At 46.7% G+C, this 108356-nt stretch overlaps 6 protein-coding genes across 10 annotated transcripts; 2 read left to right on the top strand and 4 right to left on the bottom strand.

The window, feature by feature from the left end:
- Positions 1-15639: 15639 nt before the first annotated feature.
- LOC310837454 (uncharacterized protein) lies at positions 15640-24581 on the bottom strand. The gene is made up of 4 exons (XM_083724072.1): positions 24437-24581; positions 21859-22855; positions 20932-21040; positions 15640-19923 (listed from the first exon to the last, which is right to left on the bottom strand). Exons 2-4 carry the CDS (start codon positions 22660-22662, stop codon positions 18905-18907), a joined length of 1932 nt encoding a protein of 643 aa, XP_083580198.1. The 5' UTR covers positions 22663-22855; positions 24437-24581; the 3' UTR covers positions 15640-18904.
- Positions 24582-24998: 417 nt separating this feature from the next.
- Positions 24999-33422, top strand: LOC310837549 (uncharacterized protein). Its single transcript, XM_083724295.1, has 5 exons — positions 24999-25177; positions 26217-26688; positions 28134-28885; positions 29204-29288; positions 30775-33422. Exons 2-5 carry the CDS (start codon positions 26502-26504, stop codon positions 31464-31466), a joined length of 1716 nt encoding a protein of 571 aa, XP_083580421.1. The 5' UTR covers positions 24999-25177; positions 26217-26501; the 3' UTR covers positions 31467-33422.
- A 5002-nt stretch (positions 33423-38424) lies between these two features.
- LOC310838065 (zinc finger protein RFP-like) lies at positions 38425-40321 on the bottom strand. The gene is made up of 2 exons (XM_083725460.1): positions 39726-40321; positions 38425-38447 (listed from the first exon to the last, which is right to left on the bottom strand). The coding sequence occupies exons 1-2, from the start codon at positions 40130-40132 to the stop codon at positions 38441-38443; spliced, it is 414 nt and encodes a 137-aa protein (XP_083581586.1). The 5' UTR covers positions 40133-40321; the 3' UTR covers positions 38425-38440.
- A 1127-nt stretch (positions 40322-41448) lies between these two features.
- On the bottom strand, positions 41449-54724 carry LOC310837667 (tripartite motif-containing protein 10-like). Of its 2 annotated transcripts, XM_083724623.1 has the most exons (8): positions 53927-54724; positions 51196-51685; positions 50406-50501; positions 49782-50012; positions 48119-48141; positions 47471-47589; positions 45955-45987; positions 41449-43290 (listed from the first exon to the last, which is right to left on the bottom strand). In XM_083724623.1, the coding sequence occupies exons 2-8, from the start codon at positions 51607-51609 to the stop codon at positions 42731-42733; spliced, it is 1476 nt and encodes a 491-aa protein (XP_083580749.1). In that variant the 5' UTR covers positions 51610-51685; positions 53927-54724; the 3' UTR covers positions 41449-42730. The 2 variants fall into 2 exon arrangements, with proteins under 2 accessions (XP_083580749.1, XP_083580748.1); XM_083724622.1 differs by lacking the exon at positions 48119-48141 and having other exon boundaries at positions 49759-50012.
- A 4128-nt stretch (positions 54725-58852) lies between these two features.
- On the top strand, positions 58853-79104 carry LOC310837387 (uncharacterized protein). Of its 4 annotated transcripts, none has more exons than XM_083723925.1 (9): positions 58853-59282; positions 59734-59819; positions 59948-60077; positions 61163-61276; positions 64643-65329; positions 68086-68697; positions 72693-72911; positions 75164-75343; positions 75989-79104. In XM_083723925.1, the coding sequence occupies exons 2-9, from the start codon at positions 59745-59747 to the stop codon at positions 76000-76002; spliced, it is 2031 nt and encodes a 676-aa protein (XP_083580051.1). In that variant the 5' UTR covers positions 58853-59282; positions 59734-59744; the 3' UTR covers positions 76003-79104. The 4 variants fall into 4 exon arrangements, with proteins under 4 accessions (XP_083580051.1, XP_083580050.1, XP_083580052.1 ...); XM_083723926.1 differs by having other exon boundaries at positions 58880-59212; XM_083723924.1 differs by lacking the exon at positions 75989-79104 and having other exon boundaries at positions 58877-59282; positions 75164-75978.
- A 2376-nt stretch (positions 79105-81480) lies between these two features.
- Positions 81481-90897, bottom strand: LOC310837536 (uncharacterized protein). Its single transcript, XM_083724254.1, has 4 exons — positions 90755-90897; positions 87349-88526; positions 86389-86644; positions 81481-83824 (listed from the first exon to the last, which is right to left on the bottom strand). Exons 2-4 carry the CDS (start codon positions 88144-88146, stop codon positions 83142-83144), a joined length of 1737 nt encoding a protein of 578 aa, XP_083580380.1. The 5' UTR covers positions 88147-88526; positions 90755-90897; the 3' UTR covers positions 81481-83141.
- Positions 90898-108356: the final 17459 nt, after the last annotated feature.

Here is a 108356-nt window from a genome sequence, read left to right on the forward strand (position 1 = left end):
TTCTGTTCTGGCCTGTGAATAAACAAGAGCTGTTTGAAGAATTCTGTGTCGTCTGATATGTTCACCCACAACCTAACAGTTTTCATAGATGTATAATAAAAGGTTCCAGCATTTGACAGTTATGAACAATGTCATGAATCCCAGTTACATAAGATCCTGTTTAGAAACATGGCTGCCTTTTAATATAATATCTTGACTAAAGCAAAGCAATACTGACATTCCAGGCCTGGAAGGTTTGGTATATTATGCCAACTATATAATAATATTTATTATGAAGTTGGCATAATATGTCTGCTTTTGTCTCTCCCTGGCTATGACATTCTTGGCATCTGGCTTTGATGAGCTATGCTCCCTAAATTGGACTTCTTATTGTACATCAGCTTCTGCCCCTTTCCCTGTGTGCTCAGTGCCTTCAAATTGGGTAACTATTTCTTCAGAGGCATCAAAATAACTGCAGTTTGGAATGTTTCGGTCTATCATCTTGATTCAAAATGGCATCCGACGTCATCCAAACATAGTCCGAAACATGAACCTCGCTCTTGGGAACTGACACACCCAACGATATCTTCAGAAGCATCCAAATCAATGCACTTTGGAACATTTCGGTCGGCCATCTTGATTCAAAATGGTGTCCGATGGCATTGAAACAGAGATAAAAACTGGGTCCTCCATCTTGGGGACAGTAACACCTAACTGGGCAATCTCAGGAGAAATCAAAACACAAAGAGAACAGATGGATAATCCAATTGGCACAATATATAATAGAAGAAAAAGATGGGTTAAATCCCACCTCCAGCATAGCAGTCCCAAGCTAATTGGTCTCCCTCATCCTCCCACCTTCCCAGTGGCTTCTATTAACTTTTTTAAAAGAATTTTTTTTTTGTAGGACATTTACATCTTGCCAGAGGCCCTTTGCCCTTTATCAGGGAGATTGATGAAAGCACCCGATAACCCTCAACAAACTTGACTAATGCATCTCTTTTCTTTTTTTCAAGAGCCATCCGAGCTAGTAACGTCACCACATCTTGTCAGAGTTAATTCCACCCGTTAATTACGCATCGCATGGAAAAGAATTTCCTCTTGTCCATCCTAAACAATCTGTTGCCAAAGAATTTTCGCTGGCCGGCTGACCATGTTCTGGTCTTACTAGAGAAGGAGAGAGGTTTTTTTGTTTTTTGTTTTTTTTAATCTCTCTCTTCACTCTCTCCACACTGTTCCTAATTCAGTAAACATTGTTCATGTTCATTATCTCATTAGTCATCTCTCTCCCCCCCCCCATCCCTCTTTTTTTGCTGAGCTAAAAAAGTTGCAGCTTCCTTGCTCATCCAGAAGATGGTCAGGGTCGGGATAAAGACTGGGGCAGATTTTGCCACTCGGCAAAATGGGTGGGAGGGCACCCTCAAATGCAGTGGGGCTGGCTTACCAAAATGTGAACAGAGTGAAGTAATAAGGCACAGGACCATCGAGAGGGGAATCGGTCTAAAATTACCTAACTGCATCAATAAAGGTACTCCCATCGCCTTGATCACGTTGCTGTAGCTGCTCCAACGTAATGATATCATTTTGGACCTGGGGAGACCAGAACTGCACAGACTGTTCTCAGTGTGGCCACATGATAGGTTTACGTAACAACAGCCTGATGAGGTCTGATGTGCGATTTCTTTAAGTCCCTTTCGCTAAGAATTGCCCTTTTTCCACAGATCACAGCACGCTGAGCTGAATTTTCCACTGTGACATTCACAGACACACACCCCAAGATTGCAGCCAGTTTGGATTAACACCTGTGAAGTTGAAATGTTCTTTTTTAATTATTTTTTACGCTTTTGTCCCAACGGGAATCCCTCCTCACTTGTTTACAACTGAACCTCTTCTGCTATTTTGCTGGTGGTTTGTCCAATTTGGAGAGATCTCTGAGGGAGCTTTTCTTCACAGTCTGCTTTGGGGATTTCAGGATCCAGAATACTTACTTGCGTGTTGTTCTTAAAATCTGGCTACCTTTTTGCTCATCCTGGAGTCCAAATACTTTGTGACCAAGTTAAATAGCACCATGCCCTTTCGAAATCCCAGGCTGATGCTACAATCTACTTCTCCGTATTTAAAGTTTTTAAGGCTAAAAAGCCAATGTGTTGTAGTGGTCAGAGTCTCAGTACCAGCACTGGGTAGATGTGGGTTCAAATACCCACTTGGCTGAGACAGCCTCTCTCTCAAACTAACCTACCTCACAGGGTTGCGGTGAGGATAAAAAGAAAGTGAGAGAAGAAAACCACATATGCTGCCCTTGGTTGCTTGAAGGAAAGACAGGATATCAATGTCATTAATAATAACAAAAACAGATGCCTTACTGGAGATCTGTGATCAGAATTCCTGGCCTTTACCCCCCCAAAAAGCAGCCACAGGAATTCCATTTTTGACAAAGGCAGTGGGAGAATGAGGAACATAGTTTGTTCAACATAAGGTGTAGCAAGTTACCTTATACTGTGTCTGATCAGTGGGCCACCTATGTACTGTCAACACTGACTGACAGCAACAACTTGCCAAGGTTTCAGACAGTGTGTGATTTCAATTACAACTTTGCAGTTTCCTTTTCTAAAAATGCTAATCACAGCAGCTGAGAGCTGATAAGGCTGCAGCCAGCTTTCCCTTCCCTGATTCCCTGAAATCCTTCTTCTCCAAGTGCTGTTTGCATCGGGAATAAATTCCTCATTGCCACCTTTGCACGACACCATCCTCTGCCTTGCTCTGTATCAGCCTTTCTCAACCTTGGGTCCCCAGATATTGTTGGACTACAACTCCCATCACCCCTGGCTAGCAGGACCAGTGCTCAAGGATGATGGGAGTTTGGAGTCCAACAGCATCTGGAGGGCCACATGTTCCCTGCTCTGAATCTGCCAAGGCCGGCCCTGTACCCAGCCTAGCTCTGATACTGGAAGTCAGCCAGGCTGGGCAAAACACTTTAAAGGATCAGAGTGCAGTGAGATGAGGTGAGGGAGGAGTGACTGCAGTGTTACCCACAACATGCTTTGTGTTTAGTTTAAATGTTTACCCCATCTACAGTTCATAGCCAAACCCAGAGCCTGCACCTGACGTGGACCCCAAAATGGCACCCCCTTCCCCACCAGCAAAAGGCGGGGGTCAGTGAAGATCTACAACAGGAACAAGCTGAGAAGAAAGGTTGACAACAGAATGTGCTGCCTTGGTGGGCCCTGCTGCCTGAGGGTCACCTTGCCTCATGGGTAGGCCGGCCCTGACCAGACCACTGGCACTTGCTTAGCAAGCACACATGAACCTTCAGGTTGCTCCAAGAGGGCCTGTTTATTGAACATTCAACCCAATTTGTTTACACAAAGTTTGTGGGTCAGTTAGGTGACGTTGCATCAAACGAGTGTTATCCTAGACATTCCAGGGCACTTTCCTTATCACAAAAGAGTCTGAATTGGGTTTTGTGGGTTGGGTTGTTCTACAAGAGCGCCAAATCAACTTTAACTGAATGAAACTGAATGTTGGAAGATTCCAGAAAAATAAGAGAAAGTACTTGTTCACACAGCCCAAAGTGACAGGAGGCAGTGAAGGCCACCGACTTGGATGGCTTTAAAAGTGGTTAGGACAAATTCAGGGAGAGGTTTGTCAATGGCTACTAACCACAATGGCTATGATCTGCCTCTACAATCAGAGGCAGAGATACTGAAAACCGCAGGAGGCGAGAGGGCTCTTGTGCTCAAATCTTACTTGCAGGCTTCCCACAGCCATCTTGTGAGGCCACTGTGAGATGCTGGACTAGATGAGCCACTGCCCTAATCCAGAAGGCTCTTCTTACGTTCTTAACTAACCAACTTGGATTTGCTGGCATGTGATCAAATCCCACCTGTAAATCATAGAGTTGTAGAACTGGAGGGGCCACAAGAGTCATCTAGTCCAACTCCCTATAATGTAAGAGGAGTCTTTTGTCCAATGTGGGGCTTGAACCTATGACCCTCAGATTAATAGCCTCATGCTTTACTGACTGAGCTATCAGAGATGATAGGCCTCATTTTTCTGTGATAATTTTTTAGAAATAATAAATCTTGATTTTTGACACCCACAAAGGAAATGATGGTTGTTTTCCTCCTGTGCCCCCAGATGACCCCCCAAAGGATTGCAAGAGGAGTGGGGGGGGCTTGCAAAGACACCCTGTTTTGTGTGTGTGTTCTGGAAAACAATACAAAGGAAGACACAGGTGCTGAACCATTCAGTCTGATGTGATGAAGCTGAGGTCACTGCAAACTTTGCCCACCCCCCTTTCAGATCCTGGGAGATTTCTGCTTCTTTCCCCCAACTCCCCACTTTATTTACACTCTCCTTTCCAGCACAGAATTCTTTGTTTTCCTTTAAAAAGCCATAAATTCAAGAGAGTGCTGACTGGAACGAGGAGGCTGGAGTGCCTGGGTGGAGGACTGACGCCAATCACATTGGGGAATAAACAAGACAAACTCCCACAGTCCTCTTCGCCCTCCCGGCCTCACTCCCGTTTACACTTTGCCCATTCAAAGGATTAATCAATCCACTTAACATCACCTCATGGAGACCAGCTGCATCTTCTAAGCGAACCGGCCTGGACAGGAAGCCTTGTAAGATGCAGAATGAAATTATTTAATGAACTGACTTGCTGTTATTCATCACCAAACAATCCCCTCGCACACACTGCAAAATTTGGAGAACTGTGACTCCCCTCCCCACGTTTCTCTCTAAGAGGAATTCCGGCTTCTTGCTACCCCTCCCCAAATTTACCACTTCCACCTCCTCCCTCAGGTCCTTTCCCCTACATCTAAGATAAGTACAGTGGTACCTCGGGTTAAGAACTTAATTCGTTCTGGAGGTCCATTCTTAACCTAAAGTGTTCTTAACCTGAGGTACCACTTTAGCTAATGGGGCCTCCTGCTGCCATCGTGCAATTTCTGTTCTCATCCTGAAGCAAAGTTCTTAACCCAAGGTACTGTTTCTGGGTTAGAGGAGTCTGTAACCTGAAGCATCTGTAACCCAAGGTACCACTGTATCTAATTATCTTTATCCATCAGAGGCAAGTCATGGTCATTTTTCGTCTCCATTTTGGCCTTGGGGAGAATGCCTTATTCAAATGTTGTTATTGTGAGTTGGAATCATGCAGCTGGAATTGTAGAGTTGGAAGGGAATTTGCTCAGTGCTGGCTCAGCAATGCAGGATGCAGCTTATTGGTTTTATGTTATATTATCCACTTCTCGATTTTGTGTTATGTTATCTGCTTCAAATACCTTTACGTAGTAATAAAAGCAAGATAGGCACGGTGTTTTCGTGTGTGTGTGACGGTACTCACTGCTACGGAGTACCAACACCTCTTTTTTGCTGCCAATGGCCACCATTTTGTGCTGGCATCCACATCACTTTTGTCCTGGGTAGCTCAGCTGGTCAGAGCATGGTGCTAATAACACCAAAGTCGCAGGCTCAAGCCCCATATGGGACAGCTGCATATTCCTGCATTGCAGGGGACTGGACTAGATGACCCTCAACAATTCTATGATCATAATATGAGTACCAATTTCTTGGTATCCATCTGTCTTGGGAGACAATGGAGGAGTTCACCTTTTGGGGTGAAGCCCAACAGTTGGAAGGCTACAACTCCTGCTGTGGCAGTAGAGACCGATACGGGAGAGACGTGTTTTGTTACAGCTGGGGCAGAGGAAGGCCTCTGGTTGTGCTGCGCCATGGCATTTCTTCTCTGTGTGCTCCTCCTGGAGGTCATTTCACTTCTGGTCCCTGCTATGGATATGCAACTTGACTGTCTGTCTACAGGCACTTCAGTTGTCTGTAAGGGATTCCCACAGGACAGGGTTGGCATTGCCAGCCTTCATGTGGCATTTGCAGACCTCTTTGCAATGCTGAGTTGATCTGCCAACTGGCTGGGGGCCTGAAGCCAGCTCTCCTTGGGGATCCTGCCATCTTCCATTCTGTGGACATGGCCAAGCCAACGTAGATGTCGCTGAGACAGGAGTGCGAACATGCTGGGACCAGCAGCCTTTTTTAAAAAAAAAACAACAACAGAAAAACCAAAAGAAGACACTGGCAATATGTATATCGAAAAAATATAAAGTTGACCAAACTATCTCTGAAGTGTCTATGTCTTGTTTGTGTGTATATAGATGCCATTCCACAGAGAGGGAACTCTTAAGAGTCTTCTGGCATCTTAAAGTCCCACCTTGGGACTGGTTGGGAGAAAAGCAATGACAAACCTAGACAGCATCTTAAAAAGCAGAGACATCACCTTGCCGACAAAGGTCCATATACCGTATTTTTCGCTCTATAAGATGCACCAGACCACAAGACGCACCTAATTTTTGGAGGAGGAAAACAAGAAAAAAAATATTCTGAATCTCAGAAGCCAGAACAGCAAGAGGGATCGTTGCGCAGTGAAAGCAGCAATCCCTCTTGCTGTACTGGCTTCTGGGATAGCTGTGCAGCCTGCATTCGCTCCATAAGACGCACACACATTTCCCCTTACTTTTTAGGAGGGAAAAAGTGAGTCTTATAGAGCAAAAAATACAGTAGTTCAAGCTATGGTTTTCCCAGTAGTGATGTATGGAAGTGTGAGCTGGACCATAAAGAAGGCTGATCGCTGAAGAATTGATGCTTTTGAATTATGGTGCTGGAGGAGACTCTTGAGAGTCCCATGGACTGCAAGAAGATCAAACCTACCCATTCTTAAGGAAATCAGCCCTGAGTGCTCACTGGAAGGACAGATCCTGAAGCTGAGGCTCCAATACTTTGGCCACCTCATGAGAAGAGAAGACTCCCTGGAAAAGACCCTGGTGTTGGGAAAGATTGAGGGCACAAGGCGAAGGGGACGACAGAGGACGAGATGGTTGGACAGTGTTCTCGAAGCTACCAGCATGAGTTTGACCAAACTGCGGGAGGCAGTGGGAGACAGGAGTGCCTGGTGTGCTCTGGTCCATGGGGTCACGAAGAGTCGGACATGACTAAATGACTAAACAACAACATTGGGACTGGTAGGTCAGAAGGCAAGGAGACTGACAGTAGGTGGCGCCATAGCCAATGAGAGGCAGAACCAACTAATTCTAGTTTTGTCCCCTTCCTCAGGTATTCCATAAAACTTTAGCCAATCCTCTGCCATTATAGTTTTCCTGCAGTTTTGCTCTCAGTTTCCTCCATCCCTGATTTGCTCAGACTTCTGCCATTGTTTTAAGTCACCACTATCCCCCTCAGTGTCTCTCCTTTCTCACTCCCATGCCAGGCCACTGCTGACTTCATGCAAATCCAGGATTGTGATACAGCACTACAAATCCTCCAGTGGGGGCTACAGTGGGTAGACTCGTTGAAATGGATGTGCCTAAGTTAGTCATATCTATTAACTTCAGTGGGTCTACTCTGAGTAAGACTAGCATTGGAGACAACGTAGCATACCCAGCTCTTTCAATCATTTCTCATAAAACTTGGTTTTGATCACCCACTTTTGGACAACCTCCAGTTCCTTCATTCATACATCTTCAGGCGCATATACATATTTGCATCTTTGGATGTCATATTTGATGGCGCTCGACAAAATTTTACTCAGTGTAGACCCATTGAACCTAAAGAACACAACAAAGTTATATCAATCAAATCAAAAGTTAACAATGGAGTGGAAGTATTTCAAAGATTATATGTCAAAATATTGTTCTAAAAATGACATGTTAATAGGCTTAGAATAAAAAATGTAAGTAATAACAAAACAAACAAAGAAAGAAAAATCAGAATTTAAGAAAATTAATTTATTATAGAATGCAAAGGGGGAAAGGTAGAAAGAAATATACAGAAGTCGAATTGCTGTGGAGGGAAGTAGAGGTTGCGTGATGGGTTTTATAATTAAGTGTATAATTATGCAACTGTTGTAATTTAGATATTATATTTTATGTGAGGGAATCATTGGGAATTTTGGTTATTATGTATATATGTTAAGTTTCAATAAAGATCTTTGAAAACTAAAAAAAACAGAGTTAGTGCCATTAATTCAAATGGGTCTACTCTGAAGTAAACCTTAGTTTAACACCTACTCTTGCTTTCACCATCTTCGGTTTCAGGCAGGAGACATTCCTGGTTCTCCCTGGACCTGGGACCTCCTTCAGTTCTTCTCAAATCATTCCTCCAACATCTCCTTAAGAGGGGGGGGGGAGTTCTCTCATTTGTCTGCTTTTTTTGGACAGCATGGTCTTTCTTGCAAAGCATCACTCTAGGAGTCAAGGGGTGAGAGGGAGAGAGGGGGAGAGAGAGAAAGAGAGCGTCCCCGGCATGCAGCCGTCTGTTCGTCTGTCTCCTTCTCCGGCCATCTCCATCCCCTGTCCGTCCTGGGCCTCACATCTGGATCCCATCGTCTCCTGCACAGCTGCAGAGATTCACAGCCCACATCTGCTTCCAATCCCAACACAGAGCATGACTTCACCCGTGGCGGTGCTGGAGGTGGCTCCTCAGGCTTGCTGAGTCACTGCCGACAACCATCCCACCTGAAGCCCCGTCGCTGCGCAGCCCTCACACCACGTGTGTCTAGATGCGGGTTCGAGACTAAGAGACATCGGGGCCATCTGGGTCCACTCTGCTTCCAACTACCTAGGCTGCAGACACCTGAAGCCCATTTAAAAGCACTTAAAGCAATGCCCCACGGAGAATCCTGGGAACTGCAGTTTGTTAAGGGTGCTGGGAATATCTGGGTTTTTTATTTTTATTTTTTGCAATGTGCATAATATCTCTTGTTGTTATTCTGTTTTGTTTTCTATTTATTGTTTCTTCTTATCTTACTATGTGCACTTTTCATTTTGTACTTTTTATTTATTTATTTATTTAAAAAAAAGGTTCTGGTAATTGTAGCTCTGCAGGGAGTAAACTATAGTTTCCACGATTTCAAGTCCAGCCAAAGGCGACTATGGGGTTGCGGTGCTCATCTCGCTTTCAGGCTGAGGGAGTCAGTGTTTGTCCGCAGACAGCTTTCTGGGTCATGTGGCCAGCATGACTAAACCACTTCTGGCACAACAGAACACCGTGATGGAAACCAGAGCACATGGAAACACCGTTTACCTTCCTGCTGCAGAATGCTACCTATTTATCTACTTGCACTGGTGTGCTTTCAAACTGCTAGGTTGGCAGAAGCTGTGGGAAAATGTGAGGCAAGTCAGTGCCTTTTTAAACATGTTTAGCTTTTTTGAGAAACCATTTCCTAGCCCTGTTGATTTATTTCTGCCCTTTAGCTAAAAAGATTATCAGAGTCACTTATTGCTAACCCATGGCTAGGACCCACAAAGCTATAAAGTGAACCCTTCTCTAAGACATGTCCTATTTCTTGGAAGCCGCTCAAAATGGCAAAACCAAAATCATGCTGAAACCTTTCTGTAAGGAGAACAGAGCCTTCTCTGTGGTGAGCTGCCAAAAGACATCATGGATTCCCTCCCACAGATGGATAAAGGCCCATCTAGACCAAAATCCATACCCTCCAACATTTCTTCAATGAAAATAGGGTTGTCCTAAGGAAAAGGATGGGACGCAGGTGGCACTGTGGGTCAAACCACAGAGCCTAGGACTTGCCGATCAGAAGGTCGGCGGTTCAAATCCCCGTGACTGGGTGAGCTCCCATTGCTCGGTCCCTGCTCCTGCCAACCTAGCAGTTCGAAAGCACGTCAAAGTGCAAGGAGATAAATAGGTACCGCTCTGGCGGGAAGGTAAACGGCGTTTCCGTGCGCTGCTCTGGTTCGCCAGAGACGGCTTAGTCATGCTGGCCACATGACCCGGAAGCTGTATGCCGGTTCCATCGGCCAATAAAGCGAGATGAGCACTGCAACCCCAGAGTCAGTCACGACTGGACCTAATGGTCAGGGGGCCCTTTACCCTTTACCTAAGGAAAAGCGGGACATTCCAGGATCAATTTAGAAACCGGGATGACTTCTGTAAATCCAGGACTGTCCCTGGAAAATCCCGTTTACACCGTGATGTCTGTGAACTTAACAGCAAGGTTGACTTTTAGGGTGCAGCCCGGTCTGAGGGTGGGCTTTCCTGGATCCAGTTCTGGTGTGACTTACACCCACCAGAGGGATAAAGAAGAACCGGGAGCTTAGGAGTAGCACAAGCAAAACCCTTGGCTCTTTTGAGCAATCAAGGTGCCCAGGAATTTATAGCAGCCTCGGCCAATCCAGAGGCCTCCAGCTGCCTGCCAATCAAAGGAACTGAGTCTCAGCCAATCCGAAGTGAAGGTCTTCAGCTGCCTGCTTATCTGAGGAGCTGAGTCTCAGCCAATCCAGAGGCCTGAAAGAGCCTGTACATTCAAAGAAGTTGATGTTCACATCCAAGTTTCATCCTCTGCCAAGTTCTGAGGTCTGACCACAGATCGCTTCACCGGCCTTTGCAATTCTGACGTGCCAAGTCCCTGGTTCTAGACTAGCTTCGCATCTCCTGATGAATATATTTGGTCTGTGCTGATGGTGGCAGCTGCCTGATTTAGTCAGGAACTCTATTCTTGTAACTTGAAGCCATTGGTTAGAGTCCTACCCTATAGAGCAGAAGAAAGCAAGCTTGCTCTAACTTCCATGTAACGCTCTGTCTTGGGAGACAATGGAGGAGTGTGCCTTTGGGAGTGAGGTCAAGTTGTTGAAGCTGTTGGAAGGTTGCAGCACCTGCTGTGGCCGTAGAGACCGATGCAGGAGAGACATGTTTTGTTGCAGCTGGGGCAAGTGAAGGCGTCCAGTTGTGCTGCTGCAGATGCACCAGGGCGTTTCTTCTCTCTGCGCTCCTCCCAACAATCATTCCTCCTCCAGTCACTGCTATGGATGTACAACCTGACTGCCTGTCTCCTGGCACTGTGATTGTCTGCAAGGGATTCCTACACAGCAGGGTTGATGTTGCCAGCCTTCATGCTACGGATCATATTTCCTGTCAGTCTCTTTTCCAAGCTAACGTACCCAGCTCCCTCAACCATTCCATGTAAGGTCCCCATTCTCTGCACATGTTCCAGCTTGGGTTTTTTTTATATGGGGTACTCAAAGGTATGCAGTACCGGCTCCTTGTTTGTTTTGTTTTTGTTAAAAAGTGTAACACTTACTGTAACAACTTCATGGTGAGTTAAGAGCAGTGGACTTGTAATCTGGGGAACTGGGTTCGCTTCCCCGCTCCTCCACATGCAGTTGCTGGGTGATCTTGGGCTAGTCACACTTCTCTGAAGTCTCTCAGCCCCACTCACCTCACAGAGTGTTTGTTGTGGGGGAGGACTGGAAAGGAGATTGTTAGCCGCTTTGAGACTCCTTAGGGATAAAGCGGGATATCGGATCCAAACTCTTCTTCTATTTTTCTATAGAGGAAAAAAGCACTGTCAATATCCTTAAATTGTGGTGCCCGGAACAGAACACAGTATTGCAGGCGTGGTCTGACCAAGGCAGAACAGATTGGGACTATGACTCCCTTTGATCAGGACACAAGACTTCTGTTGATGTAACCTAGAATAGTATTAGCTTTCTTTGCTGCTGCATCACACTTCAGAACAGACATTGCCAACATGATGTCCTCTAGATGCTTTGAACTACAGTTTTCATGCCTGTTTCCCCACATCAGGAAGGCTGGAGAGTTGGTGAGAGTTGTTAAGAACATAAAAAATCCCCATTGTAGTTCTCACATCCTGTTCTCACAGTGGCCAACCAGTTGCCTCTTCTTCGAAGTCCACAAACAGGTACCCCACCTGCAATTCCCATCAACTGGTATTCAGAGTGAGGGAGAACATAGCCAGCTTAGCAAGCCCTATATATAATATCCCTTGTGTTTCTGTCTTTGTGTCTGCGGGTGTCATTTGGGCAAAACGTCTTACAGCCGAAATCTCAAAGGGCGGAGACGAGATACCCTTAGCAGACGAATCCAGAACAGCTCTCCGTTTTCCGTAAACAAGCTTGTTATCTCCCTTTCCACATAATTGATGTGGGCTGCGCAAGCTAAAATCTGACACTAATGAATACAAACTGACCTGACTGTTTTTGGAAGGCGTATTAAACTCTGGAACCAAGAAGCTGGAACAAAGCTGGAACGAATCGGCGCTTTACCTCTTCAAGGACCTCAAGGGCGGCGAGACTCTTGCATGGGCTGCGCCATCATAGTTTTATGGCTCTGAGAGTTTGGGGCTGGAAAAAATAGTGGTGCTTAATAAAATAATAATAATAATAATAATAATAATAATAATAATAATAATAATAATAATGTTAAAAGTGGGTTTCTAGTCCATATGAGTGGACACGTGAAATCTCTCCATTCAGAGCAGTGGCGTAGCGTGGGTTGTCAGCACCCGGGGCAAGGCAAGTAATTTGCGCCCCCTAACCCGTGGATTTGCGCCCCCTAACCCCCAGATGTTGCGCCTGGTGCGGCCGGTCCCCCCTGCACCCCCCACGCTACGCCACTGATTCAGAGTGGAGGTCAGTTTTGCCTTATGACTGCAGTTCTGTGCTGAGGGGAAATGCTTCAAATGCAGGATTTCTGTCTACACAAACTGGCAAGTTTTCCGGGATTCCTGGCCGAAAGGTATTTCACAGCTCTGATAATGGAGTTTCCCAGCCCCCAGCTCCTGGGAGCATGCTGTTGCACTAAAGTCCTTCGTGCTGGCTTCCAAGAGAAATCTGTCTAGCCGCTGTGGAAATTAGATATCTAAACCAGATAAGAACAGAAGACTCTCCTATGAGGAAAATTTGCAGCATTCAGGACTTTGGGGCTTAGAGGAAAAAAGCAAGTAAGAAGTAAAAAGGTAGAAGTTTATAAATAGTAATAATACAGTGGTACCTCGGGATGCGAGCCCCAGAGCCCTGTTCGCATCCTGAATTGAACACAACCCGCGTCTGCGCAGGTCACAATTTACCACTTCCGCACATGTGCGTGACGTCATTTTGAGCGTCTGCGCATGTGCAAGCAGTGAAACCTGGAAGTAATGTGTTCCGTTATTTCCTGGTCGCCATAGAGCGCAACCCGGAAATGCTCAACCCGAAGCATATTTAACATGAGGTATGGCTGTATAATAATAATTTATTATTTATACCCCGCCCATCTGGCTGAGTTTCCCCAGCCACTCTTGGCGGCTCCCAATCGAGTGTTAAAAACAATACAGCATTCTACACGGCATGAAGAAAGTGGACAGAGAAAGATATTTTTCTCCTTCTCTCATAACGCCAGAAATTGTGGACGTCCAGAGAAGCTGCATGCTGGGAGATTTAGGACAGATCAAAGGAAGTGCTTCTTTACGCAGTGCCTGACCAAACTTTTGAATTTATTCCCACGAGAGGGAGTGATGGTCACCAGACTAGACTGCTTTTTAAAAGGATTAGACAGATTCGTGGAGGAGGGGGCTATCGGTGGCTAACAACCTTGATGGCTCAGCCTCCACAGCAATGCTTCGGAAGAGCAGTTGCTGGAAGCTGCCAGATGGGGGAGTGATATTGTGCTCAGGTCCGGTTTGCAATCTTCCCATAGGCCTCTGGTTGGCCACGGTGAGAAGAGGATGCTGGGACTAGATAGGCCTTTGGTCTGACCCAGCAAGGCTGTTCTTAGGTCTTTTATGGTGATGACTGTAGTTGAGTGATATATAAATAAATAAAACTAGGGGGCCGTGCTTGCTAACCACGCCTACTTGCCAACACCTCTACCAGCCCTGCTTTTCCCACACTTGGCCAAGTCCTGCTCCTCTTATTCCTGACTGGTCCCCAATCTGTTTACACCTCACCCTGTTAGAATTCCTGCTCTGTGATTGCAGTCATGGGATTTTTGTCTTTCACATGACGGTGTATGTTTTGACTCCACAGAGTGGGAAGTGACAGAGACGGGATGTTTGCGTTACTGTGTTCCGTGAAGTGGGACTATTGTCCTTTGTTCTTTTTGCTGTCTGATGCTAGAGAGGGAGCCATGTTGCAGTGCTCCATGTGTGTTTATATGTAAATAAAGTAGATTAGCCAAAATGCTGAATTGCTGAGTTCTGTTATGCAAACTGCGAACACTCTGTGGATCCCCAAGTGTGCCGGTGTCTGTTGGCATCGGTCACTGTGATGTTCAGGCAGAAGAAAGAAGAAGAAGAGTTTGGATTTGATATCCCGCTTTATCATTACCGGGAGGAGTTTCAAAGTGGCTAACATTCTCTTTTCCCTTCCTCCCCCACAACAAAGGTGAGGTGAGTGAGGCTGAGAGACTTCAGAGAAGTGTGACTGGCCCAAGATCACCCAGCAGCTGCATGTGGAGGAGTGGGGACACAAACCCGGTTCACCAGATTACAAGTCCACTGCTCTTAACCACTACACCACACTGGCTTCTGAAAGCTTTTGAAGCTCCCAAACAATTGATCAGGACAGAGAGAACATGCCCGTCAGGCATGTGTCTCTACCAAGGTCCTTCTCAAGTGTAGGACGAGCTCCTGACACACCCACCCCCCTCACAGCTCACACAAACCTCCCCACCCTCTCCCTTCAGAGTTTGTCCTGCAGCCTCCCATCGCAGCTCGCTTCAAACCTCACCCCCCTTTTGAAGGAAGGGGGAGGCAAATCAAACCCTGAAGGGCCCCCCACTTCCACTGAACCTCACTGCAGTTGCATTTAACAGAGGAGGAAGGCGCTTCAGAGCAAGGGTCAGAGCAAACTGCAGCATGACAACAGCCTTGCTTTTGTATGCATATAGGAAGATATGAAATAAATTTCTCCCTCATCCGTACATATAGCCATCAAGAGGGACATTTTCCCCCAGTTTTCATTAGCCTGCAAGGCTGTGCCAGGCCAGTCACAGCTTCAACACGCCTGGGATTTAGTCTTCAGCTCTGGTCAGGAACTGGCTAAGAATTTCCGCCACAGTTACGATTTCATATGAATCAGAGCAGAATCATATCCTTTGAGTGGGATTTATTCAAGACCGCCACTCATTCAAGACTGTCACTCACTGTCGGTAAATCAGGCTAGGAAGCAGCTTCCTGCTGCCATCTTCTGATCAAGCTCAGTATTGCACCCAGTAAGGATTCCTCACTGAATGTAAGATCATCATAAAATAATAATAATAATAATAATTTTTTATTTATACCCTGCCCTTCCCGGTTCAGGAAACCGGGCTCAGGGCAGCTAACAACAAATTTAAAACACTGCTGGATCAGGCAAGGAACTGTCTAAAAGAGCATTCTGTTCTCACAGTGACGAACAAAGGAAACCCAACAGCTGGCATAATTTATATATATATGTAGTAACACTGATTCTAGTCTTTGGGCAATCAAAATGATGGATATGATGAAGCTAGTAACCACTGATGGCTTATGGGAAGCCCTCTAGAGGAGGAGCAAATCTCAGGGAGACTCTCAATCTGTGTTCTGCACGTGTTTTGCGACTGCCGAAGTGTGCAGTTAAGTATGTAATTCACTTAAATAGGAATCGTGACTTTTGATATTTTTCAAAGCTGGTTTCTAACCCTCATGTGCTCAAAGCACATCAGCTACACTAGCCAAAGTTGTGTAAGTCAGAGCTGGAGGGGGGGTGGATAGTTGTGGGAGGAGGACTGAGAAAGATATCAAATACTTGGCAGAAACAGTACCTAAAAAACAAGCAAATGTGCACAGGCTTGCAGAATTTGGAAAAAAATAAAAGGTTGATATGACAACAGCTCAAGTACATGATGCCTCAATTTTTATTTTATTTTCAAAACACACACAAAAAGTATACACAATCCCGGCCTTCAGCCGGGGGTGCTCTCTACGGAGTCCAGCGCTGCGGGAGAATACAAATCTCCCATCTCACCTTGGGGGGAGCAATCTTTCAAGGTCAACTTCTTAGACCATGGGTAGGCAAACTAAGGCCCGGGGCCTGGATCTGGCCCAATCGCCTTCTAAATCCGGCCCACAGATGGTCCGGAAATCAGTTTGTTTTTACATGAGTAGAATGTGTCCTTTTATTTAAAATGGTTATTTGTGGGGCATAAGAATTCGTTCATTTTCCCCCTTCAAAATATAGTCCGCCGCCCCCCCACAAGGTCTGAGAGACAGTGGACCGGCCCCCTGCTGAAAAAGTTTGCTGACCCTTGTCTTAGAGCAAATCCGCACCATGAGCTTAAAGCACACCCAACGCACATTTAAAGCACATGATGTCCCCCTGCCAAAGAATCTCAGGAACTGTAGTTTGTTAGGGGTCCTGGGAATGGCAGCTCCATGAAGGCGAAACAGCCAACTCAGTCCTTCTGCCTTCTTCACGCTCATTCCAGCTGTGGCCCCCCTCTGGCAGCTTGTGAGAAATGAAACCCACCACAAGCACCCTGTGACCGTGTGGCATTTTCACCTCTGATGGTGTCTCACTGAGTCCATGGTGCCGAATATGAGCTGGTCTGCATGTTTCCCAAGCTAGGATATTGCACCTCTCCAATGATCTTGCAACCATCGGGATGCCAAGCAGGAAAGTGGACTCAGGTGCTGCCTGTAAAGTCCTTTGTCACAAAGGTCTGTGCAGTAGGGTCAGGGATAGCTCAGTCGTTAGAGCCCGAAACTCTTAATCTCAGGGTCCTGGGTTTGAGCCCCACGTTGGGCAAAAGATTCCTGCATTGCCGGGGGTTGGACTAGATGATCCTAGTGTTCCCTTCCAACTCCACAATTCTGTGACACCCAGTGCCTCACCTCAGATCGATCTTTGGAAGCAAAACCAGCTCACAGCTGGAATGATCTTGCCAGCCTGGCAAGACGCAGGCAAATGAAGGTTCTGACGAGCCAAGATGGCTCTCTCCACCACCTCGACTGAGTGTGGCGGCCGTGAATGGGCAACTAAAGCTCCCAGGATGCTTTGGGGGGAAGTCACGTGCTTTGAATGTGCACTGAACGTGCCAAAAATGTGCAGAGCGGACCTACCCTTCGAACCAGGATTTCCACTCGCTTTCCACATGTGTGGCAATGTATACGAAGGATATATCCCTCGTAACAGCAGTAACGTTACAGTGGCAGCATGTGGAAAGTTGAGTGGGCCTCCGCAATGCCACATAGGAGGTTCCCAAGAACCTCTAACCATTCCCCCTCCTTCTCAGGTTTGAAGTACGCACACACAGACACCTCCACGGTTGGCTATTTACGAGTGCAATTTCTGGAATGTTGTGGGCGGTATCAATATAGAGCAGGGGCAGGGAGCTTCTTTTAGCTCAAGGGCCACATCGCCTTGTGGGGCACCTGCCAGGGGCCAGTGAGGCCAGAGGTGAAAGTGAGCAGAGCAACTGCTCTAATTCATACAATAGGCTACGGGCAATGGGTCAATGGACACACCACAGCGCCCCCTGCAGGCCGCTCCCTGCTGCCAGTGGAAGGGAGGGCAAATTTAGCTCGAAGCACAGCAATGTTCTCAAGGGATGGATTTTGTCCCAAAGGGACAGATGGCATGAGATACAAAGGAGGAAGGTGGGGTCAGTTCTACAGTGTGGTCTGAACATGTCCAGTTCCCCCTGCGTCCCCAGCCACGGAGAATCAACCTTAACTTTCTCAATCCCATCCTAAGGAAGACCTGTTGGATCAGAACAAAAGTCCATCAAGCCTGGAAATTTTCTCTGCAATGAAGCCAACCAGCTGCCTCTGGGTGGCCGCCATGGGTGGAATGTGAAGCAAAGGCCACCCTCCCGATGGCTCCTCCCACCCAACAGGAAACCGGTCCTACACTATGCCTGAACCCAGAAGCTTCATAAAGTTATGAAGACTAATTGCCACTAATGGACCTACCCTTTGTGAACTCGTCTGGCCGCCGCTTAATAACAAAAATGAGTGCTTTTTGTTTCTTGGTCAGGCAGGGGGAACCACGGGGAACCCTTGGACTCTCTATAAACTGCACCCCGTCTTTCCAAGCCACAACCCTCCTGGCCCTGCCTCTCTCCCCTGCCTAGAGTGTTTTCATGGTCCTCAACCTCCACTATAACGCCCGTTTCCTTGATGGAGGACACAGAAGGATGGAGCACGGTCGAATGTTCAAAGTGACCTGCATTCCGAGAATCCTTACAAACAGCCCTCTGTAGCTTAGGGTAGTTTAATCTGGGCTGTGGATTGTTTATGCTTCTTTTGCTGCCAGGAAAAAGGCATTTCCCCCCTTCTCCCATCTTTTATTGCTTATTGTTTTAACTTTTTCACATATTGTCTTGTTTGTAAGCCACCCAGAGAATTTGTTGTTGAGTAGCTGTATTTTTATTTTAAAGACGATTTGTGGGTTAAGCAACACTCTCCTCTCAAAAGATCTGAACCACTTTGCTGTCCATCTTAATCCAGGATTCCACTTCCCAAATAAGACCACCTAGATCAGCTTTTCCCAACTTAGGGCTCTCCAGCTGTTTTGGACTACAATTCCCATCAGCCCCTGCCAGCACTGGGAGGATGGGAGTTGTCAAAGCAGCTGGAGAGCATCAAACTGCAGGGGACGTGGAATGATCTAGCTACTTACCATTAAGCTAACAAACATGGTTGGAATCAAACAACTGTTGCCTTGTGCCAGGCAGATGGTTCAAAGATATACTGCCCCTGCAACTGGAGTTTCTATCTAGCTATTGCATTGCTAAACCGCAGCTAGGGGCACATTTCGCTAAAAGGAGGCCCATTTGTGTTCATGGGGAAGCAGCCTATGACAAGCTTCTTTGCTCCTCTGTTCTGCACTAGCCATCACACCGCTTCTAAAACTAACCGCCGATATAAGCCTGAAATCTCGCTTCCGTTCCCCCTTACTATCCTATTCTCAGCCTACTTCTATTTTCCAAAAAACCACCAGACTAATCCTAGACCATCCTCTATCCTCGCTTCCTGCCTGCACTGTGCAGGCCCTCCTTATTCCAAACACCTTATGGACTAGCACCCTTTCTACGAGTGCCGAGATGGACCTGTGTGACCAGGAAAGGCTAAATCATAAAGGGACAGGGCAAGAGGCACCAGTCACAGAAGTGATACCCGGCCAGAGAGGTTGCTGGGCCCCTGCTCAGCAGCCTCCCAAGAATTCCCCACGCTGTAGCTCTCAGCAGAGTGGATTCTCTGATGTGTGGTAAGGGAGGAATGAGTGCTGAAGCTCCTCCCACACTCATTGCAGATGTAAGGGGTGTATATCGAGTGCGTTCTCATGTGTCTCGTGAGCTTTGAGCTGGAAATGAACCTTTTCCCGCACTCGGTGCATCCGTACGGCCTCTCCCCTGTGTGGACTCTCTGGTGCGTGTTCCGGGTCGACAAGTGGCTGAAGCTTTTCCCACAGACGTTGCACAGGTAGGGCTTCTCGCCCGTGTGGATCCTCTGGTGTTTGCTGAGGTTCGAGCTGTAGCTGAAGCTCTTCCCGCACTCGGGGCAGCTGTAGGGCTTCTCGCCCGTGTGGACCCTCAGGTGTTTGGTGAGGTCCGAGTTCTGCTGGAAGCACTTCCCGCAGTCCGGGCAGCCATAGCCATAGGGCATCTCTTCCATGTGGATCCTCTGGTGGGTGACCAGGCCTCGGTGCTGGCTGAAACAGGCCCCGCACTCGGAGCACACGTACGGCATCTCACCGGTGTGGGTTCTCTGGTGGATGAGAAGGTTTGAGCGCTGAGCAAAGCACTTCCCGCACTCGGGGCACTGGTGCGGCTTCTCGCCCGAGTGGATTCTCTGATGTTTGAGAAGGTTCGAGCTCTGACGGAAGCACTTCCCGCACTGGGGGCAAGGGTACGGCTTCTCGCCTGTGTGGATTCTCCGGTGGATGGTGAGGCTGGAGCGCTGAGTGAAGTGCTTCCCACAATCCGGGCACTGGTGGGGACTCTCTGCCGCGTGGACTCGCTGGTGTTTAATGAGGGCCGGGTTTTGGTGGAAACCTTTCCTGCCCTCAGGACTCTGGAAGTGCCTTTCCCCCGGCCGGGCTCTGCTAGGAGTCTTCAGGCCGTTTTCTGTGCTCCGGTTTCCTCTCCTCTCCACGTAGTCACTGCTGGAGCTACCTTTGTCTAAAAGAAATGGGGGGAAAGAAGAGACCTCATGTTTCCTAATGGACTTGTGTCTCCCAATATGGGGGCAGAGATCCCGAGAAAACCGGCTAGTTGGTTTATGTACGTGACAACATCAGCTAGAACTTTGTATGCACAGAGGTGGAAAGAGGAAGGATTACCAACTAAGGGGGAAAGGCTTATGAAACTGATGGGCTATGCTGAAATGGCAAAATTAACCGCCAGATGAAGAGGGAATAATGACGAAGTGTTTAAGGAGGATTGGAAACCACTGATAGATCACCTATCAAAATATCACCAATATATGAAGTCGTGGTCAGGGTTTGAAATATAAAAGCTTTAACGACAGCAGGGTTTAGAAAATAAAAATATCTGTGTTGTAAAACAGCTAATAAAAAGGAATAAACAACAAACACCAGGAAAACGGGGGGGGGGGGAGTAAAGAAGAAACTTTGTATTTTTTTTGGAAAATGTATATGATGAGAAATGCTTTGGAATATTGTTCGAGACTTAATAAAAATGATATATACTTGTGTCTCCCAAGAGGCTGAAGAGAAAGAAACCCTTTTCACATGAGCCGATAGTTTTTCAGAGGGCAGAATGAATAGGCCCAACAATCATGTTCCAACCCCAAATCCCATCTAGACTGCTTTACTATAGTCTAGTTTTCAAAGAAGCAGACCTCTGCCTGAGCTGTATCATTTGGACTACAAAGGAAGGTTCGTCTCATATACCAGAGATGAGGAACCTAGAGCCCTCCAGTTGTTCTATTGCTCCCATAATCCTGACTGTTGACCATGCTTGCTAGGGCTGATGGGAGTTGTAGCTCAGCAATGGGATGGAGCCTTGGCCTTCCTGGGCCCAGCCCAAATCCATGGCTGTTTCTTGTCAGTCCTTTCATGGAAAGCTACTGCAAACCAATCACGCTCCCAAGACGGAAGTAGCCAGGCCAAGGCCCTAAGAAACACGTAATAAACTCTGACGCCAAAAAAGGCAGCAAATCCTTACCCTGTGCTCTGGCTTCCTCTTGCTTCACCTCTCTGCACAGCCGCTTCAGTCCGGGACCCATGGGAGATGGCTTTGCCTCGGGACGATTCACAGCTGGGGCTTCCAGTGCCTGCAACAGTAGTTAATTTAAATGTACGAACGGGGGAAGAAATGAGTTCGGCTTGCTTCTCAATGCAAACCTACATCATTTGCACTTCCTAACTTAATACACAAACCAGAACACAGATGTCGTAAGAACATGGTGATTCAAGCCAATGGCCCATTTGATCCAGCATCCTGTTCCCGCAGGTGATGGGAAGCCTAAAAGCACGACCAGAGAACCAAAGCATTCTCCCTAACTAGCAACCCCAGCAGGTGGCATTCAGAGGCACATTGCCCTTGGCAGTGGAGGGAGAACACAGCCATCGTGGCGAAGTAGCCAATGATAGCCCTCCCCTCATTGAATGTTCCTAATCCTCTTTTAAAGCCATCCAGGTTGCTGGTCACCACTGCTTCCGGTGAGAGCAAATTCCATATTTCAACTATGTGCTGATGATAATAATAATAATAATAATAATAATAATAATAATAATAATAATAATTTTATTTATATCCCGCCCTCCGCAGTCGAAGCCAGGCTCAGAGCGGCTAGCAACAATAAAAGTAACACAGTTTACATAAAATCACAATCAGTTAATTGAAATGCATTCTAAAATCAATTCATTCTAAAATCGATTCAAGAAACATGAAATCCCTGATATTTGCAGATACTCCCGTGGTTTTAAATTGCATTTGTCTGCATGCAAATGAGTGGTGCAGGTAGGAAACCACACACATATTACGCAAAGCTCAAGGAATTTGGTTTCTGAGAGCCATCTCTGCGCAGCACTTTTGTGAAATATTGAGGCAACCACGCAAGTTACCTGGAACAAGTTTAAGGGGAGTTACCTGTTTTTCCTTCCTCTCGGCCTCTCGCCGCCTCAGCAGGAATGCCTCGGCCAGCGGCACTGCTTGGGCGCAGGTCTCCGGGTCGTGCTCCCTCACCCAGCTCTGGATTTCCTGGGGCAGGAGGGTGAGGAACTGCTCGAGAACCAGGAGGTCCAAGATCTGCTCCTTGGTGTGCTTCTCCGGCTTCAGCCAACTGCGGCACAGCTCACGGAGCTGGCCACACACCTCCCGGGGACCCTTGGCCTCGTGGTAGCGGAACTGCCGGAAGCGCTGGCGCTGCGTCTCCATGCGGATGGCGTCCACCTTCAAAATGGCCGCCTTGACTTTGCCGTACTCCCCTCGGTCCTGCAGGCTGAGGTTGCTGTAGGCCTCTTTGGCCTCCCGGCTCAGGACAGGCAGCAGGCGGGCCAGCCACTCCCGCCGAGGCAAGTGGCAGGTCCCAGCTAGCCGCTCAAAGGAGGCGAAGAAGGCCTTGTTGTCCCCCCATGGCGCAGCCTCCTCTGTCACTGGTGGGTTGCCCCATCCCAAGTGAGAGGACTGCATGGCTCGGAGGAACTCTTGCCACTGGGCTTCCCAGCATTCGGGCAAACCCTCATCAGGCTCCTGTTTCACTTGCAGTGGGGCGGCCCAGTCAAGGAACTCTCTGATGGTCCCAACCTGAAGGACACGAGGAGATTTCCCCGCTTTTTCTGCTCCCTCAGCTGGTTTGGGGCCTGCTGGGTCACGTTCCTCCATTTTGACACTGGAAGGCGCTGGTGTGGCCTGGCATCTGCTAGCCGGTGCAGACCCTTTCTTGGTTGCCATTTCCTCTCAGAGTAAAGAGTGGAGCTCTGGACTTTTAGACACCCTCTCCCTCTTCCGGGTTCCTCTTTGCTGCTCTCACAGCCCTGCTCTGCGATTTGGTCAAAAGAAGAGGTCGTTTTCCATAGAAGTGGGGATTTTGTGCTTTTAAACAAGCGGTACGGCACACAACATACTTATGCAGTGAAGCTTCTCTCTGAGGGGGGAAAAAACAAGCACAGTGAGAAACATAACTTACTACCTATTAATGGCCAAATTGAATTCAATAGGATTTACTCCCTGTAAGCAGGCGCACGATTGGAACCTAAACTGATGCTGGCTGTTGCTGTTTTACTGCTGGTTTTAAATATATTTTGTTAATGTTATTAATTTATTCATTCATTTATTACCTGCCCTTTACCCTAAGGTGTCGTGGCAGGTTACGGTATCAAAACACAATATCAGTTTTTAAAACAACAACAACTTAACATCATAAAAATAACTTGTAAATGAAGTCAGCGCTTTGGGGTGACGACAGTTTGGATGCAGGGTTGAAGGAGCGTCTCCACCCCCATCATTCAGCCCTTCTGGCAGTTCCCTCATTGCCAAAAGTGAAGTTACAGGGAACCAGACAGAGGGCCTTCTCAGTAGTGGCGCCTGCCCTGTGGAACGCCCTCCCATCAGATGTCAAGGAAATAAACAACTAGCTGACTTTTAGAAGGCATCTGATGGCAGCCCTGTTTACGGAAGTTTTAATGACTGATGTTTTAATGTATTTTTAATATTTTGTTGGAAGCCACCCAGAGTGGGAAACCCAGCCAGATGGGCAGGGTATAAATAATAATAATAATAATAATAATAATAATAATAATAATAATTATTATTATTATTATTATTATTATTATTATTATTAGAGGGGAAGCAACAACGAATTGCTGCCATGTAACAGCAAACTCAGGGTATGTTAATAAATGGCCTGGGTAAATATAGACATTTTTAGCTGGCACCAAAAACCCACAAAGATTTGTCGCTGCTCAAATCTCTACACTTGAGAATGCCATTTCCCGTGTCACCACATATTTAGTTTTAGCATTGGGGGTGGCATCCCCAGGATTTCTTAGCAAGCGGGTAAGTTAGTCAGGGAGGAGGCACTTTTGAGGATGGGTGGCCTGTGGCAACTCGAGATGCCGGTGGACTACAAATCCCATCATTCTTGGCCACTGGCCATACTGACAGGAGTCTGAGTCCAACAACAGGCTCACCCTCTCCGATCTGGGTGCCACGCTGCTGCTCCGAGCTTTGCAGGTTAATATGCAAGTGCCTTGGACCTGGGCTTGTGTGCATGCCCACTTGTCTGATCTGCAGGCTACAAAGGGAGGGGGAAAGCAAACAAGCAACGTATACACACACACACAGAGAGGGCCCGTTTATTTAGCAGCGCCGGGCCTTGCCCTGCTGCACCCCTTTTGATCCGCAGCAAACCAGCAGGTGATCCGCGCCGATCTCCACGCCGGCTAAGCAGCAGCTCCTGCGGGCTTAATTCCTGCAGGTCAGCGCCGCCATTTAAAGGCAAAGCCTATAGGGAAGGCGATGTGAAGATCTGACAGTTCTGGACCTATTGGTCTCTTTCTTCTCTGGAAATCGGCGCTTTTGCAAACCACTTGCTCCCAGGCTGAACTTGATGGGTGCAAAGAAATGAGATTTCAGATTGCATCCTCCCTCCAAGTCCAGTTTTTTTTCCTGCTCTCTGAAAAGCAGCAACAAATCCACCCCTCCCCCTTTGTAATTATTTACTCACCTTTCCTCCAAATGCACAGACCTCCCCCAACAATACTACTCCTGGGAAATCCCAAAGCCAATTTTTTTCTTTTTCTTTCTCCCCAGGGTAGCTAGAACAGAACAGGAAGGTGCGTCCAGTATTTAAATCCCCCCAAAAAATACTCTCCAAGAGTCCTGGGCCTCTCTAGGCAATGGGGCCGTCTCTAGGTTTAACCCTTGGAGCGCCTCGCCCGAGAGACAAGAGACGGAGAAGGATGAGAAAAACCAAGGAGAGCAACTTCTTTTTCCGGGTTTGCAAGTAAAACAAAACAACACAACGCAACTTTATCCTTCCTGCACAAAAGCAGGCACTGAGGCTACAATCCCAGGGTTGCAACAATATAATATTATATTATATTATATTAACAATAACAAGAATAGTAACAAGAATATGCAATTTTTAAAAATCAGAACTTTCCAAGGATAAATAAAACAAGTTGAAAAGCATTTGGATTAGAGCATTTGCCCCTTAGTGGCTCCTCGCTTTGTTAGGCGTGGGATTAAAGCGGTTAAATGGACTGAGCTGAGATTCCTAGAGGGACCCCGGTTTATTTATCAGCGCTCCCTTCCTTTTCCTGCCGCTGCCTCTCTATGGCTGGATAATAATAATAATAACTAATAATAATAAGGAGAAGCAGCCTTTTGCATGGTCTAAACTTGGGTGAATCTCTGGGATCTCCTGCAAGGGAGAAGCTGCAGCAGAGACAGATGCTGGAAAGAGGTGAGTGGTTGCAGGGGGATGAAAGAAAGGGGAGAGATCAGAGAGGAGAGCAAAGATCTGGTGCTTTGCAGGGCAGAAGGCAGACGTCCCCAAACACGCGCTCTGGGTTAGGGGGTGGTGGGGTGGCTGGGTGGGTGAAATCTGTGGCCCTTCAGATGTTGGGCTCCCAGCTCCCATCAGTCCCCAGTCAGCACAGGCAACATAGCTAGGAAGGGTGGGGGCTGTAGCCCAACAACATCTAGAGCAGTGTTTTTCAACCTTTTTTGGGCAAAGGCACACTTGTTTCGTGAAAAAAAATCACGAGGCACACCACCATTAGAAAATGTTAAAAAATTTAACTCTGTGCTTATATTGACTATATATAAAGTAATTCTCTTGAATAGGAATCAAATAAACACAAAGAAAGTGTTTTATAATTACTTTATTATGAAATAGTAAGTAAACAGAAATATGAAAAATTATAAAATACTTTATTTTTAAATCTTTCGAATTTTTCAATTTTTCCCACGGCACACCAGGCAACATCTCGCGGCACACTAGTGTGCCGCGGAACAGTGGTTGAAAAACACTGATCTAGAGATCCACAGCTTCCCCCGTGCCTGCCCCTAACTCGAAGGTTGTCTGTCCAGCTGCCTCCCCCGCCCCCAGGCCTGCCCCTCTGCCTAGCCCCGGGAAGGGCTGTGGCTGGGTGGTAAGGGCATCTGCTTGGCATGCAGAAGGTCATAGGGCAACTCCAGACTGACCACTTCACTTGTACATAAAAGGGTGGTTGTTGCATTTAACTCTTATTGCAGAGAATTTAGACCATCAAAACGCAGAAAGAATTTTGTGTGTTATGAGGTTTACTTTAGGTTTCCCGTGGTTGTCAAGAGGCTTTAAAGGGAGTCCAAAAACGGTTAGAATAAAAAAACAAAACTCAGGAGGTTAAAGATTGGGAAAAGGCTTACTTTAGCTTTGAGGGGTCTTTTTTTTTCCTTTAAAAAAAGAATAAAGCGGTGTATAAATTTTATGAAATGTGTTTCTCATATATTTCCCATAGTTCATTAAATAATGCCAAGACAGCGCACGTTTCCTATTTCTGAGGTGACCCCTTTGCAATAGTGCAGGAAAATGGAAAAATTTCTGGAAGAAAGCACATGGTTTGGAGAAGACTTAGTGAGAAACTTGCAAAAAAGAAAATCAACATTTCTGCGTACAATCTGTCTTCGGGGGTCGCTATGAGGTGTACCAGACCTTGGGAATTTGTACAGAACCTGTTGCTTCTGACCAGGGAAATCATGAGCATTCATCAACTTTATCCTCTGATGAGTCTAGAGACCACAACATGGATGGAAGCACTGAGGAAAGCGAGGAGGAGGAGTACTTTTTGAGCAATCCAAAAATTATTGATGAAACTCTGGACAGAAAAAAATTCACAGTCACATTTTCTACAGAGGAATGGGCTGAGAATTCACCAGAAGATTTGACATACAGAAGCAGGAGAGAGAACTCCATTCGAACCTACAATATAGGTATGGACTCACAAGCTAAATATTCATGTGTGGTCTCATTTGGAATTGCTGTGTAAGGTAAGATATAGGGGAGGTAAGATCTCTGTGTCAGACCAGGCACAAAAATACAGTGGTACCTCGGGTTACATATGCTTCAGGTTACATACGCTTCAGGTTACAGACTCCGCCAACCCAGAAATAGTACCTCGGGTTAAGAACTTTGCTTCAGGATGAGAACAGAAATCGTGCTTCAGCGGCAGCAGGAGGCCCCATTAGCTAAAGTGGTGCTTCAGGTTAAGAACAGTTTCAGGTTAAGAACGGACCTCCGGAACGAATTAAGTACTTAACCCGAGGTACCACTGTATTTGAAAGTCACAGGAGAATGCAAGTCACAATTTATTGGATGCATTAAAGCAATGCCACCAGCAGAAGGCCCAGTAGTAATGCAATGTTCTTACAAGAGGTGCTTCAATGATAAGCATCAACTAAACCTGAAAAGAAAACTGTCTTGAGTTGCAAGATATAAAAAAATAAATAAAATTGTCCAGTAGCACCTTAGAGACCAACTAAGTTTGTTCTGGGTATAGGTTTTTGTGTGCATGCTCACTTTTTTGATATCTGAAGAAGTGTGCATGCGCATGAAAACTTATACTTAGAACAAACTTAGTTGGTCTCTGAGGTGCTACTGAACAATTTTTTTATTTTTATATATATTTCGACTGTGTCAGACCAACACGGCTACCTACCTGAATCTGGAGTTGCAAGAGAGAGAGAGCTTTTTAAAAAGGCAAATGGAAATATGTCAGCAACTGCTCTTTGTCACCAATATTCAGATGCCAGTATAACATTCGGTGACCCTGAACCTAGTCATCTGCCTGCAAATAATGTCTTGCAGGTAGCAAAGTGCAAAGCTGTGAAGGGAACTCACTTGCAGGGGGTTTTTTGCGGGGTTTTCGCTGCAAAGCTTTTGCCAAAGTTTGGTGCCAGTTTGGAGTGAATCGGACAAGGTTGGGTTTTGGGTGACCCCCAGGTTTGAGTTTCAATTGTTCTGTTTGTGGGGCGCTGCAAAATGCTGGGGGTTGCTGCAAAACATTTGCCAAGACAAACCCCATTTTGAAATATCAGTTACTCCATGGGGTGCTGCAAAATGCGGGGTTTTCACTGCAAAATGACTTTGACACCAGTTTTGAGGGGATCCCAGATTTTGGTGTTTGTAGTTAACGCAGCTGAAAAGACTGACGTTTGGAGGGGGTGTGGTGTGAATGTAACTGGAGATGTTTTTTACCTGTAACTGTTTTTAGAATGCATCCCTGTGAATGTGCTTGCAGTCCTGGCTCCTTGTACAGGAAAGGTGGGATATCAATAATAATTTGGGTTCCTTCAACGAAAGTGATGGGCAGTAGATTCAGGACAGGTCAGAAGCAAGGACTACTTCACACACTCCCTTTTTGTTCGCTTGCTTTCAGAACTTGAGAAGAAATTTTCAGAACCAAACAAAATGGAAGAACGGGGCCTAGCGGGCCCTGAGGCCAAAGAGGAATTGGAAGCAGGAGGACAAGATCTTTGTGTTGTGCAGGTTGGGACCGTCCAGGAGCTTCTGACCAGGCCAGCCCCACCACAAATTAAAAAGGAACCAGATGAGGCGCTTCAACAGCACTGGGAGACCCAGTGGCAGGAGTTCCTGAGGAGGATGCAGTCTCCTCAGTCGGAATGGGGGCGGCAAAGCCCACGTCTACCTCAGCTCTGGTCAAAGGACGATGCTGAGGACTTCCAGGCCTCTGTCAAGGCCATTGTGGATACCATCTGGTGGCCTGCAGGAGAGCGCATGGCCCAACCCTTTCCAGGCCTACTCAGAGAGTCCAATGAGGCCAGTCTGGATCCTTCTGTGAAAGTGAAGGAAGAGGTTCCGGATAAGGAAGACATCACCAGCTTGGAGTTGTGTTGCCGGCGCTTCCGGCAGTTTGGCTACAAGGAGGCTGGGGGCCCCAGAGAGGGCTTGAGCCGACTCCGTGAACTTTGCCACCGGTGGCTGGCACCAGATGCACACACCAAAGAGCAGATTCTGGATCTGGTGATCTTGGAGCAGTTCCTGGCCATCCTGCCTCCGGAAATGCAGAGCTGGGTGAGAGAACGGGGCCCCGAGACCTGCGCCCGAGCGGTGGCTCTGGCAGAGGACTTCTTGCTGAGGCTGCGTGAGGTCAAGGTGCCAGGACGAAAGGTGAGGGTACTCAGTGTGGCTAAATTGCCAGGAGTTCTGTTCCTCCATCTCAATAGCCCCCTTTATATCTTGGTCTTCTAGAGAGGTAAAGCCAGAAAGGAGAGACAGACTGGAGCTGTCCCCAGGTTGTTGGCCTTCGCTGGTAGCCAGGGAAGCTGGTGCCCCCTGCCACACCTTTCCCCCTTCAATTCAGGCTCTGTCGTCTCTCCCCTTAAGAAAAAGTGCAAGCAAAAGGGGGAGAGGAGCTTGCCCTCAAAGGAAATGGCTCCCCAGGTTTCCAAGTAGTGGCATCGCAAAACCATTCATTTCTCGTTCCAGGTACAGGGGCCTTTGGACGAGGCGGCTATGGAGTCCAATGCCGTGGAGTTGCCTTTGCCTATGGAGATCAAGCCGGAGGAGGATGGTGAGGCCAGCTTGCTGGGTAAAGGTTTATTACCGTATTGGCCTGAATATAAGCCGCACCCGAATATAAGCTGTACCTTTAAAATTCAAGGGAGGGAGAGAGAAAAAGACAACACCCGAATATAAGCCGCTCTCTTAAAATTCTGCAGGCACTCACACCCATTCCGTTTTACAGTATGTCTGTTTCAGCAGCAATATCGTAAAAGCCCATTTTTGTAAGGTTGCGAATTTAAGCCGGTCACGGCTTTCGCGGTCAGAAATTGGAAAAAAGGCGAGGCTTACATTCAGGCCAATACGGTAATTATCAATGTAATAATTTTAAGCATTTGTACCTTGGGATGCACTGGGAATGGTTTCCAGAACAGCTTACAGATCGTCACTGCCCTCATAGACTCATAGTCTAAAATACATGCTATGTTTTATTTATATATTTGTAGGAATATTTCTAAACCACCAACCAAAAAAAAATAATGACTACCACTATGACGACGTGTAATATAAATGTTAAAGCATCATAAAATTATAAAACCAGACAATTATTCATACACTGATTTGGGTGCCAAAGACTCCCGAGTCGTGAATGTTACATTAATACACAAGTAAGATACTTACTTGTGTATTACGCAGGTGGCGTAATTACGCAGGTGGGACGCAGGTGGCGCTGTGGGTTAAAGCCTCAGCGCCTAGGACTTGCCGATCGAAAGGTCGGCGGTTCGAATCCCTGCGACGGGGTGCGCTCCCGCTGCTCGGTCCCAGCGCCTGCCAACCTAGCAGTTCGAAAGCACCTCCGGGTGCAAGTAGATAAATAGGGACCGCTTACCAGCGGGAAGGTAAATGGCGTTTCCGTGTGCGGCTCTGGCTCGCCAGAGCAGCGATGTCACGCTGGCCACGTGACCCGGAAGTGTCTCCGGACAGCGCTGGCCCCTGGCCTCTTGAGTGAGATGGGCGCACAACCCCAGAGTCTGTCAAGACTGGCCCGTACGGGCAGGGGTACCTTTACCTTTACCTTTAAGATACAGTAAAATTATAATAAATCAGTCAAAACAATATAACATAACAAAAATACTTGAGATGAAAGGGAAAAGGGGCAGAAGCACAGGGCTAGGTTTTTGTTCTTACAGCTATGCTTCTTATAGCTACCAGGTTGGATAAAAACAGTTCAGGATTCCTAATGGAATGACTGCAGTTAGGTAGCAATTAAGAATGGGAAAACATTTTTTTCCTATTTCCGCTGTATTTGTCGTATGCGGCGCCCTTTCTGTTCTGCTACAGTTTGCCTCCTGCCAAAAACTACATTATTTGTCTCACTTCCCTTTGTGCTGAAATTACATATATTACATAAATTAGGTAGCCATTAATGTTATTCCACCCTGTTCGTTTCAGTGCAAAGGAAACACAATACATATGGGCAAAAACACATCATTGATTATTTAGACTTATAGAACTGTAGAGGGTATATGACTCGTGTCCTTAATTCTCCGTTCCAGAAACTGATGGGCACATTTGGATGGACGTTGGCTTGAAAAGACCCAAGAAAGTTGATGGGATGCCATTGACAGGAGCCCAAGGGGGTCTGGAGGAGCTAGAAGAGGCACCAGGGAGACAGGTGTGCCCCTCAGAACAGCCAGAGGAGACAGAAGGCCAAACTTTCCCGTATAACAAAGGTTTCAATTGGTGTCCCTTCCCAAAGGGCCTTTTGAAAGTTGTAGGAGAGAAAACAGGCAGCAGGAGCGAGAAAAGCTGCCCTCCGAGAGCGGACCTTCCCAAGAAAGCCCAGAAGATGTATGAATGCGCCTACTGCGGCAAAATCTGCAACAACAGTGCTCACCTGGTGATTCACGAGAGAATCCACACAGGCGAGAAGCCGCATAAATGCTCCGAGTGCGGGAAAAGCTTCACCCAGAAAGGAAACCTTACCACACACAAGAGAATCCACATGGGGGAGAAGCCCCACGAGTGCCGGGACTGCGGGAAAAGCTTCAGCCGGAGGCAGCAGCTCGTGAGGCACGAGAGGATCCACTCGGGAGAGAAGCCCTACAGATGCGCTGTCTGCGGGAAAAGCTTCTGCCGGAAGGACTCTCTCATCACCCACAATGGGACTCATGTGCGGGAGAAGTCCTTCGAGTGCTCTGACTTTGGGGAAGGCTTCCCTTCTAATGCTGGACTTCAAAAAACATAATATATTCATGCACACCAGGTCATAGTCATGTTCATAATGGGGGATTTGACTGGACATCCATGACTGGAGTGTCAGGCTGGGACTGGGGTGACACTCTGCCTGGCCTACCTCGTAGGGTTGGTGTGAGGCTCAAATGGGCAGTGGTGGAACACTGTGTGCTGCCCTAAGCTCCTTAGAGCAACCTCCCCAAACCTGCTGCCCTACGAATATTTTTGGGGACTACAACTCCCCAGGTCAGGAAGGGGGGTGCTTTAATGAGAGGGGGGAAACCCTGCTAGATAGGCCGAAGACATCCCTGTTCTCACAGGAGCCAAACTTGGGGAAAGCGTTCCTTTTAGGCGGCGGGGGGCTCGGAGCCCTCAAGCTGCCAGGTGCAAGAGTGCTGTCTCCCCACTTGTGATTCCCAGTAATTGCATATACAATGGCATACTGCCTCCAAAATACTTCAGTTGTTGTTAATAGCGATGAATAGGCCGCTAATGGAATTGCCTATTCTTCTTTAAACAAATTGTTTTTATTAAATATTTTTGGGTTACATAAGTACATACATCGCCTCTGAAGAAGAGAAGAAGAAGAGTTTGGATTTGATATCCCGCTTTATCACTACCCAAAGGTGTCTCAAAGCGGCTAACATTCTCCTTTCCCTTCCTCCCCCACAACAAACACTCTGTGAGGTGAGTGGGGCTGAGAGACTTCAGAGAAGTGTGACTAGCCCAAGGTCACCCAGCAGCTGCAGGTGGAGGAGCGGGGAAGCGAACTCGGTTCCCCAGATTACAAGACTACCACTCTTAACCACTACACCACACTGGCTCTCTGCGTTCAGATCATAAAGTCCTTTCTACAGATCAGTTATATTTGATGTGAGACGTTAAATGTTAAAGCCATCCTGGTTGGTGGCCATCACTGCCTTTTGTGGGATTGGGAATGTGTGTAGCAACTGCCCAGCTGTACAAAGGTAAAATTCACATCTGTTGCTCTGTCCACTTTTTCCTCTGGCCCTGACCAGAACAGAACGCTGCCCTCTGTCAGCAAAAAGTCCCCCATCCCTGCTCCAGCTCTATTATAATTATTTATTATTATAATTATTTATTATTATTATTACTTTTCAGACACACACACATTTCAGATATATACATTTAACTGATTTTACAATCATTTTGAAATTTCAAAACTTGACTTCCTTCCCCCACTTTCTGCGGCTCCTTAAATGTATTTTTAATATCTTCTGCATATCCAAATTAACTTCAATTTGTTCACTTATTCATCTTCTTTAAATGTATACTCTTATGAAGCTGCAGGTTATTACAATAATCCTGCCAATGTTTTTATCTGTAAATATTCAATAAACCATTTCCATTCTTTTGTAAAAAGATTGTTATCTTGATTTCTTATTCTTCGGGTAAGTTTCACCATTTCAGCATATTCCATATGTTTTTGTATCCATTCTTCCTTTGCTGGAACTTCTTCTTTTAATTTTTGGACAAGTAACATTTTTGCCACTGTTTTCACATACATGACAAGTTTTAGGTAGTTCTGTCCCTATAATTCCCAAGAGAAAAGCTTTGGGTTTTTTTTTTTATTTAAAAAACTCTGCTTCTGCTCTTTGTAAACATGTTTTTATGGGAGCTCCCAAAGCGGTCAATATTCACAACCCCACCCACCACCCTGTCCGGGTTGACAGGACTGTGCAGGGAATAAATAAAGACCTAGGTATTAAAAGTGGGTTGAAAAAGGCTGAGGGGTGGGAAAGAATGTGATGAGGAAAATTTTACTTAGGAACTTTGAGCCTCAGAAATAAAAGGCCTGAGCATGTACAGAGGGCATCTCCCTTTTCAACAAGGAACCTCTATGTTTCATAAGATTATTCCACAACACAGCAGTAGTCCCCTTTTTATTTACTTTTTTTGTATTTTATGATTCTTTGTGGCTGGTGATGAATAAATATGTTGGTGATATTTCTCGGCTCCAACTCCCAACCAGGCCCATGAGGCAGATTTGTTTTTCTCAGGAGATCCTAAGGTGGGTTTCATTTCTCTGAAGAAAAAAGAAAGGGAAGAGTGTCTGTCCAGAGAGGGAGGCTCCTGAGAACGTGTAGAGATGGGCTCCTGTGTCAGCCTCGAAAAAAGATACCTCCCTTCATAGTTCAGAGCCACTCGGATCTTCCTGGGCTCCCCACTCAGGGGCAGAAGAGAGTAGTCAGGGGGGTTGCAGGCCCTGTACTCTCCTTCCCATCTCCCCACAGCCCAGATCCCTCCCTCAGGACTTAAGGGAAAGTAGTTCTTCCTCCTCACAGACTTCCTAGCAACCCCCACAGCCCATCCTTCCTCACTTGCCCCAACAACCTCCCAGAAATGTCTGCCTGCTGTGAATCCCTCACGTCCCATCACAGAAGGACGTTGGCTGAATCTCTCAGGATTGCTAGGCAAGTCTTGCAGTTTCGCTCCATATCTCACACTTTGAAGATCCTCGGACAAGATGAGAATGGGATGGGCTGTGTCTGGATCCAGAGTGACGTTTGCTGTTGGGGAGAAGATGAGGAAATGAAGAGAGTCCGAATCAGCCGAGAGTCAGAGATACAGGTCTTGATCCAAGGAAACACCTCAGGGTCTTTCGGCTCATCCACACTTGTCTTTTGCCCTACACTTTCTAGGCACAACCCTACACTTTAAAGCTGTGGATCTAAACACTCATCCACCACCACTTTCCCCAGGAAAACCTGCTCTTTAAGGATGAGTCAGAACAAATGGCAATTTGGGTAGATTGCCATTTGCTCCAATTCAGCGGTGAAAAGTGAGTTTTTGCAGGGAAAGCACCTGGGCAAAAAGAAAAAAAGAAAGTGCTCAGACCTATGCCTATAAACATAGCACAAAAGGAGGTCTGGATGAGCCCATTCATGCATTGATGTCAGGAGTGGGACACTCCCCTCCTTCTCATGACATAATATCTTCTTTGTTCAGTGTTTTGAACCAGGTTTATTTTTGATGCCTCCCTGTCAATCCAGGCACCCTTCACAAAAAGCAAAACCACCCGGAAAAATGTTGGTGGAGCTTTTGTATATAGTGAAGCAGAGGGGGAATGCATGGGGGCAAGAAAGGAGATTTGCCAGGCGGCTCATACAGAAACACTGAGGAGGAGGTAGTGACAGGGGTGGAATTAAATACAGTTAAGATTTAAAGGTGAATGTTAAATCCACACTTTCCAAAACAAGATGAAAAGCAAAACACCTCACTCCTCCAAAATCCACACTTCTCTGCATTTTGCTATGCGGTTCTCCAACGAACGGATGCTTAGGAATATGCATTTATTTGGGGCATGTGGGCTTAAAAGCGAATATGGTGCTGGCTGCCTTTATTTGTCACAACCACCATTTCTTCCTAAGACTTCCTTAGACTGACCGTCCATATGGGGCATTATTTAGATAGGGGTAGCTTGACTGAGACGAGGGCTAGTAAACAGAGCTGTAGGAGCAGTGACTGGTGAGAGATTGCTAGAAGAAACAGAACAATGAGAGCTTGCATCTTTTGAATTAACACAGGTTGCTTCTTTGGAGGCCTGCTTGCATTTTCATGCTGCACATGTGTTATGTACTGAGTTGAATAGGATCCAAAATGCAGCAGTCTGATTGGTCCTAGAACAATAGAATTCAGAATGCAGCAGTCTGATTGGTCCACAGGTGGAAGTGAATGCACAATCTGATAGGCCTACAGGAGAATTCCAGAATTAGCCAATCACGTGGGGCCCATTGTGTAAATAATGTATATAAAGCAGACATTTCGGGGAAACTTCCATTCCTCACTACTCTGAGCTGAATAAAGAGCATGAAATCCACACTTGACTCTGAGTATATTTCAGCATGGTCTCAGGTGGACGGGCTGCTGCTGAAAGGAAGAGAGTCTGGAGGAGGAAGTAAGCAGCTGACTCTGTTGGGAGTGGAATTAACAGGCCTCAGGTCTACATAGCTGCCCTCAGTCTCTGGGGCCTCGCAACCAGGAGCTTGTGAACAGGGTTAGCAAACAAGGGCATTTGCGAGGGACTTGGAGGGGGAGGCTCAGAGGGTTGTGTCACAATGTACGTAGAAGCAAAAGACACGAATGGTGAGGGAGCTGCTACTGCAAAACCTGAGCCATTTTTGTTTTCCTGCCTGAGCCTGTAGGAAGCTACACCTGCAGCAAGGGGAAGTTGTTGATGATGATGATTAAAATTTCTATATTCATCCGAGGACCTCAGGGTGGTTTACAATAAAGTCATACCTCGGGTTACAGACGCTTCAGGTTGTGCGTTTTTGAGTTACGGACGCGCCAAAACCTAGAAGTACTGGAACGGGTTACTTCTGGGTTTCAGCACTCACGCATGCGCAGACACGCCAAATCGCAACTTGTGCATGTGCAGACACGGCGCTGCAGGTTGCGGACACTGCGGGTTGCGAACGTGCCTCCCGCACGGATCATGTTCGCAACCCTCAGTGTCCACACAAAACTACATAACAAGGTAACAAACAAAAGCAATAGCCTGCCCACCCAAGAGACCGCCAATACCTGGGAGAGGAGGAATGTTTTTGCCTAGTGCCTAAAGATATGTAAGGAAGGTGCCAAGCGAGCCTCTCTGGGGAGAGAATGGCTGCCTGGCTGGAGGAGAAGGTGCAACAGCTTTGTCCTCCTTTCGTTACAAGAAAAGAGATTCTGACTAAACATCAGGAAGAACTTTCTGAGGGTAAGAGCTGTTTGACAGTGGAAAGGCCTCCCTCAGGAAGTGGTAGATTCTCCTTCCATGGAGGTTTATAAGCAGATGTTGGATGGCCATCTGCCATGCATGTTTTAGTTGAGATTCGTACATTGCAGGGGCTTGAACTAGATGACTTTCGGGGTCCCTTCCAACTCTACAATTCTATGATTCCATCCACATTTCAAAGATAATTCTGCTGGTGCTACCACAGTCTGTGGCAAGAACCAATTAAAGTCAGTAAGACTTCATGGTTTTGACTTATACAATGTCCATCAGAAAACCCTTGCAGCCATACTTCATACGCTGAGGTCCAGTGCCGAGAGCCTTCTGGCGGTTCCCTCATTGCAAGAAGCAAAGCTACAGGGAAGCAGGCAGAGGGCCTTCTCGGTAGTGGCACCCGCCCTGTGGAACGCCCTCTCATCAGATGTCAAAGAGATAAACAACTACCGGACATTCAGAAGACATCTTAAGGCAGCCCTGTTCAGGGAAGTTTTTAACGTGTGATATTTTACTGTATTTTTGGTTTCTATGGAAGCCGCCCAGCGTGGCTGGGGAGGCCCAGCCAGATGGGCGGGGTATAAATAAATTATTATTATTATTATTATTATTATTATTATTATTATTATTATTACCTTTGAATTGATCCATGTTAACATCTAGAACGGGATTTACAACACAGTATTCCAAGGTCCTGCTACTTGGCTCTGGTGGGAGAGCCACTGGATTCTCAGATGTCTCCATTTTCTCACAGCTGTTTGGAAAAACCAAGGGTAACCCAGTCAAATCCAAAGTACAACAAAATAAAGGAACTGATAGGAGGAAGGAAACTTTAGAAAGCCGAGAGGGGGAGACAAGCACAGAGGGATGGAGGCACAGAGGGGAGGAGATTCCTCCTTATGATGGACTCCAAAACCAGACAACTGAAGGCCAAAACAGCAACCCCAGGTCTCCGAGCCTCTTCACTTACATCTCCTCAAATGTAGAAATAGAATCAATCATGCCAAGAGTTCCTCTGTCCCAACCCCATGCAGGGAGCAATGCAGAAGAAACTGATGGGCATCCCCCAGGACCCCCCACCCACAGAGACTCTGGCATGTCCCCCAAACAGGAGTCCTGTTCTCTCTCCCGCACAATAGCCTTTAGTGAAAGAGGTACAGCAGGTTCTCAGTGCAGGGACAGAGGCAGCAAGGTGTGTCCTGAGAGCAGAGGAAGTGGGGTGGCTACTTCTCTGCCTGCTCTTCAGTCAGGGGCTTTTCCCAATACGCCTGTGACACATGGCAGGTTAGGAGAAGGTGACCTGGAGAGACTGACAGGCCCAGCTAACTACAAGTCAGCCTTCAGGAAGATGGGAGCCAGTGCTTCCTGCCCTGACTATCCCTGCCACCTTCCATTTGGATGCCAAAATCCACCTTTGCCTTGATTATACCTATTTGTATAGGTATAGGTATAGGTTCGTATAGTTAAAGCTATGGTTTTCCCAGTAGTGATGTACGGAAGTGAGAGCTGGACCATCAAGAAGGCTGATCGCCGAAGAATTGATGCTTTTGAATTATGGTGCTGGAGGAGACTCTTGAGAGTCCCATGGACTGCAAGAAGATCAAACCTCTCCATTCTGAAGGAAATCAGCCCTGAGTGCTCCCTGGAAGGACAGATCCTGAAGCTGAGGCTCCAATACTTTGGCCACCTCATGAGAAGAGAAGACTCCCTGGAAAAGACCCTGATGTTGGGAAAGATGGAGGGCACAAGGAGAAGGGGGCGGCAGAGGACGAGATGGTTGGATAGTGTTTTCGAGGTTACCAGCATGAGTTTGACCAAACTGCGGGAGGCAGTGGAAGACAGAGGTGCCTGGCGTTCTCTGGTCCATGGGGTCACGAAGAGTCGGACACGACTAAACGACTAAACAACAACAACAGGTATATATATTTGTATCTGAATAGATGTTTGGAACTATCCCAGATTAAATGAATCCGATGTACAAAAGACAGAGAAGATCGTCTAGCCATGTGAATGGGAGGTGGGCATAGGGAGTGCTCTGGCCCCGGTCTTTGCATAGAGAATTGGGGTGCTGCAAGATGAAAAGAGGGGGCCCTATGTTCACCTGTGAAATGCTGTTGCGTGTGGACGTCTACTGTCTCTCCCTCAGGAACCCCTGGAGGGCCAGGTTACATGTCTGGGGTCCTGGACCCTTCCTGGCCTTGTGGAGCAATACTAATACAAATGAACAGGATACACTTACCTCTGCAAGATGCCTCTCACATCCTAGAGGAGGGAGAGAGAGAAAGAAGGGAATTCACTGCATACCACAGGCTCCAGCATGAAGACCGCTCAGACCCTGGAATGGATGCATTCTTGACACTTTGAAATCAATCAGCCTAGCCCACACCAGGGGTTGGGGTAGGGATGGGTGAACCAGCCAATTTTAATTTCTATCAGTTTCCTTCAGTTCCCCAAATTTCCATATCAGTTTAATTTTAACGGAGACTAAAAAAGAAGCAGCAGCATTATGTTTATGTAAAATATGCAGGGATTTATGGTATGCAAAATGAAGCATGGAAAGAGATGGGAAGTCAGCCCTGTTTAGGGAAGATTTTAATGTCTGACCTTTTATTGTGTTTTTAATATCCTGTTGGAAGCCACCCAGAGTGGCTGGGGAAAAATAAAATAAAATAAAATAATAAAATAAAAATTTTAAGGTTAAATACTCTGAAATGTAAAACAGAAAATTTAACAAAAAGTATAGGAAAAAATAAAATAAAATTAATTAGCATTAAATGTAAAATTTATTAATGATTGGAGTAAATTCATTACTTACATAGAAACAAATCTAGGAAATATTAAAATTACAGCAGGTATAACATAAAGCCTGAGAGGTTTTGACAAAGACGGTAAAAAGACACCGCAGGAAGAGAATGTAGGAATAGAGCTCAAACCGTGATGGAGGGAAGTCAATCAATGTCATGTTGTATGTCGATAATGTTTATGCGTTTTCTTTTTGTGTGTGTGTGTGTGTGTGTGTGTGTGTGTGTGTGTGTGTTTTGCTTTGTTTTGTTTCTCTTCTTTGTTAATGTATGCCTTTTATTTTTTCTTTCGTTTGTAAAAGAGCTTAATAAAATTTGAAAAAATAAAAAAATAAAATTAATTAGCATTATTGCAATTCTGCGTAACATTCACATCCAATTCTGTGTGCAAAAAACTTAACTTCAGCACACTTTTCATTGTGCAGTTCACACATAACTAGACCTGCAGGTAAGTCCTTCCAGGGCCCAAATAGCCACCCGTACACCATCCCCAAATTTCAGCCCATTACCCCTTACCATTTCAGAGAAAGTTTGCTATGGCACCGTGGAAGAGAAAGAATTAAACTCACCCACCTGCCACCCGGCTTCTCAGCTGCTATTAAACAACATGTAAGCGGTGCCCTTACAATTAGCCTAATTTGGACTGGATAATGACTCGCTGGGTGAATCTGCAGAAAACGTCCCAAGAAAAATCAACAGCTATTCATTGCCCTGTTAAGATTTCAGAGTGATTTCCTACCTTAAACTCCCTGAAGCCTCCTCCAGAGGGATCACCTTGTGGTTTTCATGCTCCCTGGACCTGTCGCACACCACACAGATGGGGGTTTGGTCCTCCTTGCAGAAGAGCTTCATGGGCTCCTGGTGCTTCTCACACACTCCCCGCTTCTCCTCTTGAAGGCTGAGCTTCTTGGTTATTTCTACAAAGTTAGCCAGTTTCCGATTGGGGGCGAGACTCCTTGCCTGAACTGCATTTCTGCACTGAGGGCAGGAAGGCTGTGAGCCCACGACCCCAGAGTACCGGCTCAAGCAGCCTCGGCAGAAATCATGCCCACACGCAGTGGTCACTGGATCCTTGAAGTAATCCAGGCAGATGGGACAAGTGGCTTCAGCACAGAGATCCTGGATGGGATCCCCAGAACCGGCCATGGCTGCTGCCTCACAGTGAAGGCACAGCTGACTTTCACCTTCTCAGTTTTCAGCTTCTGGGAGTTTCCCTGCCTGCAAATGACTAAGCATCTCAGAACTGACTCGATTGGCTGTTGCTGTTTATATCCTGGCAGGCTTGCACAGCTGCTTAGCATTGTCTCAAGCAGCCTTGATTGTTTTGCATTGCTTTTAATGCCTGTGTATTCTTGCAGTGTGCTGCCTTGAGAGGATGATGTGTAAATCATTTTATGAATGGAGGACGGAAATCATTGACATTCTTCAAGAAAGAAGTGCTTAGTGGTGACTGCCTTCTTCTCCTGGCATAGACATGTTATGTCCCCTGCTCTGCTCTGGGATCTGATCTGTCTGGGAGCTGGCTTCAGACACCAGGCCCACTGGCAGATTTTCTCTGTGTTACAAAGATACAGTGGTACCTCGGGTTAAGTACTTAATTCATTCTGAAGGTCTGTTCTTAACCTTAAACTGTTCTTAACCTGAAGCACCACTTTAGCTAATGGGGCCTCCCACTGCTGCTGCGCCGCCGGAGCACAATTTGTGTTCTCATCCTGAAGTTCTTAACCCGAGGTACTATTTCTGGGTTAGCGGAGTCTGTAACCTGAAGCGTATGTAACCCGAGATACCACTGTATCTGCAAACATGACATGAAAGCTGGCAACATTAACTCCTGGAGGGACGCCAGCCGAGTCCCCAGGAGGAGCACGCTCCAGAGAGGCTGCAGGCGCAAAGGGAGAGCGGGGAGCGCAAGTGGGATTCTCCCGTTGTGATTCCTCCCATCTCCTTTCCTGTATTGGTCTCTACAGCCACAGCAGGCGCTGTAATCTTCTGAGTTTGACTTAAGCCCCAAAAGCTCACTCATCCATTGTCTCCCTAGACAGATGGGTGCCAGCTTTGAATTTATTAAAATGGTGGGTAGAATGGGTTTTTCTTTGTCTTTTTTGACTATGATCCTCAGCCCACATTCACCCAGAGTCAGAGCTCTCAGCAATCATCCCACTCCAACACAAAGTGCAAACACTCCCAGGATATATACTGTTATGTAGTGAAGTTTCACCCTGGGCCAGCAGGGGGATACTGTATATAGTTTTCACTCAGGTCTGTAGATAGTTTTCACTCAGGTCCACGTCAGTTATTTTTGGTGGGAACTCTGGGCTGTTGTTGCTACAATGTTGACAGCCGGCTGCCTATAAAAGCAGGCCGGCTGAGCTGTTTGCAGTCAGTTCTATTCCAGCTTACGAAATAAAGAGCTACTTGGAGAAATCGCTGTGTCGTCTGCTATGTCAACCCACAACTTAACATATACATATTCCTTTTATTGTGTAATTGTGATGATATCTCTCTGGGAACTCATGCAATCCCAGTTTCAAGACCATTTCTGCCGATAAATGTTTGCAGTGGTCATAACTTCTTCATTTCTTATCAGTCCATGTCCTGTTGCTTCCTTCAGAAATCCCATAAATTTTCATGCCAGAAATGTTCTGTTGTGATTTTCTGTTTGGTCCCCTTTTGTTTCATTATAGCCCAGGAGTGCCCTTCCAAATGGCAATAACGGGGAAACATTCTGGAAATATTGCAGAATAGCTACTGAAGCACAGTGGATGTGTGGATAGTCCAGCATCAATCCATGACTAAGGCACTATTATTGCATCAATGACACATCACAGTTTATACCCACAAAAAGTTGAGGGGCTCCTCAACATCCTGCAATGGAGGTTTAGGAGCTTTTCTTTAATATTGCTTCTTTTTTTCAACTTGCATATACCTCCCAAATAACCAAAATTTGAAATCCATAAAATACCAAAAAAAGATTGAAAATAAAACAAAAGCTGTTCCCCCCAAAAAACAAAAACTAATGTAAAACCTTAACGACAGCATAAGATCATGAACAATTATCAGAGCATCAAAAACCAGCAACAGAGAAAACAATATATTTTTAAAAATTAAAGTATATTAAACTAGTTACTAAAAGCCAGGGGTGGGGGAGATCCTGCCAATTTTGAAAAAAATATCATTGGGGGTGCATCCCATAACCAAATTGGGGACCACAGCAAATTCTCCATGTGCCTTCCATAGGGCACACATAGCCAAGTTGCTGGACTACAACTCCCATCATCTCTGACTCCTGACCATGCTGGTAGGGGCTGATGGGAGTTGTAGTCCAAGAAGTGTGTTAAGTTGGTGCTATAGTTGGAAGGAAATGCAAGCAATATGTGTGAGGTAACAACTTAAAATGAGCTTTAGTAGCAAAAGTGGGAAGGGACTGTTTTCTAGGAATACATGTCTATTTTAATAGTTGGTGTAGGCAAGCAATGAAAAGAAGATTAAAGTTGGTGGAGGCTAAACCCTTTTGATGAACAGATTGTTAATTGACACAGTTAAAGTGTTATGGTTTGTTAAGGACTCAGCTGCAGAGGAAAGGGAAAGGGAAGGAAAGAGAAAATCCCAAGTTTTGTTTCGTTTCTTATTTCTGCTGATTGTGACTTCTCTCAAAGGTTCTCTGCAAACAGATCAAAACTGGCAAATGTTTTCATCTCAGTCATTCTGGTGTGGAGAGAAACTCCAAACTCTGATTTCGTCTCCTCAGGAGATACTGAGGTGGGTTTCATTTCCCCCCAGATAAAAGAAAGGGAGGAGGGTCTCTCTGGAGAACGAGGCCCCTGAGAATGTGTGGAGTTCGTCTCCTGAGTCAGCGTCAGAAAAAGACACACGTCCCCCTTCATAGTCCAGAGTCACTCGGATCCTCTTGGGCTCCTCACTCAGGGACAGAGGAGAGGAATCAGGGGAGGTGAAGGCAAAGTACTCACCTCCTGACTTCTTCACAGCCCAGATCCCTCCCTCAGAACCTAAGTCAGTTAAGGAAGCATGCATTACTAAACGTGACCAGAAAGAGGTGAGATTACCCTTTCTCCTCACAGACTTCCTGGCAACCCCCAGAGCCCACCATTCCCCACTTTCCATAGTGACCTCCCAGAAATGTCTGCCTGCTGTGAATCCCTCACATCCCAACACACAAGGCATGTCACTGAATCTCTCAGGATTGTCAGGCAGGGCTTGCAGTTTGGCTCCATATCTCACACTTTTCCGATCCTCCGACAGGATGAGCCTGGGATGGGCTGTGTCTGGATCCAGAGTGACATTTGCTGTTGGGGAGAAGATGAGGGAAAGAGAAGAGAGGCAGAATCAGCCTAGAGTCTGAGACGCACAACCTGATCCAAGAAACACCCAGAAGAACCAGATTTCTCTCAGATAAATGGGCGTCCTCACATTTCATTCAGGATTGGGACCCTCCCTTCTTTCTGCCAGACTCACCTCAGAATAAATTCCTTCCCAGCAGGTTTTTAAATACAGTGGTGCCTCGCAAGACGAAAATAATCTGTTCCGCGATTCTCTTCGTATAGCGGTTTTTTCGTCTTGCGAAGCAAGCCCATTGACAGCTTAGCGGATTAGCGCTATTTGCAGTTTAGCGGCTTTTAGCGATCAGCTGAGAAGTGGCTTATCAGCGGATCAGCTGTTAAGTGGCTTAGCGGCTTAGGAAAAGGGGGGAAAGGGGGGGGAAACCTGCAGGAACTCGCAAGACATTTTCGTCTTGCGAAGCAAGCCCATAGGGAAATTCATTTTGCGAAGCGCCTCCCTTTCGTCTAGCGGGTTTTCCGTCTTGCGAGGCGTTCGCCTTGCGGGGCACCACTGTAATGCTTTTTTGTTCCTTTTTACTCAACATATTTCATTGTGTCCCTCCTGTCAATCCAGTCACCCTTCAAGAAGCAAAACAACTCAGAAAATATTCCCTCAGCTCTTCTATGCAGTGAAGGGGAGGAGGAAGGGATGGGGGCAAGAGGAGAAAAATGGTTCCCCTTTGAATCACTCATTGTGAATTGCCGATTTGGGGCTTTCAGAGGCTTACATTGAAATCAGAGGGAAGAAAACAATGTAGGCAAGATTTGCATGCCCCAGACTTGCAGAGGTAGTTTCACCACAGAGTAGGAAGTGGGGAGCCCGAGGAGGAAAACACAGACTGTCAGTTTCAGCTCGGACTCAGAGACAGGGGTCACCGGAAATAGCTGATCCGAAAAATCATAGGCTCGAGAGAGTCTGTGAGAAGCGGGAAAGAGAAAAAGAGAAAGTGGGGGTTTTGTTGTTGGAAAAGGAAGGGGCAGAGCTCAGACTTGGCAACAGCAAATTTGGGGGAACATGCCGAGGACTGAGCTCCACAATGCTTTATGTGTTTGAGCAATAAATCTGAGTTAGTTACTACCAGAGTGTCTCGCATCTGTGGGAGAGAACCCCAAGCCATTACAGTTCAGTTATTTGCTCCGAAATTTCAAATATCTTACTGTCCTGGAAATTAATCCTTTCTTTTTGCCTTCTGCTATTTAAATGCAAGAGGTCAAATCATTTCTAATGGTCCATTTTTGTCTTCACAAGCCTTTTGCTTGGAATTCTTTTCCAGCCGATAAGCTTGGTGTCTAGCCCAGGGCTGGCGTCTAGCCAAAAATTAAGGAGTTGTGTTTATTTTTTCACTACTCCAGATTACATTCCTGCTTGAAAAGTTTCTGTTTTCTTTGCTTCATAATACTTGTTTTTCAGAGTGAGAAATCCATCTTTTAAAATAGTTTCCATGGGAGCTCTCCGTTTCTGCTGCTTAATCCATGACCAGCAGCCCCCCCCACCTGTGTTTTTTTTACTTCCTGGGCGGGGAATTATTTTGAGAAAAACAAGTGGAAGGGGGCAGGTCTCTGTGCACATGCCCTGCTGGTATTAAATCTGCATGATCTGAATCAGCAAAGATTAGAAGATAGCAACAAATGCAACAGGGAACACCTACTGGTATGAATGGGAAAGACTGAAGATGCTCTCTTCATAGATAAATTCAGGTACAGTGGTACCTAGGGTTACATACGCTTCAGGTTACATACACTTCAGGTTACAGATTCCGCTAACCCAGGAATAGTACCTCGGGTTAAGAACTTTGCTTCAGGATGAGAACAGAAATTGTGCTCCGGCGGCGCGGCAGCAGTGGGAGGCCCCATTAGTTAAAATGTTAGACCTTTTCTTTGTTCCTTTATCTTGGAGCATCAGAAATTGCTTCAAAGAGTCAATTAGACAGCAGTAAAATAATTTATTTTTGCCATGACAAAAAAAGGTACAGACAGGCTGATGTTCATTGCCTGCTGCCCCCGAATTCTGAGCGAGCCAGCTTTTTATACATTTGCAGAATACAATACCACCTGATTTCTTGTAAACCAAAAGTTATGGCAACTTCCTATGTCCTTACATGGGCTTGCCCCCCCCTTCCTTCCTGCAATGGCTTCACAAGCCTCTGCTTATCTCTTTACAACCTTGAAAAATAAACATTTTAGCCTGTTCCATCAATGCCAGTCTTGTTCTCCCCAGACATTCCAAAGAGAGGCCCATTTTAGTGTAATATTTGAGAGAGGAGAAAATGCCTAAAAGAGTTTTTGGGATCATATAGAGAACAATATTCTAATGGTGCTTCAGGTTAAGAACAATTTCAGGTTAAGAACGGACCTCTGGAACAAATTAAGTACTTAACCCGAGGTACCACTGTATTTGTGTGTGACGACTACTCATCTAAATAGAATAGAGCAAAGGTGCTAATTAACAGTCAAATCATGCTCAGATGTGGGCAAGACCAAAGGATCCAGCAAAAGCAAAAGGGGAATGAGAAGACTGAGTTCAAGTACTCCTCCCTCTTAGAATAACACCAAGGAAGGGACAGACCATTTAATCCCAATGAAATACTAGCTCCCAACTCGTGCTTGAATTAGGTCCATCACAAAAGTTACCTTTCTGAGGATGTCTTCCGAATGACAGAGCATCTGAGGAAGCAAAGAGATATAAAGACTGAGAGCTAGACTTTTATACCTCAAATAATTTTGTGACAACCTTTTCACTAAATGACATAATATCAATTGTTTCTTTATTTCAAGTAAAATGTTGATATAGAACCAACAATTACACATAAGAAAACTGTATGAAAAGATTTAAAAAAAAATGTTAAACTGAGAAATGACAGAAACACTGCAACATCAATGTATTAAAAGAATGCAAGGGAGAGCTGTCTATAACCTTAACAGTTGTCCCAGGTAAACGGATGAAAAATCAATTATTGAAGTCAAAATTGTTAGCCATACTGACAAATTAAGCTTGCAGAGGAAGAATTTGCCTGACCAAACAATTAAAATTCTTTCAGATTCTTAACAAACATTTTGGTAGAAGCAAGAATGGGGCAGAAATTCAATTTATTTTGCATTCACACTTTCTGAAGCAATGCAGGAACTGAAGCACAGCAATCCTTCAAAACACACACTTATCTCAATTTTGCTATAAAGTTCTCCAACCGACTAATATATTAGGGGAATCTCTGCATAAAGCTGAATATGTTAGTAAAAGTCACCCACAAAATAGAATTCTCCTACTGAAAACTGCTTGAATAATTGTATACATTAGCCAAATATCTGTTTCTTAGGAGAAATTTGCTGATGAAATATGCTGATGAATTTAGTGAGCATTAAACCACCAATGGGACGCGGGTGGCGCCTAGGACTTGCCGATCGCATGGTCGGCAGTTCGAATCCCCGCGGTGGGGTGAGCTCCCGTCTTTCGGTCCCAGCTCCTGCCCACCTAGCAGTTCGAAAGCACCCTTAAGTGCAAGTAGATAAATAGGTACCGCTTTACAGCGGGAAGATAAACGGCATTTCCGTGTTCTGCGCTGGTGCTGGCTTGCCAGAGCAGCTTCGTCACACTGGCCACGTGACCCGGAAGTGTCTCTGGACAGCGCTGGCCCCCGGCCTCTTAAGCGAGATGGGCGCGCAACCCCAGAGTCGGACACGACTGGCCCGTACGGGCAGGGGTACTTTTACCTTTAAACCACCACCAAGAGAGGCTGGTGAATTTTCAAGGAGATTTAAAAAACAAAACACCACAAGAACACTCAGGAGATCATGATGGTTGCAGCGCTAGGTATGTCAGCGGCTGGTGGGAGTCTGAGGAAGAAGAGAGAACTTAGGAGATAATTCCACAGCTGGGAAACAAGCTTGAGCTGGGAGTGGAGTAATGGTGTGTTTGTTAAGAGCCGTTCTAATGCCCATCGGGATGGGAAAACACAAGTGGAGTATAAAGAACCAAAATGAAAAGGAGGATCAGTACAACTGTGAACTGAACACTGGAACAAAAATAAATTCTGACTTTGCTCCTATTGCTGTTTGTGGCAGGAGTAAATAAAATACAGTAAGAGCCTGGCATGTTCAACTTTTGGACTAATATATTGTCCAGTGTAAAATCCTTGCAGCCACTCATTACCTTTGATTTCCTTCATCCCAACATACAGAATGGGATGTTTAACGTGGAAATTTGAGATCCGCCTCTTCAACTTTGATAGGAAATCCATTGGATTCTTAAATGTTTCCCTTAGCTGACACCTGATGGGGAAAAATAAACATTAACCCATTCAATTGCAGAATTTCTGAGTGCAGCAAAAGAAAGCAATTGAGAAGAGGAAAGAGAAAGCCGAGAGGGAGACACAAAGGAATGGAGTCACAGAGGGGAGATGATTCCTCCTTACTAGGGACTCCAGAGGCAGACATCTGAGGGCCAAAGGAGCAGCCCCAGATCTCTGAATCTCCTCAGTTAAATCTACTCAAATGGAGAAATAAAATCAAGTGATACCATCCTGCTCAGAGCTTTTCAATTTTGGCTGCATTACCTACAATGTGGAGGAGGGAAAGATGATTGCTGCTGTTGACAAAAGTGATCTTTCTTCTATCCTCTTATCATGAACCCGTGTGACACCTTGAAGTTACTTATTGCAGCTGAGATATTTCCAGGAACATGGCACACACCTTTCACCACATCCTAAGAGCCTGGAGGGGCAGGTTTTATTTCCTGTCTTCCTGGACCTTTCCCAGTTTCACAGAGTGATATTAATGGAGATGAGCAGGATTCACTTACCTCTGCAAGGTTCTTCTCACATCCTAGAAAGGAAAAGAGGGAAAGAAGAATGGGATTCACTGCCTACCACAGGCTGTATAATGAAGACCCATCAGCCCCCGGAAGGGATGCCCTCTGGGTGAGTCTGCCTAGCAAACTCCAAAGTTTTGGATAGGAATGGATTTATCTAGGGGTCAGCAACCTTTTTCAGCCATGAGCTGGTCCACCGTCCCTCAGACCGTGTGGTTGGCCGGACTATGTGGGGGGGCAGGTAATGAATGAATTCCTATGACCCACAAATAATCCAGAGATGCATTTTAAATAAAAGCACACATTCTACTCATGTATAAACACGCTGATTCCTGGACTATCCGTGGGCCGGATTGAGAAGGCGATTGGGCCGCATCCGGCACGCGGGCCTTAGGCTGCCTGTGAGCAGAATCAGAACTTACAGGGTAAACAGTTCTGTGTGAAGTCTCTGCAGTCTGAGGTGTGGTTTTGTTCACATACAGGAATCTTTCTTTGTGTGTGAGTTACTTTCACTTTTAGCTGTTGAGCCGAGGAGATGTCCACTCGATCTCCTGGCTGATTTATGATGTTTTTCTTGGATTAGCAAGAAGCCTGCGTACAGACTATGATTTATTGCACCCACACAAAGGCACAAACCGCTGCTGCGATACTCTGCTTGGAGCCACGAAGAGATCTTAAGTCTCAGAGGGTCACAGGGAAGTGTGCCGGATGCCATTACATCTTCAGACTGCCTACCCCTGGATTAATCTATCATTTCAATTTCTCTCAGTTTTTATCTTTCTGATCTTAAGTTTAGTTCTCCAGATTAGTTTCTGATTATTATCTTTTAAAACCTGATGAAAATTCATGGGAACTTCTCCTCTGTTTTTCCAAGGTATCCATAGTATATTGGCCACAGGAGAAATTATGAATAAGGGTTCTAGCTGAAAGAGTTTCATTTGCAAATTCTGAGATATCCTTAAATTTAACAATGCGAGCTGGGCAGCTTCATTCTATTTAGCTAAATTAGGGACTGCCAGTCCTCCTTTCTGCATAGGAGTCCGCACTGGAATAGTATCCACTCTCAGGTGTTTCCTTTGCCAAACAAAATTGCCAAATAAAGTGCTGGTTTTGACCTATAAAGCCTTAAATGGCTCAGGCCCACAATACCTCAAGGACCACTTCTTTCCATATGAACCTACCCGGACCCTGACATCATCTTCTGAGGCCCTTATTCATGTGTCCCCTCCACGAGAGGTCCAGAGAGTGGCCACATGAGAACAATATTTATATTTTTTGTGTTTTATATATTTATATTTTTTGTGTTTTTATATTTTTATATATTGTAATTTTATCCTGTGAACCACCCTGAGGCCTCCAGGTATAGGGAGGAATATAAATTTAATAAATAAACAAATAGTTGTCCAAGCATCTTTTTCCCCCCTCTGGAGCTTTCCCTGCAAAAATCTGCTCTTTAAAGCTGAATCAAAGCAAACGGCAATCCACAGAAGAACTGAATTGCCGTTTGTTGCACTCGGCATTAAAGAGTGAGTTTTTGTGGGGAAGTTCTGTGGGGGGAAGAAAAGAGCACTTTGGCACAGCCTGGAAAGAGCGAGGCAAAAGGTCAGTGTACTTAAATCTGAGAGAGGAACTTCTGTTCCTGCCACAGTCTCACCTGCAGGAGTTCACTCGCTGGCTGCTGACTCTTCTCCTCCATCTCCCGGATGCTCCTTTCAAGAGAGGAGAGTTTCTCTGAGAGTCTAGCCAGCTGCTCCTCCCTTCTTCTTGTGATCTCCTTCTCCATCTCTTCTATTTCATTCAGCAGACGCTTTTCTTCTTCTTCCAGAAACTGGTGCAGTTGTCTGAACCTCTCCAGTGTATTCTGCCTCTCAGTTTCTATTAATTTCTGCAAGAACCAGGAAGAAAGAGGAAAAGAGGAAGGCAGAGTGTTTTGAAACAATTGTATGGTAAATCACTCAGCAATGGGGCTACATCATTGTTAAGTTGTGGGCGAACATATTAGACGACACAGCGATTCTTCAAACAGCTCTTGTTTATTCAGAGGCCAGAACAGAACTGAACTGAAGAGCTCAGTCAGCCTGCTTATATAGAGCTCCAGTACAACGTAACTGTAACAATTTTCTAAAACTATCCAATCACTGAACGTCACTTTCGATCCTTCATTTGCATAACTATCTACAGTATCCCCCTGCTGGCCCAGGGTGAGAACTTCAGAACATAACAATCATGACTTGGTCCTTTAAGTACTTGTCCCCTTTGTAGTAATGGTGACACTTACAAGCAGGTTGTTGCTTTCCTTTCCCATGTTTGCTTCGTAAGCCAGAATTTTCTCTCTCTCTTTCCTCAGATGCTCCAGGTGACGACAGATGATTGTCTGAAGAGGAAACAAAATCTAAGGTTTGATTAGGGCTGCAGGCCCTAGTTAATATTATGCTTACTTCTAGTACCTGGGCCCTACTATTCAATTTTTGCTTAATAATTGCTCTGGGAGTTTCTAGGGTTTTTTGATGTACACTAAAAAAAATCTAAAGCACGAGAACTTCCATTTCTTTATTCTTACTCCAATTCATCATTATGAATACATTACACAGGAACCCTTTAGCATAAGTGCAGAAAAACAGTGCTTTTAAAACAAAACCACATTTTAAAAAGTTGCTTTGTAAGCAGAACAAAGTTTTTGTTCTGTTTTGGATAGCACAGAAATGAGGCCCAATTTCTGATTCTCATGAATGTACAGATTAGCAATTTATGACATTTGCTTTACAGCAACATTAAGAGCATATAAGTACTTAATTTGTTCCGGAGGTCCGTTCTTAACCTGAAACTATTCTTAACCTGAAACACCACTTTAGCTAATGGGGCCTCCTGCTGCTGCCGTGCCGCCAGAGCACAATTTCTATTCTCATTCTGCAGCAAAGTTCTTAACCCGAGGTACTATTTCTGGGTTAGAGGAGTCTGTAACCTGAAGCGTATGTAACCTGAAGCGTATGTAACCCGAGGTACCACTATATATACACTGAAAGAGAGATGAAAGGATTGTGTTAGCAAGTGTCAAAATGACTTCCTACCTTGTATTCCTGGGCAGCCTCTTCCTTGAGAACCACAATGTGAGATTTATGTTCTGGGGATCGCTCACAAACGAAACACACCAATTCTTCATCTTCTTTGCAGAAGAGGTGGAGATTTTCCCTGTGTCCCTTACACAGATCCTTTTCCCCTTTATTTGGTGGCAGGAGTTTAATTTTTTCCACTATATTGGCCAGCTGCCAATTGGGGCGGAAACTCCCTCTCTGCATCCGGGCTTTGCAGACGGGACACTCCAAGTCCCCCACCTGCATTGGTTCCCATGTGTCACAATACTTTACAATGCAGTCCCGGCAGAAGTTGTGACCACAGTCCACGGTCACAGGGTCTGTCAGATACCCCAGGCAGATGGGGCATGTGGCTTCTTCTCCCACATCCGTGGATGAGGATGAGGCCATGATAGAGGAAGAGTCTGTGGCTTTGTTGAGATGAGAGGCAGCAGGAGGGGAATAAACTTAGGAGGGGAACAAATGCCTGTAAGGTAAAACTATTCAGTATTAAGCGTTTCCACATACTTCCAGTGAAACTAACTCTGCATTTCCCTTTCTTATGAAACGTATCTTCCATAATTAGTCCTGTTATACAATTTTTAAGGTACGTGCAGATAATAGGCACATACTCACCACAGAAAGCCAAACCTCCGGCCTTCAAAAAATTAGGAAATATTCCCTGAAAAACTAGAAATTGTATTTGAGTGTATAAAATTTAGACAGTTCACAGAGCAAGAGCGAGGCTGCCTTTAGACTCCAGTTGAACTGTGGGACGCCTCCATGTAGGTAGAAGGAACTTCTTGGTAAAATCATTCTTCTACAGCCTGGCAAGGCTTTATACTTTCAAATCACTGTATTTGAAAAGGGGCCAGGCTGTGTCAATAAACTCTGACACCATTTCCAAAGTATGCCCTGGCAAGCCCCGGAAAAACAATTAGCATGTATTGTTCAAATCTCTGAGTGGCAGATTTGTAAACTTATTGGACCAACATATTATTCTGAGCATGGTCTGATTTACAAGTAGAACCCTTTTCTGTGTCGTTTGTACAGGCAACACCCCGTTCATGTTATCCCCCAGGTTGGCAGAGTGCATGCAAGTCCGTCCCCATTCTGGGCCAAAAACAGTGTATGCACATTCACATGCCAATCAAACACACGCAAAATGCTTGGTACAGTGGTATCTCGGGTTAAGAACTTAATTCGTTCTGGAGGTCCGTTCTTAACCTGAAACTGTTCTTAACCTGAGGTACCACTTTAGCTAATGGGGCCTCCCGCTGCCACTGCGCGATTTCTGTTCTCATCCTGAAGCAAAGTTCTTAACCCGTGGTACTATTTCTGGGTTAGCGGAGTCTGTAACCTGAAGCGTCTGTAACCCGAGGTACCACTGTACCTGTATGATGACTTTTGGTGGTCCTTGGTTAAGGGCTGTACTATTTCTAAAATCTTTAAAAGTTTTGTTCTGGGTCCCCTCACTTCCTTGCAAGGCGGGGACGGGGAGGGGGAACTCTGTTGCAGCAGACATCAAATATTTTATTTGCTTTCCTCCACTGGTTCCTCCTTCCACTCATTCTTCTTTGACTGATAATGGACTTAAGGGATCCTGGGTCCCTTGATGGAGAGATGGGCTGTAAAAGTCAATCCCTAATTTCCATATAACAGTCCCACTGCCTGAAACTCAACTGTAAAACCCAAACAAAAAATCATTTTGCACACCCTCATTCATCATTTACCTACAAGATCACCTTACCCCAAATGTGCCCACTTGACTGCTTTGATTGGAGGAATTGGCACTTTTACTGGTGCCACATAATACCTGCCCTACATCTGTCAGAACTCAATCATTTAGTGTGGTGGCACCAAAACATTGGAAGTCCCTTCCTATTGACCAGAGTCTTCTTTGCAGTGCCTTGTTTAGACAAGACAACCCAGATGATTAGAAAGTTTCTATGGCTTTTCATTTGTTTGTCTAGCCTACTGCGGTTTTAACTTTTTGTTATGTTTTAAATTATAGTTTTAATTTTTAAGGGATAATTTAATTGTTTTTATCTTTTTCATAAACTCCTTTGAGGTTCTTCTACAATGAGGCAGTATTTTGTTAAATAAATAAAAAATCTGTAGCCAAAGCCATTACAAAGTAAAAAATGATGAAACATGTTGAGCAGTTAAAATAACTATGAAAACAAGACAGTCTGTCAAATGAAAATGTGCTCCACTGAAGAATTGACTTATCATCCCCACAAACCTTCCTCCTTAAAATTGCCAAGTTAAAGCAAAACAGGTCATCTTTTCAGAAATGTTTGTCTGCTTCATGTATTCACTATCCAGCAGAAAGAATAATGGATCTCCATGAAATATGGAGAGGTCCCTCAATCATTGAGTGGGACATGATCTCACGTTCATGTGCAGGTCCACTTTCCTGGCGCTGCATCAAGAGTGGCCCAGGAATGGCACCGAGGTGACAAACAAGGACAGAAGCCATTGCAGGGCTCCAAGCCCTCCTTTGGGTACCCAGCCAACATCTCCATTGACACGCATGGGAGCTCCTCTCCCAGAGCTAACAGCATTCCCATAGGGGCTTGACTTTCATCTGAAAGGTGGGGGAAGGCAAGGAAGAGGAACAGTTAAAAGGCTCTTCTATATGCATTGGGAATTGAATGAAAATAGTCTTGCTTGGGCCAAGGGCAGCCTGGGAACATGCAGTGGGGTTTGGTTGTCAGATACTCACCCCCAGACTAGCTTCTCTTGTGGGCAGGGAGATGGTGTACTTGATCAAGAAGAAGTTATGGGGTTGCCTTTCCTTCTTCCCGGCTGTTCCTGCTCCTGTCTCCTCGCTCTTTCTTTAGGGAGGGGCAAAACGTGTGCACTTTTTACAGCTGTGACGACAACCAGCAACAGTTCTTTTCTTCTGCTGGGAGAGCTCAGCTTCCTTCTCCCCCTCCATCTTCTCTCCTCCTAACAGAACAACCATTTGCTCACCAGCTCATCTCACCCCAAACATGAAGAATAAGAAAAAACAGGCCTTTGGCATATATTTATAATTGTATAAAACAAAGCCATGTTTCCCCCCCTGAACAGGTCTTTTTATCAGCTATCATAAATGTGGCATTGCTTGGTTAATAAGTGATAGCTTTGAACTTTGTCTGAATGTTCCTCCACACCCATTTTCTTCAGGATGCAGACAAAGAATTCTTTTTTTACTTCCTGCTCTGGACCCCTGACTCTTCCCCTCCTCCTATCCATAGTACCATCAGGGAAGCACTTTAGGGCAGACCCAACCCCAGGGACCCACTTGGGGGTCACACCCACCTCTGCTTGCTGTTTGTAGATGAATTGGGAAAAAGATCTATTTGTTTTTCTGAGGATTGACATTTGTTCCTAATTCAGTGGGTTTTCCCAGGGAAAGCAGAGGGGCACACTAGAAACTGCTTTGACCCATGCCTAGAAAGCATGGGAGAAACTTATTTCCCTAGCCTGCTGTAAATCATCGGACAGTGCTGTTTCAGTCCCATGATGGGGTCTGAATCCTGATTGCAAGGCTGGATTGGAAGCAGGAAGGCTATGCCCCCTCCCCCGCCCCCCAAATACTAGGTCAAGCAGCCTTGGCAGAAATCATGCGCGCACACAGTGGTCACTGGATCCTTGAAGTAATCCAGGAAGATGGGACAAGTGGCTTCAGCACAGAGATCCTGGACGGGACCCCCAGAACCAGCCATGGCTGCTGCCTCACAGTGAAGGCAGAGCTGACTTTCACTTTCTCAGTTCTCAGTTTGTGGGTGTTTCCCTGTCTGCAAATGACTCGCCATCTCAGGGCTGATGTGCTTGGCAGTTGCTGTTTTTATCCTGGCAGGCCTGGACAGCTGCTTAGCGGTGTCTTGAGCAGCCTCAACTGATTTGCATCCTGTTACAGATAGGTAGCCGTGTTGGTCTGCCATAGTCAAAACAAAACAAAATTCCTTCCAGTAGCACCTTAAAGACCAACTAAGTCAGTTCTTGGTATGAGCTTTCGTGTGCATGCACACTTCTTCAGATACACTGAAACAGAAGGGAATTTCGTCTCTCTCTGCTCCTAGCAGTCATTCCTTCTCTGGCCGCTGCTGTGAATACATGACCTGTCTGTCTCTAGGCGCTACAATCACCTGCAAGGGATTCCAAAATGCCGGGTTGATATTGTCAGCCTTCGTGTCATGTTTGCAGACATCTTTGAAACGCAGAGTTGGTCCGCCAGTGGGCCTGGTGCCTGAAGCCAGCTCCCTGCCAGCTGAGATCCCAGAGCAGAGCAGGGGATTCATATTTCCAGGCCAGGAAGAGAGAGCGGTCTCTGCTAAGCACTTCTTTCTTGAAGCAGAGGCTGCTCCCTCACAAGGACAGTGATTTGCATCCTGTTTACTGTGGTAGCATGTTGTCCTTAGCGGGTGTAATTCTTTTATGAATGAATAAGAGAACGCAAATCACCGTCCTTGTGAGGGAGCAGCCTCTGCTTCAAGAAAGAAGTGCTTAGCAGAGACCGCTCTCTCTTCCTGGCCTGCAAATATGAATCCCCTGCTCTGCTCTGGGATCTCAGCTGGCAGGGAGCTGGCTTCAGGCACCAGGCCCACTGGCGGACCAACTCTGCGTTTCAAAGATGTCTGCAAACATGACACGAAGGCTGACAATATCAACCCGGCATTTTGGAATCCCTTGCAGGTGATTGCAGTGCCTAGAGACAGACAGGTCATGTATTCACAGCAGCGGCCAGAGAAGGAATGACTGCTAGGAGCAGAGAGAGACGAAATTCCCTGGTTCATCTGCAGCAGCACAACTAGACGCCTTCATCTGCCCCAGCTGACACAAAACATGTCTCTCCTGCATTGGTCTCTACAGACACAGCAGGCACTGCAATCTTCCAACAAGCTTGACCTCACCCATTGCCTCCCCAAAAGCACTCCTCCATTGCCTCCCAAGAAAGATGGATGCCAGCTTTGAATATATTAAAACAGTGGGTAGAAAGGCATGAAACAAGGCTGCATATTGGCTCCCACACTCTTCAACTTGTACAAAATGATATGGTGCCACACCTAGCACTGGTGCAATCCCCCCGCCCCATCAATTAGCAATAGGAAAATATCTTGTCTGCTGTCTGCTGATGATGTGGTGCTCCTATCACTCTCCCAATTAGGTCTTAACAATCTGCTTACAGATTTAGCATGTATTGCAAGCAGGAAGACCTCGTCGTGAATTATCCCAAGACCAAAATTATGGTCTTTGGGAAGCGTAGTCCCAGATTCAAATGGAAAATGGACCAGCAGAATCTGGAGCAAACACGCTCCTTCCGATATCTGGGAGTTCTCTTCACTGAGACGCTATCATGGAAGGGGCACATTGAGGCTACGAAACTCAAAGCGCAGAAAGCTTGTGGGGCATTAATGGAATTCTATTTTACGGTGGGTGGCCAGTTAGTAGAACCTGTGCTGAAAATCTTTGCCAGCAAAGTGGTTTCCCAGGTGCTCCATGGAGTAGTGATATGGGGCATGGACCTAAAGGCTAACAAAGCCTTAGAAATAGTGCAGAACAAATTCCTCAGGAAAGTGGTCTCGCTCCCCAACGAGACCCCAGGTGCTCTTCTTCATGCTGAAGCTGACGTGACAACAATACAGGCTAGAATTGATTCCCTGTGCCTAAATTATGTGAAAAGACTTCAATCTCTTTTGGAAGAGAGATTCCCTGCTATGTCTTACACAGAATGGGAACAGACCAAATGCTGGAAGGCTGGCATCCAACGCCTCTTGTCCCAATATTAATTACAAGATCTTCAGGTGACCACGAAGATGGATAAGAGGCATCGAAGAGACTGTCTCTTTAGGTCCCATGCAGAAAGGGATCTAACCATGATTGCTTTTACCAAGAGGTCACCATGGTTCCCACTTATCAAAACGGAGCATGCCCAAGCCAGATACCTGACTAGGCTCCCACTTGCCGTACTAAGAATCACTTTTACAGAACTACGATTCCAATCGATGCCCTCAGTGGTGTTGGATGGACGGTACGGCTAATACATTACGAAGAGAGACTCTGTCTGTGTGGACAACCCTGCATTGAGGACCTGTGCCATTATTTATTGCAGTGCCCATTATACTCCGGAAAAAAATTACACATCACTTGGGAAGACAGGTGAACTAATACCAGTGTAATGGAAGAAGCAAAGGTAACCAGTGTTGAAGCAATGATTCTTCAACATCAACTTTGTTGGAATGGTCATGTTCTGCAGATGCCTGATAATCGTCTTTCAAAGCAACTACTCTATTCCGAACTTAAAAATGGAAAGCATAAGGCTGGTGGTCAACAAAAGAGGTTTAAAGACTGTTTCAAGGCTAATTTTTTAAAATGTAGTATAAACACTGACAATTGGGAAGCACTTCCTGTGAGCGCTCCAATTGGAGAACAGCCTTTACCAAAGGTGTCATGGGCTTTGAAGACACTCAAACTCAGGAAGCAAGGGAGAAATGTGCTAAGAGGAAGGCACGTTTGGCAAATGCACACCGTAATCAGCTCCCGCCTGGAAACCAATGTCCCCACTGTGGAAGGACGCGTGGATCCAGAATTGGCCTCCACAGTCACTTACGGACTCATTGTTAAAACTGTGCTTATAGAAGACAATCTTACTCAGCTACGAGTGATTGCCAAAGAACAAGAAGTAGTATATGGTCTCTGAGGCCACTCCCAGTAATTGAAACACGGGGTTTGTAGTTGACACCCCAAAATCCAACAGTGTCCAGGTCACTTCAAACCAGCAATGACTAGTTTTGCAGTGAAAACCCAGCGTTTTCTTTTGCATCACCCACAAACTGACGAGTAACAATATATATTCCTTTTTTTAAAAAAAGGTGTGGGTCGGGGAGGGCAAGTAGTCACAGAGTGGTGACTATTGTGGAATGTGGGGGGAGTACAGAAACCCAGTGGGGCAGGAATGAAATGCAGTGGCCTGGTGAATGGGGATCATTTCACACTGCAACATTTTGTTGCAGGTGCCCATAATAGAAGGAGCATGAACAGAAAGCAGATTGACTGTGCGGGGTGGGCAGGAAACAGAAAACTGAGGAGAGGGTGTGTGTAATGGAGTATCTTGAGAAAAGGGTATGGCTGGCTGGGGTATCTTGGGAAAGGGTATAGCTGGCTGGCACCCATAAAAGGAGCATGCTCATAAAGTTTGGGGCCCCCTCCAAATCTGTGCCAAAGGTTTACAGTGAAAACCTCGCGTTTTGCAGCTCCCCACAAACTGAGTAATTGGGCTTTTTAAAAAAAGGTTTGGGGCACGGAGGACAAGTAGTCACAGAATGGTGACGTTTGTGGAGGGAGGACAGAAACCAGGTGGGGCGGGAATGAAATGGAGTGGCCTGGTGAACGGGGATCGTTTCACGCTGCAACATTTTGTTGCAGGTGCCCATAATAACAGGAGGATATTCAGAGAGCAGATTGGCTGTGCGGAGTGGGACGGAAAGAGGAAACAAGGGAGAATGGGGTATGCAATGGAGTATCTTGAGAAAAGGTTATGGCTGGCTGCAATCCTGAGCAGCGGCACCCTCCCGGCACTGCAACACTTTGCTGCCGCTCCGCTGCTGCCAATCTCCCGCTTGCTCTCCCAGGCGCAGGCAGCCGTGCGATGCTAGCTTTCTCCGGCGCCTTCCCGTGCGCGCGTCCCACCGCCAGGCGGCTCTGCTCCGGCGCCTCGCCGAGGCTCCGCTCTTCGCGTCTCCGCCGGGCGCCTCGGCGGCGGTGGGCAGAGCTTCCTGGAGCAGCCGCGGCGAGATCCGGTCAGCGGCGTCTATGGAGATGGAGAGCTGGGGCTCCCGGGCGCCGGGGCTGCAGCCCGCCTAGGCGGAGGGAGGCCGGCCGAGTCCCCGGGAGGAGCGCGCTCCGGAGAGGCCGCTTGCGCAAAGGGGGAGCCGGCAGCGCGGGCGGGATTCTCCCGCGGCAGTTCCTCCCTTCCCTTTTCCCTTCCTCTCCCCTCCTTGCAAAAGGCGACGGAGCCTCGCAGGTACTGGCCCCAAGCCTAGTTTAATGCGTCTGCAGCAGGAGAGCCAACCTGCAAAAGGCGACCGTCCCGGGTATGTGAGGCTGGAGAAACGGATTTGGAGGATGGGGGGAAGAGCAGGCGGCCGGAGGAAAAGTTTGCGCGCCTGTCATGTAGGGAAACACGGGCGCAATTCCTTTCTAAAATCATGTGAAGGGTTCTTTCCCCCTTGTGGCCTTCCAGAAAATGATAAGTTTGGTGCAGTGAAATAAGGTGGGTGGGGGAAAGGAAATGTAAAAGATGCTAAGTTTAGAATATTTGGAGAGGGCTGAGTATGCGGGTTGGGGCTGAAAGCAAAACCCTGTTAGTGTTCCTTTTTTAAAACAAAAAATGGTTGCAGTAGTAAAGGGGGGGGGGGTTATAGCGTTGCAATGGTCTTCTGGTCCAATCTGCTGCAAGGCATGAATCACAACTAAAGGAATCCCTGGCAGGTGGCTGTCGGAGCCAAGCCACCCCTTCTGACATCCCCCTTTTCTCCCTAACAGATTTTGGCAAAATGATGTGTGTGTTTGTCTTTGGAACATTTCCTCCTCCTGGGGGAAGAGAGATGGTTGCCACGGAGCCAGTACAGGTAGAGAATGGAATTGGGGTGTGTGTGTGTGTGTGTGTGTGTGTGTGGCGGGACACAATAGCACTTTTGTAGTTTAAAAATATAAACAAGAAAGATCCAGCACACCTATTATTTTCTGTTTCTTACAGGCACCGCCATTCTCCTTCGAAGAAGTGGCCGTGTATTTCACAGAAGAGGAATGGGCTCTCCTGGACGCAGACCAAAGGGACCTTTATTGGGATGTCATGCAAGAGAATTATGAGAATGTGGCGTCTTTGGGTAAGGAACTGCAGGGGGGGTCCAGTTGTACCAGGAAGTGGTCCTTATTGGGCTATTTTTTTGCAGGAAGGCTTCTCCCTTAGTTTTTTATTGTACTTCAGCAGACCTTGGGTTTCCCCCGAGTGTGTAATCCCCCCTCCCCCCTCTTAATTCTTCATAGCCCCATTTTGATTCTAATCCATAGCTGTCAACGTTCCCCCTTTTTTAAGGGAAATTCCCTTATTCCGAATAGGATTCCTCGTAAGAAAAGGGAAAAGTTGACAGCTATGTTCTAATCTTACATTGCTCCAGCATAGTGTAAGAGAGCTCTTCCTCTGTTCTTAGCCGAGTGTCCCATTAGCTCAGCATACACTTTGCACATGGAAGGTTCCCACTTTATTTCTGCTTGCGTCAAGGACACCACCATCTTGAGACCTTGCAATGTCACACCCTTGGCAAGAACATGGGTTACATCTAATTCAATCCTAAATCTTCAATGCTCACAGCCTTGGTTCATTGGAAAGGTTCTCTTCCCGCCCCCCAACTCCCCGTGCAATGCTGATTACGGTTTGCAATCTTGCTTTTTCAAAATACAAACGTTTTGAAATAAATTTCGTAAATGCCAGAAGAGGTGTGCTTTTGGAAAGGTGCTTCCAGTTCTTTGCAACACACCAGATGTGTTGGGTCTGTAATCCTGTCTCAGGCTGCAGCTAGCAGAGGAGTGGGGAGACTTGACCTTGATTAAATGCTCCTCCATGCAGTTAAAAACCTTCTGAGTCTCTGATTTCCCCCAGTATTTTTGTTGCTGGTCTGGTGCAACCAAACCACGTTTCCATCAGGCATTCGGGAACTTGTGTTTGTTTGTTTGTAAAAAAGAGTGCCTTGCACAGCTAGGCATTGCAACCAGCTGAGACCCTTTGCCTGGTATCCAGCCCTGCTCTTCTGCTCCATGTTCTTATTAGTGTTTTCCTGGAGTAAAAACTGAGCAAAACTCATCGAACGAAACGTTCTGAAATGTGCCAATGTTCCTAGTGGTTGCAACCTGATATCCATTTAATGGGAGCTTTTGATTCCCCCTCCCCCTCTTTTTTTTTGGGACGATGGAGCCGTTCCAATTCCTAAACCCGAGTTGATCTCCCGGCTGGAACGAGGGCAAGAGCCATGGATTTCCAACCCCCAGGCTGCGGAGGACAAGAAGGTTTCCATCGGCGCCTGCCAAGGTGAGAGGGGAGGTTTCCAGCGGCATTGCAAATGGGTGCCCTTTCCATGAGGAGGAGGGCCTTGTCTGGGTGCTTCCTGCTGAAATATGACAATGTGGGTGACAAATAGTATTTCCTTCATGGAATAACAGGAGCATAACACCTCTCTGCCTGTCTCAGTCCTGGTATTGTTACCAAAATGATGGGGTATCAGATTCAGGTAGGCAGTGATATCGGGAATAAGTTGTTGTTGTTTAGTCGTTTAGTCGTGTCCGACTCTTTGTGACCCCATGGACCAGAGCACGCCAGGTACTCCTGTCTTCCACTGCCTCCCGCAGTTTGGTCAAACTCATGTTTGTAGCTTCGGGAACACTGTCCAACCATCTCTGTCGTCCCCTTCTCCTTGTGCCCTCCATCTTTCCCAACATCAGGGTCTTTTCCAGGGAGTCTTCTCTTCTCATGAGGTGGCCAAAGTATTGGAGGTGGCCACTAAGTATGTCAAGGTAAAGAAACTGTTTAGGGATAGGGCATGAGTGGATGAAGAATCAGGTAAAAGGCTTATGTCCTTCCCATCAAGTTCCACCCTGAAAAAGCCCACACCGGAGGGAATAGATTGTTGGAAGCACGTGGGAGCATGTAGTTCTGCCCTCATTGTTTTGGAACTACTACTGCTTTATGTAGTAGCAGTAGCAATAGTAGCATATTACTACTACCAGTAGTATAAAATTTAGGCACCTGCCTTGAAGAGTACTGACCTCATGCTGGAACCACCACTACTAATATTACAGTGGTATTTTGGTTTTCGAACGTAATCCGTTCTGGAAGACCATTCGACTTCTGAAACGTTTGACAACCGAGGCTCAATGGACAGTCTACAGAATCCATTGAGAAATGCGCCTCAGAAGCCGTTCGACTTCTGAGGCACGTTTGAAAACAGAAGCAATTACTTCCGAGTTTTCGGTGTTCGAAAGCCGAAACATTCTGCTTCCAAGATGCTCGAAAACCAAGTTTCCACTTTAGCATTATTATTATTATTATTATTATTATTATTATTATTATTATTATTATCATTACTAGTAGTGATATACAAAGTAGGCTCCTACCCTAAAAGAGTAGTTCTGCTTTCATTGTGCTGGAACTTCTACTATGTGTATTAGTAGTAGTAAAAATAGTAGTATAAAATGTAGGCTCCTCCCTTGAGTAGTTTTGCTTTCATTATGTTGGAACCACCGTTACTACAAATATTAGTAGTATTAGTAATGACAATAGTAATATATTGCCAGTAGTAGTGTAAAATGTATAGTTATGGCCTCTTTATGCTGGAAGTACTAATTCCAGTAGTAGCAGTAGTAGTACTAAGCTAGTACTTGTAGGAGGATAAAACAGGTCCCTGCCTGGGGTTGGTTACAACCTTCAAAAAAGGGGTCCCTACAGGGCCAGCAAAACACATTTTGCTGCCTGAGGCAGAAATAGCAATTTTCTCCCCAGCTACCCTTGGACAAGGTGTGTGGCTGGTCAAGCCATATATTGACAGCTAAAGCAGAAAACCCCCCAAGTGCCCCTCCTTCTGCTTTACAATATTACAATATTAACTTTGTCAGGACACCCAAAATCAGCTGCCTGGGGTGACTGCCTCACTCTCCCTAATGGTTGGGCCGGTTTTGAGAGTTTGGGGAATAGAAGTTTATGTGCATGCCTTGGGTTGTTGTTTTTTTTATGGCCCTACTTCCCAAAACAGCAGGCTTGTTGGTAGTTTCTCCTTACTAAGGTAGTTTCCTAAGGGGGGGAAAAGCCACCTTCACAAAAAGGGGTGGAAAAACACAACTGGGCCTCTGAGGCTTCCAGTTGATGCCACCCAAAGCGTGCCTAGAATGGTTATTTCAGGGTGTCCAGAGCAACTTGGGGTAAACTATACAAAAGGCTTCTCTCTGAATACAAGCGTGATTTATAATGGATGCAATTGGAAAAGCGGTTCTGGCATCAATTTTCATGCAAATGACAATAGGGCAGTAGGTGAAAAGCAGAACCCATTGAAATGCATGAGCTGCCCCAGCAGACTCCTCAGTTGGGGATTATGTAAATCGGGAAGAGGTGGAGTTGCATTGATTTGCATGCCAGGCACAATTCCTCCATGTTTCCTTAAGAAGGACTGAGGGTAGGTTTTATGCATTGCCTGAGATTTAGAATTTTGCATACACATATTAATGCATAGAGAGGCAGTGTGGTGTAGGGGATAGAGCAGGATTTCTCAGACTTCTGCTAGCAATGGGACATTACACACACACACACACACACACACACACACACAAAACTGGAGGCACGTTTCATTCCGGCAACTGAAAATGCGGTATTTCTACAGCTTGAAAGAAAAAACATCAGAGCAAGGACTTATTCAGAGATACAACACCTTCCTCTGTACTGGGAGTGACAATATGTTCCCTCACACATATTCTCTCTCCATGTGCATCCTGAACGTGGAGATGCAAAAGAATTCCATTTACACTAATTAGGAGACCCTTCCAGAAATTATTGCTCATTGAGAGATGCAACAGCCAACCTCCTTTTAAGGTGCTGTGTCTGCACTGGCACAGCAAAATGCTCTCTTCATCCCTGATGCTGGGAAATCAAGTTGCACGCTTAAAAGAGGCCAATTAAAAAGGAAGCAAGTGCCAAGAAAGGATTCATTTAGAGACGCAACAAGCGACCCCTTTGAGAGTGGGTAATCGTGCGGTTTTTGTATATCAGGAGTGCTTGAAACATCTGATGAATGAATATAGCAGAACTGCTCACAGCACTGAGGGTAGTTAGGAAGTGGGCAAGTCCAGAGAGGGATAGCTCAGTTGGTAGAGCATGAGACTGTTAATCTTAGGGTTGTGGGTTCAAGCCCCACATTAATAATAATAATAATATTTTATTATTTATACCCCGCCCATCTGGCTGGGTCTCCCCAGCCACCCTGGGCAGCTTCCAACAAAGTATTAAAATACAGTGGTCTGTTAAACATTAAAAGCTTCCCTAAACAAGGCTGCCTTCAGATGTCTTCTAAAAGTCTGGTAGTTGTTTTTCTCTTTGACATCTGCTGGGAGGGCGTTCCACAGGGCGGGTGCCACTACCGTGAAGGCCCTCTGCCTGGTTCCCTGTAACTTGGCTTCTTGCAGTTAGGGAACTGCCAGAAGGCCCTCGGTGCTGGACCTCAGTGTCCGGGCAGAATGATGGGGGTGGAGATGCTCCTTCAGATACATTGGGTGAAAGATTCCTGCATTGCAGGGGCTGGGATGAGATGATTCTTGTGGTCCCTTCTATGATTCTGTAAGTCAGGCAGAGACTCACTTTTCCAGCCTTTGCCTTGCATTCTCCCTTCAGACCACTTTCCTCTCTCACTCTCAGGGAACAACGTTTATTTGAATTCTCCCGCCATCCCGGCGAGCGAGGTGATCGTGCGGGAGATCAAAGAAGAGGTTCCCGAACGAGAAATCTTGGACCGAGCGGAGCCCCAGTGGACTTTGTTGGGCTCTCCTCCGGGGCTCGACCCCCTGAACTCGGAGAGCCGCTGCGGGCTGCAGAGGCCGTGGGAGATGCCTCCGGGGACAGTGTGGCGGGAGCCGTCGCGGCACCTGCGGGCGGCGAGTTCGAAACGCAGCATGTTCCATGTGGGGCGCAAGAAGCTGATGTGCCCTGAGTGCGACCGGTGGTTCCACTGCAAGTCCGAGTTCCTGCTGCACTGGAGGACCCACACGGGCGAGAAGCCCTACGAATGCCTGGCGTGCGGCAAGCGCTTTATCCAGAGCTCCCACCTCAGCGCCCACCGGCGCATCCACACGGGGGAGAAGCCCTATGAGTGCCCCAAGTGCGGGCGCAGCTTTAACCGCCGCTCCACCCTCACTGAGCACCTGCGCATCCATACCGGAGAGAAGCCTTACAAGTGCCTGCAGTGCGGGGAGAGCTTCCGATGGAGGCCGTACCTCACCAAGCACCAGAGGGTTCACGTGAGCGGCGCAGTCTACAAAGGCCTGAGCGACGGGGAAGCCATGTTCGAGAGCCCGCCCCCTGAGGAACAGCAGGGAGGCCACCCAGGTGAGCGCCGTCTTCGTCATGCAAATATTGCAAATTAGACTGCATCGTTGTCTAGCCCATGCGTTGACGGAACAGCGGCAGATTTGTTTTCCTTCGTTTTGCTGGTAAAGTCTGGATTCTACAGCTGAGATTCCTACGTTGCAGGGGGTTTGGGCTAGATCATGGGTAGTCAAACTCTGGGGTTGTGGTGCTCATCTCGTTTTACTGGCCGAGGGAGCCGGCGTTTGTCCGCAGACAGCTTCCAGGTCATGTGGCCAGCATGACTTCTGGCGAAACCAGAGCAGCGCCCGGAAACGCCGTTTACCTTCCCGCCGGAGCGGTACCTGTTTATCTACTTGCACTTTGACATGCTTTTGAACTGCTAGGTGTGCAGGAGCTGCGACTGAACGACGGGAGCTCACCCCGTTGCGGAGATTCGAACTGCCGACCTTCCGATTGGCAAGCCCTAGGCTCTGTGGTTTAGACCACAGTGCCACCTGCATCCCACATGATTAGAATGTGTGTTTTTATTTAAAATACATCTCTGGGTTATTTGTGGGGCATAGGGATTCGTTCATTTCCCCCAAAAAAGTATAGTCTGGCCCCCCACAAGTTCTGAGGGACAGTGGACTGGCCCCCTGCTGAAAAAGTTTGCTGACCCCTTGGCTAGGTGATCCTTGGGGCCACTTCCAACACTACGGTTCTGTGATTCTGTGAGTGCGAGCGATTAAACGGCCAGCAGCAGCAGAGTGCACCCAGCAACGTGTTGTGGCATTTGCCAGTTTGGGATCTTAAAAAAATGGGAGGGTGTGTGTGTGTGTTTTGTGCAGAACGGAAATGGGTAGTGGAAGGTTGTAACTGATTGGCTACAGAGCGGCTATGACAGTATATACATTGATTGAAATTGCAATGAGAAAAAGAGGATCGGCCCGAAATACATACTTCCTTTCCTGGAAGGAGGAGTGTGTGTGTGCTTGCCTAGGTAAACCTCTGACTTTGCATGGCTGGGAGGGCGCCTGTAGTACAATTCAGAGGTAAGAGTTGCAGTCAAATGCTCCGTTGTTCAGCTTGCTGGAAGGTTGTTTATTGGTTTTGGTTTTGTTTTTGTTTGCTCTTTCCAGCATTGTGCCGGGAATGTAATTCCTGAAAAAATAGGCAGTCCCAGTGACCACTTCTGTGTGCTCCCTGCCCATTCTTAAGCAGAATTGATGTATGCAAATTAAAACATTTGTGCAAATGTCATGCATTGATGGGTTCTGATAAATGTGCTGGATTAGATTCGTCTTGGACTCGAGCTCTCTTTGGAATAAGCAGAAACGGTCCTGAGTTTATGCACTGAGATTGTGCTGCCCATCCAGATTGCTGAACCCTGCCGTGTTAAGAAAGGAACAATAGAGAAAGATGGTATAGACTCTGAACGTTTTATTGCTTAGAATATTTATAAACTTGCTCTTCTCCCCAAAGGACTTTCAGACAGATTACATTCTGAGAATCAGTTCATAACAATAGGGCATCATTCCAATGTCCTGGTTGTGGGTGCTATTCACTTTGTAACCCAAACAGCGTAAGAACACGATAAGATGACCCGCAGGCTGGAGGTTCTCCACCTCTGCTCTAGATAGATCAATATGTAAGGTTTGCAGAAATTGATTCTTCTAACCTGCCTGCATCCATGCTTTTTAAGACTATAAATAGGCAGGCTAGGGGTGGGTCTACATAGTGGGGGAGGGCCCTACTATAAATAAATCAGAAATTAAATTGTTAGTACAAAAGAAAAAAAATGCTATGGAAAATCACGAAGAAATTTCTTTTGCATTTTAGGGCCATCTGGTGTTGCATATTTATAACACATTCAAATAGCTTTTTCTTTACTAATGTAGCTTAGTCCCAGGACAATGTAGGGGTGGGGAGAATCTTTTCAGTACTTTAGTAGTAGTAGTAGTACTATTACTACCACTACTACTATTTTATTTTATTTATATGCCACCTATCTGTCTGGGTTGCCCCAGACACAATGGGCAGCTTCCAGCAAAATATAAAAGCACAATAAAACATCAAACATCAAGAACTTCCCTATACAGGGCTGCCTACCGATGACTCTGAAAGTCAGAGTTGTTTATTTCCTTGACACATCTAATGGGAGGGTGTTCCACAGGGCGGGCGCCACTACCGAGAAGGCCCACTGCCTGGTTCCCTGTAACCTCACTTCTCACAGTGAGGGAAGCAGCAGAAGACCCTCGGAGCTGGACCTCAGTGTCCAGGCTGAATGTTGGGGGTAAACCAATATGCTCCTTTAAGTATACGGGGGGGGGGGACACAGGTGGCGCTGTGGGTTAAACCAAAGAGCCTAGGACTTGCCAATCAGAAGCTCGGCGGTTCGAATCCGCGTGACGGGGTGAGCTCCCGTTGCTCAGTCCCTGCTCATGCCAACCTAGCAGTTTGAAAGCACATCAAAGTGCAAGTAGATAAATAGGTGCCGCTCCAGCGCGAAGGTAAACAGTGTTTCCGTGCACTGCTCTGGTTCGCCAGAAGCGGCTTAGTCATGATGGCCACATGACCTGGAAGCTGTACACCGGCTCCCTCGGCCAATAAAGCGAGATGAGCGCCGCAACCCCAGAGTCGGTCACGACTGGACCTAATGGTCAGGGGTCCCTTTACCTTTAAGTATACAGGGCTGAGGCCGTTTAAGGCTTTAAAGGTCAACACAAACATTTTGAAAATATGGAAACATACGTGGGATTCTATTTCTCTGACTTGCCTTTTCCTCTGCCCTCCAGAAGATGACGCCGTGGGGAGTGCGAACGTGGAAGCCTTTCCCCAGCACGCTGCCTCTGAGGAGGGGACAGAACAGCATGGCGGGGCCGGCCTTAACCTGGAAACGGAAGGCCAGCCGCCTGAGAGGCCTATAAAGACTGAAGTGGAAGGGAACGACGTCACGGACGTCAGCCAGATCAAGATCGTTCAGGTGGAGAAGAAGCACGTTTGCCACGAGTGCGGCAAGGCCTTCCAGTACAAGTTTGAGCTGGTGAAGCACCACCGGACGCACACAGGGGAGAAGCCCTTCGAATGCCTGGCGTGCGGCAAGAGGTTCTTCCAGAGCACCCACCTCAACGCCCACTTGCGCATCCACACGGGGGAGAAGCCCTACGAGTGCCCCAAGTGCGGGCGCAGCTTCAACCGCCGCTCCACCCTCACTGAGCATCTGCGCATCCACACCGGGGAGAAGCCTTACAAGTGCCTGCAGTGCGGAGAGAGCTTCCGATGGAGGCCGTACCTCACCAAGCACCAGAGGGTCCACTCGGGGGACAACGCCTACAAATATTTTGACGGTGGGGAGAGCCTCTACGACAGCTCGGCCTTCTCCGAGCACCAGGAGGAGATCCACCCAGGTGCGGAAGCCGCTGCCATGAAGAGGAGAGGCCTCTGCTGGATCAGGCCAAAGTCCTGTCCTGGCTCTGTGCTCTCTCCTCGCCAATCGAGTTCATCTTCTTTTATTTAAATGTTCGGGAGTGTGCCTCTTCATCAGATGTGTAACACAGCAGCAGGCAACATTATATGGCAATACAGTGGTACCTCGGGTTACATATGCTTCAGGTTACAGACTCTGCTAACCCAGAAATAGTACCTCGGGTTAAGAACTTTGCTTCAGGATGAGAACAGAAATTGTGCTCCGGCAGCACGGCGGCAGCGGGAGGCCCCATTAGCTAAAGTGGTGCTTCAGGTTAAGAACAGTTGCAGGTTAAGAATGGACCTCCAGAACGAATTAAGTACTTAACCCAAGGTACCACTGTAATAATGTCAACCAGAAGATTGATAGCTCAGTTGGTAGAGCATGAGACTCTTAATCTCAGGGTCGTGGGTTCAAGCCCCACATTGGACAAAAGGTTCCTGTACTGCAGGGGGATGGACTAGATCCGTGTTTCCCAACTAGGGGCCATATGTCCCCCTGGGGGCCCCCAGGATATTCCTAGGGGGCCACAGGTGAAAAATGCATAAATGGGGGGTGCACAGCAAGAGGCTAGGGGGCCACAGAGGGAAGTGAGAAGTGAAGGGGGTGTATATATATATATACAGTGGTAACTCGGGTTACAGACGTTTCAAGTTACATATGCTTCAGGTTACAGACTCCGCTAACCCAGAAATAGTACCTCGGGCTAAGAACTTTGCTTCAGGATGAGAACAGAAATCGTGCGGTGGCAGTGCAGCAGCAGCAGCGGGAGGCCCCATTAGCTAAAGTGGTACTTCAGGTTAAGAACAGTTTCAGGTTAAGAACGGAGCTCCAGAATGAATTAAGTTCTTAACCCGAGGTACCATTGTATTTATAGTATTTTATATATATATATATATATATATATATATATATTTGCTTTCGTAGATTTTCACGGGTACAGGAATGCAGGTTTTGGTGTCCTCGGGTGTCTTCCCGTGTAAAAGTTGGGGTGTCTAGGCGACGTTTCGACGAGGTCTCACTCGTCATCTTCAGGCTGGTGCTTTCGGCTTCTTGTTACTGGAACAGAGCGGGATCTCAATGTTTGAGTTCCTATAAATACTGTAGAGGGGGTGTGGTGTCTAGCCTCCAATGTTCTGGGCAGAGAGGAAGTTCCCAGGCTAGTGTGCCTTTTCTTCTTTTGTTCCTTAATTACTTGAGAGATACCTTGAGTGATTTCTTGAGTGATATCCTGAGTACCACTTAGGTGGGTCATTAGGTGTGGATTAGTTGCTAAAGTCTTTGTGTCTTGACCTCTTGAACTTTGTGAAGAGTTTTCCTGAGAAGATGGCTGTATTGCACTTAGTTGTGCTTTGGCTTGGCTTCGTGTATAGGGGCGAGCTGTGGTTTTGTGGCTTGTGTCAGCCAGATCTGTGTAGGGATTGCAGGGGGGTGCAGCATCCGGAGGTGCCACCATGGATTGGCTACTGGATGGTGTCAGTAATTCATCTGTGGAGAGGGTCTGGGTTTGGGTCTGGTGTGGTTGATTGGTGTTGGCGTTCTGTGTGCCTCTGGATCTGGTGTCAGTTTTTGTGGGGAGGGCTAATTTCCAGATGTCTGGCAAGCGGGATGTGTCGTCCTCTCTGCCCAGAACATTGGAGGCTAGACACCACACCCCCTCTACAGTATTTATAGGAACTCAAACATTGAGATCCCGCTCTGTTCCAGTAACAAGAAGCCGAAAGCACCAGCCTGAAGATGACGAGTGAGACCTCGTCGAAACGTCGCCTAGACACCCCAACTTTTACACGGGAAGACACCCGAGGACACCAAAACCTGCATATATATATATATATATATATAATATCCTGATTGGCTGGTTATCCACTGGCCAATCCCAAGCGGGTAAGGGGGTGCCCACCGGGGCCTGGTCTCCTTTTTGCCATGTGTGTTTTCTTGGAGTAGTCCTGGTTTTTTTTGTTTTTTTTGGCGGGAGAGGGCAATCGCTGAGGCTCCCGGTTTGGCCAGTGGAGCCTGTAATCCAGAACCCCCTAGTCAGGTAAGTACAGTGGTGGGGTGGCAATGGGTAGGGCTGGGCCAGCTGGAACTGCTTGTTGCTGCCGCCGGTGCTGGGCCTGGTGGCAGCCTGGGCCTGACTCTGCAATCCAAGGTGGCAGCCTGGGCCTGACGCTGCAGGGTGCAATCCAGCGCCTAGTGCAGCCTTTCTCAACCTGTGGGTCCCCAGATGTTGCTGAACTACAACTCCCATCACCCCTAGCTAGCAAGGCCAGAGCTCAGGGATGATGGGAGGTGTAGTCCAACAACATCTGGGGACCCACAAGTTGAAAACCACTGGCCTAGTGGATCAGGGCCTTTGGGTGTTGCCAAGGGGCACAGGCCCTGTCAGCAGCGTCGGCCTGTCTCTACAAAGTGCAGGATGAAAACCACCCCAACCAGGTGGAGCCGTCTGGTGCTGCTGACTTGCATCTAGTAAATAACTCTCTACTCAAAAGAAAGCCGCACTTCATTCAGAGGGCCTTACTACTAGGTAAGGGTGTGGGGGGCTATAGTGTTTTACCTAGACAGTCAGGGTTCCTCCAGAGGAAAACAAGCTTTTTGCACAAGGTCAGTTAGGACCACTTGCTTTTTAAAATTCTCCCATGTATACAGAACTCCCTGTGCGCCTTTTGTAAGTTCCCCCTCTGTGCCAAATAACTAGGGCCAAATAAGTGGTGTTTACTTTTTATAATACAGTACGTGGAAGATGGATCTCCCTCAGGAGGTGGAGGACTCTCATTCCTCGGAGGTTTTTAAGCAGAGGTTGGACGGCCATCTGTCATGGATGCTTTAGCTGAGATTCCTACATTGCAGGGAGTTGCAGTAGAAAGATAACTCTTGGCGTCTCTTCCAGCTCTATGATTATATGTTTTTCTGCTTCAACAATATTTCATTATGTTCCCATTATTTTATGTAATTGTATTTTGTATAAATTAAAAAATATATAATTAAACATGTTATATTTGCAAACCATTTAAATAGCTACCTTTTTACTAGTAGGAGAGGGGCCATGGACATAGTCAGGATTTATGTTAGGGGGAGGTAGAACCTCATATTTGTATTGATTTCTACTTATGGGGGGGACAGCTGCCCCCTCCCCACCCCGGCTATGCCCAAGGGGGGACCACAGGAAGGAACCAAGATAAGAGGGAGGCCATTTTCGGAAAAAGGTTGAGAAACACTGACCTAGATGACCCTCGTGGTCCTTTCGAGCTCTATGATTCTGTGATTCTATGCTCAACTTTTGGGTAAAAAGGGGAAATTGTCAATATTTATTTACGCATTTATTAACTGACACAAGAAAAACTTTAATCAAAACTAAGTAAAGCCTATCTTTAAATATATATATATAAAATATAAACTTCTGGTGTCTAGGGGAAGCCCACATGGTTTCAGCTGTCGATATTTGTAGTGAAAAATGCTGGCTCAAACCAGCAGCCCTTCCTGGTTCATCATCCTGTTCTCACAGTGGTGAATCGGATACTTATGGGAAGCCTGAGAGCGACTCCTAGGAACTGCCTTCAACATGGGGTATAGAACGTCCATGTAGATAGCCTCCTTCTCCATGAATTTGCCCAGTCCTCTTTTAAAGCTGGTAGCTGCCACTATCTCTTGTGGGAGCGAATTCATCCTTTTAATAATAATAATAATAATAATAATAATAATAATAATAATAATATGCCACCCATCTGACTGAGATTTAACTACACGCTGCTGTGTGGAAGAAGTACTTTAGTTTGTCTTTCCCAAATCAAACACTTCTCTCTCTGTGTGCTTCCAGAGGGTTCCTCATTCCCTGTTCCCAGTCTCATTCCAACTGAGCTACAACTGAAGCTTCAGCAGCCTAACTCCTTCCTATTCTCATCTAACTGCTCTCTCATTTCTTCTCCTTCCAACTAGAATATTTGGTTTCTGCGCCCGACTCCCGCATGGCACCTCGGGGAGAGACGTGGGTGCAAGGCCCCCAGCGCTCTGAGGGGAGGCAGATTCACAGAAGTGGCTCCGAAGGCGAAGGGGCAGCGGAGCCATTGCGAGGGCAGTCCGAGGGGGAGGGCGAAGGCATGGACTCTCCAAGGAGCCTCGCTGCCCCTCACGACAGGGCAGGAGCCAGCGACTCGTGTAGGTTTGCTCTCTGCTCCTTCAGATTTGCCTAGTTCACTTTGCCTACTGTCTTTTCCGATACCCTTTTAAGTGTATTGTGTTTTAGGGGGGATTACAGTGGTACCTCTGGATGCGAACAGGATCCGTTCTGGAGCCCCGTTCACATCCAGAAGCGAACACAACCCGCATCTGCATGTGCGCGGGTCACGACTTGCCGCTTCCGCGCATGCACGTGACGTCATTTTGAGCGCATGCGCATGTGTGAGCGGCGAAACCCAGAAGTAACGCGTTCCATTACTTCCGGGTCGCCGCAGAGCGCAACCCGAAAACGCTCAGCCTGAAGCAACTTCAACCCGAGGTATGACTGTATTAGTTTGTTTTGTTCTTATTTTTATTATGTATTTTGGGGGGGGGGGGTTTACATTGTATTTTATGTTGTGAGCTGCCCTGAGATCTACGGGTGAAGGGCAGTGTACAAATTGAATGAATGAATAAATGAATTATTATTATTATTATTATTAATTGCGGCACTTCAAATGTAGGGTGTGAATGTGGCCTAAAGTAACTACTACTACTACTACTACTACTACTACTTTAGGCCACATTCACACCCTACATTTGAAGTGCCACGATACCACTTTAAACAGTCATGACTTCCCTCAGAGAATTCTGGCAGCTGTAGTTTGTTATGGATACTGGGCCTGACAGTTCCCAGATTTCCCTGTGAAGAGAGGTGGATTATTGGGGGGGTTGGGGGTTGAAATCGTTTTTATTTGATTTTAGAAGTGTAAATTTATAACAATTCCAAATGCATATCCATATAAAGAGATTTATCTGAATCGCAAGACTTCCCACCACCCCTTCCCTGGGTCCTATAATCAACATTTTCAACTGCATATAATCTATATTTTTTATCTGTCCCTATTATCCATAGTGTTTGTTACATTACAAGTGTTATTAGAATCCTGCTAAAGTTTTCATCTGCTTACAGTGGTCTAAGAGAGTTGGGTTGTTAAACCCCTCTGGGAATTGTGAGGGGTGAATGGTGGGGTGGGTGTGTCTCCTAAGACCTCTCAGCACCTTTAGCAAGCTACACCACCCATAATTCTTTGGGGGAAGCCATGACGGTTTAACATGGTCTCGTGGCGCTTCAATGGTGTGGTGTGAAAGTCACCTCAGACTGGAGCCTGGGGTTTAACATGAGTGAGAGCTCCCTCACATGATACCTCAGGTAGAAGAGCTGTACCCAGCTGCCCTCCAATAAAACAAGGGTGGGACACCTAATCCATCCCGAGGGCCGCGTTCCCTTCTGTGCAGCCTCCTGGGGGCCGCATGCTAATAGTAGGTCGGGCCAGAGGCAAAAATGGGTGGAGCAACAAATGTAGATTTTAACTCTGTACATCAGGCTAGCGCAGTACAATTTTACCTTTGCACACCCCTCAGGCAAGCAAATAGGCATTATGAGGGTTCAGGGATACAATCCAGCCAGGCAAAAAATACTCTGGGTGTGAAAGGGGGGTGAGTGAGGGGTGTAGCCTGGAGAGAGGGGTGTGGCATGGGCCACATGGTGAGGTTTAGTGGGCCAGAGTTGGCCCCACCCCTGAGGTCCCCCCTTCCCCTGCTATAAAATTACAGCAGGAGTTAGGAACTACTTCGGCCCTACAGGCAGTGCTATTTTTCTAGGGGGGAGTGGAAAGCCGATAACTCGCCCTCCTTCTCTCAGAATGGGCAAGTTCCAGCAAATTCCGGCTGAAAAGAAGCCCTGCCCTCAGGACTTTCCATTTGACCCACCAGGCTGCTTTGGCCAAGCCACACCCAACTTGCCCTATACCTGGCATGTAAAGATGTGGCTTGGCAGAAAGGGGGGGGGTTGCAGGCAACCCTAGTCAGCCTCCCTGCTCCTCACAACAACAAGGTAGGTTGGCCTAGGTGGTTGTATCTTTCCAAAGGTCGCGCAGTGAACTCCGTGGCTGAATGGGGACCCAGGAAGTGAAGGGGGTATATATATATATACAGTGGTACCTCAGGTTACAGACACTTCAGGTTACAGAATCCGCTAACCCAGAAATAGTATCTTGGGTTAAGAACTTTGCTTCAGGATGAGAACAGAAATCGTGCAGCAGTGGCGCGGTGGCAGCGGGAGGCCCCATTAGCTAAAGTGGTGCTTCAGGTTAAGAACAGTTTCAGGTTAAGAACAGACCTCCAGAACAAATTAAGTTCTTAACATGAGATACTACTGTAATATTGATAACTGTCATTATTTTTGCAAGGTGATAGCATGACAACTGAACACCCAGAGGAGGAGACCCCGCAAAGAGGCCTTGAGCTAGAAGTCAACGATGTGTCGCCAGACAGATCCGAAGGAAACGTTTCCCTGAAGTCTCGAGCCGTCTCTGATAGTAGTGGCCATGGGTCTTTGGAACAGCTAACAGCAGAGTGGGATGAATCTGGTCAGTATGGAAAAGGCCTCCTGAGCAATTTGGCCTTGTCAAGTTTCTAGCCCTTAAGCTTACAAAAGAGAGAGAGGTTTGTAGGTCCACCGTGTTGTAGCCGCTTTGGGCGCGCTGGCTGGGGAGGGATTTGGGGTATGTTTGGCCTCGAGAAGAGAAGACCAAGAGGTGAAGTGATCGCCAACTTCAGATGTATGAAGCGGCTATCACATCGGAGATAGAAAAAGCTTTCCCCCCTTCTACTCTAGACTGGTGGAACCTAAACCAATGGATTAAAATTACAAGAAAGAAGATTGCGACTAAACATTAGGAAGAATGGCCATGTTATCAAGGATCCTTTAGGGGGCTGGACTAGATGATCCTTGGGATCCCTTCCAGCTAAATGATTCTTTGATTCTAAGCAGGAATATCTCCCAACCCTGTCTGAAGGTGCTGGAGATTGAACTACCACATTCTAGCCGGCACAGGTGGCTCCTCTTATCCCTTCTCTAGATCAACAGTCCAAAAGGAGATTGCAGGTTTCCAGATTCCACAGAACTCCCATTGAGGCAGCACTGAAAGATAGTATAAGTCCAGGGAAAGATAACCTGCCCTTTCTTATCCCGTCATAGTTCTGTTTTCTTTCTTTGTTTGTTTTCTCCACAGATAGTTTAAAATAAAATCCTTCCAACCCCCGGCCTCATCCTTGAATGATGAAACTGTCGGAATGCGGAAAGAGCCTCCGTTTGTCTACTGGTGGGATCTCCAAGTAAACTGTTCTGTCCAGCAGCAAAAAGAGACACCCAGAGTTTAGTGCGTCTTGCAAACAATTTCTTTTGGAAAGACTTGAAGACACAGAAGCATTCTTAACTCCCCCCCGCTCCCCTCCTCCAGTGTTAACCAGACACTTGCATAGCTAACATGTACGGATTGCGGGAAAGGGTGGGGTTCTTTAACTGAAATATTAACATTTGTCTTTTATTTTATTTTATTTTGTATGGGTTAATTCATGCGCATGTTTTGTGTTGTCACCCAGGAATACGCTAATGTTATGATCTGCGATCTGGGGAAGGTCATCATTATGAGGTCAGTGATTTAGATTTCACAAGTGTAAACATTTTTAAGGCTGAGATTATATGCATTTCAAAATTGCACTTGCACAAGGACACAAGCTGGTGCCAGGACACAGCGCTCCGGCATTCCTGAGAAACGGGGGCTTTTCAGGTTTCTAGCCCTTAAGCCTGTAAGGATGGAGTTTTTGAATCTGAAAATCTAGAGCACTGAATAGAGTTGCGAGCGGTTAGGAGGCAGGGTTTCAGTGTCCTGTGAAAGTAACGGTGTAAGCAGAAACAATTATGCAAAAGAGGCAAATATGTATATATAAATATGCAAATGACTTTTCATTTGCATGCCATGCCCAGGTCAAAGAATTTAGCTACTTTTGCTGCAGAACATTGATTTAATTAAGGGCAAAAAATATACATCCTGACTATGGGAAGCCAGTCAAGGTCATAAAGTCAAGGTCATCCTTTCCCCTTCCTTTTTTGCAGACAAAACCCTGATTCTCACAGGCTCACAGTCACGTTTCACGGTAAACTCATGTGTCGTGTGACTTTTCTCTTTTTGAGTGTGGAATTGTCAACATTTCTTTTGTGTGGATGTGCTCCCCCATGTGGCCGGAACTGAGAATCCCTACTCGCTGGAGGACCATTGCTTTTCACTAATTTCTTTGCAGAGTGGACATTCTCTGATGCCACCTCACGGCACATTCTAGAAGAAGTGTTTGTTTGCCAACTAGAATTGATCACTTTGTGGTGAATTTACCCTCTCATAAGTGAATTTGCAGGTGTGAGTATCGGGCCCAGGGTACTTTGCAGCAGCAGACGAAGTGTAATTATTATTATTTTTAATTGGGGGGAAAACCCTAACACTGAATAATATAACTCAGCGACAGTTATGAGGGGCTAACATTTTATTGATTTTTGTGTTTTTATTGTTAGCTGTGTGTGTGCTTTAGACCTGGTTTATAAATAAGTCAGGACTGTATTCAACTAAGTCCTGCCTGGAGAAGACCCACTGAAATTAATTCATCTAAGTTAGTCATGTCTGTTGGCTTCAGTGGGTCCTGCTCAGATTAGCATTGAGGCCACCCTTAATGTGTGACTTCCTGCATTTCTAAGCTGGCCCACAAAAAATGCTGCCTTTTCAGAGTCTGTGGTCTGGATCCTGCATTAACTTGGAATTGATAACAGACTTTTTGCAGCAGGATTGTCAGTTGGTACAGTTCTGCAGTTCTGGATCCCAGCCTTTGCACTGTAAAGAGTTACGTATATTCTTTTATTATTGTTGCTGTTAATTCCTTCTTTACGAGGCCCTCTTCGTTTTGGAAGACTGACTTCCCCCGCCTGCCCAGTTCTGACAGTTTTTGGTGTTCAAAACAGCACAGGGAGGTGACCAGTTGCTTAATTTTAATTTTAAACTGTAGGGCAATTTTCCATACAGAGTGGTGCATTTTTTTAAATTTAAAAAACAGTAATAGAATAGAAAGGTAAAATGCAGGATAGAATGATGAGAGGCATGGTGTTAGAAGCAGCTTGAGAGATACCTCTTTGATTCTCAGGGAGCTGCTCCATAGCAATTCATCTCTCTTCCCAGGGAACTGTGTCTGTGTGAGGAGTCTCCTTAACAACTCTCAGCACCCTTAACAAACTACAGTTCCCGGTATTCTTTGTGGGGTGGAAACCACGACTGCTTAAAGTGGTGTGGTGCTGTCTTAAATTTATAAATGGGGCATTATTTAATTGGCAGCCATGCAGGCCACCAGCCATGGGGCTCAATACCCTCCTTGTTTGAGTTCAGAAGCAGGCCGCAGTAGTAGTAGTAATTTTTATTATTATTTATACCCCACCCATGTGACTGGGCTGCCTTGGCCACTCTGTGCAGCTTCCAACAGAATATAAAAGCACAAGTGATGTCATTGGTCTGGTTAGCTCAGTATTGTCTATTCTGATTGGCTGCAGCTCTCCAATGTTTCTAATTGGGGGGGGTGTTCTTCAGAATTGCATTCTAATACTATTTTTAACTTTTCGACATACCAGGGAGTGAAACTGGGACCTTCTGCATGCAAAGGAAGCTCTCTACCACTGAGGGTACTAGCAGTCATGTGCAGCCTTGATGCACATGTGTGAATCCGTTTTGTTTCCAGTGGGGACCTAAATGCACTAATCTTTCTTCTTCTTCTTCTCTGGATCGTATACACAAAGCTGCTGCTTTTCACTTTTCAAGCTTAAAAAGATTCCTCATTACATTAAGATGATTTTATTTTAAAAATTGGGAAAGGGGTTGGCATGTATGGGAAAAACCGTACCGGAGCAACTCAGCGTTTGAAAAACACAGCTGGCCTGCAAAATGTAGCAATAAGGCACACAGCCTAGGAACACTGGGCTCAGTTCATACAGGCACCGTCTCGCTTTAATCCCATTGAGATCACCTTGACTTCAAGTTAGATATGAATAACCTCAGCCCCGTTGATTTCAATAGAAGTTAACTATACACATCTACTCAGAAGTATGGCCCATAGTTTTCAAAGTGTGTTTAACCACAGCACTCACCTGTGTTTTCGAGCTGACAGGAGCGGCATTCATTTGACAATGTGATAATCAGATTTTCTTTTTCTTTGCATAACTCCGTTTTACTTCTGCTTTAATAATAAAAATGTTTCCACTTCCCTTTCCCCCGTTACTTACTTTTAAGGAATAACATGCATAAAAACTGAGAACGGTATCGTTGACTTCTCCTTAAGTATGAGGAGTATGAGGTGGAAGAATGGGCCGTACTATTTTGAGCCCGGTATGCAGGTACCCTTGCAAGCAATTCCTGTGAAAATGCTCCCGCCTGCCAAGTGTTTTTAGCCTGGATGAGTGATTGAGTTTAGACAGCAGGTGGCAGGAATACCTGGGGGTCCTCAATGACTCCTGATTTCATACACACTCACCTTTCAATGCATTTTTCCCTTTTTTTATTTCCTAGGCAGAAATTAAGCAGGTCCTTTTTTCACATTGAAAGGCAATTATGAGACGGGGATGTGTTTGTGTGTTTGTGTGTGTGTGTGAGAGAGAGAGAGAGAGAGAGAGAGAGAGAGAGAGAGAGAGCAGGGGAAGGCCAGAGAGGGCTGGCAGAGAGGGGGGTGGCCTTCTGGTTCTGGCAGCACCCAGCATTAGCTTGCATGCTCCAGCTGATCACCCATGGAAAAATGCATCCCTCACACCCAGAGAAAGCATCTCTGACCCAATTAATTGACTAGCAAGGGAGTTCCTGGGGATGAAGTTCTGTTTTGAATCGATGCGATTTTGAAAGTGCCACCATCAAGGGATTTTTTTGGTGGGGAGAGAAGAGGGCTGAACAAGATAAAGCAAGACCACACAGAAAAATTACAAACTTTATTGAATAGTTTCAAAACTTGTGACGTAGAGGGGAGGTGGAATTCATCTGAGAAACCCCAGTTGGAAAGCCTGCTAAAATGACCCTGGGCATCTTTGGAGTCTGACAATGCTGCGTTAATGGTGTTTTGTTTTTCAAAGAGGGGAGGGGATGGGGGGGGGAGAAGTCAAATAGCCCAGAAGTAACTCTGTTGCTTTGGATAAATCCTAATATAGATACAGAGGCCCTTTGGAAGTTGCTTTCTCCTGAATTGGGGATGGGGGACCTGTGGCGCTCCAGACCTTATTGGACTATGATCTCTGCCCATTGGCCATGCTGGCTGGGGCTTATGGGAACTGGAGCCGGGGAACAGGAAGAGGGCCAGAGATTCCCCACCCCTGCTCTGAACGAGCAAAACAAATTGCCCGTCACTGAGAAGACAGCTAAGGAGACTTTGAGTGCCTGACAGGGAACCACTGCAGAGGATTATGGGAAATGCTCTGGGCATTAGCAATTGGCAGATTTGCACACAGCAAGTTATGGCCTATCCTGGTGGGCCTCACCAACTGCTCTTTTTGAGGGGAAAGGCTGGGTTCTTGCTGAGGAGAGAAAGCCTGTGTCTGGGCTACGCATCTTCAGCAGGATCAGGGAACCTGTGGACCTTCTCCAGATGTCATCAGCCCCAGCCAGCCCCAGCCCATCGGTGGGAATTGGGCCCGTAGCAACTTCAGGCCACAATTTCCTCTATCTCCACCATACATTTTCAGTAATAGCCGGCAATCGATACTTTTTAAATTTCTGTGTGTGTGCATATAGATAATTTTTGTAGGTTTTTTACGGAACTACAGTATACAAATATTCTTATAAATAAATCTTCCCTAGCCTGGAGATCTGGGCATCATCAGGAGGGCATCAGGTTGAAGGAGGATGGCAAACATGAAAAACTAGCATCTTTGGGGGGGGGGGGAGCACGGATTTAGACTGGAGGCCATTTCTTCTCACCAGCTACTTTTCTACGTGCAGGGACTTTTTGTGTGTGTGTGTGTGTGTGCGTGCGTGTGCATGGAGGAGCATATTGTTACACAAGCAGTCTGAAGTGGCACAGCTCTGGAAGTCTTTAAGGGGAGCAAAGACCAGCTGCAACCCCTCTGCACCAAATGATAGACAATTCCTGGGTCCAGCATGGCTGGGAATGATCTGGCTGATAACTGGTCTCTCATCCAACCTTGTCTAGCGTTACTTCCTGCTAAGCTTCAAAGGTAAACATAGAGTGTCATTAGGATGCGTAACAGTGCTGGAGTCCAGGTGCTTCTGGACTCCAACTCCCATCAGCCCCAGCCAGCGTGCCGATTGCTCAGGGATGATGGGAGTTGGAGTCCAACATTATCAGGAGGTCCAGACCTTGTTTTCACCCAACAGCACGTGGGTGTTTTGACATGGAGAGAACTCATGCCTGTGGACTGTTTTCACTGTCTGATTTCCCCCTCTGCATTTTGAAGTTGAAAATATTTGTGGCTTTTAGCGCAAATGGAAAACAGCTTTGGAGATGGGGATCCCACTGCCCTCCAGGTGTTGCTGGACTCCAGTTCCCATCAGCCCCAGGCAGCACAACCTACGCTCAAAGATGATGGGAGCTGGAGTCCAGCAACATCCAGAGGCCTTCAGGTTTCCTACTCCTGCTCTTAATCTTTTGCCAAACCCAACCCCGGCGATCCCACCCTCAAAGTTTGCCCTGACTCTCCGCCGCACCATTCCTTTATTCCTTCCCACTTAAAAAGCTCAGAATACATTTACAAATAAATACACGTTTTGCAAGCTGGACAGGTTAACAGAGTTCATTTAAAAACAGTACTTATTTTTAAAATAATCCATCAAAACTGAACGGCGTGGTCCAGGAAGGCTCCAAAATGCCAAGTCTCAAGTGCCAGTCTTGGGGGAGGGGGGGGGGAACCTCCCAGGTTCTTAAAAGGCAGATTGTCTCAAAAAAGCTGTTGCTGCTTCTCGTGAAGGAAAGGCTGGTTTTGACATCTTCTGCACATTTCGGTGAGGAAGCCAGCCTGGCCTGGGAAAAACCGAGCTGCGCTTGAATCTAGAATTGCAAAAAAAAAAAATAAAAGGAGGGGAAACTGGCTTGGGTGCTGGGAGCTGTTGTTGATTGGCATCTGTCCGTCTCGGAAGACAATGGAGGAGCCCTAGTCTAGTAACATCTGGGGGGAGGAGGTCCAAAGGTTCCCCCAGCCCTGAGCTAATGGCTGCAGCTCAAGCAGGAGGGTCAGTTAAAAGTGAGGTGGAGAGGTCAGTGTGGTGCAAAAGCACCAGCAGAAGCACCCAATGGGCTCCACTGGTACATTTGCAGCACATCAACTTCTTTGCCTTCTTTCTCTCCACCTTCTCCCAGTAAAGCAGCAGCAACCCACCTTGCAGGGAAGCTGGTGTAGCGGCTCCACCCAGCGTGTCGCTTTTTACGACGACAAAGTATTAGAGCTTGGAACAAACAATAAATACCTCACTACTGATGCTCAGCCTCAGTTTTTTCCCATCTGTAAAATGGGTATAATGCTGACTTTCCTCATGGGATAGCACCGATGACAAGCCCAGTAGAGATTGTACAATGTTCTTCTCTGCTGCACTGCTCTCTTTTTAAAATCTTTTGTTGGCTTCTGGTTTAAAATACTCTCTTTTTGAATTACGGGTACATGATTTCATAATAAATACTGTTGTAACTTTGTGGATTGATTAGCCACTACGGACAGCTAGTATAGGGGCATTAAAAACATTTTATAATAAATATCATATAATAAATAAAGCACTGTTAAGAAATTGCCGTATCGACTGGGCCACTTTGAAGGCTTTGGCACAAGACACTGCTTCACTGGAACAGTTCTTGCCCTTGGCCCTCCTTTAAATTGTTATTTTAATATTTAATAACATTTCTCCACCTCTTAATTTTTTTAAAAAAATCTCTAAACAATAGAGATTGACTTGCTAAGTACAACCAAGTCAACGTTGCATGTGTTTATGGGGCTCTTGCACTTGTAAAGCACCCCTCCGCAACTTTTGCGAGGTAGGCTAGTTATTCCCATTTTACAGAAAGGCAGATTCGACTTGCCTCAACGGGTCCACTGGTCCACTCACCCAGGTCTCCTGGATCAAAACTCACCTCTTTTATCTGCTGGAACAGCACAGGCTCTGAACCCTACAGCTCTCACTGGCTACCAGTATGCAACCTGACCATGCAGCTTTTTGCCCTTTTTTTTTTTTTTTTGCATAGATAGACGGGCTGTCCTGTTAAAACCAGGGTAAGTGGGAGGTGGAGGGGAAAAGAGCAGGGTTTTGGCAGCCCTGCCCATTGAGAAAACTCCATCAAAATCCAAATGAAAACTACAAGAGGGTAGTTTTGTCATTCCCACATCTTCCTTTTCGTCCCTCTGCTCGGCCGCGTGTCTAGCGCACACGACGCGGTGTCCGAAGTGGATGGCGTGGGCGAGTCTGGAGTGGCATCCTCTCGGGGTCCGTCCGTAGGAGGAGGTTCTGGGATGGGGTTGCAAATGCCGCTTGGGGTGGCCAGAGGAGGCACCGGGCACGGAACGGCTGGGCCTGCCACGGGCTCTGAAGGCATGCCGGGCACGTGACCAGGCGGTAGAGGGGTCCCAGCTTCCGGCGGGCCCCAAGGTGGGTTGCTGTTCCCCTGGTACGAGCTGTAGCCAAGGGACGCTCCTTGCGACGGAGACCTCTGGCCGGCGAAGACTGCCGCGATGGCTGCCATGGTGGCCGTTTGCCTCCCCAGGAACTCGCCCAGGTCGTTGTGGGAGCGCTCAATGGCGTTGACCATCAGCTGGGCCGTGGCCCTGTCCTGGCGCCTCTCCTGCTTCCTGTGCTGCCTCTCCTCTTGCCTGGCCCTGTCAAAGGCCTTCAGGTCCTGGCGGTGCAAGCCGCGCATGGCGTCCAAAAGCATGGAAGGGGCCCTCGAAGCCGACTCCACCAGCTGCATGCTGGTCTCAAGGCGCTGCTTCCGGTTCCGCATCCGCCGGTTCCGCATCCGCTCCGCGTTCGTGAGGGGCCTCCGGAACTCTTGAATAGGGCCTGCATAGGTTGGGGGACACACACAAAAACACAAAGTAGATTTCCTGTTTGGGACAAGTGTTTAATAATAATAATAATAATACTAATAATAAACATTAAAAACACAATAAAAGGTCAAACATTAAAAAGTTCCCTAAACAGGGCTGCCTTAAGTACTTAACCTCGGGTTAAGTACTTAATTCGTTCTGGACGTCCGTTCTTAACCTGAAACTGTTCTTAACCTGAAGCACCACTTTAGCTAATGGGGTCTCCTGCTGCCGCTGTACTGCCAGAGCACAATTTCTGTTCTCATCCTGAAGTAAAGTTCTTAACCTGAGGTAATATTTCTGGGTTAGCAGAGTCTGTAACCTGAAGCGTATGTAACCCAAGGTACCACTGTAGTTGTTTATTTCCTTGACATCTGATGGGAGGGCGTTCCACTACTGAGAAGGTATGTCCAAAGTCCATTTTGGGGGGCCTAATCTGGCCCTGTGGCAGTTTATTTCCTGGAGTAAAATCATAAAAAAAACTGAACAACTTCAATCTTAAAAAAAAGCTCAACAATTTGTCAACAGCTTTGGTCAGCCCCCTTGGTTGGCCCTCTTTGAAAAAAGTTTGGACACCCCGTGTAGCTTCCCTTCTCGCAGTGAGGGAACCAGCAGAAGGCCCTCGGAGCTGGACCTCAGTGTCCGGGCTGAGCAATGAAGGTGGAGACACTCGTTCAGGTGTACAACACCTAAGCCACTATGCCTCTGACTCCCCGCCCCACAAAGGCACCATTCTCTTAACAACAATGCGAAATAGGCCCAGACCATTGAGAAAAAGAAGTGTAGGCCTCAGAAGCGCCATACCTGCCTTTCTTTGCAGGAATCTCTGGATTGGTTCCTAATCTGGCCGCCTAACGGAGCTGCAATGTAAAAGCTCTCTGTATCTCAGGTCCTCATCCATTCAGAGATTTTGACGGCAAATTCAGGAGGAGTTCCTCAGCCAGAGCCTGCTTCTCTTGGCTTTACCTCCTGTCCTCTTTTCCCTTGTAGTGTGGGACACTTCTCTGGATACCGACCGCAGCTGTTAACTTGAGCAACATGGAATTTTTGCTTTGCCCACCTGAACTGACACAAAAGCGGGATTCCACCAGTCCCCCTCCCAGCCCCAAAACTCGAAGCCATGCATTATTATCACTGTTGTTGTTTTAGTCCCTTCACTCTAAGGTCCCAGGGCAAACAAGACACAATATCAAAACAGCTTAAAACAACTCAAAGGAATAAGGTGGGTCCTAAAAATAGACATATCAAGCTTCAAAAGCTTGAATTGGAATTACAGCAAATAACATATAGACCAAACATAGGCAACCTTCGGCCCTCCAGATGTTTTGGACTACAATTCCCATCATCCCTGACCACTGGTCCTGTTAGCTAGGGATCATGGGAGTTGTAGGCCAAAACATATGGAGGGCCGAAGGTTGCCTATGCCCGATATAGACAGTTGTATAGTTACGCCAGGTGAGAGAGGAGCTCCAGGTTTATGCTGCCAATGACCAAAGTTTGCAGCATCTGGGACCTTTTAGTTTAGAGAAAAGACAAGAGGTGACAGGACACAAGTTTATTGAAAAAGTCAATAAGATAAAAGCTTTTCTCCCTCTCTCATAACATGAATATCCAATGAAACTGAATGTTGGGGGATTCCAGTACTTCATGTAGCACATAGTAGAACTAGGGAACTTGGAGGCAGTGAAGGCCCCCAACTTAAATGTCTTTAAAGGAGGATTATACATGTGGCGTTTGCCCTCCTAGGTGTGTGACATCATACTGGGTTCATAAAGAAAGATTAACTAATTGTAAAATGACTAACCAATGGGAACCCAAGGGGAGGAGTTGGAGTTAAGAGTTAGGGTGGTTGAGAAGACAGTCTGGAGTTAGAAGAGAGGATAAGTCTGTGGGCTGGGCTAGTCTGATGTGAAAGAGTGAGAGAATTTGTTAAGAGGAGTCAGTCAAACAGTTGAGATAATCAGTCAGAAGGTATAGGCCGGTAAAGAAACTAAAGTTAAGATACTGACAGGAATTTTATCTGAGAAACCATAAACTTGTTAATGTTTATAAAATGAACTTGTTTATTTGGTTCGATTTTAACAACTGTCTGGACTCAGTGTTTTACCCGAGAGTAACGGGTTGGTGGCGAGCACGGTGGTGGCACAGGGATCAATAGACCGTTAAACGTCCGGGGACCCTGTGTGAACACCACAATACCCAATCAAGGAGGGCAAAGCTACTAGCCTTCACGGTCGGAAGCAGCATGCTTCTGAATGCTGGAAACCCCAGAAAGCAGAGTGCTGTTATGTTCAGGTCCCACCTGGAAGATTTCCTGCAGGCATCTGGTTGGCCACTGTGAGAAGAGGAGGCTGGACTTGATCCAGCAGAGATCTTCTTATGCTCAAAACAGATCCAACAACCTGTAGACTCCCCCCTTCTCCAGAGACAGAGGTCTGATTCATGCCATAGACCTTGAAGGACCAGAGATGCCTTAGACTGGGCTCCCACAAAGTGTTCAAAATTAACTCCGATGTAGCTGCCTCGGAGAATCCTTACCATACGGCCTGAGACTCCTGCCTCCCTCAGGCACAGGTTCCCGGCAGATCAGCGTTCTCCCAGCATTGGACGGTGCTCTCTCCGGCACAATAGGATTCGGAGCCTGCGGTCCGATGGCAGGAAAAGTCACCGGCTGGGCTAGGGGTGGGTACTGCATTGGCAGCGCCACTGTGGGGTAGTGTACCTGTTGCGCCACGGAGGGGTATTGCTGTGGCATGGGGGTGTTCACCACCACCTCATCAAACGTCCATAGAGCCTGGAAAGAGCAGAGAGGAAAGATCAGGCCAGAGAGGGACTGGCGATGCTGCTTGGAAAAAAATCTGTGCCGCAAAACGACTCTCCATTCAAACCAGACCAGACCAACATTACATACATCTTTATAGTTCTAATTCTACCAGTGTCAAATTGTATTTTAGTGATGGGTTGCTGTTTTTTTATATACAGTCGTACCTTGGTTCTCAAACTTAATCCGTTCCGGGAGTCTGTACGACTCCTGAAACCATTCGAAAACCAAGGTGTGGCTTCCAATTGGCTGCAGAAGCTTCCTGCAGTCAAGTGGAATCCACGTTGGACATTCAGCTTCCAAAAAATGTTCGCAAACTGGAACACTTACTTCCGGGTTTGCATTGTTCGGGAGCCAAAACGTACGAGTACCAAGGTACGACTGTATATAATTTTTATTAAATATTTCTGTTTTATATGTTAGAATATTCATTTAAACAACCTTAAAATATCAATGGGCTATTCACACATTGTGTTCAGTGAGTGTACAACCAGTGTACAGAAATTGAACATACACTATTCCTGCGTAATTTTTCAATGTGTGTACAGTCTGTGCATTCCTCCAGGATTTCCTTCTGGTCTAGCATTTTGTTTTCACAGGATGGGGTGTGGGAAATAAGTTGTCTCTTCTTTCCCCACCCCCATTTTATTAGAGACACTTAAAAAAAAAATAATTACCTGCTGTTCTTTTCTCTGGGCTTCTCGCTGCCTCATCAGGAAGTCTTCCGACAAGGCGACTGCTTGGGCGCAAGTTTCTGGGCTGTGCTCCCGGACCCAGTTCTGGATTTCCTGGGGCAGGACTGTCAGGAACTGCTCCACGACCACAGCCTCCAGGATCTGCTCCTTGCTGTGCCTCTCAGGCCTCAGCCACTGGTGGCAGAGCTCCTGCAGCTGCCGGCAGACTTCCCGGGGCCCCTCGGCCTCCTGGTAGCGATGGCGTCGGAAGCGCTGGCGCCGCATCTCCACGCTGACCGTGTCATCACCAGGCGTCTCCTCCTTCACGCTCCCGTAACCCCTTCGCTCTCGGTGCCCTGAGCCGCCGTAGACTGGCTGGACTTCCCGGCTGAGGCCCGGCAGGCTCTGGGCTACCCACCCTCCGGGGGGCCACTGGCTCGGGTTGGCAGCTGCCTCATAGGAGGTCTGGAATGAATTGGTGTCCCACTGCAAGGGCTTGTGCAGTGGTGGGTTCCGCCACCCTGGCTGGGGATAGGGCACTGCCTTGGGGAACTCCTGCCTCTGGGCCTCCCAGTGCTGCTGCAGACCCTCGTCCGGCTCCTGCTTCACCTGCTGAGGAGCTTCGCCGGCCAAAAACTCCCGCATGGAGCCAACCGGAAGGAAGCGGGAAGCTGCCCCTCCCCCTAGTTCGTGGCCAGATGGGTCTTGCGCCTCCATTTTCATCGCTGGCTGCATACCTGGTTCTGGAGCACCCTGGAACTGCAGGTGGAGGGCAGCCGTTTCCCCTCTCCCTGTAGCCATATTGTGTCAATCAGCAGGGGAAACTCCTGTCTCGTGTTGGAGGTCGGCAAGGCAAGGCCCGTGGGCCAAATCTGGCCACCCAAGGGATACCCTCTTGCAGAGGTAAAGAAGGGAGCAGACAGAGTTGCAGGGAGAAGGGGGCTTGTCAGCGGGCTCCGGTTAGGGGTGGGTGAGGGTGCCTGCCCACCCCCAATTCCTCGGAGCAAGTTCTCTGGTAAAACTAGCCGCCAAATGGAAGCTTAAGTCCGCAACAGAGATGGGAAAATCATCTGGCAGGAGGAGGATGCTGTTCTGTTAGTGTCGCAAGGTGAATGGCCCAATCCAAGCAGGGTTTTCAGGTCAAGATACAGAAGTTGGAAATGCCTTCTTGTGCTCTGCACCTGCAGGAGGAAGAGGAATAAAGATACTTTTGAATTGTGGTGCTGGAGGAGACTCTTGAGAGTCCCATTGACTGCAAGAAGATCAAACCTCTCCATTCTGAAGAAATCAGCCCTGAGTGCTCACTGGAAGGACAGATCGTGAAGCTGAGGCTCCAATACTTTGGCCACCTCATGAGAAGAGAAGACTCCCTGGAAAAGACCCTGATGTTGGGAAAGATGGAGGGCACAAGGAGAAGGGGACGACAGAGGACGAGGTGGTTGGACTGTGTCCTCGAAGCTGCCAGCATGAGTTTGACCAAACTGTGGGAGGCAGTGGAAGACAGGAGTGCCTGGCATGCTCTGGTCCATGGGGTCACAAAGAGTCGGACACGACTAAACGACTAAACAACTCTTACTGTAGGAAGGCTGCTTTCTCCAGTATCAATCCTCACAGAAGGCCTGACTGCAAGCCCAGAGCAGTGACTCGACCAGAAACATAGCAGGCAGACTCACAGATGATGCCATCCCGCTACGTAGGGAGTAACTGAGTAACTCTGTAATTTGAAAGAAATGCTTGTTCCCGTATTCTGTACAACTGCATCTCTGATGCTGAGTGAACCTCCCCCTGTTTGGGCTCAAGTCGATAGGCATGGTCAGGTGGCAGGATCCCATCCTCCAGGAATCCTCGTCCTAAGCTGTTTAGGACTCTAAGAAGTCGCACCCAACACTTCGATCAGGGATTGGAGACAGACCTGAAGGCCAGTCTAGCTACAATAGCAATAGAGTTATTTCCTCCAAAGTTCATGAGTGTTGCACCAAGCGGGGGGGGGGGTTAAGGCGGGGGCGGGTTAGACCAGGCAGCATGGACCTTGCAAACCGCCCAAGGATTCAAGCTGCCAGCGCCCAGAGAAGTGTTCCACATTTTTAACTGAGGTCACGTGAGGGGGGGGGAGAACTGCCTTCACGTTCACAGCCTATGAAACACACTTTCTGCACAGCTGGGAGTCCTAAATCAGGACAGACACAGAGGCTGTCCGCAAGGAAGTGGAACGAGAGGCGACAGGAAAAAGGTATGCTCAAAGATTGTGTGAATGAACACAAGAGGACTGTGGCAGGAAGCAGGTGGCATGCATGGAGGGCAAGGGCCAACACGCTGGATTATGCGGGAACGCAGGAAGTTGCCTTACACAGAAGCAGGTCTCCAGGGTTTCAGGCAGGGGTCTCTCCCCCCCCCCCACCAGAGATGGTTTTGCTCCAGTCAGAGGCAATAATGCATCTGAATACCAGGTGGGGGGGGGGGGCTCCTGTGTTCAGGTCCTGATCAACGCAGGTTTCCCCACAGGCCAGCCACGGTGAGACTAGGGTGCTGGACTAGATGGGCCACTGGCCTGATTCGGGCAGAGCCCTCCTTATGTTTGTATATTCTTAGATCCCAGGGACTGAACCCGGGGCCTTCTGGAGGCAGAGCACATGTCCCACCACTCAGCTGTGCTCCTTGGATAACATATGGGGACTGAAGGAAGTGTCAAGGGGTGTGAGCGGAGAGACAGAAGTCTGAGGTGGGAGGGAGCGAAATCTGCAGACCAACTTTCTGCAAAAAAAACTAGCAAAGAGCTGCAAGGTGTCGGTGAATCTTCCTGCTTATTCTCTAGCTGAGGGCCCCAACCTCCTTTCAATATTTTGATACTTGCACGCAGGGGTTGGGGTAGGGGGCTGCGGCGGTTTGACAGGAGTGCTGGACAGCTCCCTTAGAGCCACACAAACCCTGCCTGCAGCTGCACAGCTCTTAGCCCCCATCCGCTGCACATAATCTCATACAGTAGTTGTTTATGTGGCATCTCTAACGCTTTCTATGCAGGCGGCGATGCGAGGAAAGGAAAGAGGGAGGAGGAGGGCAAAGAAAATGCAAGCAGTTTAAAAATTGGGAAGTGGCGGTGCCCTTCCTTTGTTCCCAGGATTATGCCATTCTCTCTCTGTTTTCCCCCCTCCCGTCCTTGCAGAGTCTTCACTCCCCCCCCCCCATCCATCCCCTCCTGGCTCTTGAATTGGGTGGAGAAGCAGCACAGAGCCCCTCCTGCCCCACTTGATCTGGGTGGGGGGTGGGGAGCTGTCTCTTGGGGGGGGCTACATGCTTGCCCCTCCTCCTGTCTCCTCCATCCCTCGCTCTCTCCCTCCTCCCCACCTTCCTTGCTCATCTCCTCCCTCTTTCCACCCTCCCCCACCCCGCCCCGCAGATCATCTCGACCCACCTCTCGCCGGCTGCAGACTCCGGATCCTCCCGCAGCCCCCCAGGCGCCCGAGTTTTAGATGCAGCCCGAGAGGCTGCTGCTGCTGCTGCTGCTGCTTCCCACCCAGCCAAGAGGAAAGCACAGGAAGAGGAAACTCGCCCGACCTCGCACTTCCGGGTTTGTCTAGGCGCAGGGGGCGCCGCTCGTTTTAACCCTTCAGACGGGAAGCGAAGGAAAAAAGGAGGGAGCTGCGTCTTTCGCTGCGATCTGTGAGGGAGTGGATTTCTCAAGGGGCAAAGGCTTTGTTGTGCATAGTCAGGGCTTTATTTATTTATATAAATGAGCTTGTTCCCCTTCAAAGTTGGGGCTTTATTGTCCCAACAGGCTTTTGGGAACTGTTTTTAAGGAAAGGGCTGGCGCTGTGATGTTTTAATGGTAATTATCTGTATGTTTTAACAGATCTTTTATTTGCAATGTTTAATTGCGTTTTAGGGTTGTTTCCCCCACCCCACCCCACCCCACACATGTTTTTAGCTGTTTCTGTTTTATCTATGAGCCACCTTGAGTCTCATCAGGGAAAAAGTCAGGGAATAATAATGATGATGATTATACTGTAATGATATTTAGAACCTACCCCAATCCTGTGGTTGTAATTCTCCCCCTGCCCATTTCTATTTATTTATTTTTTTAAAAAAGATTGTGACCTGCCCAGAGACCTTAAGGTGAAAAGTGTGCAATAAATCAAAACAACAAGGATTGCTTTATTTCATTTTGACATGGTTGGAACCCTGAAATCGCTTGAGATCCTGTTCTGCATGTCCACTGCAGTGCACCTCTGTAAGAAATAAGCCTCATTGCTCAGAGGCTTCGGCAACACTGTTGTCATGAACAGAAATCTAGTTATTGATTATAAAATGCAAATAAGGGCAGAGGATCTGCTGTTTGGGATGCTTTCAATCAAGGAAACACAGGTTGTGACAGAACACCCTGCACTGGTTAAATGCATAGAATCTCCTGCCTGGAGGATGAAGGGAGGAAGTAATTTTAGAATTTAAGACAGTAAGACTGCCTTTATTTCCTGCCCACCCACACTTATTGGTGGGAAAGCCCGTCTATTGGATAATGCACTTGGAGACTGGTGCAAAGTACTGTCTAAAAATTATGTTATTCATAACAGGTCTCTAATGCCCACTTTCCATCTCAGGCAATTAGCCATTAATTCTTTTGTCATTTATTAGTTTTATGTAAAAAACAAAACATAACCATGGGGGGAAAATAATTTAATAAGAAAATAAGTTATAGTGAGTGTTGTTGTTGTTTAGTCGTGTCCGACTCTTCATGACCCCATGGACCAGAGCACGCCAGGCACTCCTGTCTTCCACTGCCTCCCGCAGTTTGGTCAAACTCATGCTGGTAGCTTCGAGAACACTGTCCAACCATCTTGTCCTCTGTCGCCCCCTTCTCCTTGTGCCCTCCATCTTTACCAGCATCAGGGTCTTTTCCAGGGAGTCTTCTCTTCTCATGAGGTGGCCAAAGTATTGGAGCCTCAGCTTCACGGTCGGTCCTTCCAGTGAGCACTCAGGGCTGATTTTCTTCAGAATGGAGAGGTTTTCACCATGTTTAAAAAAAAATAATCAGAAACTAATCTGTAGAACTGCACAAGATCAGAAAGATAAAAATTGAGAGAAATTGAAATTGTTAGATTCATTCATCCCTATCCAAATCTTTGGTGTCTGCTAGGCAGACTCACTCAAGAGGATCAGAGGGCATCCCTTCCAGGGTCCGATGGGTCTTCATTAGGCCTGTGGTAGGTGGTGAATCCCCTTCTTCTTTTCCTCTTTTCCCTTCTAGGAGGTGAGAAGAACCTTGCAGAGGTAAGTGGATCCTGCTCATCTCCAGTAATATCACTCTGTGAAACTGGAAAAGGTCCAGGAGGAGAGGACATAAAACCCGACTCTCCAAGCTCTTAGGATATGGCGAAAGGTTCCAACAAGGGAGCAGGAGTTGAGGTGTGTGTTGTGTTCCTGAACATATCCCAGCTGCAATACATAACTTCAAGGTGTCATTTGGGTTCATGATAAGAGGCTAGAAGGAACAATTCATTTTTGTCAACAGCAGCAGTCATCTTTTTCTCTTCCACATTTTTCTTGCATGTTGTAGGTAATGCAGCCAAAATTGAAAAGCTCCGAGCAGGATGATATCACTTGATTTTATTTCTCCATTTGAGTAGATTTAACTGAGGAGATCTGGGGCTGCTCCTTTGGCCCTCAGATGTCTGGCTCTGGAGTCCCTAGTAAGGAGGAATCATCTCCCCTCTGTGACTCCATTCCTCTGTGTGTGTCTCTCAGCTTTCCTCCTCTCAATTGCTTTCTTTTGCTGCACTCAGAAATTCTGCAATTGAATGGATTAATATTTATTTTCCCCATCAGGTGTCAGTCCAATGGATTTCCTTTCAAAGTTGAAGAGGCGGATCTCAAAATTCTGCATTAAAAATCACATTCTGTATGTTGGTATGAAGGATATCAAAGGTAATGAGTAGCTGCAAGGATTTTACACCCGACAATGTATTAGTCTGAAAATTGGACATTGCAGGCTCTTACTGTGTTTTATTTACTTTTCCCACAAACAGCAATAGGAGCAGCAGTTTCCTTCTGGTTATCCTGGAGGTTTGCATTTGTTAGGTTGCCTACATTGATTTATTCCCCCTGATTTCAATGTAAGCCTCTGAAAGCCCCAAATGGGCAATTCACACAGAGAGATTCAAAGGAGGACCATTTTTCTTCTCTTGGCCCCATCCATCCTTCTTCCCCTTCACTGCATAGAAGAGCTGAGTGAATATTTTCTGGGCTGTTTTGCTTCTTGAAGGGTGACTGGATTGACAGGAGGGACACGATAAAATACATTGAGGAAAAAGGAACAAATAAACATTATTTAAAAACCTGCTGGGGAAGGAATTTATTCTGAGGTGAGCCTGGCAGAAAGAGGGGAGTATCCCAATCCTGAATGAAACGTGAGGAATCCCCATTTATCAAAGGAAATTTGGTTCTTCTGAGTGTTTCTTGGATCAGGATGTCTGCCTCTGCCTCTTGGTTGATTCTGCCTCTCTTTTCATTTCCTCATCTTCTCCCCAACAGCAAATGTGACTCTGCATCCAGACACAGCCCGTCAATGGCTTGTCCTGGACAAGGATCAGAGCAATGTGATATATGGAGACAAACATCTATTCGTGCCCAATAATCCTGAGAGACTAAACCACTGGCATTGTGTGTTGGGACATCAGGGATTCACAGCCGGCAGACATTTCTGGGAAGTCACTGTGGAAAGTGCAGAAGGGTGGGGTTTATTGGTCGCCAGCAAGTGTGAGTGGGGACAGCGCCGCTTCGTAAGAATGCCTGGGGGAAGGATCTGGGGTGTGGGGATGATGGATGGTGAGTACCAGGTCTACAACTCCCTTCGTTACTCTCCTCTGTCCCTGAGTGAGAAGCCCAGGAGGATCCGGGTGACTCTGGACTATGAAGGAGGATGTTTGTCTTTCTCTGATGCTGACTCAGGAGCCAAACTCTACACGTTCTCAGAAGACTCATTTTCTGGAGAGACCCTCCTCCCTCTCATTTGGCTGAGGGGAGAAAAAGCCCCCCTCAGGATCTCCTGGGGAGACTAAATCTGCCTCACAAGCCCAGTTGAAATTTCTCTCCACACCAGAATGACTGAGATGAAAACATTTGCCAGTTTTGACCTCTTTGCAGAGACCTTTCGAGAGGAGCCACAATCAGCAGAAATAAGAAAGGGAACAAAACCTGGGATTTTCTCTTTCCTTCCCTTTCCCAGAATTTCCCCTGCACCTGAGTCCTTAACAGACCATAATACTTTAACCGTGTCAATTAACAATTTGTTCATCAAAAGGGTTCAGCCTCCACTAACTTCGACCCGCTTTTCATTGCTCAACAACTTGTTAAAATACACACGTATTCCTAGAAAACAATCCCTTCCCACTTTTGCAACTAAAGCTCATTGCCTTGTGGACCTCAGGTGAGAAGGAAATGCAAAGAATATCTGTGATGCATCAACTTAACCCCCCCCACCCCCACCCCCATGCAAATTTATCCTCACCACCTCTACACTTCCTCAGACATACCGTATTTTCCCCTCTATAACACGCAGATTTTGTCTCCTAAAAAGGAAGGGGAAATGTCTGTGCGTGTTATAGAGCGAATGTGTGGTCCCTGGAGCCGAAAAATCAGCCAAAAATCAAATCGCGGCGCTTCACGGAGAAGGGAAAACTGAAAAGAGGAAGCGGCTGCTTTCCTGCATTCTGCCTCAGGGTCTTACTGCCCACCCTCCTCTGTTTCGTTGCTGTGTTTGCTGAAACGGAACAAAGAGCAGGGAAAGCCCCTCCCCTCCAGGCAAGCTCCGGTGCTGCTGGGGGAGAGGGAGAGAGAGGGGGGAAGGGAGAGAGAGGGGGGAGGGAGAGGGAGAGAGAGAGGGGGGAGGGAAAGAGAGAGGGGGAGGGAGGGAGGGAGGGAGGGAGAGAGAGAGAGAGAGAGAGAGAGAGAGAGAGAGAGAGAGATGGCTGGCTTGGGTGGGGGGAAACTTTTGCCTTTCTTTCCTCCAACCAGTTAAATCCCTCTCCTGCATTCTTAGCCAGCTGCTTCTCTGCACACCCCTCTCATGTCCCTTCTTTGTTTTTCCTTTGCTCCCCACTTAAAATGTGGTTACAAGGCATAGATCCACATGGATCCTCAGGATCTTTGCATTGGGTCACCCCAAATTCACCATCAGATCACATAGCATGTCCATGGCTACAGCCTGCCCCCCCAAAATCACGCACCCACTGTTGCCTGGGGCTGCAATGGTGCAAAAACATGGTTACAAAGCATGGATCCACAGGGATTCTCAGGATTTTGGCATTGGGTCACCCCAAATTCACCATCAGATCACATGTCTGTGGCCACAGCATGAAGCCCAAAAATGATACATCCACTGTTTCATTCAGAATGTTTTTTCCCTTGTTTTCCTCCTCTAAAAACGATGTGTGTGTTATGGTCAGGTGCGTGTTATAGAGCGAAAAATACGGTAACTATCTCTGAATTCAGCAAAGCCTCTGGCTCATTGTTTTTGGGATTGCTTCATAAATCTTTTGTATTAACAATTGGATTCTCTGTATCAGGGTAGCTGACATGGTGTGTCCTGGATGATGTTGGACTACAACTCCCATCAGCCGCTACCAGCATGGTCAGGAGAAATGATGGGAGTTGTAGTCCAGCAACAAGACTATGTGTGCCCTATGTAAGGCACATGGAGACTTCGCTGTGGTCTTCACCTTTGTTATGGGATGCACCCCCAATGATGGTCCCCCCCCCAGAATCGGCAGGATCTCCCCCACCCCCTGGCTTTTAATAACTGGTTTAATATACTTTATGATTTTATGCTGTTTCATGGTTTTACAATAGTTTTGTTTTTTTGGGGGGGGGAACAGCTTTTGTATTGTTTACAATCAATTTTATTTGTATTTTATTTCAATTTTTGGTTATTTGGGAGGTATATGCCAGTAAAAAAACCACCAGTATTAAAGAAAAGCTCCATTGCAGGCTGTTGAGGAGCCCCTCAACTTTTTGTGGGTGTGTATTGTGACGTGTCATTGATGCAATCATAGTGCCTTAGTCATGGATTGATGCTGGACTATCCACACATCCACTGTGCCTTAGTATCTATTCTGCAATATTTCCAGAATGTTTCCCCATTATTGCCATTTCAGCAGGAAGCAATTGGACATGGACTGATAAGAAATGAAGAAGTTAGTACAACTGCAATCTTTGGGAGTCACAAAAGGCCTTGAAACTGGGATTGCATGCATTGTGAGATATAATCACAATTACATAATAAAAGGAATATGTATATATCCTGGGAGTGTTTGCATTTTGTGTTGGAGTGGGATGATTGCTGAGAGCTCCGACTCTGGGTGAATGTGGGTGAATTTATATTCGAAGCTGGCACCCATCTGTCTTGGGAGACAATAGAGGAGTGAGCCTTTGCCGCTTAAGTCAATATCGTGAGGTTATACCGCCTGCTGTGGCTGTAGAGACCAATACAGGAAGAGAGAAGGGAGGAACTGCTACGGGAGAATCCAGCTCTCGCTGCCGGCTCCCCCTTGCTGCAAGCGGCCTCTCCGGAGCGCGCTCCTCCTGGGACTCAGCCGGCCTCCCTCCGTCTAGGCGGGCTACAGCCCTGGCGCCCGGGAGCCCCAGCTCTCCATCTCCATAGACGCCGCTGACCGGATCTCGCGCGGCAGCTCGAGAAAGTTTTGCCCACTGCCGCCGAGGTGCCCGGCGGAGACAGGAAGAGGGAAGAGCGGAGCATCGGCCGCCTGGCGGTGGGACGCGCGCACGGGAAGGTGCCGGAGAGACCTCGCATCGCAGCGCTGCCTGCGCCTGGGAGAGCAAGCGGGAGATCGGCAGCAAAGTGTTGCAGTGCCGGGAGGGTGCCGCTGCTCAGGGTTGCAGCCGCCCATACCCTTTTTTCAAGATGCACCATCGCACACCCCTCTCTTCCCTGTTTCCGTCCCAGGCCGCACAATCTGCTTTCTGATAATGCACCTGTTATCATGGGCACCTGCAACACAATGTTGCAGTGTGAAACGATCCCGTTCACCAGGCCGCTGCATTTCATTCCCGCCCCACTGGGTTTTCCTTGCAAAACTAGTCGGCCCTGGTTCGAAGTGATTTGGAGACTGTTGGATTTCGGGGTGTTAACTGCGAACCCCGTGTTTCAATTACTCAGCTGCGAAATGCAAGGCTTTCCTTGCAAAACTTTGGCACAGATTTGGAGGGGATCCCAAATTTGAGGGTTCATAGTTAATTTTCAGGAAGCCTGCTCCAACGAAGAGCAGCTCCTCCTGAGCAAACAAGTTGAACAAGAACGTCTTTTGCACCTGCTTTTTTCTTCGCATTTGCATGGAAGTGAGCGCGTTCTCCGTAGAGAAAGTTTCTTTGGATGAAACGCGAGCATGAATAGCCCACCTCGCCCGGCTCCATATTTTCACGGTCAACAACTTGGTGTGGAGGGAAACCCGCAGCTTTTCTCGGCAGGGAACCGCGTTGCTCTCCCTCTTATCTCCGGACTGGGAGGGAGCAAGGAAACGGGGGAGGAGAGAAACTGAGGCATCTGATCAAGGCCTGTATTTTAAAATGAGCTTAAAGATTTTCAAATGTTTTATGCCTGGTAGATAAACATCTGCCTAAGTACTTTGGCAAGATGTTTATCTTCCTAAACAGCCCCCCCCCCCCCCCGGATTTATAGCAGGAGACAATTCTCAAAGTTGTAAAAAGGGAATTACAGGCTAGGAGCAAAGGTTACACTGACCCTACATATTACAGAATATAAAAAAGCTGAAAAAACACAATTAAAATTGGTAAATAGTAAGTTAATACCATGTGCCTCCTAAGGTTAAAGGGCAAGAGCTAATGGGAAAAGCAGCTGGCTGGAAAGGGAAAGGGGGGTGTAACCTGAAGAGTTTTACTTTGAAAATGCCTGTTCTTCTAAAAAGCTATCTATGTTAATGTATGAAATATATTGGCTTAAATGTAATTATGCAAAGGATTTAGAAAGTTAGATTCTTATGTTAGATTCTTATTTCATAGAATCATATAGTTGGAAGAGACCACAGGGGCCATCGAGCCCAGCCCCCTGCCAAGCAGGAAACACCATCAGAGCACTCCTGACATATGGTTGTCAGGCCTCTGCTTAAATACCTCCAAAGAAGGAGATCTTTCATTGATGATGTGTGAGAATGTGAACCCAAGATCTCTGACATTTGTTTAAGATAAAAATTTAAAACCATTAACCATCTGTTTTGGAGGGCAATAGGGCAAGGAGGGCAAGAGGTGAGCTGGTAATTAAGGTGCCTAGTCAGGCAAATGTAAGATATATGACTACTTATTTGCCATTTATAGATAGAAGGAAATATAGCTCTTTGTCTCCCATAAAATGCAATAGGAAATGGGTGTATCTTTTATGATTGGTTCTAGCAAACAACCAATAGGAATTTCAACCAGGCTGATGGGACAGAGGCAGCCAAAGGAGGAGCAAGGGGGCTGGGCTGAGGAAATATAAGTGCTGACCATCAGGGCTGGAGTGGGCAGAGCTTTGGTAACCATATACCACTGTGTCTCTCATTTATTTGTCTGACAAATAAATTATTATTTTAATTTCTCTATTGCTGCGTTGAATATTTCATTCCAGCTAAGCGTTAACCACAAGCAGGGTGCTACAAAACAACACCCCAAATCGAAAGCTACTCGGCTCACTTCCACTCCTTCAGGACGAGCTGGCGGTGGAGGCTCCTGCCTGGATGGTCAGTCCACTCCTGAACTGAACTGAACCCGATCAGCCTCGCCCTTGGCAGCACCAGGAATAGCCCCCCGTCCTTTTCCCCTTGCAGAATAGGGGCGAAACAGAAACATGTGGGTTTCCTATTTCTCTTTGCAAAAGGGGAGCTTTCATCTAGGAAAAGAGGGTTTTGCAAAACTTAAATATGATTTCAAAAAAAGGGTAAAGAATACAGTAGTTCTTGCCTCCCCCCCCCCTCCAACTTTTAAGGGCAGGTGTCCAGTCTTGAGGGAGGAGGGGCCAAGAGAAAGAGGAAATGGATGTTATTTTAACAAGGGGGGGGCGTACAGAGATGCCGCAGCAGTTGGGGTGGGGTTAAGTCTTTTATACAAGACTGTGTCGTGTGTATTCTTTTTAAGAGGGAATAAAAGGGAATTACCAGGAAACTTATTTTAGAGGCTTAAACAAGCCTGGCAAAGACCTTATCCACTGTGTAAGTTTAAAAGGGGAATGTTCCTCTGCTAAATTGTAGAACTTTTAAACACAAGTTGGGGAGGATATAGTTAAACAATATGTCCTCTCCTACCTCCCTGAACATTCCCACACCTCTCTCCCTCTGGCAGTTCGGAAAGCCACTTCCCCCACAGAGGCAGGTGGCCCCCTGACAAGTTTTCTGAAAGGCTCAGATGATCGACTATATGGGATTGGCAGAAATGACCGCCAGAATCCGAGACCAGGGAAAAGAGTCGGCGGAAGAGGACTGGAGGAAATGTAAAGACTATTTGCAGAAATATTGTAAAATTAATGAATGTTAGAATGATGTTGGACAGAAATTAAATGGTTAGCAGCTGTAATGCAAAGGTAGAGCAATAAGTTAAAATAAGTTATATTAAGTTACAATAAGGATTTGCTCAGTTAAGAATTTAAACTGGAATACAAAAGGGGGAGGTGAGAGGAGGTCCGGGAAACAAGGTAATGGAAATAAGTAATGGGAATTATATTTGTTTTGTTTTTTTGTTTTTGTTTTTTTTAATTGTGTATTTTTGTATTTTTGTTATTTTTTGTGCATTTTTTGTTTTCTGTTGGTTTTGTATTAAATTGGAAATTCTAATAAATATCTTTTTAAAAAAAAGTTTTCTGAAAGGCTCTCCTCTGGTGTGTACGTCAGCGCCTTCCTGAGCTAGGTGAATAAATCTTCAAAATTTCTGTGTTTAAAACACTCTTTAAATAGGAACATAAGAATGTAAAAAGATCCTTGCCTGCCAAAGTCTAGCACCCTGTTTTCACAGGGGCCAACCACATGAATCACAAGGAGAACATGAGGGAATTAACCCTCTCTCATTTTAATAAGCCCATTCAGGTCACTGCCATTTTTTAAAAAAGATTCATATTACAGCCAAAAATGTTTTCATGTGTGCTGAACTGTTCACGTGCTGCAGGATTTGTGCAGAGCAACAGCAGGTATCTGTGAATGAAAGAAAAGGCGTGGCAGAGAGTCCTCTTTCTTGAGTTCTTTCTCTTTGTGCAAAGGTCTGTCCGTGAGGTGCCTGAAGATTTACTCCATTATCTGCTTGTTTGCCCAATTTATGAGTGCTAAAGAGCCACCTTATGGAAATATTTTAAATCGCTTAGCAGACAGACCAACTGGGTACCTTATTTTTCGCCCTATAGGACACACTTTTTCCCCTCCAAAAATGAAGGGGAAATGTGTGTGTGTCCTATGGGGCGAATGCAGGCTATCAGGAAGCTATCTCCCACAGCTTGCGGAGAGCTGCCTGCACCGAATAAGCCTGGGGCACGCTGAGCTCAGCACCCCCCAGGCTTCGCGCGGTTCTCCACAAGCCTGGGAGAGCTGCGCGAAGTCGCACAGCTGTCCCACAGCTTGTGGATAGCAGCCTGTTCTGGGGGCTGGGTCGGGGAAAGCTTGGGCTTCCCCTGCCCCAGCCCCGCACCTGGGGGGGAAATAAAGGGGGGGAAATTATTTCCCCCCCAAAAAACTAGGTGCGCCCTATGGGCCGGTGCGCCCTATGGGGCGAAAAATACGGTATTTGATGATGATGATGGTGGTGGTGGTGGTGGTGGTGGTAGTAGTAGCAGTAGTAGTAAAGGAGAATGCAAAATGATTTTTTTGTTTTGGTTTTATAGTTGAGTTTCAGGCAGTGGGACCAATTGTCCCACTTTTTCCATAGAAAAAGTGAAATGCAGAGTTAGTTTATCTGAAAGGTTGTGGAAATGCTTAATGCTGAATAGTTTTTCCCTTTCAGGCATTTTTTCCATCCCCAGTCCCTTCACGTCCTGCTGCCATCCTGTAGTCTCCTCTCATCTCAAGCCACACACTCTGGATCCGCCATGGCCTCAGCCCCACCAACCATGGATGTAGGAGCAACAGTCTTGTGCCCCATCTGCAAGGACTTCCTGACAGACCCAGTGACTTTGCACTGTGGCCACAACTTCTGCCGGAGCTGCATCACCAAGCACTGTGAGGTATGGGTTGAAATTGACATGGGGGACTGCAAGTGTCCCGTTTGCATGGAGAAGATCCGAGAAAGGAGTTTCCGCTGCAATTGGCAGCTGGCAGATGTAGCAGAATTAATCAAACTTGAGGGAAAGGAACTATGTGAGAAACACAAAGAAAGACTCCGCCTGTTCTGCAAACAAGATGAAGAATTGGTGTGTTTGGTTTGTCAGCAATCCCCAGAACATAAATCACACACGGTGGTTCTCAAGGAAAAGGTTGTCCAGGAATACAAGGTAGGAAGTCATTCTGACACTTGCTAACAGAAGCCTTTCCCATCTGTGTTTATGTGTGAGTGTGCATGTGCAAAATATGCTGTCAATGTGGCTGTAAAGCAAACATAATAAATTGCTAATCTGCACCTTAATGTGAATCAAAAATTGGGCCTGGTCTCTGTGCTATCGAAAACAAAAACAAAACTTTGTTCTGCTTCAAAAGGAACCTTTAAAAACGTGCTTTTGTTTTTAAAAACACTATTGCACTTGTGCCAAAAGGCTCCTATGTAGTAATAATAATAATAATAATAATAATAATAATAATACTATTTAGTTTTTTATTGACTTTTTTCCAAATATGAAGCAGTAAATTGATACAAAAAGAAAGTAAGAAAAAATAAGAAAACACACCACTGTGTAAAGGGGGGGGCATCATATGAATATACAGTGGTACCCCACAAGACGAATGCCTCGGAAGACGAAAAACTCGCTAGACGAAGGAGTTTTTCGTTTTCTTAGACGCTTCGCAAGACGCATCTCCCTATGGGCTTGCTTCGCAAAACGAAGCTTGCCCCGCAAGCTCCGGGGATAGCGGGGAAGCGCAGCGCGTCTTCCCCGCTGTCCCTGGACCTCTTTTGAAGCAAGGGGCGGCGGAGAGAAGATTGCTTCTCCCTGTTGCCAGCCCCTCAATCTCCGGGGACAGAGGGGAAGGCGCACGCGCCTCTCCCCGGACCCCTTTTGAACCAAGGGGCGGCAACAGGGAGAAGCAATTCTCCCCGCTGCCCCTTCCCTTGCTTTAAAACAGGTCCGGGGACAGAGGGGAAGGCGCGCGGCGCTTCCCCTCTGTCCCCGGACGGTCTCCATAGGAATGCATTGATTGATTTTCAATGCATTCCTATGGGAAACTGTGCTTCGCAAGACGAAAAACTCGCAAGAAGAAAAAACTTGCGGAACGAATTTTGTCTTGCGAGGCACCACTGTATACAAAAATACCCTAACCCGTATGTATGTATGTATGTATGTATGTATGTACAATATGTAGTAAGAGTTGCTCGGTCCCTGCTCCTGCCAACCTAGCAGTTCAAAATCATGTCCTGGTGCAAGTAGATAAATAGGTACCACTCCGGTACCACTCCGGAAGGTAAACGGTGTTTCTGTGCACTGCTCTGGTTTCGCCAGAAGCAGCTTAGTCATGCTGGCCACATGACCCAGAAAAATTGTCTGTGGACAAACGTCGGCTCCCTCTGCCAGTAAAGTGAAATGAGCACCGCAACTCCAGAGTCGTCCGCGACTGGATCTAATGGTCAGGGGTCCCTTTACTTTTACCTATGTACAGTGGTACCTCGCAAGACGAATGCCTCGCAACACAAAAAATGCGCAAGACGAAAGGGTTTCTCGTTTTTTGAGTTGCTTCGCAAGACGATTTTCCCTATGGGCTTGCTTCGCAAGACGAAAACGTCTTGCGAGTTTGCTTCCTTTTTCTTAAAGCCGTTAATAACCAGGGAATCCGCGCTCCGCAAGACGAAAAAATCACAAGACAAAACAACTCGCAAAACGAATTAATTTCATCTTGCGAGGCACCACTGTAGTAAGAGTAATAAAATGGAAGTTCTCATATTAATCTTTATTTTAAAATGTACAGCAAAAAAAAGAAACTACTGCTATTATTATTATTAGTTTATAATGTTTTAGATAGTTGGGGCCATAAGAACATGGCCAAAAGCAGCATATCCCAATGCAAAAGTCTATTCAGCCCCATTTGTCAGGATCCCACCCTCCTTGGCCAGATGAAATAGGCTTGTCTGCCAGGCAATACTGTAATACTCAGCTGCGACAGTCCAAAAAAAATCTAATAGTAGGGCCCCAGGCACTAGAAGTAAGCATAATATTAAAGACAACCCCTGAGCCCTAATCAAACCTGAGACTTTGTTTTCTCTTTAGACCCTCATCTTTGGTCACCTGGAGCATCTAAGGAAAGAGAGAGAGAAAATTCAGACTTATAAAGGGAACAAGTACTGGAAAGACCAAGACATAATGTAGCTCCATTGCTGACTGATTTACCATAACATTTCAAATTAAGGTCTTTATAAAGACTCTGGCTCCTCTTTTCCTTTTTCTTCCTGGTTCTTGAAGAAATTAACAGAAACTGAGAAGCAGAATACAGTGGAGAAGTTCAGACAACTGCACCAGTTTCTGGAAGAATGAGAAAAGCTTCTGCTTACAGATAGGTAGCCGTGTTGGTCTGCCATAGTCAAAACAAAAAAATCCTTCCAGTAGCACCTTAAAGACCAACTAAGTTAGTTCTTGGTATGAGCTTTCGTGTGCATGCACACTTCTTCAGATACACTGAAACAGAAGGCACCAGACCCTTCTATATAGTGAGAAGGTGGGGAGGGGTATTACTCAGAAGGGTCGTGCGAATGGGTGATTGGCAGATAGCTGTGATGAGCCTGTTGACGACTCTTAACGACTGCAATAGGTCTTACAGGAAAAAGCAAGGGGTGAGAAGGTGAAAAATGGCTTTGTCATGTATAATGAGATAAGAATCCAATATCTTTGTTCAGACCAGGTCTCTCCATGGTTTTAAGTTTGGTAATAAGTTGCAATTCAGCAGCTTCTCTTTCCAGTCTATTTCTGAAATTCCATTGTAATAGAACAGCTACTTTGAGATCTTGTATAGAATGTCCTGGGAGATTGAAGTGTTCTCCTACTGGTTTCTCTGTCTTGTGATTCCTGATGAATCTGCTGAATGAGATAGAAGAGATGGAGAAGGAGATTGCAAAAAGAAGGGAGAAGCACTTGGCCAGACTCTGCAGGAAACTCTCCTCTCTTGAAAGGAGCATCCGGGAGATGGAGGAGAAGAGTCAGCAGCCAGCGAGTGAACTTCTGCAGGTAAGACTGTGGCAAAGTTCCTTTTGCCCCACTTTCTCAGACACAGATCCATGCTTTCCCAGAATCGATCATTAACATGTAACCCTGGTTTGTTTGTTAGTTACTTAGTTTGGGGGTGGGGCTCAAGACAGAGGGTTTGGGGTGCAAAACGGAACAAAACTTGCAAAAATAATAATCAGAAGTTAATCTGAATTTAAGATTGGAAAAAATAAAAACTGAGAGAAATTGTTACATACGTCCATCCCTATCCAAAACTTTGGTGTCTGCTAGGCAGACGCACGCCAGAGAGCCAAAAAGCATCCCTTCCAGGGTCTGATGGGTCTTCATTATAGGCCCTGTGGTAGGCAGTGAATCCCATTCTTCCTCTTTTCCCTTCTAGGATGTGAGAAGCACCTTACAGAGGTAAGTGAATCCTGCTGATTTCCATTACTATAACTCTGTGAAGCTGGGAAATGTCCAGGAGGACAGGAAATAAAGCCTGCCCCTCCAGGCTCTTAGGATGTTGAATGACACACCTTACAGCACCTCACAAGTAAAACTAGGGCCCCTCTTTGAGCTTCTGGCACCCCACTTTTCCTCCAAAGTTCAGGGCCGGAGCATTTACTCTACAACAGGTTCAAACATTTAAGTTGCTTATGTACATCCAAGGTTTGTCTAGATGAGCCTTGGCACCCCTTCAAACTCTGTTATGATTCTAAGTGGCAAATCCACTTAATTGACTCTTGAAATGGGACTCCACTCAGTCTCTTCTTTTCCAGGCTAAACATACCCAGCTCCTTCAAACTCTCCTTGTAAGGCTTAGTTTCCAGACTGGATCATCTTTCCCTCCTTCCAGTTTCTCAACATCCACCTAATTCACTCCAGCAGCAAACTGACTGCTCCACTCAGTCCCATGCAGACACCTGTCTCATGGAACATAGAATCATAGAATCATAGAATCATAGACTTGGAAGAGACCACAAGGGCCATCGAGCCCAACCCCCTGCCAAGCAGGAAACACCATCAGAGCACTCCTGACATATGGTTGTCAAGCCTCTGCTTAAAGACCTCCAAAGAAGGAGACTCCACCACACTCCTTAGAAGCAAATTCCACTGTCGAACAGCTCTCACTGTCAGGAAGTTCCTCCTAATGTTTAGGTGGAATCTTTTTTCTTGTACCGTAAATTTCGCTCTATAACACGCAGATTTTTTCTCCTAAAAAGGAAGGGGAAATGTCTGTGCGTGTTATAGAGCGAATGTGTGGTCCCTGGAGCCGAAAAATCAAGCAAAAATCAAATCGCGGGGCTGCACGCTGCACAGAGAAGCGAAACTTGAAAAGAGGAAGCGGCTGCTTTCCTGCATTCTGCCTCAGGGTCTTACTGCCCACCCTTCTCTGTTTCCTTGCTGTGTTTGCTGAAACGGAACAAAGAGCAGGGAAAGCCCCTCCCCTCCAGGCAAGCTCCGGTGCTGCTGGGGGAGAGGGAGAGAGAGGGGGGAAGGGAGAGAGAGAGGGGGGGAGGGAGCGAGGGAGGGAGGGAGGGAGGGAGGGAGAGAGAGAGAGAGAGAGAGAGATGGCTGGCTGGCTTGGGTGGGGGAAAACTTTTGCCTTCATTTCCTCCCTACCCCTCTCCTGCATTCTTAGCCAGCTGCTTCTCTGCACACCCCTCTCCTGCTCCTTGTCCCTTCTGTGTTTTTCCTTCCCTCCCCACTTAAAATGTGGTTACAAAGCATAGATCCTCAGGATCTTTGCATTGGGTCACCCCAAATTCACCATCAGATCACATAGCATGTCCATGGCTACAGCCTGCCCCCCCAAAATCACGCACCCACTGTTGCCTGGGGCTGCAATGGTGCAAAAATGTGGTTAAAAAGCATGGATCCACATGGATCCTCAGGATCTTTGCATTGGGTCACCCCAAATTCACCATCAGATCACATAGCATGTCCATGGCTACAGCCTGCACCAAAAAAATCACGCACCCACTGTTGCCTGGGGCTGCAATGGTGCAAAAACGTGGTTAAAAAGCATGGATCCACAGGGATTCTCAGGATCCTTGCATTGGGTCACCCCAAATTCACCATCAGATCACATAGCATGTCCATGGCTACAGCCTGCCCCCCCAAAATCACGCACCCACTGTTGCATGGGGCTGCAATGGTGCAAAAACGTGGTTAAAAAGCATAGATCCACAGGGATTCTCAGGATCTTTGCATTGGGTCACCCCAAATTCACCATCAGATCACATGTCTGTGGCCACAGCAGGAAGCCCAAAAATGATACATCCACTGTTTCATTCAGAATGTTTTTTCCCTTGTTTTCCTCCTCTAAAAACAATGTGCGTGTTATGGTCAGGTGCGTGTTATAGAGCGAAAAATACGGTAGTTTGGAACCATTGCTCCGTGTCCGCTTCTCTGGAGCAGCAGAAAACAACCTTTCTCCCTCCTCTATGTGACATCCTTTTATATATTTGAACATGGCTATCATATCACCCCTTAACCTCCTCTTCTCCAGGCTAAACATGCCCAGCTCTTTTAGTCGTTCCTCATAAGGCATTGTTTCCAGGCCTTTGACCATTTTGGTTGCCCTCCTCTGGACACGTTCCAGTTTGTCAGTGTCCTTCTTGAACTGTGGTGCCCAGAACTGGACACAGTACTCCAGGTGAGGTCTGACCAGAGCAGAATACAGTGGCACTATTACTTCCCTTGATCTAGATGCTATACTCCTATTGATGCAGCCCAGAATTGCATTGGCTTTTTTAGCTGCCGCGTCACACTGTTGGCTCATGTCAAGTTTGTGGTCAACCAAGACTCCTAGATCCTTTTCACATGTACTGCTCTCAAGCCAGGTGTCACCCATCTTGTATTTGTGCCTCTCATTTTTTTTGCCCAAGTGCAATACTTTACATTTCTCCCTGTTAAAATTCATCTTGTTTGTTTTGGCCCAGTTCTCTAATCTGTCAAGGTCGTTTTGAAGTGTGATCTTGTCCTCTGGGGTGTTAGCCACCCCTCCCAGTTTGGTGTCATCTGCAAATTTGATCAGGATGCCCTTGAGTCCATCATCCAAGTCGTTGATAAAGATGTTGAATAAGACCGGGCCCAAGACAGAACCCTGTGGTACCCCACTAGTCACTCTTCTCCAGGATGAAGAGGAACCATTGATGAGACCCTTTTGGAGCACATCTTTCGGGCTATTCCACTGAGTCCCACACAGTTACCTCAGGGACAAGGGATCCTCAGATGTCTGACTCTGGGGTCTCTAGTAAGGAGGTGTTCCCTCCCCTCTGGGATTCCATCCCTCTCCCACCCCCCTTTTCCCCCTTTGCTGCTCTCAGAAACTCTGCAATTGAATGGGTATATTTTTCCCAACAGGTGTAAGCAAAGGGAGACCTTTTGGAATCCACTGGCTTTCCCACCTGAGCTGAAGAGGAGGATCTCAAAATTCTGGGTTGCAAATCCCATTCTATATGTTGAGATGGAGAAAATAAAAGGTAATGAAGAAAGGCTGCAAAGATTTTATACTGGATATTGTTGTTGTTTAGTTGTTTAGTTGTGTCCGACTCTTCGTGACCCTATGGACCAGACCACGCCAGGCACTTCTGTCTTCCACTGCCTCCCGCAGTGGTAGTTGTGTCTAATTTCTTTTTGTTGTTGCTGCCTGGCCATATTTCAGGTAGGTGTAGGTGTGGGTGGGTGGCTG

The sequence above is a fragment of the Podarcis gaigeae genome (assembly GCF_964106915.1).
Source record: "Podarcis gaigeae genome assembly, chromosome: 2".
Classification (NCBI taxonomy): domain Eukaryota; kingdom Metazoa; phylum Chordata; class Lepidosauria; order Squamata; family Lacertidae; genus Podarcis; species Podarcis gaigeae.

Coding starts and splice junctions, on each gene's coding strand:
- LOC310837454 (XM_083724072.1), bottom strand. CDS start 22,662: ATGGCAACCAAGAAAGGGTCTGCACCGGCTAGCAGATGCCAGGCCACA. Junction 21,041..21,858: donor CCGAGAGGAAGGAAAAACAG/GTAACTCCCCTT, acceptor CTACTGTTGCAG/GCACTGGAAGCCCCAGCTGT. Junction 19,924..20,931: donor AGAGGAAGCCAGAGCACAGG/GTAAGGATTTGC, acceptor CATTTCTTTTAG/ACAAAGGTAGCTCCAGCAGT.
- LOC310837549 (XM_083724295.1), top strand. CDS start 26,502: ATGGATGGAAGCACTGAGGAAAGCGAGGAGGAGGAGTACTTTTTGAGC. Junction 26,689..28,133: donor CATTCGAACCTACAATATAG/GTATGGACTCAC, acceptor GCTTGCTTTCAG/AACTTGAGAAGAAATTTTCA. Junction 29,289..30,774: donor GATCAAGCCGGAGGAGGATG/GTGAGGCCAGCT, acceptor TCTCCGTTCCAG/AAACTGATGGGCACATTTGG.
- LOC310838065 (XM_083725460.1), bottom strand. CDS start 40,132: ATGGCCGGTTCTGGGGATCCCATCCAGGATCTCTGTGCTGAAGCCACT.
- LOC310837667 (XM_083724623.1), bottom strand. CDS start 51,609: ATGGCCTCATCCTCATCCACGGATGTGGGAGAAGAAGCCACATGCCCC. Junction 50,013..50,405: donor AGGAAAGCAACAACCTGCTT/GTAAGTGTCACC, acceptor TGGTTCTTGCAG/AAATTAATAGAAACTGAGAG. Junction 48,142..49,781: donor CAGCGAGTGAACTCCTGCAG/GTGAGACTGTGG, acceptor TTTCCTTTCTAG/GATGTGAGAAGAACCTTGCA.
- LOC310837387 (XM_083723924.1), top strand. CDS start 59,745: ATGATGTGTGTGTTTGTCTTTGGAACATTTCCTCCTCCTGGGGGAAGA. Junction 59,820..59,947: donor TTGCCACGGAGCCAGTACAG/GTAGAGAATGGA, acceptor TGTTTCTTACAG/GCACCGCCATTCTCCTTCGA. Junction 68,698..72,692: donor CCAGGAGGAGATCCACCCAG/GTGCGGAAGCCG, acceptor CCTTCCAACTAG/AATATTTGGTTTCTGCGCCC.
- LOC310837536 (XM_083724254.1), bottom strand. CDS start 88,146: ATGGCTACAGGGAGAGGGGAAACGGCTGCCCTCCACCTGCAGTTCCAG. Junction 86,645..87,348: donor CCCAGAGAAAAGAACAGCAG/GTAATTATTTTT, acceptor TGCTCTTTCCAG/GCTCTATGGACGTTTGATGA. Junction 83,825..86,388: donor CAGGAGTCTCAGGCCGTATG/GTAAGGATTCTC, acceptor CAACCTATGCAG/GCCCTATTCAAGAGTTCCGG.